We start from the raw sequence: 120820 nt of genomic DNA, 5'->3' as shown, positions 1-120820 counted from the left end.
AATCATTAAAAAATACTCTGCACCCCTGTTCCTCCTACCAAAGTGGATAATCTCACACTTTTCCACATTATATATTCCATCTGCCATGTTCTTGCCCACTCACGAAGTCTGTCCAAATCCCCTTGAAACCTCTTTGCATCATCCTCACGACACACATTCCCACCTAGTCTTCTGTCATTCACAAACTTGGGAAATATTACATTTGGTCCCAACATCCAAATCATTGATATAGATTGTGAAAAGCTCAGGCCCAAGTACTGATCCTTGCAGCATCCTACTAGTCACAACCTGCCAACCTGAGAATGACCTGTTTATTCCTACTCTCTGTTTTCTGTCCATTAATCAATCCATGCCAATATATTAACCCCTATCCCATGTGCTCTAATTTTGTTTACTAACCTCCTGCATGGGACCTTATCGAAAGCCTTTTGAAAATCCAAGTACACCACTTACACTGGTTCTCCCTTATCTATCCTGCATGTAATATTCTTTAAAAACCCCAACAGGCTTGTCAAACATGATTTCCCTTTCATAAATCTATGTTGACTCTGCCCAGTTAGATCATTATTTTCTAAGTGGCCAGTTATTACATCCTTTTATAATAGATTCTAACATTTTCCCTATAACTTATGTCAAATCAACAGGTTTGTAGTTCCTGGTTTCTCTCTTCCTCCTTTCTTAAATAATGGTGTTGTATTTGCAACCTTCCAATCTGCAGGCACCATTCCAGAACTTATAGAAATTTGAAAGTTGACCACCACTGCATCCATTATCTCTACAGCCATCTCCTTCAACACTCTGGGATGCAGATCATTGGGTCCTGGGGAATTTATCAACTTTCTCCAGTACTACTTTTTTCTAATACTAATATTATACTAATACTAATTTCTTTCAGTTCCTCATTCCCGTTAGTCCCTTGGTTCTCTATTGTTTCTGGGAGGTTTTCTTTGTATCTTCCTCTGTGAAGACAGGTGCAAAGTAATTATTTAGCTTTTCTACCATTTCTCATTATAAATTCTCCTGTATCTGCCTCAAAGAAACTCAAAAAAATATACATTTGTTGCTTACCATGTATTAATTGTTTAAATATTGGCCATTGCCCGTGGCCTAATATACCTTTTAATGTGTTTTCCCGGTCCAACACAGCCAACTTGCCTCTTATATCTTCATAGTTTCCTTTGTTTATATTTAAAACCCTAGTTTTGGATTGAGCTACATTGTTTTCAAACTTAATGTAAAATTCTATCATGTTATGGTCACTCATCCCTAAAGGTTCTTTTACAACAGGATTATTAATTAGTCCTTTCTCACTGCCTAATACTAGATCTAAAATAGCCTGTTCCCTCGTTGGTTCCTCAACATGCTGTTCTAGAAAACCATCTTGTGCACATTGCTCCACAGCATTGGTGCTCATTAGATTTACCCAGTCTATATGTAGATTGAAATCACGCATGATTACTGTATTACCCTTGTTACATGCACCTTTAATTTCCTGATTATATCATGCCCCACATCTCCAATATTGTTTAGTAGCCTATAAACAACTCCTACTAATGCCTGCTGCTCCTTGCTGTTTCTTAGTTTTACCCAAACAGATTCTACATCTTGTTCTTCTGATCCAAGATCCTCTCTCACTAATGTATTAATCTCATCCCTTATAATCAGTGCTATCGTACCTCCTTTTCCTTTTTGCCTGTCCTTCCTAATGTCAAATATCCTTGAATATTCAGTTCCCAGCCTTGGTCACCCTGCAGCCACATCTCCGTAATGGCAATTAGATTATTTACATCTATTATTGCCATCACTTCACTTATCTTGTTGCAAATTCTGTGTGTATTCAGATAGAGGGCCTTTAATTCTGCCTTTTTAACATTATTCTGTATTTTGACTCTATTTAATGCTCGCATTTGTTTCTGCTGCCTTCTATTTTCACTTACTATTTTTCTACTTTCCATTACTTGCTTTGTTTATCTCCTATCTGAAGAACACCAAAATTTGGAGTACCGCAAAAAACTGCATTAACTATTCATGAAACTACATATGTAAACAAACAGGCTTCAGTTGTGGGAATGAAAGGTCCAGATCTACTGATGTACATCCACATATACTGACATATATATGTAGATTTCCATGTATTTATATTGCAATCTTTCACAAAATTTCATATATTCCTCATTCTGTTTATGCAACAGTTTTACAAATTTGTGCATGTACAAGACTGTTCCAAAACTGTGAACCAGTAAATATTATCAAAGAACGTAATTTAATCTTGTTCATTCTCATTCGTTCACTTTTCCAGAACCGCTTCATCCAATTCAGGGTCCTGTGGAGTCTGAGCCTATCCCGACAGGCAAAGGGCGCAAGGCAGGGTACACCCAGGAAGGGACACCAGTCCATCACAGGGCACACACTCACATACACACACACACACACACACACAGAGGGACAACTTACCATAGCCAATCCACCTAACCAGGACGTCTTTGGATGGTGGGAGGAAACCGGAGCACCTGGCAGAAATCCATGCAGACACGGTGAGAACATGCAAACTCCACACAGTCCAACCCATTCTATCAAAATGATTATTGATTGTATAACTTGTGCATAAAATCATTCAGTAATTGTTGCAGGAATGCATAGAATTACATCATATGAGCCTTATTACACATTATAATGTGCATTTATTCTAGTACATATCCCGCAAAAAGTTAGAAAATGAGAACGTACAACAATGATAAATGCAGAATTTTTATTCATACTAATGTAAAATATTCATTTTTGAAAGATAATTGTGGAGCGGGGTGGGGCACAAGGCTGAATGTTCACCTAGGGTGCCTAAAACGCTTGCACCGGCCCTGATTATTTTGCTTTTGCAGTATTAAAGGTGTCATCTTCATTGAGGTAGTGGATTTTGTGGTCAAAGATGAAGCAAGGGTGCTCACTGCTGACCTCAGTGAAATTTGCCCACAAAAATCTAGCTATGTCTGTGGCATGGTTTTCCCCTCTCTCAAAGGAAATTTAAATCTAGCGTCAAGTTGAGGTGACATCTTGGTGCATGGCAGTAATGATGTCTACAAGCAGGTAAGGAACAAATCACATTGAAGTAGTTACACACAGTAAACCAGGGAATTGAAATCACGAAACCCTTCACTTTCAATTGACATTTTCAGAAAGCAAAATAAAAGACCATGATTTTTAAAAATTCATTCATGGGATGTGGGCTTCGCTGGCTGGGCCAACATTTATTGCCCATCCCTAGTTGCCCTTGAGAAGGTGATGGTGAGCTGCCTTCTAGAACCGCTGCAGTCCACGTGGTATAGGTACACCCACTGTGCTGTTAGGAAGGGAGTTCCAGGATTTTGACCCAGTGACAGGGAAGAAATGGCAATATATTTCCAAGTTAGGATGGTGAGTGACTAGGAGGGGAACTTCCAGGGGGTGGTGTTCCCATCATCTGCTTCCCTTGTCCTTCTATATGGTAATGATTGTGGGTTTGGATGGTGCTGTCTCAAAAGCCTTGGTGAATTAGGATAGATACTAAAATAAAGATAAACAAACCTTTAAAAAAATGTTTTTTTAATTGTTTTTAAATATGTGGATTTTTTTATATTATGGAAAAATTTGACATTCCACAAATATAAGATTAGTTTTTCAAGAGCGGTAAGTATGTTTAGCAGTATTATAAAGTTAGAACACCATTAAAAACAGTTGCACTTCATTCAACAATGTGTAAATCACTTTTTCAACACTTTTTATGGCTAGACTAACAATGTGGAAGTGGAAGTTTTCATCAAATCACGATTGTAAAGGAGATTACAGAGAACCGCAACAGTACACCCTATGATGGAGCATAGACTCACTGACAGAAACTTATTGATCTCTGCATTATCCTGCACATGTGCAGACTCACAAAGTTGCTGTCAGTTTCAATGGGGTCATGATGGACAGCATTGTCAGTTTCACTGTCATCACTGCAGAAAAGTCTGGGCCAATATCAGCTGGTGAATTAGGCCATGCACTGATGACTCCCTCTTCTGTCAGAAAATGTGCCCACCAGGAATTTCTGGTTGGATGCTATAACTTTGGCGAAAACCCCATTTATACATTTATTACTGCTGCTCAGTGATCTTGCCCATGATTAGATCTTACACATAACTCCCATTGGAAGTGTGCACGTGTGTGAGAGATACTGGGTCTGTGATGTTCTACATGACATTTACCGTGCTCACAGAGATAGAACGGTAAGTTTGGTGAGGTACCAGAAGGCTGCTGGTGCCTATGAAATATCGCCTGACAACACTTACTGTCTTCAGAAAAGGAGAAATAGAGAATAAAACAATTTTCTGAGTCTTGAAGGGTTCTTCCTGAGTTTTGATTTTTAAAGGTATTGCATTATGATTGAATCTGGAATCTGTCAGGCTGGTATAGCTCAATAGCACATTACATGCTGCAATTGCCTACTGTTCTATAAATTGTCATTTTAGTTTGTACAAAAGCTTAATGCCTGAACTTCAATGAAAAAACTTAATCTCTAAAAGAGAACAGTACAGTCAAAGGCTAGTTCTCTATGACAGCTGTCAGAGTGTCTGGTATCAGCTGTGAGCAAAGTGGCTGCCAGATTTCCTATATTACAACAGTGGCTGCACTTCAAAAATATTTCCTTGGGTGTGAAGCACTTTGGAACATCCTGAGGCTGTGGAAGACTCTATATAACTATAGGTTATTTCTTTCCGGTAAAATGAACTTAGGCAGTTATCCACTCTGTTTTCCTGTGGTTGCAAGTAAAACACTATCCAACAGGGGTTTTAAATTAGCAACAATTATGCAGTAAAAACAGAAAATGTTGAAAGTACATAACATTGACAGTCAACAAGAGAAAGGCCAGATTGTGACATTTCGGGTGTGTGATGCTTCATCGGAACTGAAGACTGACACAGGACAGACATTTGGTAAGGTTGGAAAACACTGGAGAAACTGGAGAGAGACAATGTAGTGAAGTGAAAAATAAAAAAATCTGCTTAATAGAAAACTGTTAGATGATCTAAGGAATAATCAATTAGGTAATGGGCTGAGGCATTAAAAGAAAAGAATAATGTATTAATAATATAAACAGGCCAGCACCAGGGAAATTGGACCTCAATAGCACTGATAAAGATTCTGCGCCACAAACGTCAATACACCTCCCCTCTGTCTAAAGATCCTGTGTCATGTCATTTGAATCTAAGGCCAAGCTGATGAGATGAAAGTTATCAGTGGGGCAGAGAAAAACGTAACAAAAGAAAAACACAGCACACAGTGGACTTGTTTGAAGGCTGTAATCTTTCCTTAAGTTTCAGATGATGTTACAAAACCACCCATGTTTTGCTCTCTCGGGCTTTATTACTGTCATCAGAACCCCTCAATGAGGTAAGATGTGCTGTGTCAGCCTTGGCTCAGCGGATAGTACTCTTGCCTCTGAGTCAAAGAGTTGTGGATTAAAGCCTTACTCCAGAGTCTTGAGCACATAATCCAAGTTCTCACTCCAGTGCAGCACTGAGGGAGTGCTGCACTGTTGTGAGGTTTTATCTGCACAGTAGCAGCGTGAATTGGCTTCCTTAACCTGTTGCTCATTTTAAAAAATTCATTTGTGGGATCTGAGATACTTTGCCTTTCCTGGGTAATTTGATGCCAGGTACATAAGCCATACATCCCAGCACTGAGGGAGTGCTGCACTGTTGTGAGGTTTTATCTGCACAGTAGCAGTGTGAATTGGCTTCCTTAACCTGTTGCTCATTTTTAAAAATTCATTTGTGGGATCTGAGATACTTTGCCTTTCCTGGGTAATTTGATGCCAGGTACATAAGCCATACATCCCAGCAACTAGCTGATCGAAGTCAAACAGCATGTTTCTTCATTGTTTGTAATAGGCAGAGTATACACTGTACTCAGCCAGGCTGTGCTTGCAAAACCCAAAACAAAACGCCTACAGTCAGATGTGATTCTGCGACTGGGCAGCACTTGCAGGACAATCCCAACTGTGAAATAGCTACACTAATCACCAATTTAAGATAATGAGATGACCTCACAATGTGGCTCATTTACACTTGCTAGAAATCACATACATTCATATGCAGGGACTTGTTCTGAGCAAACAAAAGGAATATGTTAAAATCTTGCACCTTTTTAAAATTACCAAGAGGCTTGATGAGCCAAAAGTTTCCCATTGCTTTCGCCATGGCAACACTTCGACCAATCAGAGTCAACTTGCTAACCAATCAGCACCCTTTTCTCCTGTAGTATAAATTGTTGCGGTAGTTTGAAATCTGGCATCCTTATGTTTGCACTGATGAATGCAAAATTCAAAGCTTCGGCAACATGTCTCTCTTTTCAGTAATATTCATAATAGCATGCATGTCAAAAGTACTTCATTGGCTGCAAAGTGCTTTTGGAGGCCCTGAGCCCATGAATGGCTCTTTATAAATGCAAGTTATTTAAAATTATTCCTAGCAGCCCTTTAAAGCGTAACAATTGTAATTAATTATTGATTTTGTTTTTCGCAAATCAAACAGGCTCATCCACTCAATGTACAGTTACAGATTTTAGGTCGCTCATATCACCCGAATAACCCTAAAGCACTGACCAAGTAGCAAACAGAATTCAGCACTCTGCAGGATTGTGTGTGGAGGAGAGCAATGGAAAAGACTACAATTCCCATCGTGGCGCAAGCGATACGATACGCATGTATAAAGATATACTGAAGTGAATTCTGGGATGCGTAGTTTTTACACTCCTGTCTTTATATACTTCAGATGCAAAAGAACTACGCTACCCGAGAGTCTTTGCGACGCTGACATGTCAGTGAAGAGCATTGTGGGGCATATAGTCTTTCTGGCCCTGTTCAACACATGGAGTCAGCGGGAATAGAGGCGGAGAGAAACTACAAGGCATCAGCATGGGGGAAGGCTGCATTGTGGAGGGGCGGGGAAGGCTGCATTGTGGAGGGGCGGGGCATGCGCAGTGTGAGGTTTGCTGGTGCGGCGAGTGTGTGTGGAGACATTGGCAAAGCTGGAGTTTGAAAGCAACGGGCACAGTTGGAGAGAGCGAGAAGGCGCGGGGGGAAACAAAATAAAAAAATGTCGCTTCAGGTGGTCACAGCAAAGATGGCTGAGGTGGAACTGAAGGAGGCGGTGGTGGCCTTGGATAAGGTGAATGCTGAGGGCAACAGCGTTCAGACAAAAGACGGGGAGCCCACGGCGACAAGCTCAGCGGAAGAAGTCAAACAGCATCAGCTGCCGCTGCTCAACACCACCCCGAAGGACTCCAAGTCGGCGATGAAATGCATCGAGGCCGCACAGAACGGGGACACTTTCAGCGCGGACGGCACCGTCATGGAAGCACCGCGGACCGTGAAGAAGGTGAGAGGCACTGAGCCTGTTCGGCAAATCCTCCCTTAACCACCTACCTCACTCACTTCCTTGTGTTTGCCGGCTTTGAGTTTCGATATCTACGGTAATCGCGGGGGGGGGGGGTGGTGCGGGGTGGTGAATATGTTTTGTTAGGGACACGGAGATTGACTGTTGGCAAGGCTCTTGCCTCCGTGGCGGAAGGTTAACCGCCGGGATGGGTTGAATTGAACAAGTTCTCGGGCCCTCGCGCGCCAAAGGGGGCGGAGCTTTTGGGGAATGCGTGGCGATGACATCACAGGTATCAATCCGCCTCTTATCGGAATGATACAACACCGGAGGAAGCCATTCTGCCCATCATACCTGTGCTGGCTCTTCGAAAGAGTTACCTAATTAGTCTCCTTCCTCTGCAAAAAGATTCTCTTACAGCTTTTCTCTTTTGAGAGTTTATTGTTGAATCTTCGCATTCCTTGGTTTTACAAACCAAGGCCCCTAATATTTCTAGCCTCCCACACTTAAGGATGGATTCCCTTGAGTTATTTGTGCTGCTTGTTTGGAGAAGTGCTTTTGTGCAATGTGACCATAGACTTGCCATATTTATGTGACCTCTGCCATCCATATTGTATAAAGGCTTGAGAGCAGAAAAAGTTCATCCTCCACATGGTCTTCACTTTCACTGCTCTTCACTTTCAACCAATTCCGTGATGCCACAGCTCTGGCCTCCCTGACTTATTAAGCGGCTAAATTGTATTCTGGGGCAGGAGGGGCAAAAACCAGAGTACATAGGTTTTACAATTGGTGAAAGAACAGGGGTTTGAGCAGTGTGATTTTTCTTTCACACACTGAGTTACTACGATTTGAATTCCACTATTTGAAAGGATGATGGAAGCAGATTTGATTAAAAACTTTCATAAGGGAATTAGACGTATACTTGCTGATGAATAATGTGCAAGTCTGGGGGAAATTGAGGGAGTGGAACAAATTGGATACCTCTTTCAAAGAGCTAACACAGGCACAATGGGCCAAATGGCCTCCCCCTCCAATAAGTGCAAATAATCCTTTCAGCAGATGTCAGATTTGCACTTCTGTTTTATTTTTATTTATTATTCTAGCCTTCCCTTAGGAATGGTCAACTATCGAGCATGTTTGTTCATTCAGCCTTCATTGGTCACTCTGCATCCCCAGTTAATCACAATTTGTTCTTTGAAGTGATTGTGCTGAATGAGCTGACCCTGCACTCGATTTTAAAGCTTACTGTCAGACTGCTTTTCTTTGAGGTGCACCAGCCTGCCCTCAATAGCTCATTTGAGTGCACTGTAATAAAATTGATATTGTTTTGTTCTGAAGTGGAAAATGTTTGATTCCTTAGTGCTGTGAAAGTCAGTGTAGGAATGAGCAAATGGTGGCAGTTGGTCAAAGATGTGGGATGATAAAAGTAACACTGCTAAGTTGAAATGCAGTTTGCCTTCAAGCCCAATGTTGTGTGGTATGAGAGTTTCGTGATGGAAAACAAGCTGTGAGACTGAGTGAAGCAGATATAAAAGTTGTGCTTCAAAAATCCCTTGTACAGCAGTATTTGTACATTTTTTTGTTGGACAGATATCAGGCACAAACATTGCTTGTCACAGGATATACTTCCATTGAAAGTAATCTGGATGAAAAAGTGTTTATTTTATTGCTTCACTGCATGGGTGTGAAGTTTTGGAGTAAGAGAAATCATGAATGTTGAATCTGCAATCATAATATAGGTCCTAAAGCTATACTATAGTATAAATTCAGCGTGCCATGCTTTACACTTTCTCTATCTGCTGAATAACATTTTGTATGTGACAAGCCATTGTTAGGTGTGATGTGAAAAATGTCATGTCTATGGTAATAACTGGAATAAGCATTTTCTCTGTTGCCTTTGGGATTACGTTTTTTCAAAGTACCACCATGTTTGAATTGAACTGAAACTGAAGAACATCTGTTCTTTCTGAACAGCAATGACAGCTTTAAATCCTTTTCTAAATTATTCATTCAGTCACTAAGCTAAACATAAACAATTGATTTTGCTGAAACTATTGTCTTTTGAATTTTGAAGATGGGATTGAGCTACATATTTGCAATATTTAAGCTTTCATAGTCATTAAAACATATCTCCACACGTAGTATCAACAAATTGACCAATGTTTGAGATTCTTACTGTGTGCAAGCCCAAAGGCATGCAGAATGTCAGGGCGTGAACAGAAGGATTATGTCTGACTGTCTTGGAGGCACGCTGGAGAAAGGGTGCAGCTGTCTGTTGGGCATGTCAAGAGAATACCAAGACTACAATTGGAGTTGAAACTGTTTAAAAAAGGTCACGTGGGCCAACCAATGAAAGAATGCCTGATCTGGCATTTTAAGCAAACTTTTTTGCTGACATGGTAAAGGTGGTCAGGAATTGTTTACTGATGTAGGTTTTAACATGTATATATGAAAAGCTTTCGTTGTGGGCGAGATAGCGCTTGCTCACTGATGCATTTTGTAACTGGATCAGGGTGCCTGGGGCTGAGCTGTTCTGCTAAAATCAATAGCTTGTTCAGAATATACAGTCTGGGAGTTTTTTTTAATTAAAAAAAAGTTTGTGTACTGCTGGTCTGATTAACTTTATTGATTTTAAATTAATAAAATGACATATAAAAGTAGGGAAATCTTGCCTAAATTGTATAGAGTGCAAATGAGACCACACCTAGAATTCTGCATGCAATTTTGATCTTATTTAAGAAGGGATAAACTTGCATTGGAGGCAGTTCATAGAAGGTTTAATCAATTGATTCCTGGGATGTAGGAGAAAAGGTTGAGCGGATTAGGCCTATACTCATTGGAGTTTAGAAGAATGAGAGGTGATCTTATTGAAACATATAAGATCCTGAGGGGGCTTTACAGGATATGTGTTGAGGACGTTTCCTTTCTCAGGTGGAATCTTGAACTAGGGGACACAGTTTCAGCTAAGGGGTCACCCATTTAAGAGGGAGGTGAGGAATTTCTTTTCTGAGGGTGGAGAATCTTTGGAATTCTCTACTGCAGATAACTGGAGGGCCGAGCCGTTGAATATATTCAGGGCTGAGTTATACAAATCTTTGAACTATAGGGAAGTCGAGGTTTAAGGGGAACAGGCAGGAAGGCGGAGTTGAGGTCAACATCAAATCAGCCATGATATTAAAGAGAGAGCATGCTTGAGGGGCTGTAATATTTACTCTCCTTTCTCTTACATTCTTGTGTCCTTGGGACAAATTTCAGTAATACTTTTGCAATCTCAGCCACATGCTGCTCGGACTATTAATACATTGTGACATTACAGCATAGGTGGTGACCTTCCTGTTCTGCCTGTAGGGAAACTCTGATTCAGTAGCAGGCAGATTTTCTTGTGGTCTAGGCAGGATACATCATTCAGAACATTGTGCTGCAATAGACATAGAGCTCCCTCTAGAATTTTCTGCTTCAGGACTGTAAAATTACTTTCTTATGCTGTCCTGTCATTTAGACAGGATGCTGTTGTGCAGGTCCTCAAACAGTATCAAATGCCTTCAGTTCAATATAATATGCTGTTATTTATAATGCCTACATTTGGTGAAATGGCAGTATGTTTATGTACAATCTTTGAAAAGTGTTATGAGACTTGTGCTCTGGCCTGGTTTGGTCATGTGCAATAGTGCCACAGCTCTCTCCTGTCTGTCATGCTGACACTGTCTGGCAACATTTTATTACCTTGTGTTTTAAGTATTAATTCATTCAGTAATAGCATTGATACAGGTCATTGCTTGTATTTTCATGTTTAATTTATTCATTTTTATTCATAATTTAATATTCTGACAACTTTTTGTGTGAACAGAATTGTTTCTGCTTTGATTTAAACCTGAAACTAACAGTGATTGTTTTTATCCTCTGTAACTCATATAACATAGTTTACCACATTAGTGGGAAGCACTCCAGACTTACAGACTGCCTTGCTCTTTTGAAGGCAGAAACCTCAATGTCTTTTTAAAAGAAATGCTGAGGGCTGACATGCATATTTAAGTTCTGCTTCCCTGTACTCGGCCTGTAGACAGTATCTGCACCTGCACAGGTTGATGAGCTGTTAGACCTTCAATGTTGCTCTTAAACTGCTGTGTGATGCCCAAGAGGGTATTGTAGTCATTCTTCCCCTCTGTTCTGGGATGGGTGGAGGAGGAGAACAACTCAAAGCAAAGGTTTAGATGAGCAATTCAGTGGTTAAGATAATTGTTTGGGTACATTTGCTTCTCTGGCATGTCTAATCAGGTTGTTTAAACGTTTTAAAATCAGCCGCTCTGTGTTTCTAAGAAACTGAATCACAGAATCTCACAGTGCAGAAGAGGCCCATCGAGTCTGCACTGACATGTGAGAAACACCTGACCTACCTACCTAATCCCATTTACCAGCACTTGGCCCATAGCCTTGAGTGTTATGACGTGCCAAGTGCTCATCCAGGTACTTTTTAAAGGATGTGAGGCAACCCGCCTCCACCACCCTCCCAGGCAGCGCATTCCAGACCGTCACCACCTTCTGGGTAAAAAAAGTTTTTCCTCACATCCTCCCTAAACCTCCTGCCCCTCACCTTGAACTTATGTCCCCCTGTGACTGACACTTCAACTAAGGGGAATAGCTGCTCCGTATCCACCCTGTCCATGCCCCTCATAATCTTGTACACCTCGATCAGGTCGCCCCTCAGTCTTCTCTGTTCCAACGAAAACAACCCAAGTCTTTCCAACCTCTTCATAACTTAAATGTTTCATCCCAGGCAATATCCTGGTGAATCGCTTGTGCACCCCCTCCAGTGCAATCACATCCTTCCTATAATGTGGCGACCAGAACTGCACACAGTACTCCAGCTGTGGCCTCACCAAGGTTCTATACAACTCCAACATGACCTCCCTACTTTTATAATCTATGCCTCGATTGATAAAGGCAAGTGTCCCTTATGCCTTTTTCACCACCCCATTAACATGCCCCTCCGCCTTCAGAGATCTATGGACACACACGCCAAGGTCCCTTTGTTCCTCAGAACTTCCTAGTGTCATGCCGTTCATTGAATACTTCCTTGTCAAATGACTCCTTCCAAAGTGTATCACCTCACACTTTTCAGGGTTAAATTCCATCTGCCACTTATCTGCCCATTTGACCATCCCGTCTATATCTTCCTGTAGCCCAAGACACTCAACCTCGCTATTAACCATCCGTCCAATCTTTGTCATCCGCAAACTTACTAATCCTATCCCCCACAAAGTCGTCTATGTCGTTTATATAAATGACAAATAATAGGGGACCCAGCACAGATCCCTGTGGTACGCCATTGGACACTGGCTTCCAGTCACTAAAGCATCCTTCTGTCATCACCCTCTGCCTCCTACAACTAAGCCAATTTTGAATCCACCTTATCAAATTACCCTGTATCCCATGTGCACTACCCTCATCTACACACAACTGGTATCTAATCAAGCAGGACAAAGAGTTTAACCGCCTACCAAACATATACTAACAGACTGATGCGATGCTCAATAACCAACTGCCTTTTCAATAGGCACATTGACTGCCTTCTTGAAACTGGCCTAAAAAATAATTATATTCATACTGTTTCCAAGGAATGTCTTTCTATGAGCAAATCAGTTCTTAATTTATTCGTCTCTGCTGGTGATTTGTCTTTAAGTTTTTTGCAGATTTGTTGTGAGTGAGGAAGCCCTGGTTCTCGTTGGGGTTGTTATGGCACAGCCGATGGTAAATACTGAGGTGTTCAAATCCCAGAGGGAAACTTGAGACAACTGCCACAACTAATTTTTCAATTTATATGTTTCGAGATGTGGGCTTTGAATTCAGTAGTAATAAGACCACCGAGCCTTATAGGTTTTTACAAAACTAGATTAAACAATTATTCATAAGAAATTATTTTAAGCACATACATATGTCTACAAATTACTACTATAATAATTTCTAAATCCCTAGTTTATCTAAGTCCCAGTTACACTTTTGTTAAGGCAACAGTAAAACACAGATATTAAAAGACCCAGGCAAAGAAACATGATACCCTGAACAATCCAATTCAAAGTGAGTTTCCTTAACTTTGTTTCTTTGTGGACAGCAGCTTAAGACTTAGGTGCTGAATGCATTTGACACTTGTTAGATCTTAAAATTCCTACCCTTACAGCCTTCGCTCCTTTATACATATTTTCACCTTTGAATGCAAATTCCCATTGTTTCACTATGTTTTTGGACTTTATCTCCCTGATCATAAAAATAATCATAGTACCAATTTTGCCAGTAATCTTTGGGAAAAATAAACACACTGTTTCTGAGCTTCACCTAGGTGACATTTCACCCCTCCTTTCCAAACAATCTGCTCTGGTTTATTTAAAAATGCAAATACACTTTTACACCTTACATTCTAAACTTCCCCTATGTTTACCTACTTAACATTTCAAACCTAACTTCATCTTTTGTTACATCAAAGTCTCCAGATCAGCTATCTTTAATCCAATTAAGTCTCTCACACACAGACACATATAGACACATATACCGGTATAAGATAAAGGCAAAATACTGTGGATGTTGGAAATCTGAAACAAACAAAAAGTGCTGGAAAAACTCAGCAGGTCTGACAGCATCTGTGGAGAGAAGGACAGTGTTAACATTTCGAGTCCGTATGACTCTTCTTCCGAGCTAAAGGGAAGTAGAAATGTGGTGAAATATATACTGTTTAAGTGGGGGTGGAACAGGTGAAGCTGGATTGAAGGCCAGCGACAGGTGGAGGCAAAGGAGAGATTGCAAAAGATGTCATAAACAAAAGTTCAAAGGGTTGTTAATGGTGGAGGTACTGGCTAAAGGAGGTGCTAATGGTGACATTGAGAGTGGAAAGCAGAATGTTATAATAGCCAGACCAGGGTAAGCACTCTGGAAAGTGACAGATGGCCCTAGTGGGGGTGGGATGAGGGGAGGGGGCGGTGGTGGGAAAAAATATCAAAAATAGGCTAAAAGCTTGGGATAAAACAATGAATAAAAGTGGAAATGAATTTAAATGATAATAATGGAAATAAGTGGAAAAAATAAAAATAAATATAGAAAAAAGGGGTGGGGATGGTGGAGAGAGTTCATGGTCTGACGTTGTTGAACTCAATGTTAAGTCTGGAAGGCTGTAAAGTGCCTAATTGGAAGATGAGATGCTGTTCCTCCAGTTTGCATTGAGCTTCACTGGAACATTGCAGCAGGCCAAGGATGGACATGTGGGCATGAGAGCAGTGTAGAGTGTTGAAATGGCAAGCAACAGGAAGGTCTGGGTTATGCTTGTGAACAGACCAAGGTGTTCTGCAAAGCAGTCACCCAGTCTGCGTTTGGTTAGAGGAGACTGCATTGGGAGCAGCGAATGCAGTCGACCAAATTGAGGGAAGTGCACTTGAAAGGAGTGTTTGGGCCCTTGGATGGTGAGGAGGGGGGAAGTAAAGGGGCAGGTGTTGCACCTCTGCGATTGCATGGGAAGGTGCCGTGGAAGGGGGTTGAGATGTTGGGGGTGATGGAGGAGTGGACCAGGGTGACCCGGAGGGAACAGTGCCTATGGAAAGTTGACAGGTGGGGGTGAAGGGAAGATGTGTTTGGTGGTGGCATCATGCTGGAGTTGGCAGAAATGGTGGAGGATGATCCTCCGAATGTGGAGACTGGTGGGGTGAAAAGTGAGAACCGGGGGACCCTATCATGGTTCTGGGAGGGAGAGGAAGGTGTGAGGGCAGAGGTGCGGGAGATGTGTCGGACACAGTTGAGGGCCCTGTCAACCACCGTGGGTGGGAAACTCCAGTTAAGGAAGAAGGAAGACATGTCAGAAGCACTGGAAAAACTCAGCGGGTCTGGCAGCATCAGCGGAGAAGAGCACAGTTGACATTTCAAGTCCTCATGACCCTTCATGAGGACTCGAAACGTCAACTGTGCTCTTCTCTGCCGATGCTGCCAGACCTGCTGAGTTTTTCTGGGTATTTCTGTTTCTGTTTTTGTTTTGGATTTCCAGCATCCGCAGTTCTTTGCTTTTATGTCAGAAGCACTGTTTTGGAAAGTGGCATCATCAGATGCGATGGAGGCGAAGGAACTGAGAGAATGGGATGGAGTCCTTAGAGGAAGCAGGCTGTGAGGAGCTGTAGTCGTGGTAGCTGTGGGAGTCGGTGGGCTTGAAATGAATATTGGTGGACAGTCTATCACCAGAAATTGAGACAGAGAGGTCAAGGAATGGAAGGGAAGTGTCAGAGATGGACCATGTGAAAGTGATGGGGCGTGGAAATTGGAAGCAAAATTGATAAATTTTCCCAGGTCCAGACGAGAGCATGAAGCCACACAGAAACAGTCATCAATATACCAAAGAAAGAGTTGTGGGAGGGGTCCTGAGTAGGACTGGAACAAGGAATGTTCCACATACCCCATAAAGAGACAGGCATAACTGGGGCCCATGCGGGTACCCATAGCCACACCTTTTATTTGGAGGAAGTGAGACAAGTTTAAAGGAGAAATTGTTCAGTGAGAGAACAAGTTCAGCCAGACAGAGGAGAGTGGCGGTGGATGGGGATTGTTCGGGCCTCTGTTCAAGGAAGAAGTGGAGACCCCTCAGACCATCCTGGTGGGGGATGGAGGTGTAGAGCGATTGGATGTCTATGGTGAAGAGGAGGCAGTTAGGGCCAGGGAACTCATGGGGAATTATCTTTATGGGTACTCTTGTGGATTTTCCCTTGCACGCCCAATTATGGTGCCAAATTCAACCTCAGTTGATATCAACCAATTCAGCTTAGACCAGGGATCAAATCTCTCACCTTCCTGTTCTGTAGAACTCAGCTGCATGGCTTGTAACTCTGCTGAGCCATTGGGGAACCTCCAGAAAATTTGTTTTCAACCAGAACGGGAATGCGATACTAAAAGCAAAATACTGTGGATGCTGGAAATCTGAAATAAAAACAGAAAGAAAATGCTGGAAAAACTAAGCAAGTCTGACAGCATCTGTGGAGAGAGAAGCAGAGTTAACGTTTTGAGTCCGTATGACCCTTCTTCAGAGCCGGGAATGCGATGCTGTTGTCTCAGATCATTCTGCTTTATTGAACTTCGGATGTTTAATGAAATCACTGTAGGACCAATTACTTGCAACTGCAATGAAATAATACACTGTACCATAACACCATAAATTCCTACTGGAATTTGATTTATTGCTGATTCTGTTCAATCAGGTGACTTGGGAGACTGGCAAAGCACATTTAGAAATTTTTTAGAAACTTTTTCGGTCAAATGTTTTGTGTTTAGCACAAATTGAATTAAATGACATGAGGATAGAATATTGTACTGGTTGTCTAACATTTTGGGTGGAGCTGCCCTTGTCTTGATCTATTACTATCTATCCAGTTGTAGCCAAAGAACTGCCTGCAAAAGCTGCTCTTCCCGCTCCTGAATCATTACTTCTGAAGTCCACCTAGGGTCTATACTTAGTCTCTTCCTATTTCTCATATACCTGTTATGCAGGGCAATATCATCCAAAAAACATGTAGGGTTCCACATGTTGCATGATAACACCCTTTCTCCATTGCCTCTGATTTGTCATGTCACTTGTCTGACATTCAACAATCAATGAGCAGAAATTGTCTTCAACTAAATATTGGGAAGATGGAGGCCATTGTCTTTGGTCCCCATCACAAGCTCTGTTCCAATCCACCAACTCTATCCTCCCTGGCTACTGTCTGAGCTTGAACCAGAATAATTGTATGCTTGGTGTGCTATTTGATCCCGAGTTGAGCTTCCGATCCCATATCCTCTCCATCACCAAGATTGGCTACTCCCAGCTCTGTAATAGTGATCTCTGCCATGCCTCAGCTTGTTGCTATGTAAATCCTCATCCAACATCAATTTACATTTTATATAGCACCTTTAATGTAAAATGTTTCAAGGCACTTCACAGGAGCTTTATCAAACAAAATTTGCAACTGAGCCAGTTAAGGACACATTAAAGCAGATAACCAAATGCTTGCTAAGGATGAAGGTTTCAAGGGGCCTCTTAGAGAGAGGTGGGGAGGTTTATGGAGGGAATTCTAGAGCCTCAGACCATGTCTTTGTTGCCTCTACACTCAATTATTCCAAATCTCTTCATGGCCAGCACAGTATAGCAAGACATTATTGTGTTTTCATGAAGGTTTCTTGAAATCTTTTGTTCAGTGAGAAGATGAAATGTTTGCTTGGGGCCTTAATTTTTTTGATGATGAGGGAACAAGATGAAAGGTTTTAGTACATTTCACCCCTAGATATACTTTATACCTGTAAATATCAACAGTATTAATTAGCTGAAGTCTTGAAACAGTTGCTCTGTCCATCCCTTTTGTTTAGAAAAGATATGGCATGGGGGACTAACCTACAAAATGAGGATTTTGCCTGTTACAGGTTTCGGCCAAGCTGTTGTTGAGCATGTCAACAGTCGTCAGGCTATTTTCAAAACTATTTTTTTTAAAAAGCAGCGTTGATAATGCCTGTTCAGATCAGGAACATACATTGTTGAGATAGGCATAGGCCACCATTCTGGACTGCTCCATAACTTACCAGTGTGCCTCTTTTAGTTAACTTGTAAGAAGACACTAGGTTGTGCCAGCCTACAGCAACCCAAATAATTCATAAAAGTGGCCCATTTTTAGAGGAACACAAACAATAAACAACCAAATTATGTAAAAGGAAACTTAGCAAATTGAGTAATATTGCGATGCCCACCTGTCACAAATGGCACAGGTTGCCAGTGTCGGCAGTATTGCACATCAGATTGCAATTTAAAATGCAGGAAGGCTGGTAACCAGCACAGGGAGTGGAAGCAAACCCTGAAACAGCAGCTGTACAGTGAGTGGGACGACAGTGGAGTGTTTCACTTGAAATGCACCAGTGTTCCCAGCAGGAGCCACCAATCTTAATCTCAATCAAGGAAGAACAGTGGGGTGTTGTATGGTGTATGGTATTCAACAGGCATATTGCTGAATCTGTAGATTTACCTTTTCAGCTGAAGGGAAGATGGAAGTTTTCACTTCATGAGTCAGTATATCAGACAGCTCTGGCAAAGTTTCATACCTTAAAGTCTCGTGCTGCAGAAATCACCGCTCCTTTAGCATTTATATAGCACATTTTAATGTAGTAAAACATCTTGAGGCACTTCACAGGAGTGTTATCAAACACAACTTGATACTGAGCCACAAGGAGAGTTTGGGTACAGCTGCAACACTGACATCCACCCAACAGTGGAAAATTACCCAGGTTTATTCACAAAAAGCAGGACAAATTCTACCTGCCCAATTACTGCCCCCTCAGTCTACACTCAATCACCAGCAAAGTGATGGATGTATTGTCGACAGTGCTATCAAATGGCACTTACTCAGCAACAACCTGATCACATGCTCAGTTTGAGTTCTGCCAGAACACAGCTGCAGACCTCATTACAACCTTGGTCCTAACTGATGGCCATGGAGGTCAGTTGTGACACGTTATTGCTGCCCCAACTTAGATGAGATCAGCAGATATCTGAAACCTTCCTGGTCTGGATGCCTTAGCTACTCCCCTTAACCAGCTAACTGTCAATTGAGCATGGAAGTAGATTACAACAGTTGTTAACATACAACATTCTAATACAGATCCTTCAACTAGTACCAATTTTAAATGAGCTGAGATTTGAGAAAGAAGCGTGTAGCTTCCATACCTAAGTTTCTATAAATAAAACCGTAGTAATCACTTGGAAAAAGCGACTTACCATGGGGCCAGGTACAGCTTTGGAAAACAATTCCTCACTCTCACCACATGTAGCCATGCAGGCCTTATTACTGCTTAACACAAATGATGTAAGGCGATGAGATTAAAAATTGAATAATTCTATAGATTGCAGAAACTAAAGCAGTACAGATTCTGAAATTTTCCAGTTTCAACCACAATCTTAGACCCCCTCCCCTCCCTCGGGGATATTGAAGAAATCTAGTGCTTGGCTATAAATTTTCTTTTAAACTAAATAACTAGAGTTAAATGACTCTGAATTCCATCTTTCCATATTGTTTCCCTCTGCTTGGTGCCACATACGTTATATGCAGGCCGTAATGCAAACAAACAAGCTATTCTCATATTCCCTTGGTCCCATGGCCCCTTCATCCAATTGGATGACAGTGATTGGTTGGCTTTCAGTTATTTATCGTGTCCAACCACATGGTGTACCCCTTGATGTCACAGCTGAGAATGGGAAATCACCATGAGGGAGGATCATTGGCATGAACTCACATCATACACCACAGTGCAAAACAAAATAACTGAAATTTCTAGTATAAGGTTGCAAGCAGTACAAAACTAAAAAGGTAAAAACAATTTTACCCTTCAGTAAATTGCTGAGAAAAGAGACATGCTGTTGAAGCTTTTGTTCTGCTGATCCACTTGCAAACCAATCAGCACCCTCTTCTCATGTACTATAAATTGTTGATCCCTTTGAGATTTGGTATCCTTGCAAATCTGTCCTGATGAGTGCAAGATGAAAAGCTTCGACAGCGTGTCTCTTGTTTCAGCAATACTCTACTACCAAGTGACACTTCCAACAAATGTTAATTTGACAATTCTCAATAATAAATTATTTTTACATTGTAATACTTACAGCATGTACACTTTTTCAGAGGCTAACTATTGCAATGTACAGAGTATTGATAAATGACAGTCTAAAATTTAAAGAATGCAGGAATTCAACAATCTCAAACACGCTTGTCAGAATCTCAGAACACTTTCACAAGTGGTCCAAATGATGCTTTCTGAAATCACAATAAGATTCAACATTAGAATTTCAATCTTAATTACAGTGCTCCTGTCTAAAAGAGCAGTGAATTGCATGGCGCAGTTCATCATCCTTTGTTTTATTTTTGTTACCCCCGGGCCTTCCTAACATAATGACAGGAGGGGAAGGTCTGATCAGCCTCTTACTGACACTGCTCTATTTTGGTATAACTTGGAAAGGGTTCAGATTCTGTTATTTGCCGGGTTACTGGTTGAGGACTGAAAATAGTTAATTTGACCATTTACAAATTAATCCCTGGTGATCCTAAAAATTTAGTAATCAATGAATTGCTTTTCAATCATCTCCACTTCATGTTTTTAAATCTTTTTTTAAAAGCTCAGACTCAGTATTCCCCATGTTCCTCAAATTGTGAGCCAGGCTTAGTATCTTATATGTACAGAAACTCCTATTTACTACAGTATGAATCATATGCTTATGGATACCTTCAGATTCAATGTCACTCTTAATTGGTTTATTTAATGATGTAGGGTGTCACATACTCCATCTATATTGCATAGTAACTTTTAAACTTCTGCAATGCCAACTGTTTCTTTATATGGAGGAGTGGATTTGGCAACAACAATTTATTTCTCTATGTTCAAGGTTTGCACATATATTTGCTCCAAAGTGGCAAAACTAGGCTTGGGTTTCATTGAAGTGGCAATATTGTTGTTAAGTTTAACCAACGTGCTGGAAAGTTAATTTGTATACGTGACAGCAACCAATCGGGAGTGACATTGCTAATGTCTGATATCTTCCCAAGGTATAGGGATTTGCCACAGAATGGAGCAATAGATTATTTAGTGTTTGCATACCCATAAAAGAGCTGAACAGTTTGTACAGTTGCTCATTTATTATGTTTTAAAAATTGATCTGTATAAATTGAGACTTTTTTTCTTGTAATGACTTCTGTGGATTATAACGAGGCAGTCAGCTAAAACAATGGTTCCCCATATTTTTTGGTTGAAGGATTCCTTTTCAAATGGATTAGGATTAACAGACCCCATTTAAATTTTCATACTATAAACTCCTTGCACATTTACATTTCTGAATGTAAAGTTCATCTGCATCCTTTTTTTTAGTTGATTCAGGGATATAGGCATCACTGGCAATGCCAGCATTTATTGCCTATCTTTAATTGCATTTAAGAAGGTTGTGGTGAGCTGCAGCCTTGAACCGCTGCAATCCATCTGGTGCAGGTGTTCCCACAGTGCTGTTAGGGAGGGAGCTCCAGTATTTTGACCCAGTGACAGTGAAGAAACGACGATATAGTTCCAAGTCAGGATGGTGTGTGGTTTGGGAGGGAACTTGCAGATGGTGGTGTTCCTATGCATCTGATGCCTTTGTCCTTCTAAGTGGTAGAGGTCGCGGGTTTGGAAGGTGCTGTCAAAGGAGGCTTGGTAAGTTGCTGTGGTGCATCTTGTAGATGGTGTACACAGCTGCCACTGTGCGTTGGTGGTGGAGGAAGTGAATATTTAAGGTGATGGATGGGATGTCAGTCGAGCGAGTTGCTATGTCCCAGATGGTAGGTATCAAGCTCCTTGAGCTGTCTCACAAGTATCATAATTCTCATAATATTATTGTGATTCATTGTAAAAGCAGGTTAATAGTTGGGCGGGTGTGTGTGTGTGATTTAATTGAATTGGAGACAGCTGGTCTGGCAGCTTTGACTCATCAAAAGAAGCTAGGTTTGAAATATTAAATACATAAACGTGGCTGAAATCTTAGAATGTGAAGTGAGGAGAATTTGCATTTTTAGATAAATCAGGGCAGTTTGAATTTCAAAGAGACAGTAAGATGTTAGAGAAGCTGAGCCAAGCAGTATGTTTGTTTTTCCCAAAGCTTACCGATAATAGCACCATAAAAAGATTTATATTATGAGAAAGGTAAAGTTCCAAAGACATATGGGAACAATGGGATTTACATTAAAAGGGAGAAACATGTATAAAGGAGAATGAGGCTGTGTGTCAGGGAAGGCATTGTAAGATCTAACATAAGTGTGAGAAGACTCCAGTATTCATGCATTAAGCTTGCTGTCTACAGGAACCGAAGCTGGGAAAAGCCACTTTGAATTCTACTGTCCAGGGTATTGTGTTGGCTTGTCTGGATCTGTTTAAATCTATTTTTTACCACTTCCTTAATGGGGGTGTAACTGGAAGCCAGATTACTTAGGGGATTTAGAAGTTATTATAGTAGCATTTGTTGATCTATGTATGTGCTTGAAATCTTTCCTTTTGTTAATAAATGTTTAATTTAGTTTCTAAAAATCTCAAATCTCAGTCTTATCACTACTGAATTCAGGGCACGCATCTCAAAATAAAATACAAATTGCAAAACCATTGTGACTGCGTGATCAAGTTTCCCTCTTGGATTTGATCTGCCTGATGCACATCATCTGCCATGTCATAACAGAGTGATGTTGAAGCTGCACTTCTCCAGGAAAGTGGAGCGTATTCCACCACAGTCCTGACTTGTGCTTTGTAGATGGTGGACAAGTTTTGGAGAATCAGGAGATGAGTTACTAACAGCAGAATTCCCAGCCTCTGACCTTCTTGTAGCCACAGTTCTTGTGTGGCTGATTGAGTTGAGCTTCTGGTTAACGGTAATCCCTAGGATGTTGATAGTGGGGGATTCAGCAATGGTAATGCCATAGAGTGTCAAGGGCCAAAGGTCAGATTCCCTCTTACTGGAGATGGTCATTGCCCGGCACTTGTGCAGTGCAAATATTTTGCCACTTATCAGCTCAAGCCTGAATGTTGTCCAGGTTTTGCTGCATGTGGACACAGACTGCTTCAGCATCTGAGGAGTTGTGAATGGTACTAAACACTCTGCAGTCATCAACGAATATCCCTATTTCTGACCTTAGAACAGAGGAAAAGTAATTGATGCAGCAGTTGAAAATCATTGTGCCAAGACACTACCCTGAGAAATGCCTGCAGAAGTGTACTGGGGTTGAGATGATTGGCTCCAATAACCACAGCCATTTTCCTTTGTGCTAGGTATGTCTCTAACTAGTGGGGAACTTTCCCACTGATTCCCATTACCCATCCCATCTAGGGCTCCTTGATGTCACAATTTGTTGAATGTTGCCTTGATGATAAGGGCAGTCACTTTCATCTTACCTCAGGAATTCAGGCATGTTTGGCCTGATGCCATGGAACTTCATGGAGTCGAGTCAATGTTGAAGACTCTCAGGGTCTATTGTATATCACTGTTGCCAGCACTGGTGGGTCTGTTCTCTCAATGGATCAGGACATACCCAGGGACATTGGCTGGAAGGTATGATTTGGGGCGTATGACTGTCAGGCTGCTGCTTGACTAGTCTTGCGGGCTAAATGAAACACGAAGGATCTATTGTGGATAATTCTAGGAGATCACAGTAAAAAGGCATTGGCCATAAAGGGATTGGATACAAATTAATAGAGGTTGTACAGCATCAGACACCTAATTTTATTATGACCCCCACTTTGAGTAGTGTGTGGTGCTGCTGACCTAATCATAGAAATAAATTTTCATTCAACTGATATCAAAGCTGTCAACTAAGTTCATTCTGATATCAAATATCTACAGCATTAGAAAATATAGTTATTTGTAAAAGAAGTTAGTTCAAGGTGCCTGAACTGATATTTTAAGAATTATTTGAAGTTAATCCAGGAAATCGTATATTATGCAAAGGGCTCAAATATCATGCCACAAGCTAAAAGCTAGTACCAAGAGAAGTCATGCAGAACAGTTTTACACTAAAGTAATAGATTTATGGCAAAAAGTCAGTATAAATGGAGTCAAGAAATGTCTGAAGAAGAGTTATATGGACTCGAAACATTAACTCTGTTTCTCTCTCCGCAGATGCTGCCAGACTTGCAGAATTTTTCCAGCATCTTTTGCATTAATATTGCATTTTTTATTATTATTATTACTCAAGAGATTTCTAATTGGTTAATGGAGGAAGAAAGAATTAAATTTAAAACCTGAGCCTAAATATAATTATGGAAATCCCTGTTTGTCCTTGGTTGAGGTCCATATGTATCCATATGGTGGGGATGCAGGGGGGGGTGGCAGATCATTAAATAGTTACTGGATGTAAAAACTCTGACTACAGCAAGGTGCTAAGGCTAATCTTAGTTCTCTGTCTATCACCCTGGTTGAAATCCATTAACTGGGCATGAATTGAATTTAGAACCTCCTGGTCTGCAAAGTGCAGTACCACATCACATCTATTCTCATATCAGATTATTTTGAAGGTGATTGGAGGAAGGATTGAAGCATATAGGACTGTCTTTGTAGGCTTGTAGAACAATCAGCAGCTGATATCTGTGGTGAATTATATCTCAATTATTTTCCTTAAAAATTGCCAACATGACAATATATAGCCATGGCAGCTCTATGGAAATGCTTACAGAAATCCTATTCCTATAGCAACATATTCATAGCAGTTTTAAAGGATGAATAATCCTCAGAGCTTTTGTGAAGAATTTATACTATAAATGAGTAACAGTTTATAAAGGCTTCCAAGTAATGTTTTATTGACCTTCATGTTTTTTTTATTTGTCCATTATTGACATCCTTGGGGTAAAATTGCTAATTTATCAAGGACTGTATGTAAAGTAATTGTCCTGTGAATAGGAGCTACCTGAAGTGAAACAACCCTGTACAATGAGAAATGAGGGATTTGGCATCAGGGGCTCTCCTCTGAAAACACTTTTCACAATTGATAAGGGGCTTACTTCTGGCTTGTTTAATGTAATCTTGTCAAATATCCTATAATAGATTGTTAGCAAGCTGCGAGGTATCAAGAAGTCAAGAAGCGTTGGTGACCTTAAAAGGTCAAATTTCGCCATTGGTACTGTTCAGTAAATTTGCCAATGCGCTCACTCACTTTTCCAGAACCACCTTATCCAATTCACAATCGCAGGGAGCCGGAGCCTATCCCGACAGGCAATGGGCACTAGGTGGGGTACACACAGGATGGGACGCTAGTCCATCACAGGGCACACACTCACATGCACAAAGGGGCAATTTAGCTGTAGCCAATCACCTAACCACATCTTTGGACGGCGGGAGGAAACCAGAGTGCAAAATCTGCAAAGGAGATGATGGATGAAATTAATTTGTATTTGGTAGTATTGTTTTGAAGGTGAAATGTTGGCCAGGACTCTAGAACATCCTGCTGCTCTCAAATAATGCCATGGTATCTTTTGTATGCACCTGAGCAAGCAGATGCCAGTTTACTGTCTTGTCCACAAGAAGGCGCCTTGAACAATATTGCATTGTCTCAGTACTGCACTGAGGTAGTAGTTCAGATTATGTCAGGCTTTGGAATGTAAACAGACAAAATCATGACACAGGCCAAGTGTTCACTCGTTCATAGAAAGTTTAATGAAATGTAATGACTTTGCTTGAATGCATGTCTCAGACAAGCTTAGAGTGCAGCATCAATAAATCCCCACAGCTATATGGGCTAATCTGCAAAATGCTGACATGAATCATGGGAGGTCCCATTGGATTGGGCCAATAGCTATCCAGTACCTTGTGCAAGTTGCCGTTCTTTCCTACTGTGGATTGGTGGTGAATATTAGCAGATAACTCAACTCAACTCAACCATGGGGAGCCACAATTCAGTGCAATCCTTCCACCCAATGTTCATACATGTGTATTTTCCTGCAGGAGTCACTGGATAATGAGTCAGGAAATTTGGAAGATTTTATTTTGCTTTCTGATTCTCGGCACAAGGATTTCTTTTAATTCATTCATGAGGTGTGGCTGACTAGGCCAGCATTTATTGTCCATCCCTAATTGCCCTTGAGAAGATGGTGGGGAGCTGCCTTCTTGAACCGCTGCAGTCCGTGTGGTATAGGTACACCCACAGTGCTCTTAGGGAGGGAGTACCAAGATTTTGACCCAGTGACAGTGAAGGAACGGCGATATATTTCCAAGTCAGAATGGTGAGTGACTTGGAGGGGAACGTCCAGATGGTGGTGTTCCCATGTTTCTGCTGCCCTTGTCCTTCTAGTGGTAGTGGTCATGGGTTTGGAAGGTGCTGCCAGAGGAGGCTTGGTGAGTTCCTGCAGTGCATTTTGTAGATGGTACACACTGCTGCCATTGTGCGTTGGTGGGGGGAGTGAATGCTTATGGATGGGGTGCCAATCAAGTGAGCTGCTTTGTCCTGCATGGTGTCAAGCTTCTTGAGTATTGTTGGAACTGCACTCATCCAGGCAAGTGGAGAATAGTCCATCACACTCCTGACTTGTACATTGTAGATGGTGGGACTGGCTTTGGGGAGTCAGGAAGCGAGTTACTCACTGCAGGATTCCTAGTCTCTGACCTACTCTTGTAGCCTCAGTATTTATATGGCTACTCCAGTTCAGTTTCTGGTCAGTGGTAACACCCAGGATGTTGATAGTGGGGGGATTCAGTGCTGGTAATGGCATTGAACATCAAGGGTGATGGTGAAATTCCATCTTGTTGGAGATGATTATTGCCTGCAACTTGTGTGGTGCGAATGTTACTTACCACTTGTCAGCACAAGTTTGGATATTGTCCACGTCTTGCTGCATTTGGACACGGACTGCTTCAGTATCTGAAGAGTCACGAATGGTGCTGAACATTGTGAAGTCATCAGTGAACATCCCCACTTCTGACCTTATGATGGAAGGAAGGTCATTGATGAAGCAGCTGAAGGTGGTTAGGTCTAGGGCATTACCCTGAGGAACTCCCGCAGTGATGTCCTGGAACTGAGATGATTAACTCCAACAACTGCAACCATCTTCCTTTGTGCTCGGTATGACTCCAACCAGTGGAGAGTTTTCCCCTGATTCTCATTGACTTCAGTTTTGCTAGGACTCCTTGATGCCACACACAGTCAAATGCTGTCTTGATGTCAAGAGCAGTCACTCTTACCTCACCTCTGGAGTTCAGCTCTTTTGTCCATGTTTGAACCAAGGCTGTAATGAGGTCAGGAGCTGAGTGGCCCTGGCGGAACCCAAACTGAGTGTCATTGAGCAGGTTATTGCTCAGCAAGTGCCACTTGAAAAGCACTGTTGATGACTCCTTCCATCACTATACTGATGATAGAGAGTAGACTGATGGGGTGGTAATTGGTGAGTTGGATTTGTCCTGCATTTTGTGCACTGGACATACCTGGGTAATGTTCCACATTGCCCGGTAGATGTCAGTGTTGCAGTCGTACTGGAACAGGTTGGCTAGGTACGCGACAAGTTCTGGAGCACAAGTTTTCAGTCCTATTGGAGGAATGTTGTCATGGCCCGTAGACTTTGCAGTATCCAGTGCCTTCAACCTTTTCTTGATATCACGTGGAGTGAATCGAATTGGCTGAAGACTGGCATCTGTGATGCTGGGGACCGCCGGAGGAGGCCGAGATGGATTATCCACTAGGCACTGCTGGCTGAAGATTGTTACGAATGCTTCAGCTTTATCTTTTACGCTGATGTGCTGGACTCCCCCATCATTGAAGATGGGGCTATTTGTGGAGCATCCTCCTCCAGTGAGTTGTTTAATTGTCCGTCACCATTCACGACTGGATGTGGCAGGATTGTAGAGCTTAGATCTGATCCGTTAATTGTGGAATCACTTAGCTTTGTCTGTCACTTGCTGCTTATGCTGTTGGCATGCAAGTAGTCCTGTGTTGTAGCTTCACTGGATTGGCACCACATTTTTATGTATGCCTGGTGCTGCTCCTGGCCTGCCCTCCTGCACTCTTCATTGAACCAGGGTTGATTCCCTGGCTTGGTGGTAATGGTAGAGTGGGGGATATGCCGGGTCATGAGGTTAAACAGATTGTGGTTGAGTACAATTCTGCTGCTGAGGGCCCACACGGCCTCATGGTTGCTCAGTCGTGAGTTGCTAGATCTGTTCAAAATTTATCCCATTTTAGCATGGTGGTAGTGCCACACGACACGATGGAGGGTATCTTCAATGTGAAGACGGAACCTCTTCTCCACAACGACTGTGCAGTGTTCACACCTACCGATACTGTCATTGACAGATGCATCTGCGGCAGGCAGGTTGGTAAGGACGAGGCCAAGTATGTTGTTCCCTCACCACCTGTCGCAGACCCAGTCTACCCACTATGCCCTTTAGGACTTGGCCAGCTCAGTCAATAGTAGTGCTACCGAGCCATTCTTGGTGATGGACATTGAAGTCCCCCATCCAGAGTACGTTCTGCACCCTTGCCACATTCAGTGCTTCCTTCAAATGGTGTTCAACATGGAGAAGTACTGATTCATCAGCTGAGGTGGGGGTGGGTGTGCAGTATGTGGTAATCAGCAGGAGGTTTCCTTGCTCGTGTTTGATCTGATGCTTTGAGACTTCATGGGGTCCGGAATCGATGTTGAGGACCCCCAGGGCAACTCCCTTCCAACTGTATATACTGTGCCGTCACCTCTGCTGGGCCTGTCCTGCTGGTGGGACAGGACATACCAGTGATGGTGATGGTGGCGTCTGGGACATGCTGACACATTTAATGGCTTCTTGGTTGAGAGCAACAAATTCATTATAGACCTGGAATCTTCCTGGTGTGGATATGCTATAGCTTGCAGAATACTGGCTAATGATGGGAGTCTGAAATGAAAAACTAGGTTGATGTGGTGAATTAAAAATCAGTTCACTGTTCTCTGTGTTACAACATATTCTGTTTCTCCTGTCCTAGTTTGAATCCATAATGAGTTTTGTGCTTGGCATTACAATCACAATGTGGAACTAAGAGCCGAAGCAACAATTTACAAAAGAGGTCTTCGAGCTAAGTTATTTAGGATGGGGAAATTTCCCATAGCACCTAAATTCTCTTCACTCACTGTCAGTATATCAGTCCTGGACAGCATCCAGTCAGCTTGTGTTAGACATTTTTATAAAGAGTAAATTGTTGCCCTTGGGGAAAAAATACCAGGAAGTATTTTTGTAACCTGCAAAGTATTGTATGAATTTGAATAGATTTTGTCCAGTGACAAAATTATTATTTTAGTCAGGTAATCTGAAATGTGAAATAACTTGTACATTTTGTGCCACTTAGCTATTTATAAAGCAGCTGTGATTGCCATGATTTTGTGTGTTGCTTTAAATATATTGCTTGCTCAGTATGCGGTCTTGGAAAAATTCACGTTGTTTACAGATCTGTTGTGAAAAGTTAATGAGCACAAGTCATTTATCTATTCTCATTTTAGAGTCATTTATCTATTCTCATTTTAGAGTCATTTATCTATTCTCATTTTAGAGTCATTTATCTATTCTCATTTTAGAGTCATTTTGACTGGACAAACAGTTGCAGCACATTGGACCATGCTGCTCCTGAATATACTGGGCTGACTGACTGTCTTTGCAGCTAGCCTAATTGTTTGTAAACCTTCTAAACAATCAAAAATGTCCCTTTAATTTACAGTAATTCCATCTTTCCAAAGAGTCCCTCATTGCCAATGATTCTCTTCATGGAAAGATTCCAATACTGAAATGCTAAGAATTCTTTACTGTCCAACAATATAAAGAATTTTTGAATCCCCAACAAAACCATTGGTGTTTTTAAAAAAAAAAAGTCTTAAAACTCCCAACATGTCCAAACATAGACAAAAGAGTTCAGTTCCAGAGGTGAGAGTGACTATCCATGACAACATGGCCACACTTAACTGAGTGTGACATCACAGAGCCCTAGTAAAATTGGAATTTTGGGTGGGGGTGGGTGGTGTTATACCTAGCACAAAGGAAGGTGGTTCTGGTTGGTGGAAACTAATCATCTCAGCCACAGGACATTGTTGCTGGAGTTCCTCAGGGTAGTGCCCTAAGCTCAACTATCTTCAATTGTTTCATCAGTGATATTCCCTCCATTTTAAGGCCTTAAGTGGGGATGTTCGCTGATGATTGCACAGCATTCAGTACCATTTACGGCTCCTCAGATACTGAAACAGACTGTGTCCATATACAGCAAGACCTGGACAACATTTGGACTTGTGCTGATAAGTGACAAGTAATATTTTTGCCACACAAGTATCAGGCAGTGATCATCCCCAGCAAGAGTGAGCCTGACCATCTCCCTTGGCATTCAGTGCCACAACCATTGCCAAATCCCCAGCATCAACATGTTGAGGTTACCACTGACTAGAAACTTAACTGGACCAACCACACACACATTATAGCTGTAAGAATAGGTCAGCTATTCAATATTCTGTGACAGGTGACTCACCTCCTGATTCCCCAAAGCCTTTCCACCTCCTGCAAGGCACAATAGCCTGATGGAATACTTCTTGCTTGTTGGAATGAGTGTAACACTTGGGTTCACACCATATAGGACAAAACATCCCTCTTGATCCTTCACCACCAGAAAATGCATCCCCTCCACCACTGAAGCATTCATTGCAGTATGTGCCATTTTCAAGATGCACTGTAGCAACTTAGCAAGGCTTCTTCAACACTTTTTCCAAACTCGCAACTTCCACCACCTAGAAGCCCAAGGGCAACAGGTGCGTGGGAACGCCACCTCTAGTTCCCCACCTAGTCACACACTATGCTGACCTGGAAATATGTCACCTTTCCTTTGTCACTGGGTTAAAATCCTGGAACTCCCTACCTAACCGCCTCTGGTAATACCTTCACACAGATTGCAGTGGTTCAAAAAGATGGCTCACTACCACCACCTCAAGGGGAACTTGGAATGGGCAATAAATGCTGTCATTGCCAGTGAAGTCCACATCCCACAAATGAATAATAAAGATGAAAAATTCCAACAATATAACTAATCCTTCCATTTCCAGTATTTCTAGCAATGTAAATAATACTTTAGATCCCAATCTCCGGAATGCAAGAAATGCAGGATTCCTGTAAAAAAAAAAATCTCATAGAATTACTAATAATTTCAGCATTTTCAAACATTTCTACAAACCAAAAATTCTTAGTAATTACAACTTTAAAATTGCAAATAATTGAGGCAGTATCAGAGTTTAAGGTAGAAGTGTTTTAAATCTGAACAAATTTTTTAAAAATTGGCTTGAGGAATTGAGGCCATTTTGACTAAGAAGCGTAACCACCCAGTCGTTGAGTGCAAAGGCTAGCCATTCCACCATCTTCCAGACCGCCCAACAAACATGTCTGTATTGCAGCCTTACTCTTTGATGCTAAGGACTGCCCCAGTCACAAGTTAGAGGTTCCACTGGCTGGAGAAGTAGTGTTGGGGAGTAGTGTGAGCATCTGCAAATACAAGCAGGGGTGGCAAGGTAATAAAGATTCAAGGGGGCTGCAAATGGACCGAGGAATAGTTGAATGCATGGGACTGGGGATCACTGCCCAATGGACCAGCCATGGGTTAGATAACAGGTTGCAGACTTTGGAGAAAGGGCTTAGGAGATAGTAGACCTCCAATGACACCTTTACAATGTGTATGGAAAATAATATTTAGAAAAATATATTTAGTTTGTAATAAAAGGTGAAAACCATGAAGAGGCCAGAAAGAGCAGTGAACCAAACAGTACTGGAGGGTAGGATTAGGGGAGAGGATGATTGAAGCACAGAGACCAGCAGCTGGACAGATGTAAGCAGGGCAAGGAAGTCTTGGAGGGCAACAGGCAGGTAGGGAAAATTAAAATTTAAGTCAGAGATACCTTCAGTTAATTAGAAAAGCAGTGGCTGCAGCAGATCCAACAGACTCATGTTGCTGTTGAGTTGTGTAGCTGGGTGTTGGGAGCCACAAGTGATGGAAGAACTGAAACTGTTGTGTGGCTGTTAACTTCAAAGGTTAATGGGAAATATTGATGCAAAAGTTTAAAAATATTTGATACCAGGAAGTAAGATTTATGGGCAGGAAGTGCTCTGTTAAAATAGACCTGTGGAGTTATTTTTGATTATTGTGGTATATTGTATGCTTTTGTTCTGAAGCAGATAAATCAAGGCAATTAGCTTTAGCATATATAAAAACGTAAATATATTATATATAATATAACAGTAATTTACCCCCAAGTAAGTAGTTTACTGCAACTTATTAAGTAGGCAAACAATAGTCTTTGTTTATTGTTGAAAAGAAAGACATGTTACTGAAGCTTTTTGTTTTGAGCTCATCAGGGCAAAAGCAAGAATGCCAAATTTCAAACAATCACAACAATTTATACTACAGGTGAAAAGGGTGCTGATTAGTTGGCAAGTGGAGTCTGATTGGCTGAGGCGTTGGCATAGAGAAAGCAATGGGGAACAATAGGCTCCCCAGCTGCCAGGTAGTTCAAAAAAGGCACAAGGCTTGAACATACTACTTTTGTTTGCAGAGAATGGGCCCCTGCACATGAATGTATGTGGCTTCTAGCAAGCATGAATGAGCCACATTATAAGCTCAAAACAAAAACAGAATTACCTGGAAAAACTCAGCAGGTCTGGCAGCATCGGTGGAGAAGAAATCAGTTAACGTTTCGAGCCTTCACGGCCCTTCGGCAGAACTGAAGCATAGTTAGGAGAAAGGAGAAATATAAGCTCAACTGATTGTCTTAAATTAGTTATTAGCCTTCCCTGTAGGACCTATTCTCAAAAGGAATATGTTCAAGCCTTGCATCTTTTTTTGAATGGCCTGAGAGCTAAGGGAGTCCATAGTTCTTTCTCCATGGCAATGCCTCAACCAATCAGAGTCAACTTGACAACCAATCAGCACCCTCTTCTCCTGTAGAATGAATTATTCTGATCGCTAAAATTTGGCATTCTTGCGTTTGTCTTGATGAGTGCAAGACAAAAAGCTTCAGGAACAGAGTCTCTTTTCAGCTATATTCAATTTCTGTGCTACCAAGTGACAGTCTTTGTTTACCCATATACATCACAGAATAAAGATGCAGGTTTTGATTCACAAGGCATTCAGTTAGTTCATGGGCACTGTCATGAAAAATGTGCCTGGAAGAAAGCCTAGACCGTGACATTGTCCAGCTGCTCCAAGCAGACGGTTTTGAGAGTTGGTATTTCAAACCAAAATCAGCCAGGGTAAATGAAAGTGGGCATAGTTTTCCTTCCTGTGTTAGAATCATATCTCTCAAGACTGAATTTTTCTTTTATAAAATGGAAGGACATCACATGATCTGGACATTTTGATGTCAACCTGGGATTTTTTTTAAAAGGAGGTCATAACTTCACCTTGGAACTGTCAGCAAGCAGGCCTCTTCCAAGAAATCACCTGATCTTTATGGCACTTGGGGAAGATCTGGTTGTTTGTTTTGAACTGCAATCACTTTAATTGATGGAGAAAAAAACTGCAAAGGAAGGTTGGTAACTTGCTGAAAATCACATGGGTGAGAGGGAAAAAACCTAATTTGTGAACCGGCTTATTTTGAAGGCAGCCTGGCTGGGGAACAAGCCAAGGAAGGCAAGCCACCTTAACTGGCTCCCTCTCTCTATCTTGCCTAAAATTGTGTGTGGCTATCAGCCTGTAGCCAGAGAACTCTCACCTGAGTGCAACTAGTCTGCATTTGGACCTGCAAAGCTGAGACCAGTTAGTGAGAACTTCCAGACATCCACTGGGACCAGCGGCCAGTCTTCACACGAGGGAACTTCAGGTTGATAGCGTTGAGACCCTGCGGACTTTATCCTTCATTTTATAACACCCATCCTCCAAAGCCCATCTCTGCGGAGAGACTCCATCTGTTTGTCCTTTGTTTGTCTGTGTGTGTGCTAGGGGACTTCTTTCGGAAGAGATGGAAGTTATACTTCCTTATTACAATTGTGTTAACCAGTACTTGCAACTTGTTAAAAGAAGTTTTGTTTTAAAAAAATAAATTAATCATTCTGAGTTTCTTGAAAGAAGCTTGGTTGAAGACTCTTTTTATTCTGGGGCACCAGCAGGGGAAATAGACGGCTGGCCATTTCAGTGAGAAAATTAAACATTTAAGTTAATGGTACGGGCTGTAGAGTAGTGGGGCTTGATAACTCTCGCACTCCTCCCATCCTGGTCATAACACCTGGATCCAGACTAGGTGCTAATTTTAATTGTGAAAGTAATGCTTGATGAAGTATTGGGGGTAAAGTAGTATAGTGATTATGTCACTGGACTAGTAATTCAGAGGCCTGGATTAATAATCCAGTGAATGAAAGTTCAAATCCTGCAATGGCAATTTGAGAATTTGAATGCAGTTCAGAGAATTTCGAAGTAAAAGTCTAGTATCCAGAGAGGTGACCATGAAACTGTTAGATTGTGCAGAAACCAAGCTGGTTCATTAGCATCCATTAGAAGGAAACCTGGTGTCCTTACCCAGCCTGACCTAAATGTGACTCCGGTTCCACACCAACATTGTTAGCACTTAACTGCCCTCTGAAATGGCAGCAAGCCACTTGGTCAATTATATCAAACCACTGCAAAGAATAATGATACATCGTGAGAGTAACTTCACCACACAAAATGTAGTCTTTCAAGAAGGCCCACCACCACCCTCAAGACGAGAGAAGAGTAATAAATGCTGGTTTAGGCAGTGACACTCACATCCCAAGAATAGATTTTTTTTAAGCAAAAAAATTTTTTTTAAACCTATTTTTCTCTTCTCCACATCTCACCTGAATGTATTGATTCTTTGGTAAGATGTGGTTTCATGGGTACCTGGCCTGTTCAGAACCTTGTCCATGTGCCCATCATCTTATATGGGCCCTGTAGTAACTGTTAATGGAATTTGTGAATATGCATTAAATGAGTTGTCTTACTGCTGGGGGAGGGAATTAATCTAAACAGTACTAATTTCTCCTCTCCCCACCCGGTCCTGAACCAGAACTTCAGTGTGGCCTGTTCACCAGAACTTAAACAGCAGACTGAGCTATGCAGTTCAGCAGGACAATGCTATTTGTTCCACAAGCCAGAAGCCACATGACTCCCACCTCTCCATGATGTCTTCAACAAAGGATGTTTATCCAGTGTCTGGAAATTGGCTTTTGTGTTCCAGGCTGATAATGTCCAGGCATTATGGGTTAAAAGGAATGTATGAGAGGCCATTGTCTTAGGAGACATTCTGTCTCCACAGGCCAGCCTGGGTTATCAAATACAAATGGCCTTCATGTAGCTCCCTTTGAAGCTGGACTGTGCAGTCCACAGGTGGTCGTTAGTAGCTCCTCAGAGATAACGAGGTCTGAGTTTGCCTAAAACTGCAACATGGCTTCTTTTGTTCAGGGGTCACAGACAGACACAGCTTCAGCCATTTTACATATCTTTGTTCAATTTTAAAAAAATTAAATAGCAATGAGCATATCTATGTATATTTTGTAAAAATATACAGTGTGAGGTCTTAGTCCCTCAGTCTTCGCAGCTTCGGGGAAAAAATTAATTCTATTTAATTTTTTTATGTGGCCTTATGAAGGAAGAACAGGAAGTGAAGAAGTATGTATTAACTCTCTAGTTCATTCTGGCATGTCAAACACACAGCTAGCAGGGGCAATGGCAGCTTCCTGCTGCATTTCTTTTTTTGAGGTTTAAATCTGGATTAATGCATCAGCAAGAATATTGCCCTGTCCTGGGATGTGGAGCGATTAGGTAGGTAACCCAGGTTACCTAGAAGAAGTTAACCCAGAAGACTGAAATCTGTTTATGGGAAATCTCGCTGGGGTTGGATTTCTGAATTTTTCTCTGTTGGGGATCAGGCTTGAGCAGAGCCATTGGTTTCAGAACTCTGCCTGTCTAACTCCTGATTAAGTGTCCACTGACTCTTCAGGTACTAAAGCAGTCCATGTCCAAATGCAGAAAGACCTGAACAATATCCAGGCTTGAGCTGATAAGTGGCAAGTAACATTCACGCCACACAAGTGTGAGGCGATGACCATCTCCAACAAGAGAGAATCTAACCTTTGCCCCATGACATTCAATGGCATTACTATCGCTGAATCCCCCACTATTAACATCCAGGGGGATTAAGCAGAAACTGAACTGGACTAGTCATATAAATACTGTGGCTACAAGAGCAGGTCATAGGCTCAGAATCCTGCGGTGAGTAACTCACCTTCTGACTCCTTAAAGCCTGCCTCACCATCAACAAGGCAAAAGCCAGGAGTATGATGGAATACACTCCACTTGTCTGGATGAGCGCAGCTGCAACAACACTCAGGAAGCTTGGCACCATCCAGGACAAAGCAGCCCACTTGATTGGCACCCCATCCACAAACATTCACTTCCCTCCACCACCGACGCACAGCAGCAGCAGTGTGTGCCATCTACAAGATGCACTGCAGGAACTCACCAAGTTTCCTTAGACAGCACCTTCTAAACCCACGACCACTACCATGTAGAAGGATAAGGGCAGCAGACACATGGAAACACTACCACCTGGAAGTTCCCCTCCAAGCCACTCACCATTCTGAATTGGAAATATATTGTCATTGCTTCACTGTCGCTGGGTCAAAATCCCGGAAACCACCCCCCCTCCCCCCGCCCACAACAGCACTGTGGGTGTACTTACACATGGATTGCAGTGGTTCAAGAAGGCAGCTCACCACCAACTTCTGAAGGGTAATTAGCGATGGGCAATAAATGTTGGCCTAGCCAGCAATTTTAAAAAATTAAAAGGTCTGGGAGTTTTACAGGGTGATTAGCACACAATGGGTGAGCAATGGCCAGCTGCTCAGGGCTACCTGCAGGGGAATGCCGAGTATCTCAGTCTGAGAGTGCCAGGTTCTTTGATCATCGGGATGAGTGGCAAATTGAATCCTGCTACTGGTAGTTCAGGGATAATTCCTACCCCTGACACAGCCTAAAAGGTCACACTTTAGATGGACCCAGTGGAGGGGTGCAAACGCTGATCCTCCTTCCACTCTACTGGTCAGTGCTTTAGCCTTCAGGGTGGACTCGCAGGGGATAGGTTTAGGCTTCCCTCCAACATTACAGACTTGGTGGCACCTGTGTCCTGGAGAAGTACAGTGGGCTTTGTAAAGAACATATCTTTTTATTTCTATTGAACTGTGGACTAAGATTATAATGGTTGCAGTTTGAAAGACATTTCTACTGGAACAGTGTGAGGGATATATACAATGTTGCTGCCCTGGAGCAGAGTGTGCCATGAAAGACAGGATGGTGCTGAGGAGGAGTCTGGTCTAATGGGGAACTGCCTGGCAACACCGTTTTAATTGGCTCCTGACCAGGTGATCAGGGTTTGTGTGAGAGCAGTACAGCAGAATAGCTCCTAGCCTAAAAAAGGAAGACCTAAAACCTCTTGCTCCTGTGTGTCAGATTCCAGTAATTCTGCAATAATAGCTAGCTGGCCTTTTTTGCTCATATCTCTATAATCTGCTCTCTCTGAAAATCCCTGTCAAGAGGCAAAGGGGAAAATCACCATTAGAGACATTGAAAAGCAAGTGCTCAACCAGTGAAATAAAGACTGAAATTGCGGGAAGACCACCTCGTGTCATCAACAAAGAACTGAAAGGAATTTGGAAGACATCGATCAAAATCAACCCATCAAATCCTGTACTCTGGAATTGGTGCTATTGAACTGTTTTATCCCACCCTTAAAATCCATGTTTTTGTGTGCCTTATGTGTCTTGTATGTGTGTGACTAGGGACTTAAGAAGGGGTAGAGTTTAGGTTATAGAGTTAGAAATTAGCAGTTCATATTTCTTTCTTTTGCCAGTGGTTAAAGTCAATTTGTTCAATAAACAGTTATTTACTTATTAAGTTTACAAACCTGGTGCTCGTATTCTGTTGACCTAAATTAAACAATTAGGGGGGTTGATCAAACTTTTTCACATTTGTCGTGGCTCGGGGAACAGTGCGGCTTGATATTGCAGTGCACTATCCCCAGTGAGTCGTGACAACTTGCTCACATCTTGGGACAAGTAGGGAACACTGTTCCTGAAAGGACAAAACTCCAGAAACTCCCTGGGAGTTTGTCTGGCACAGACACACAATGCCATGCCTACAAAGGGTAAATTTCTATAGTGAGAGAACTGCCTGCTCGGCCACACTACCCATTGGGGCGACCTTTGGGGGACTATTGGTATGGAGCCCTATTGGGCTTTCTTCGCAATCTCCAGCACTCAGGCCTGGAATGGCCTATATTACAATGGGAATACACCAGCCTCCAGGTGTTCTCCTTTCGGGCTGCAGGATGAATCCTCACACCCTCCTTTGTGTTTTCTTTTCTCAGTGGGGGTCCTTTCCTATCCAGGTCAACCTGCTTATCTGTCCAATGTTCATGGGAATGGTTTGGAAAGGGTCTGCCTGAGTTTCTGGGCCTGTGGGTGAAATTGTAGTCGTCTGTTGTGACTGCTGCATTCTTGGCTATGAGGATTCCCTGCTCCTCTAAGTACATCCACAGGCTGGTGGGGCGAAGGCACCCCTAGGTAGCAGCAACCACACTATGATTGAATTTTACATCCAGTTTGAAAGGGAGATGAGTGGGTCTAAGACTATAGTATGTTAAACTTAAATAAGGGCAACTATGTGGGCATGAAAGCTGAGCTAGCTGAAGTGTACTGGGATACTAGGCTAGGGGATAGATCAATAGAGAAGCAGTGGCAGACATTTAAGGGGATATTTCAGAATAAGTATATTCCTACTAAAAAGCTAAATTCTAATGGGAGGACCCACCATCTGTGGTTAACCAAAGAAGTTAAGGAAAGCCCCAACTTGAGGAAAAAGCATATAACTGTATAAAGATGAGTGGCAGGTCAGATGATTGGTCAGAATATAAAGAACGGCAGAGAATGGCTAAAAGGTTAAACAGGAGAAAGAAACTAGAGTATGAGAGAAAGCTAGCTAGAAATGTAAAAACGGATAGCAAGAGTTTCTACAGTATATGAAAAGGAAATGAGTAAGTAAAGTGAGTGTTGGTCCCCTAGAGAGTGATAGTGGGGAGTTAATAGATAATAAGGAAATGGTGGATGAAATGAACAGACATTTTGCTTTTGTCTTCACTATAGAGGATACAAAAAACGTTCTGGTAACAGCTGTGAATCAGGAGGTGAAAGGGAGTGGGGAACTTGGTGAAATTACAGTCACTAGGGAAGTGGTGCTGTGCAAACTGATGGAGCTCAGGGCTGACAAGTCTCTGGGCCCTAGGAACTTCATCCTAGGGTCTTAAAAGAGGTGGCTGATGATGTTGATGTTAATTTTCCAAAATTCTCTAGATTTTGGAAATGTTCCATCAGACTGGAAAGCAGCTGGTCTCTCTCCCATTGAGCTGCTAGCTTCATTTCCAATTTTTGGAGCTGCAATTCTCTACTCCTTTCCTGTTCTCTCTCCGGAGCCTCTGTTTCCCTCTCCTTAAATTCCAGCTGCATTCTGAGCTTGTCCAGCTAGAATTTAGCTCGGAGAAGGGAATTCAGAGTCATGGTTGAGTCCTTCATCTGTCTGTTCTATTGAATATGAGATATCCAAATGTTCTACCAACAACTGGATCAGTTCACTTTTATTCAATTTACTGGGTAACTTTAACAGTACCTCCCGAGCTACGGCTTTCAGTTGTTCTGTGCTAAGGGATGCTAATATTTCACCATCCAGATTTTCTTGCTTGTCCCACATCTGAGCATCAAAAGTCACCATTTCTTAGTGCTAGGGAAAAGGAGTTGGCTGTGGAAAGTTACTGTGCTTTAAAATTTGTTCCAGCTACTGGATTTTTCCGGTTGGTTTCCAATTGACTCTTTTATCGCAGATTTGGCTCATGTCTTAGTTAGACACTGGTCAAATGGGTAATTCTGGACTTGAGCTCCCAATGCCTATTACTGACAGGAGGGGGTGTTAATTTAATCAGCATTAACTTCTTCTATCATGACTCATCCGTCAACAGAAAGGTGTTTTGATTTGTTTCCCTCTCTAAAAGCGCTGGCGTATTTCCCAATCCCTTGGTTTTTGTGTGATCCAATTTTCTATTGATAACCCACAACAAACTTGAGATAGGATGAATTCAAAGGGTTTGTTTATTTGCATACACTCAAAGCGCAAAAGAGGGTTCACAACATCCTCCTTGCATTCAGATAGTAATGAGAGGGATAGAGAGAAGAAAGATTTACAGTATAGAGACCACAGAGAAAAGAAACATTGCTTCATGTGTGTTCCAGAATCAAAGTCCAATGAGGTATTCCTTCATGGAGGTCAGTGGGTTAAAAACCTATGCTGGATAATTCGCTTCTCCAGTAGTGTTGACTTCACACAGTGAGATAGGCAAGCAGAGATGAATCAGTCAGGTGGTTGACTGTACAGTCTCCCAGCAGAAGCAGGGTAGATAGGGCCAAGTGTCCAACCTGGGCCAGAGTGCCTTCCATGTGGCTTGCTAGTCAGACGTTAAACAGCAGACTGATCTATGTAGTTCTGCAGGGTAATATTACTTGTTCCTCAAGCCAGAGACCCATGACACATGACTTTACCTCTCTGCAATGCCTTCAACAAAGGATGTTTATCCAATGTCTGGAAATTGGCTTTGTGTTCCAGGCTGATAAAGTCTCAGCCATTGTGGGTTAAAAGGGATGTTTGAGAGGCAATTGTCTTAGTGGACATTCTGTCTCCACTGGCCAGCCTGGGTTAACAAATACAAATGGCTTTCGTGTTGGTTCCTTTGGCTGTGCAGTCCACAGGTGGTCCTTAGTGGCTCCTCAGAGATGACGACAAGGTCTGAGTTTCCCTGAAACTGCAACATGGCTTCTTTTGTTCAGGGCTCACAGATAGACAGTTTCAGCCATTTTACATATCTGTGTTCAATTTTTTAAAAATTAGAAATAGTGATGAGCATATTTAAGAAAAAATGAATTCTATTTCATTTTTTTATGTGGTCTTATAAAGGAAGAACAGGAAATGAAGAAGTATGCATTCCTGCTCCGACATGATGTCCATGTGTACACATTTCTAACCTGATATAGTGACCAGTAGTGGTAACTCTGGCTGCTTTCTCTGCTTATACCCCCGCCCCCTGTCACCATCACTCTCATTCCTTTTCCCTTCACTTATTTGTGGGCACTAAGATCAGTTGTAACACCCCTGTTTTTTTTTCCCCAAAGATACATTTTATTATAAAATTTATGAAATTGCACCACCTGACTGTTCAAAGTTGACAATATTGACATTACATAAGATGCAAATCAAATCAGTTTCTTCCAATACTGTATGTTACCCATTACACTTACAATTACAGTTAATACTTACCATACTCATAAGATGACGAACGTAGAACCCGAGGGAGTTTTCACAGTTTCCAACCCCTGGGTGTGCTGTGGTTGAGGGGCCTTAGACAGTGGCTTTTCCCAACTGCACCTTTGCAGCGACTGCCCCAAGCTTTTGTGCATTGCTCAGCACATAGTCCTGCACCTGGGAATGTGCCAATCTACACACTGGGTTATGGTCATCTCTTTGCACTGGAAGACCTGCAAGTTTTTGGCAGACCAAAATACCCTTGTCACTGTTCTGGCAGTAGTCAACTAGCTTAGGACAGCAGGATATAACTTGCGATTCTTGGACTGTGTAAATTCAGCTAATCATTAGAGATAAACTTACTGAGCCATAAAGGGAAGCAAATGTGAAAATTTTAAGAAAACACCTTTTACCTTCCCTATGCTCCTGCCTCCTTCTAGAACTCTAGTCAGTCGGCCAGAGTTGCATGGAATAACGCTGGGATGATGGACTTCTCCCCATACTCTGAAGGTGTCTGGATTTTGCACAGTTTTCAGTGATTAAAGCTTTCAGAAATTGAAGACAATGAACTGACCTTAACCTGCTTTGTACATACTTACATTGAATATTTCTACCTCTTTCCTGCACCAACAAACAGTAAAACAATTCATCTGAAGTGATGTTGAAATCTTTGGTAAAGCATTGTTGTAATTTCAAAATTTGCTTATTTTAATCATATTCCAGTTATGAACCTATAGCATTGCTTCAAAACTTAAATGTTATTTTCATAAAGCATAAAATAATGGCTGGTTTAGACTTTTGAGCTGGAGCTCAGTGATGCATCTTGACCCACTCATCCTAAGTCATCAAGTTTAGCGTCCTTTAGGTCAGCTCAATTTAAAAAAAGGTGTTTTCACAAGTGTGATTGCATGGTGTCTTTGGAGATTAAACATTTACAGGGTAAACTGTTCATTGCAAAGGTGAATCTCAATCGGTGCTTCTTTTTAACAACCCATCATTATACTGGTGTGTTCTTCCATGAACAAATCGCAAAGAAAATCTGCCATTTTTTTTTAATTGTACGTTTCAGAGCTTCTACACTCTTTAAACAGTGTTCAGTCCGTGACTTAAACTGTTGCTGTTGTGTTAAGGTGGTGCACCTATTTGGAAAGAGGTGGAGTATTTACATTCTTTTCCAGGATCCTGATATTGCTGCAACTAAACAGCCCATCTCAATAGTTGCCTGCTGTAAGAAGAATGAGGAAGGTTCGCTCCTTCTTTGACCCATCAATGCATGGGCAATACAACATTGAGCAGGTACTTGTAGCTGTGATCATTAATAGAGGTGGATATAGATTTTGTGGAGTTGTAGGGCTTACAATAAAATAATCTGTTTCTCCTTTTTCCCCGCTTGAAAAATACTTGAAATTAACAAAATGTGTTAAAATTTCAGTATTTCAATTATTTTATTGCTATTTTAAATGTTTTTTTCACTTGAATTGGTCACTGCTAGCTTGGAATAAATAACATGAGATGTAGGAAACTCAATGCTTTTGCAGAGTCTATTGTGATTATTTTTTCTTTTTAAAAGTAGTTTGAATGTAGGGGATTTGCTACTTAAATAAAATCCAGTAATGGCCTAGTATGCTTTTAGGGTGTAACTGAACCAGAAGATGTTCATTTCTTTTGGCAGAGCTGTATAAACCAGCTGTTTCATGAGACATTGATATGCTGAAATGGCTAGGTAATTCTCAGATGAAATCCTGATTCTTGGCTATAAAGACCTATAAGGTCCAAAGGCAAAGTCATGTCCAAATGTACTCACTTGGCTTTACTTTTGTCTGTTCTTCAAATCCAGATATTGCAGTGCAGCACAGAAGGAGGCCATTTGGCCCATTGAGTTTGTGTTGGCTCATTCGAGGAACGACCCTGTTAGTCCTACTCACCTGCTCTTTCCACAAAACCCCGTAATTTTTTTTCACTTTCAAATATTCCCTTTTGAAAACTACAGTTGAAACCAAACCCCATCAGGCTGTGCATTCCAAATTCTTGTTGCATAAAAAACTTTTCCTCATGTCATCTCTGGTTCTTTTGCCAGCCATCTTAAATCTGTGCCCTCGAATTGTCAACCCTTCAATCACACAACAGTTTCTCTTTACTCTTTCTAAATTGTTTTATCAAATCTCCTCTTGGCATTCCCTGTTCCATATCGTGGTAATCCCTGACCCTTGGTTAGGCAACACTGCATGTAGTTCTGGTCACCGTCTTATAAAAAGAATGCAGGTGTACCGGATAGGGTTCAGAGAAGATTTAGCAGGATGATGTTAGAAATGTGTGGGTATATATTTCAGCGAAGGTTGACAGGGCTAGTTTCTTTTCTTTTGAAAAAAGGAGGGTGACCTAATAGAGATCTTCTAAAATTATGAAATTTGATGCTCAAGTGGATACAGAGAGGATGTTTCCTCTTGTGGGGAAGAGCTTAAAGGAATTAGAAATTATCTGAGGAGAAAAAATTTGCAGGACTACATGGAAGGGCAGCAGAACAAGAATAGCTGAGTTGCTCTTGCAGACAGCCAGCACAGACATGATGGGCTGAATGGCTGCATTCTGCACTGTGACCATTCTATGATCCCTAGAACCATTCTAGTAAATGTTTTCTGTATTCTTTCCAAAGCCTTCATGCCCTTCCTAAAGTGTGGTGCCCAGAATTGGATACACTACTCCAGCTGGTCCCAAAGAAATGCATTATATAGTTTTAGCATAACTTGTCTTTTGTACTCTGGCAATCAGAAATGGACCACTTTCTGGGCGTTATAAATAGAGACAAAGGAAGAGAAGTCAACACTGGCTATATTTCATGTGAAAGGTTTTAATGTACTAGTATTGATGCTAATAGGCAAGGTGTGGATTAAACAATCCCAATCTCCTGGTGGAAAAATGATGTAAATGGTTTGTGGTAGAAGAATGAGTAACAAAAAGGATCTGTTTTTCTTGAGGAAAGAACTATATTTGTTTTTATATACAGCTTTCTCTCTCTATAGTGAGCAGCAGGCATATATAAAAGTTGAAGCAGATCACTATATGTAGAAGATATGCCTTGACTTAACTCTGGTTAAATTAAGACTGGAAATGTAACTTCGGAAAGTGGGAATTTGCCTAGGGAAAAATATTTTTGGAGTACCTCAGAAAATTGCATTTTACTCAGCAGTGTGCTTTGCAAAGAATGCTGGGATACCAGTTTATGCTTTGTATCAAGTTTTCATTAATTCATTAAACCCTTAGCTATGATTAAAGACCATACTGGTGAGACACCTGCATTGCTTCAACAGCAAAATGTGCAGTGCAAATGTAAATGTGTGTGTAAAATTAAAAATCATCAGAATGAGTAAGTTTCTGGGCTTATTGACGGCATTCCAATGTTGACCAGAATATTTTTCAAATTAATCTGATCAGTCAACTTATTGCCCACTTCCACATAGATGCTTACCTCTGTGGTGGTTACCTAGGTTTAGCGAGGGTGGTGGAGGGTGGGAAGAGAATAAGAAACGTTGTTAAAATTGAGTAGTAAAGTGAGTGCTCTGGGGTCTTGGATTCAACAAACACTTCTATGTAGCAGTAGCATCATCAGTTGGAATAAACAAATTGTTACAAGATCTGTGCTTGATTGAAAAATCGATACCTTATTAAGCTCAAAAACTGGATGCTCTTTGTATATCATGAGTTAACTTTTCTTGGAAAGTCAAAAGAGTCATTTACAGCAAAGAAGGAGGCCATTTGGCCCATTGAGTCCATGTTGGTTCCCTGTGGAGCAATCTAGTAAGTCCGATTCCCCTCTTGATCCCTGTAGTCCTGCAAGTTTATTTCCTTCAAATGCCCATCCAATTTCCTTTTGAAAACATTGACTGTTTCCACTTCCACCACCCTTGTGGGCAGTGAGTTCCAGGCATTATCACTTGCTGCGTAAATAAGTTCCTCCTCACATTCCCACTGCGTCTCTTGACCAAACTTTTAAATGTGTCCCCTAGTCCTTGTATCATCAAAGGAATTGGAATGCTCTCTAGTGGGTTGTCTAACCTACAGCCTGGGAGTCTTGCAATCCTGCCATTGAAACTCAAATGTTGGCCTTCCCATATTTTGGCCTCTTAGAGTTAGAAGCATTGGCAGCCAACATACCAGATTGCCATTTGGCATAATTAGGGGCCTGTGGGCTCAGACTGTGATTGTGACTTAGACCCCTGAATAGAATCCAGAACTTTTTTTATTTTAAATAAATGTGACCTTGCTGCTTTCTTACTAATGGAGTTTTGGGGAAGCTGTTTGGATGCTTTCGGTGGCTTGCAAACCACCTGCCCCCACCTCCCTCTCCATTCTTCCTCCCCACTCCTCAACTAGCCAGTCTTTGGCCAACCTCTCTCTTCCTTCATTAGGTGTCCTAGGTGCATCTCTTGTGCCACAGGAATCTGCTACATCAACCGAAATTAAGGAATCCCCACTTAACCTTAAATATTGCTGTGGTTGGATCCATCTAGTCACTTGTGTGGAGATACTGTCTTCGGCTTCACCATCCCCACCTCGCAATGAATTTTCAGAGTCAATAGGGTTTTCACTCACTTATTCTTTCACAGTACTGCAGAAGCATAAAGTACAGCCTGGTCCTTAGTTTTTAAGTTTGGGTTCTTTTCTGGACCAGTTGTTGCTTTTGCTAACTCTCTCAGTTTTTGTTTGTCTCTACTTGATTTTGGAATCTCAACATCAGTAGTACTAGAATTATCTTTTAACCTCCCAGCATGTGAAAGTTATTTTCAAACCACATCTGCACCAATCTTCAGATTGGATCTCATCAAAGGAATTTTCAGCTGCTGACCATTATGGTTTTTCCCCCTGTTACTTTATTACCAAGCATAACTCAGGCAAAGTAAAGATTAGCCTTGTGGACCTGGAGCAAATGTTCAGAGTACATACACAATCTATTCCCTGCCAGATCAGAGCTCCTGGTGCAACTAATTAGACCTGTTGCGCTCTCTAATGTCCCAATTCATGAAAGATGCTTGGAAGATCAGGTCATTGATTCATGCCTCAACATCGTTCTGCTTATCAAACATGCGTCTGAGTTCTTCAAGCCCATGTTGGCCTGTACCTCAGGTTTTTCACTAGGGACACTTGTTTTCCTTCTGTACTATGATTTCAGCATATTGGGTAAATGAATCTTTGGATGGATTTCTGTTGCATACTTTGGGAACTCTAAGGTGGGATTTGGGGGTCTTGCATGTCAGTGTGTTGGTGTGCTCAGTTATACTGCCACATTGGTATTGATTTAGAATGCAGATCATTTTGCATTGATGCACCCATGAGAGCTGTGAGCCCAAATAATAGCATGTAGATTAGACATGCAAGGCTATGTCACACCATCACCATACAATGTTATTCGTTTATCAACTCTTTCACATTTCAGAAGTTGATGGTAGATTTAATTGTGTGTAAATTTATTTTTGAGCTATTTCTATTGCATACCAAAATACAAGGCTGCTTTTCTGGAAGAGGAGTCAGTCTGGGGTTCCTTGCATGTCTGCTTATGACTGCAGGGTGGCATTAACATAGGTTGTGATTTGATGTTCTGCTATGCTCTTTTGGGCCGTATGCATAGGCAAGGCAAAACTCCGAGGTTTTGTTAATTCCAGTTATTACAACAACTGACAGAAATCAGACTCAGTATATAACTAGCTGAACATGACTGATGTCTGACCTTGGCTGCCACATTTGCTTGGGAGAGGAGAAGCTGCCTGCTGGAAGTTATTGCTTCAAAATATTTATCCTTGATACTTTCAAGAAGAATCCTTGTGGTTAGAGAGAGGGTGCTTTAAATACAATTTATGGAATATTTTTATTTGTATCTGTCTGATTTTTACAAAGCCACTTGAAGAAAGTTTTGGTGTAGGGAGTAAATACAGTTCTATTGGAGAGAATTGGTTAATCCCGGTTCAATAAACTGAGGACAGATTTTTTGTTGTAAACTGGCTATTGCCAATCATAGGTAGCATTTGGCTTTTCTCTATAATGAATAAGATTCTTTGTTACTTGCTCAAACTTGTGGTGTTACTAAGTAGCTCTGAAAGTGGACCAATCTTCTTAGAGCTGCCCGCTGTAGTTGAAGAAGCAGACTTGTAAACTTAACGGAGTCTCAAAATCCAGCTTTAAATGGCCTGACGTTTTGTGAGGAAAAGTCTTTTAATTTTGTTTTAAACAAAACCTTGCAAAATTGGATCTTAATAGATTAGTTTTGACTATTGAAGCTGTTAATTTTGTACCTGAGTCAAACTTGAGATGGAGGATTGGGAATCAGCTGTTGCAGCTTTTGAAGTCCCTCACTGGAGGGTGAGTGATGTAAAAGTCTTGTACGGTGCACATTTTATTCTGTAATATGAATGGTTATCCATGATAACCTGCCTTTAGAGGCCAATAAATTATCAACAACCAAATTTTGTGGTGTTACTAGGACTTCTCTGGGGTTGGTGAAATCTTCATAAAATATCCACTTGTGTTGTGAAAATCATCCAGCAGTTCAATTGTAGATTTTGGGTTGTATCTGGGAGAGCATTTTAAACTATACAACAATAGACTTTGGTTCAAATGGTTATGGTCTTGTCACCTCTGGGGTGAGAGCAGTTTGATGTGATGAATTAAGGATGTTACAGAAAATGTAAATTGTTCAACTAAAATATGTAGGTTGAGGATTTTCTGTTGGCTATTAATATGCTAATAAGGCTTAAAATGGCAACAACTGCATTGTGCCTTCTGCTCTCACACATATGAGTAACATTCACCACGGAAAAGGAAAATGTGTTTCAGAAGTGAGACACCTGCTTTCTGTTTGGGCCATGTATTGCCACAGAAATATTTTTTGCAAATTGTACATTTTTGCGCCATAAAAAGCATGCAAGTATTTCCACTGCACAAGTGTATTACCTCTTGCGAGATAGCCATTTGCAGATTTGATGAAATATGGTCATCTGCATTTGGTGACTATCTAGTGATAATTTTCCTTTGGCATAAGTGGGAGCTTTTTGGCTTTGAGTTAGTACCCGCTTTTCCTCATTTGTGTGCTGCCCCTAGCAACATTATCCTTATACATGAGGCCATTTTCCACATTTATGTTGATGACTGCCAGCTGTACCTCCTCTCAACCCACCCACTCTCCCATGCTGTCAAACTGCTTATATGACATCCAGTTTTGGCTGAATGGCAATTTCTTCTAGCTAAACATTGTGCAGGCCAAATTCAAGGTCATTTGGCTTCTACTATACACTCTACCCTTGTAACTAAGCCTGTGCCCATTCTAGCCACACTTTCAGGTTGGACCAGACTACTTGCAACCTTAGCATCCTTTTTGATCCTGAATAGCAATTTCAATCCCTCTATATTCTGTCCATCACTAAGGCTGCCTACACACTCCTCCATTTCATTGTCTGTTTCTGCCCTTACTTTAGCCCATCTGCTGAAACCATTATCAATGCTTTTGTCATCTTCAGAGTCAACTGTTCCATTGTTCCTCTGGCTGGCCTCCAGTCCTTCACCCTCTGAAAGCTTCAGCTCATCCAAAATTCGGCTGCTTTATCCTATCCTGCTCAACCATTACATCTGTTCTCACTGGTCAGCAGTGGCTTGTGATCCCCAGCACTTCGAATTTAAAATTTTGATTTTAAAATCCTTTCATGGCCCCATCTATCCCTTTACTCAAGGACTTCACATCTCCCTGAACTCTCTTCCTCAGAATCTAGCCTCTGCACCACTTCCCCCCCACAAATTGGGTGGATGTGCACCTGGCTGTCCAGGATCCACTCCGGAATCCTCTCCTCCTTTAAAACCCTCTTTAAAATTCACCTCACTGGCCAAGCTATCCTTTGGCTTAGCATTTGTTTTCTCTTTGTGCTTCCATGAAGCCCCTTGGATCATTTTTCTGTGATAAGGATGCTATCCAACAACAGTTTTTACAAATCTATTGTTGAGCTCTCCTGGCTGAGATGATGATTACTGCAGCTAATTCCAATAGGAGACTTCCTCTCAAGTGAGTTAGTTTTCCATTCCTCTGTTGAGCAATTATATACAGCACGTGATAAGATGTACTCATTAGTTTAATTTTTCTCTTTGAGAAATATCAAATGCTCAGCAGTTATGGATTGCAATGTTAAAACACATGCCATATTGATTCTCGTTTTCTCTCAGCAGCTGCATTGGGCTTTAGGCTTTTTTTCGCTTGGCATGCACGTCATTATAATACATATTTGAAATGGGTATTCTGAAAGAGCTATAGAGCTTTTCTAAGACATCCCTTTCTGAACCAAATGGTTGTGGGTTTGTTTTGGAGGGAGCAAGTCTGGATGAGGATGTTTTCTTGTCTCAATAATCTCATAATTTCAGAGTAAAAGATCCTCTGGGAAAACATGATCATAATATAATTAAATTCTATATTAAGTTTGAAAGCAACATATTCCAGTTCCAAACAAGCATCTTAAACTTAAACAAAGTCAATTATGTCGTTATAAAGGGAGAGCTGCCTAAGGTTGATTGGATAAATAAATTTAAAACTATGGCAGTAAATAAACAGTCGGAAACATTTAAGGAACAAAATCTTATTCTCTGTCTGACATTATGGGGCATGAGAAGAAAGCAGCAGGAGCTCCCAGAAAGGGCGTGAAAAAGTCAGTGAAAAAGGCCCCAGCGGAGGGTGAGGAAGGAGAGTTACTCCAACTACATCTACAAAGTGATGAAGCAGGTTTAGCTGGACACCGGCATCTCCTCCAAGGCCGTGAGCACCATGAACTCGTTTGTCAGCGATATTTTCGAGCATATCGCAGATGAGGCTTCCCGCCTGGCCCATTACAACAAGCGCAGCAGCACCAGCTCCCTGGAGATGCAGACCACTGTGCGCCTGCTGCTGCCCAGGGAACTGGCCAAGCACACCGTGTCAGGGGGGACAAAAGTGGTTGCCAAGTACACCAGGTCCAAGTAAAACACTGCATTTCACTGAAATAAAAAAAAATTCAATGTGTTCCAACAAAAATATATTCCATTTTATAAAAAAAAACCAGCAAGAAAGATCCATCCGTACCTTACCTGGGAAGTTAAAGATAGTATTAGTTTAAAAGAAGAGGCTTATAATATTGCAAAGAATAGTAGTGACCTAAGGATGAGAACATATGAACAAACAAACATGAATTAAGAGCACGAGTAATCCATTTGGCCCCATCGAGCCTGCTCTGCCATTTGATAAGATTCTGTCTGATCTAATTGTGGCTTCAATTCTACTTTCCTGTTTATCTCCTATAACCTTTGACCAAAACCCTTGTCAATCAAGAATCTATCTAACTCGGCCTTAAAAATATTCAGTGACTCCATTGCTCTCTGGGGAAGAGGATCCCACAGACTAACAGACCTCAGAGTAAAAATTCTCATCTCCATCTTAAATGGGAGACCCCTTATTTTTAACTGTGTGTCCTAGTTCTAGTTTTTCCCACAAGGGGAAACATCCTCTCAGCATCCACCCTGTCAAGCTCCCTCTGGAAGATTGAAACATAAGATCCTAACTCCAGTGGATACAGCCAAATCTGTCCAAACTTTCCTCATAAGATAACTTTGTCATTCCAGGAATTAGCTGCGTGAACCTTCTCTGAACTGCTTCTAATAAACAGATGCCAGACCCCATGCCCGGGAAGCTCGGAACCGGATGTGTGCTGGATTTGGGGACTTTATGGATTTTGGGTCCTAGGCCTAGCGTGTACTTATAATACATAAAGTAAAATGTGAAAAATAAAGAATAAAAAGGCTTGATTCAAATTGTTACCCAGCGTGCCAGCTTCGAATGTAGCCGGTTTTTGGGTCCTTCCAGATTTTGGGATGCTGGCTAAAGGGTCCATTACCTGTAATTATATCCTTTCATAAGTAAAGAGACCAAATCTGTACACACTACTCCAGGTGTGGTCTCAGCAAACCCCTGTGTAACTGTGGCATAACTTCCCTACTTTTATATTCCATTTCCCTTGTGATAAACAGCAGCCAACAAAGAGTAATCAGAATGTTGATGAAAAGGAAAAATATAGAATATGAGAGTAAACTGGTCAAGAATATTAAAACAGATTGTAAGAGCTGTTGGTGGTCTGAGTTGCTGTAGTAACAGGCACTTTTTATATGCATGTTGTAGTCTGGAGCTATGGATAGTGATGGTAGAGGGTCCAACTTGCTTTCTGCCACATGATTGACCAGGAATCTCTCCTGTTTTTACTTCCAGTCCTTGGCATGCTAAGAGCATTTACAAGTATATAAAAAGGAGGACAATAGCTAAAGTAAACATTGGTCTCTTAGAGACAGAGACTAGAGAAATTATCATGGGGAATGAGAAAATGGCAGAGAAGTTGAATAAATATTTTGTCTGTCTTCTCATTTGAAGACACAACTTGCATACCTGAAATAGAGGGTGACCAAGGGACTAATAAGCTGTGGAACTAAAGGTAATTAACATCAGCAGGAAAAAAGTGTTCGAGAAGCTTAATGGACTAAAAGCTGGCATACCCCCAGGACCTGATGGTCTACATGCTAGGTTTCTAAACTATGTAGCTGCAGAGATAGCGGATGCACTGATTATGATTTTCCAAAACAGCCCCAGTGGATTGGAAGCTGGCATACGTAACACCTTTATTCAAGGAAGGAAGGAGAGTGAAAATTGGGAACTACAGACCAGTTAGCCTGACATCAGACATTGGGAAAATGCTGGAATCTATTATTAAGGAAGTCTTCACAATGCACTCAGAAAATCATAGTATGATCAGACAAAATCAACATGGTTTTATGAAAAGGAAATCATGTTTGAGAAATTTATCATAGAGGGAGATGGTGGTGTAGTGGTAATGTCACTGGGCTAATAATCCAGAGACCCAGGCTAATGCTTTAGGCACATGCATTCAAATCCCATCACAGCAGCTGGTGGAATTTAAATTTAATTTAAGTTCAAGGGCAATAAATGTTGGCCTTGCCAGCAACCTTCAGATCCTATGAAAGAATAAATTTGAGTTTTTTTAAGGATATAACTAATAGGGTAGGTAAAGGAGAACCAGTAAGTGTAGTACATTTGGATTTCAAAAATGCTACACAAAAGGTTGAGTGTAATATGTTACCATGGATAAAAGGATTGGTGAAGCAGTGTATGGATAAATGAGCCATTTTCAAGTGAGTAGGCTATGATTAGTTGAGTACTGCAAGAATCAGTGCTGGGACCTCAGCTATTTATCATTTACATTGATGACTTGGAAGAAGAAACCGGGAAAAATGCATCTTCAGTTTGCTGACAATACAAAGTTGGGTGAGAATGTGAAGAAGACATAGAGGCTGCGAAGCGATATAAACAAGTTAAGTGAGCATGCAACATGGAGAAGTGTGAGTATTCACTTTGGTAATAAGACTGTAAAGCAGAATATTTGTTAAAAGGTGTGAAATTTGTAAATGTTGTTCAGAGACACTTTGGTGTAGTCATACAAGGAACACTGAAAGTTAGCATTGTAGGTTATAGCAAGCAATTTGGAACACAAATGGCATGTTGGCCTTAATTGCAAGAAGATTGGAAGTACGAAAAGGAAAGTCTACAATTGTGTAGGGCTTTGGTGAGACCACAGCTGGAGGAGGGTGGAGTAGGAATGCGCAGTTTTGGTCTTGAGTTGGAGGTGGTACAGCAATGGTTCATTAGATTGGTTCCAGGGATGAGAGAGTTGTCCTATGATGAAACGCTGAGTTTAGAAGAATGAGAGGTGATCATGATACAAGGTTCTGAAGGGCCTTGACAGGGTTGGTGAGGTTTTCCCCCTGATAGGGAATCAAGAAAACAGGGGAAAATCTCAGGTTAAGGGTTTAATCATATAGGACTGAGATGAGGAGAAATTTCTTCACTCGGAGGATCATGAATTCTTGGAATTGTCTATTCCAGAGGATTGTGGCTGCTCCATCATTGAATATACTTAAGACTGAGATAGACAGAGTTTTGATCTCTCAGGAACTCATGGGAAAGTGGAGCTGAGGCAGATGATCAACCATGATCGTACTGAATGGCAGAGCAGGCTTGAGCAGGAACCATATAAATTGTCTATTCCTGCTCCTGTTTCTTATGTTCTTATGGTTAGTCAATTTCTGAAGGTAGTTTATCATATAGGATGTGCAGCACAGAAATTAGGTTTCCCTCGGTCTTCTTTCCTCCTCGCCTGTGGGGTATGGTTCCACAGATGCCCTTGATACCTTGTTAACTATTCATTATTCATATGTTAGACCAGAGCTCTAAATTTTTTGAGGAAAAAAAGACTGCCTAACTTAACTTTCTCGAAGGCTACTTTTTGATTTTCAGAGGCTACTTTTTCATTTTAACTGACTCCTTTATTAGGTGATGCAGTCATGTAGTAACTGTATTTGCATTGAATTTTTCTTTTGGGTTTCCTTCTTTAGATAGCACAAATACCAAACAGACTCATATATAATTAAATCTTTTATTCCTTATGAAAAACTCAAGTTCTTCACGATAAGTGTGCGGACTGTTTGTATGATACTAGACGGAAAGATTTAGATGCACTAGGATAATTACACACTAATGTAAAAGTAACAATCGATCAATATCCTCCCAAACCTCTACCATTACTGTTTACTATTGTTTTACTTAGCTGGCCATCTCACTGTTCTTCCTGATCACATCTTGCTTGGCGGCTCCCTTGTTGCTGTAGTTTGTTGCACTTCTCCCAAGCCCTCGCTGTGAGCAGGGAGTGGTTGAAAGTGCACTGAGTGGGAGGGAGGTTGGGAGGGCCTATGAACGTGAGGGAGGTCAGGAGGACCAATGAGTGAGGAGGGTTGGGATAATGGTGGTGAGAGAAGTGGAGGAAAGTATTTAAAGAATATACTAAGCTCTGAACATGTGTAGTTCAACGGGGTTTCTGTGGGGGCAACTTTTCTCAATATTTTAAATTTTTCACCTCCATCTTTAATTTTTCACAGGCTATTTTGGAGCCTTCAAGGGCTAATTTTCCTAGCACCCCTGTGTACGTTGAGCCCATGGTTAGTGTTGGATTATTCAAATACTGCGAACATCACAGCTGAATTTGATTCTGCACATATCTGCACACTTTTAGCAGGATTTGCTAGGTAGTAATCAGGAGCAGGAGTTTAAGACCTGGAAAAAATACTGATCATAACAGCAGCAAAAACTCATTGACCTGAAAATTGAGTGCTATTGATCCCAAACACGAAATATGCACTGCAGCCTTTGTTAACCAGAGTCTGTAATACATTTTTAAACAGCACTCTGGTTATTCATCTTTTTGGATAGCAGGGGTCTGATGTCAGCTGTGATCTCCATGAAAGGAGGAAGGTGAATCAATGGAAATGATCATTTTTTGTTTCCTCCCACATATCTGTAGAGGGTGAACTGTATGGTGTTCCAGTATACAGACCAACGGCCCCCATATTTGCTTTCTGGTCTATGCTGAGTTTGCTCATATCAGCTGGTTCAACAATTAAGAAGCTGTAATTCACCACCAGATCATTAATATAGAAAGAAATAATAGCCGCGACCCTACTTTTTACCTTAACAGCTCAGGTCAGGAGAAGTTGGGTTCAGCTGTGATGCCCTCTGCCATTGAATTGTCTATTGGTACTCATTGTCTGCGCTCAAGCGTAAAGAATGGTCGGAAGAGTGAAAAGGAGGCCATTAATACCTGTGGGCTGTATTCCTGTAAAAATCTGCACCTTCAGGAGAGAAGGGATATTGGCTGTGTTATTCACCTGCATTCCCAGTGCCCCTGCCATTTATTTATATTAAAGAAAGCCCAGTGTGATTACAGGAATATAATCCTTTCTATTTAACAAAGGTTGCGCTGTGTTCTTGCGATCAGTGGGATTCAATTTTTGGTTTAGTATGTTCTTGCTGGTGAGAGCTTAATCTATGATTGGAATTTTTCCCAAGCATTAAATTCCTTGATTTAAGTATGAAGGCAGAAATTATATTTTGAGGACAAAATTTATTGTCAGTTATCAATGGAATATTTTTTTTAATAAGTGTTAGTAACCAGATATTTGTTTGGGTAAAAACAAAAAACTACTGCGGATGCTGGAAATCCAAAACAAAAACAGAATTACCTGGAAAAACTCAGCAGGTCTGGCAGCATCGGCGGAGAAGAAAAGAGTTGACGTTTCGAGTCCTCATGACCCTTCAGCAGAACTGAGTAAAGTTAGGAGAGAGGTGAAATATAAGCTGGTTTAAGGTGGGGGGTGGGGGGGGGTGGTTGTAGGGACAAGCAAGCAGTGATAGGAGCAGATAATCAAAAGATGTCACAGACAAACGGACAAAGAGGTGTTGAAGGTGGTGATCTTATCTAAGAAAATGTGCTAATTAAGAATGGATGGCAGGACACTCAAGGTACAGCTCTAGTGGGGGTGGGGTGGAAAGACTGACAGGGTATTACAGTTATAGATTTAAAAATAATGGAAATAGGTGGGAAAAGAAAAATCTATATAAATTATTGGAAAAAACAAAAGGGAGGGGGAAGAAATGGAAAGGGGGTGGGAATGGGGGAGGGAGTTTAAGATCTAAAGTTGTTGAATTCAATATTCAGTCCGGAAGGCTGTAAAATGCGTAGTCGGAAGATGAGGTGCTGTTCCTCCAGTTTGCGTTGGGCTTCACTGGAACAATGCAGCAAGCCAAGGACAGACATGTGGGCAAGAGAGCAGGGTGGAGTGTTAAAATGGCAAGGGACAGGGAGGTTTGGGTCTTTTTTGCGGACAGACCGCAGGTGTTCTGCAAAGCGGTCGCCCAGTTTGCGTTTGGTCTCTCCAATGTAGAGGAGACCGCATTGGGAGCAACGAATGCAGTAGACTAAGTTAGGGGAAATGCAAGTGAAATGCTGCTTCACTTGAAAGGAGTGTTTGGGCCCTTGGACGGTGAGGAGAGAGGAAGTGAAGGGGCAGGTGTTGCATCTTCTGTGTGGGCATGGGGAGGTTCCATAGGTGGGGGTTGAGGAATAGGGGATGATGGAGGAGTGGACCAGGGTGTCCCGGAGGGAACGATCCCTATGGAATGCCGCCGGGGGGGTGAAGGGAAGATGTGTTTGGTGATGGCATCATGCTGGAATTGGCGGAGGATGATCCTTTGAATGTGGAGGCTGGTGGGGTGATAAGTGAAGACAAGGGGGACCCTATCATGTTTCTGGGAGGGAGGAGAAGGTGTGAGGGCGGATGCGTGGGAGATGGGCCGGACACGGTTGGGGGCCCTGTCAACGACCGTGGGTGGAAAACCTCGGTTAAGGAAGAAGGAGGACATGTCAGAGGAACTGTTTTTGAAGGTAGCATCATCAGAACAGATGCGACGGAGGCGAAGGAACTGAGAGAATGGGATGGAGTCCTTACAGGAAGCGGGGTGTGAGGAGCTGTAGTCGAGGTAGCTGTGGGAGTCGGTAGGAATTTGTTTGGGTGTCTAATTCTCATCCGGGTAGTGAAACACCTTTCCACAGAATAATACCTAGCTTGATCACTGCATCCTCCTGCCAGCAGAGCCAGAGTTGTTGTATTCCCAATCTTGGTATGATGGCTGTGACTGCTATATTTTTTGCAATAGACGTTTTCTATTTGGTTTTCTAATCGATAGAATGTCCCTGTATTTGTGTGCTATTTGCTACATTTAATTTTTCCCTTTGCAAAGGTTCAGTTCTGGAATACACTGTTGACCTCTGTTGATAGAAAATAGTACTGCAATCAAATATTTTTACTTCACACCAGTGACCAGGCTATGGTCTCTGTATTACAGTACCACTGCCCAATATACAAGCTCATTGCCTTCATACATCTGGATACTGTTGCTCAAAGCATCTTTTTTTCTCTCCCCTCTCTTTTGGAGTATAGTAAAGGAGAGAACTCATCTGATTGACCAACGACACTGGTTCTGACACTAGTTCAAATCCTAATGTTTACTAGCTTCCAATTCCCATTTGCCTAAACATTGTTCCAACATTGTTTAAACGTGACTGTACTCTTGGGGACTATTGTCTTCCTGTTAGTCGTGTTAAGTCCCTGGGATTGTGGTCCCTAAGATTTAGCCCCAAGGCTATTTAATTAAGATGAGTTTTTTTGTATTTGAGAGGGAAATTACTCGGTACACAAACCTTTATTATTGTTTTTAGAATTAGTTTGTTGATATGTTTGACAATATCTGCTAGTTTTCAAATAAATTCTGATTAAAACTGATAAAATTGCACCAACAATGAGTTCTAGTTATGGCATGGTCATCATCTTGAAAGTTTCTCTCCAATTAAGATTTCATGGATGCTGGTGGAACAATGTCATTAGTTGTTTTGACTGAAAACCATTTAACAGCTAAACAATTGCCTCATTAATTCGTGGCAGATAAGCATTGTTAATTGGTCTGGGAGTTCGTTTTTTTTTAAAAACTGTTCTAATCCAAGTCCCCAAAAACAACATTTGCAAGTTTTAAAAGTGAAATTGAGGCTCTGTGAGGACTGGGCAGGACAGGAGCACAAGTGTATGTATGGTACTGATTTTTGGTAAGCAGAGCACAGGTAACCGAGTATCCCTTGTACCCAACAATGTCCAACAGCAAGGCGTTAACCAACAAAGGAAAGAACAATGCGACATGCTCTAACTCTATTCCCAAGCAGGTATGGAGCATGAAACCGCACTGCATTGGCTGAAATTGCCTGGGTGGGCTGAAGAATTATTTGTGGTGTTTTTTTTTTGGACCATTTTCATGTTTGTGATGTGCAGTGCAGGGATAAAGCAGTATCTATCCAAACTTTTCTTAGAATGTGAAAAGGTTTTTCGACTGAGCTTTCTAACTACTTGTGATTTACAACAATTCTGTTTTTGTCCCCAGAATTAATTTTAATTGTGGTTTTAGACTTTTGGATATGGAATTTTAGTCTTGGTATATTTATAGTGTAAATGAGACATTAGTTTTTAGTATTGTTTGTTCCTAAATGTTAATTCTATTATTAGAAAATATTTTGGTCAGAACATTTATTTTTACTTTTGATACTTTTGTCATAGCATTATCATTTCTTTAATGTATATTTCAAAAAATATTAAGTTTCATTTCAAAAGCAAGTTACAAAAATTACAAAATACATTAAAGCTGTGTTGTAATTGAGACTTTATCCACCTGTTTCAATGTCTGTTCCAAAAGGTTGTGGATTACTAACAATCCTGGAAATACTTGTAGTCTAGTTACATGTCTCTATCCTTGTACTCTCTTCAGTTTTATTATATTTTTAATTTTCATATTTCTATCCTAAATTTAGTTTTAGTCAACGGTACATCATCCTTACTTTCGCTGACTAAGACCACACTGGTTTACCATTAACATAATACGCAACAGGAGAAGCAGCAGAATGTGTTTTTTGTTTTGCTGTACGGCTCTGTACCAGGCAGAACATTGGCCTGTATCCATGCCACTGTACCAGGCTGGAGTCGCTCCTGAATGTCCACGTTCTGTTTTGCTTTTGGCTACAGGACTTGGACAGACAAATGTGTTCTTTTTATTTCTCAAGATTTATTTTGCAAATTTTCCTAGTACCATCCCTTCTTCCCTCACTTGGTCATTTATGTAGTTTAACATCTCAGTTAAAGAATGGTGGCTTGACAGTGCGGTACCCTTCAGTTCTGCCCTGGAATGTCAGTACATTATGCACTCAAGTTGTGGAGTGAGGCTTGAACCTATACCTTTCAGATTTTGGTGAGAGTGTTATGAACTGAACCAAGCTGCCACTCATACCCAAGTTATCCTATTAGATTTTGCATTGGGGTATGCCTGAAACCATTCTACATCAACACAACTGAGGTGGTGTTGGCGCTGCACGAGACGATGGCGCATTTAAGACGTGCTTTTGTTATCATTGTGATGTGTGATGTGATGGGATTTTTTTGCATAATGTGTAGATCCATTCAGGATTAATACACCATGCTCTTTTTGTATGCTAGGAATATTGTACAACAGTGAAATTGTGTTTGAATAGTGAATGTGTGCATAACACAATCTTAGTCAGAAATATATTGTGAAAAGCCTGCACAAGCATCTTTCTGCATGTGGGAGCATAGTGCTGAGTGTGTATTGGTGTTAAAATTATCAATGCAATATGAGACTTGGTAAACTCCTTCACTGGTCTACTGTGAAATATACTACTGATTTTGAACTCTGGACAACCAGGCCACTTGTAATTTGTATGTTCCAATGTGATTGCATCAGTGTGTAATCTTTTCACTGTTTTGCTGAGTCCCTCTAATGGCAGATACATTTTATCAGTAATCAAAGTTAACAGTGACCAATTTCTGGTCTTGGACTGTTAACTCCAGGAGTGTTGCTTTACTAACTGATTGCTGGTCTGACATCAATATAATTTTCCAAATCTTAGAGTACAGTGTTGACAAATTGAAGCCATTCTGTTTGAATTGTATCAGCACTCTGATACCAAGCCTGTTAAGCTTACCATCTGCCCAATCGGGCTGGGCATTATGTTATGCTGCCTCATTACACTGTTTAACCCTGAGTTGTTCCATTGTCACAGGAGTTTTGTTGGAATTCCAGAGCAATACCCACTGACAGCGCCCCCCCCCTTACTCCCTCCACTCTCCCCCTATTGAAATAATCACCCTCACCTCAAGGAGTGATTCCTGTGTAGTCATCTTCACAAAGCCTCCTGACCACCACCAAATCATCACCAAACTTCACTGACTTGCTCCATGTGCTTTGTCAGATTAGCTTCAAGATCTCACCTCACTTTTCTGGAAAATCAGTTTTTAGCTGCACATCACACACTATAACCTCAACTTGCCTGGCACCAGATTGTTGATGACCTCCTGTTCTTCAGGACTCTTGCCAAAACAATTTGATTTTTGACCTTTCTCTTAAATTCATTATTTCCTGGTTGCAGTCTCCCTTCCCTCCTTGTGATGTGCTGTACAGACTTTTTTTTTACACAAGGACACCACTAAACGGTTTTCCACTGATTAGGATCTGTTTGCCACAAGGTCATAGTGTTATGAACTGAGCCAAGCTGCCACTTGTGACCCTGTTACTCTTTGCATTGGTGTGTGCCTGAAACCAGACTACGTCAACACAACTGAGGCACTATCACTGCTGCACAAGACAATGGCTGCAATCTAGCAAAAACTAGATAATTGTAAAACTAGCTGTTGAATTGTCCTCGGATTACAGGTGCTGGGGACAGTTATGCTATTTCACTGACTAATGCAATCTTTTTATCTGAGCAGCAGTTGTGATGCATTTAGTACTATTTCTTGACACACAAGGTGGAACCTCTTTTTTTTCCTTGCCATTTAGGGAATGGTGTTTTGGAGGGAATTATGTTGGTTGGAGGAGAGAGAGGAGTACCCATGCATATTACCCAAGACTGGGGATTAATTGAGGGGACAAAAACAAAAGTGCTGGAAATAATCAGGTCTGGCAGCACCTGTGGAAAAAGAAACAGAGTTAACGTTTTGAGTCAAATATGACTCTTCTTTAGAACTTTGTTTTTATTTCAGATTTCCAACATCCACAGTATTTTGCTTTCATTTGATTAAAATTGAAATGACTGAAATCTGAAAATTATTTTTTTTTAAATGATTGCAGATTTCAGCATTTGTATTGTTACTCTGAATGGTGAATAATCATGTAAATGTATGTTTTAACCTGGTAACATATGAATTCCTCATGATTCAACACCATCACTGACAACATCAGGAGTTTTTAAAATTGATTCACTGGTTAAGGAGGGCAGAAAATCTGTTCCTGCAGCTGTTTAACTTATGGGTAGGTATAAAAGAGTAGGAGGTGATTATTCCCTGATAATTTTAAAAAATACTCTTGTAGTGGGATGCCATCTACTTCATAACCTACCCCCATCACTCCACCCCCATCCAATGGAAACAGCAATGGTGTGAACTTACCTTGTTTGGGTAAGTGCCAACTGAATCGCACATTCACATATCACATGGCATGGTGCATTGGTTGAGCCAATACACTGTGCTACCCAGTTAAGTTTTTTATGGATATCCTAAACATGCTTATCCCAGATTCTTGAAATCAATCTACAGTAAATACCCTTTCCGTTTTTCTTATGAATAGCAGATCCAGTTTGCTGACCAGAAGCAAGAGTTCAACAAACGTCCAACAAAAATAGGTCGTCGTTCGCTTTCTCGATCAATCTCCCAATCCTCAACGGACAGCTACAGCTCAGGTAGGCGCTTCCAGGGCTTCAGTAAGATCTCCTGTATATATGCACATGAAAACACAAGGACGTTAGGACAGGAAAAGATCATTAATCCCAATAAGCTCATCCTTTCTTCATGGATCAACGTCACCTTCCAGCTTCTCGTCAGATTCCCAATTTCAGTTCCCCAAATCCTATTCTTCATTTGTCATGAAATTATCCTAATTGCTACCTATCCATCCTCTTGGGCAATAATCACTGTCCTGTAACTCAGTAACCAGAACAGCACGCAGTACTCCAGATCGAGTTTCCCAATATTTTGTACAGCAATAGGACGACCTCTTTGATTTGTACTGCCTGCCTCTGCTACTGCAGTAAAGGTGATGCACCATTCATAAAAATATACACACAGATTTGTTTGTGTATAGATTTCATATGTAGAACATTTCAATAATTGTGCGCTTTTTTTTTGTTTAGAGTGACTCAATAGATCTATAGTGGCAGCAATGCAAAAACTTATAAGCTGTTTGATCTAACCTAGTTAGTTTTTAAAACACTGATCCCAGCATTAACAGTGGCACAGTTGTGTGTTTGATTCAGACTTGAACTGGGTTTGTTGTGTAGTTTTCAGATGGTGAAAGCGTAGTGGAGACACAGCATGCTGGGTATCAGTGCATGATGCAGTGCAGGTTCAGTTGACTCACCCCATTTGAGTTTTATGCTCTCAGCTACTTTGCTAGGGGTAGATGCTGCATGCCTTTCAAGGGTGTCCTTACAGAGGGGATGGAGTGAAAGAAAAATCAGATGGAGAGTCTTTTGGACCAGCATTGGTGGACACCTGATGATAGGTTGCCAGTTCATTCAGTATTCAGTATTTTGTCCTGGGGGCATGATTAGAAAATTGGTTAATTTCACACTTTCCCAAAAATAGAGCAAAAGTACCAACATAAATGCACAAGCTGCCAGTCGTTAGCACTACTCAGTTTATTCTGTAGTGTCAGTCGACAGCAAGGCACAAGGTGCAATTGGGTGATGAGCTAAGTGTCCACGGGTTCATTGATTCACTAGCACTTATTGATATAATTATGTTCTAAAGTCATCATGAGAATGGGATGTCATATCATCCCAAGTAACTTGAATTAGAACCCAGAGAAGCCTCTAGGTGCATGACTAAGGACCTGCAGAGACAAATGGAGAGAACAGCAAGTCAAAACTCAACGTGTTGAGCTCCCCTTCAGCCTACTTATCTTGGATGGATGGGTGTCATGTATTTGATTTTACAGATCAGCCTGTTCCATCTCTCCCAGTGCTCATCCAAATGTTTTTTGCTATCCCAAGCACTTTTCTCTCTACCTTCTTTAAACATTTGCTGACAGTGCATCTTTTTGACAAACTTTTGGCCACTCTCCATGACTAGGCATCCATTTCCTGATTTCTGTTTATGAAGCACCTCAAAAGACTTTTTACAGAAGTTATATAAATGTTCATGAGCCTGGCAAGAGTGTTTCTTCTACTCCTTAATACCACAGCTACTTGCTGTTTTCACCCATGACAGTTATGATCTTGGGACTGCTGCAGATTGCAGTGCAACTGTGCAATATGACTTCAGGTTGAAGTAAATCACTCGCACAGCATTATTTTATAATTATCACAACTTTGGCCTTTTTCATTTTATCCTCTAAATGAAACATTCTGTTGTAAATGCAAGAATCTGAAAAATGTTCAGGAATGCGTGTCGCCTGTGCAAAGGATTAATCTAAAGAGATCAGTGCTTTATATTAATGCTGCGCTATTGAGAGGAAAGTCTAAGTTTAACTATCCTCTGCCTACACAATTAACAGCTTTATTCTTGAATTATTAAGGATTTATCACATTGAAATTATTACTGGAATCTGACCACAGCCTTGCGCTGAACTACATTAACCTCCAAGTGATCGCTTGCTGTTTGCTTCAAATCTGCAACTCACCATCGTTCTCTATACAGTGATGGAACTAGCCACTAACCAGCTTCTTTTTTTTCTTCTCTCCAGAACTGATGGGTATGTCTAATCAAAATAATGGTAAGCAGATGGTAGAAATAGTTTGGAAAAAATGAAGCTGTTCATAGAGACAGGTATGAGGAGAGCAATCATTTGTCCCAGTGTATACTCACCTGTGGCAATTACATCTCATGTCAAAAAGAACAGACAGAGGAAGCCATTTTGCAGCTGGGAAGATAAACCGAATTAAGATAGTGCCCTGTTACAATGAACTTGATTTTTGTGTTCCTTTTTGGGAGCAGTGGGTGTTATGAATAAGACTGCTAATTACTGACAGCAACTATGGAAAATAACTGCTAAATACATCCACCTTTTTGACACATGACACCTTTTTGGTTTTTAGTGGAGGTGTTAACCTATTTTAAATAACAGGTTAAATGCTATAATGTAACAGAGCTGTGGCTTTCCCACAAGTGCATTGAGTATTTGTCTATTAAATATCACCAACAAATAATTCTAGACCCATACCTTTGGGGTATTTCCCTTTCATTTTGTCCCCTGAAGTTGTTGAATCATTCTGCTATAGTTCAGTGGGCACCAGCAGCCTTCCAATATCTCGCCTAAATGACCATTTGTGATGTGTGAATTTAAGACAGTGTTGTCATGCTGTTCATGCTGGGGAGACAGAAGCTGCACAGTCAAAACTGGTGCTATTATCGACCCATTTTGCAGCAGGAGCCACTGGAAAGCGATCAGACTTGAGAATTCCTCAGTTTTCCTCTTCTACTCTCCCCAAAATCTCAAACGCACTGAGGCTAATTGTAGGACTCCTACCACTGCCTAAGATCAGTTAACTCAGAACAGACCAAGGGTCAAACCCTGTTACTTGTAGTTTGTGTAGCTCACTACCATGCTTAAACACACCTTTTATTAAAGTTATGGGCTGGGAGAGAGGAGGAAGCTCTATGACTGTTAGGCACTTTACATGGAGTGCTGTATTCAACAGGAAAAAATTGCACTAAGTCATTGGGACCTCCTAGACTATTGTCCATTCATAATGTTATCAATAGGAAAGATCTAGAACAGTTGTGGGAGGTCTTAATGTCTTCAGAGTATATCCTAGAGCAATGAGTTAGGATTGATCATTATGATAAACACTTATCCTGTACTTACCGAATTCCTGGAGTTAACCTTCTCTTAAGTTAAATCAGTGGCCTGATGTGTTTGACCCTGGATCAGTAAATGCCAAATAGCTTATTTTAGCATATTCAGCAGCCCTAATCGTAGCTAACTATCTTGTTCCCAAGAAGACAAAAGGAACATACTTTTATTTAAATTACTCCAACTTCTATCTCATTTTGTCATTTAAATTTTTTTTTACCCAGGCCCAACACTCCTGACTGCTTCTTGTTTTACAAAGAAAATCTTTGACAATTGCAATTCAAGCAGTTTTGTTGTGTAGCATGTGGGAGGGCGGATTTGCTGCAGTCACTTAAAGGAAAAAGTAAATTTATTTTTTAGAAATAATTTCCTTGAGTAAACTGGTCTGTTTAATATATGTAGTAAGAAAGCATTGAAACTGAGTAAAGTCACTCCTTTGTGAAGCTGGTTTACTTTTATTTTACCTATACTTCTAGTCTATAAAGTTATTGCTGAGGTGGCCAGAAAAGAAGTGTTTATTTAGGTGAAGGATGACAACACTGCACAATAAGTTAAACACTCATAATATGCAGCGATCTCTCCTTTGCCTTATTATGTAATATCCATTTGGATAATTATAATCTAGTCGCTCTTTCTCTTGCCCTTCCATCCATCCTTTGATTTTGATTGGCAAGTGTGTATTGGAAGTTGAATGGCCCCATAACTGTACAATTCCAGGACAATAGAAGCAACTACATCCGTGACTTGTGTTGCTAAGCCATTAAAACCAGGGTGTCTCTGGATTTGATCCTCAGGCTGTTGTAAGTAGGTTGAGCTGAGGGAACCTGGATGGACTACAGCATTACATTTGGGCTTTATGTCCCATATCCAGGGAGGGAAATATAAGGCATCATTTTCTGACTTTGCTACTCTGGCAGGGGGTTTGCCCACCAGGAGTGTGTAATCAGGAACTTGGGGACCTTCTGTGCATAATTTTCCAACCATTTAAACTGACCCTTGGAAAAATGTGCCCTATGTATACTACAGATGAGTCCTTTAATCCTTTGTCCTCACTGTTAAAATCCAGATTCATTGCACTATCCCCACCCTAATTTGTTATATTATTCCTCAGGATTGGAAGGTCACTGGGGGCTTAGGCTCGAACCTTTTGATATGAATTCTGACAAACTTAAGGAAATTGATCCATGATTAACACATCATACCCTGGCATTTAAGTGTGAAATTAATTGATTTTTTTTTTTGTTTAATACATATAAATTTGGAAATCTGCTGAAGCTTCGCTGTCTCCTCTCCTCTTTGTCCCAAAGAGGGTGGCGTTCACTAATCAAATCACTTTGCCTCTTAGAAGTAATCAGTGATCCCAGTAGTTTGTGCCTTGGATTTGTTGAGATTAAATCTTGGCCCTGGTGTTAAGAGCAGGTGACCTGTTGGAGATCAGATAGGAAATTTAGTGATGGTGACCCTGTCTTGATGGTGTTCACAGACGTTCTTCATATGGTTGCCACATGGCACCACAAATTAAAATCTTGTCATAACATGTCACATGTATATGATGTACAGCTATTCCACTATTTTTCCTCCCTGGCATAAAGACTATTTTTTAAGTTTTCGCTTGCTTTATTTTTTGTTCAGCCTATCTTTGAGTCTTTCTTAAATTGACAGTTCAGTGGGAATGACAGAATCCTGATCAATAAGTTTGGGCATTGGGTAAATATTCCCAGATAATCAGTAGTAGGCATATTAGTTTATAAAAAGCCATTGATTGCATCACTCATTTATCCTTTACCGTTCAGTTCATTACATAAGTTCTGTTGCACCCTCCTAGCCAAAAAGATTATAAAACTATCCTTGTTGCTCACTCAGTGGGTAAATGTGTCATGTAATTGGATACATAAGAGTCACAAGGCAGAAATGAAATGGAGCCATTTAGCCACACTTGCCAATGTTGATGCTTACCTTCCACAAAACAAATAATCCTATTTACATTTATGCAACCCATTCCCTTATCCCTTCAACCCTTTTTCCATCATTGACCTACCAAACTAATCTTGAATGTTGACAGTTTCTGTCTCAACCGCAATCCTGGAGTGAATTTCATAACCTCGTGACTCCTATATAAAGAAGCTCGTACTGTTCTCTCTTTGAAATCTCTTGCCTTCAATCTAATGGCCCCTCATTTGAGACCCCTCAACTATTGGAAATAGATTACTTCAGCCTAGTGACTCCTGCTAGATGTTTGGCACAGACAGGGTCAGGCTCTCCTATGATAGCTGCTTACCGTCCAAGTTCTAGTTAAGAATGTCTGCTTGAGAAAAGTATTACTTTGTGCAGGCTACCATCTGGAGACGTGATTATGGAGAAATTGAAGAACTAAACTTGCATAAACAGAAACAGAAATACCTGGAAAAACTCAGCAGGTCTGGCAGCATCGGCGGAGAAGAGCACAATTGATGTTTCAAGTCCTCATGACCCTTCAGTTCTGTTGAAGGGTCATGAGGACTCGAAACGTCAACTGTGCTCTTCTCCTCCGATGCTGCCAGACCTGCTGAGTTTTTCCAGGTATTTCTGTTTCTGTTTTTGTTTTGGATTTCCAGCATCCGCAGTTCTTTGCTTTTATAACTAAACTTGCAGTATAGGATGAGAACGAGGCAGCAACCTTGTTCAGCTTTGTAGCTTAAATGGTTCAAGCTTCATCCTGTCTTCTGTACCTCTTTTGGTAGCCCAGTTGTAACTGTCCTATTGTCATTTTTTCCACATAACATTCACAGACAGTAGAAGTTTCAACATGCCACGTTGCTAAAAGAGCCTCAAAATGTTTTAAAATGTCAACATTTAATCATAGTCAAATTTGTTGCTCTGCCTATGGGGCGTTCTGGCAATTATCATCCCTGCAACTCTCCTTGTATTTAGAAGATGGAATACAGTTACTAACCCCTGGATATTTGACACATGAATTAGATGATGGGAAGACTGCTTATTGTCCTTTCACTTTTCTTTTTTCCCTATTCTGCCTTTGCAAAGGGTAGGTTTTATGGTGTCTTAGTGATGTTAGTAATCATCAGAATTGATAGGAGACATTCATCTTCATAATTGTGCTTACTTTTTTGTTGGCTAATAGAATCAGCCCCTGCACAGCAAGTTGCATTTCAAAGCCACATTGTATATAATTTACATTGGTTGTTTCTAGGATTGTGAAATGAAGGAGCAATGAGAACTGCTGCTTTGAAAGTTAGCATTAATGTACCTACAGAGCTCTTAACACGATTAAGTGGAGTGAAATAAAAGCAACATATAACCAAATATAGAGCCCTGGAAAAACTGAAGTCAATGGGGGCCAAAGAGAAAACTATCCAGTGACAGGAGTCATACTTGACACAAAAGAAGACAGTTGCGATTGTCAGAAGCCAAGAGATTACTTGGGGAAATTCCTCACGGAAATGCCCAACCATCTTCAGCTGCTGCCTCAATGCCCTTTTCTCCATCCAGGATTTTTAAAATATATTCGTTCGTGGGATGTGGGCGTCACTGGCTAGGCTAGCATTTTTGCCCACCCCTAATTGTTCAGATGGCATTTGCTGTGGGTCTGGAGTCACTTGTAGGCCAGACTAAGTAAGGATGGCAGATTTCCTTCCTTCGTGAACCAGATGGGTTTTTACAACAATTGAAATGGTTTCATGGCTACCATCAAACTTTTAATTCCAGATTTTTATTGAATTCAAATTTCACCATCTGCCATGGTGGGATTCGATCACAGGTCCCCGGAGCATTATCCTGGGTCTCTGGAATACTAGTCCAGTGACAATACCACTATGCCACTGTCTCCGACTGTTTGCTAGTAATTCCAGTGTTCGCAATTCCTCTGAAAATGAAGCAACTGATTCCAGCCTACAACAGAACCTGGGTAACATCCAGGTTTGGACTGTCAAGTGGCAAGTAACTGTTATCCCACATAAATGCCAGATAATGACCATTTCAAACTGTCCCTTGACCTTCAATAGGTGCACCATTGCTGAGTTCCCACCATCAACATCTTGGAGGTCACCGTGACTATTTGCTGAACTAAATCAGCCATATCAACACCATGGCTACAAGAACAGGCCAGAGACACTCTACTTTGCAACAAGTGGTAAACTCCTGACCCCTTAAAACATCTCCACTACCTAGGAGACTCAAGCCATACGGACTAACGAATTAGGAGCAGGAGGCGGCCATTCGGCCCCTCAAGCTTGCTCCGCCATTCAGTAAGATCATGGTTGATCTGATTGTGGCCTCATCTCCCATGTTCCACCTATGTCTGATAAGCTTTGATTCCCGTGTTAGTCAAGAATCTAATTACCTCTGCCTTAAAATATTAATTGATCCTGTCTCCACTGCTCTCTGGGGAAAAGAGTTCCAAAGATTCACGACCCTCAGAGAAAAATTGTCTTCTCACTTTCACCTTAAATGGGAGACCCCTCGATTTAAACTGTCTCCCTATTTCTAGTCTGTTCTACAAAGGGAAACATCCTTTCAATGTCCACCCTGTCAAGTCCCCTCAGAATCTTACATGTTTCAATAAGATCACCTCCCAATCTTCTAAACTCCAATGCATACCGGCCCAGCCTGGCCAACCTTTCCTTGTAAGAAAACACCCCCCCCCATCCCAGGTATCAGTTGAGTGAACCTTCTCTGAACTGCTTCTAATGCATTTATATCCTTAAATAAGGAGACCAAAACTGTACGCGGTACTCCTAGATGTGGTCTCACTAAAGCCCTGTATATTCCATTCCCTTTGAAATAAACGACATTTCATTTACCTGCAGAATCACTTCATGTGCCTACATACTAACTTTTTCTGATTCATATACCAGGACACCCAGATCCCTCTGTCCTTCCAAGTTCTGCAAACTCTCTCCATTTAAATAATATCCTGCTTTTCTATTTTTCTGCCAAATTGCACAAGTTCACATTTTCCCACATTATACTCCAATCTGCAAAATTTTTGCCCACTCCCTTTCTATGTCCCTTTACAGACTGCTTATGTCCTCTTCACAGCTTACTTTCCTACCTATCTTTGTTGTCACCGGCAAATTTAGCAACAATACATTTGATCCCTTCATCCAAGTCATTGATATAAATTGTAAATAATTGAGGCCCCAGCACTGACCCCTTTGGCACTCCACTTGTCACATCTTGCCAACCTGAAAAAGACCCATTTATCCCTACTCTCTGCTTCCTGTTAGCTAACCAATTCTCTATCCATGCTAATATGTTACCCACTACACCATGGGCTCTTATTTAATGCCTTCTTTAAATCTAAGTATAGCACATCCACAGGTTCCCCTTTATCCAGGTTGCTTGTAACTTCCTCAAAGAACTCCAATAAGTTAGTCAAACATGATTCCCCTTTCACAAAACTATGTTGACTTTGCCTGATTGCATTGAGATTTTCTCAGTGTCCTGCTATAATCTCCTTAATATATTCCAGCAATTTCCCTACGATGGATGTTAAGCTAACTGGCCTGTAGTTTCCTGTTTTCTTCCTCCCTTGTTTCTTGAATAGGGAGGAGTTACATTCGCTATTTTCCAATCTGATGAGACCTTTCCAGAATCTCGGGAATTTTGGAATATTAAAACCAATGCACCTGCTAACTCAGCTGTCACTTCTTTTAAGACCCTAGGATGAAATCCATCAGAACCTGGGAACTTGTCAGCTTTTAGTTATAATAATTTTCTCAGTACCCTTTCTCTGGTAATTGTAATTGTTTTAAGTTCCTCTCTCCCTTTCACCTCCTGATTCACAATTATTTCTGGGGTGTTATTTATTATCCGCTACATTGAAGACAGATGCAAAATATCTGTTCTATTCCTCCACCATTTCTTTATTTTCCATTATTAATTCCCCATTCTCACTTTCTAGAGGACCATTGCTCATTTTACTTACTCTTTTCCTTTTTAAATACCTATAGAAACTCTTTCTATTTTTTTTTAATATACTTCTAGCTAGCTTTCTCTCGTAGCTAGATTTCTCCCTCCTCATTAATCTTTTACTCATTCTTTGCTGTTCTTTATATTCTGTCCAATCTTTGACCTGTCACTCATCATTGTGGAATTATATGCTTTTTCTTTCAATTTGATACCATCTTAACTTCTTTATCTAGCCATGGACGGTGCGTCCTTCCCTTCACTGGAATTGTAAACATTACGCCCTTGTTCAAAAAAGGTTGTAAGGATAAGCCCAGCAATTATGGACCAGTCAGTTTAATTTCAGTGGTGGGGAAGCTTCTTGAAACAATTTTTCAGGATAGAATTAATAATCACATGGAAAAAGCTGGGTCGATTAGGAACAGCCAGCATGGATTTCTAAAGGGGAAATCATGTTTAACTAACTTGCTGGAGTTTTTTGAAGAGGTAACAGAGAGGGTTGATGAGGGTAATGCTGTTAATGTGGTGTACATGGACTTTCAAAAGGCATTCAATACAGTGCTACCCAACAGACTTGAGAAAGCTCGTGGAATAAAAGGGACAGTAACAGCGTGGATACAAAATTAGCTGAGTAATAGGAAACAGAGGGTAATGGTCAATGGATATTTTTCGGGCTGGAGGAAGGTTTGTAGTAGAGTTGGGTTTTGGGACCCTTGCTTTTCCTGATATATATTAATGACCTAGATCTTGGTGTGCGGGGACAATTTCAAAGTTTGCAGATGATTCGAAACTTGGAAACATTGTAAACTGTGAGGACAGTATAGAACTTCAAAAGGACATAGAGAAGTTGGTGGAGTGGGCAGATAGGTGGCAGATGAAGTTCAGTGTGGAGAAATGTGAAGTGATGCATTTTGGTAGGAAGAACATGGACAGACAATATAAAATAAGGGGTGAAATTTTGAGGGGGGTGCAGGAGCAGAAAGACCTGGGAGCATATGTGCATAGTCACTGAAGGTGGCAAGACAGGTGGAGAGAGCAGTTGTTAAAGCATAGTGTCCTGGACTTTATTAATAGGGGCAGATTAGGCTGAGCTTATATAAGACACTAGTTAGACCTCAGCTGAAGTATTGTGTACAGTTCTGGGCGCCACACTACAGCAAGGATGTGAATGCATTGAAGAGAGTGCAGAAGAGGTTTGCAAAAATGGTTCCAGGGATGAGAAACTTAAGTTATGAAGATATGGAGAGGTTGGGATTGTTCTCCTTAGAGAGGAGAAGGCTAAGAGGAGATTTGATAGAGGCGTTCAAAATCATGACGGGACTGGATATTGTAGATAGAGAGAAACTGTTCCCAGTCGTAAAAGGATCGAGAATGAGAGGACACAGATTTAAAGTGATTTGCAAAACAAGCAAATGTAATGTGAGAAAAAGCTTTTTCACACAGCGAGTGGTTCAAGTCTGGAATGCACTGCCTGGAAGTCTGGTGGAGGCGCATTCGATCAAGGTACTCAAGAGGGTATTAGATGGTTATTTGAATAGAAACAATGTGCAAGGGTACAGGGAAAAGGCAGGAGAATGGCACTGTCATAATGCTCATTTGGAGAGCTTGTACAGACATGATGGGCCAAATAGCCTCCTTCTGCGCCATAACATTCTGTGATGCATCTTTTCTGAGTAATTTGAAATACCTCCTTAACTGTCTGCCACTGCATCTCTACTGACCTATCCCTTAACCTAATTTTCCAGTTCACTTTAGCCAGCTCTGTCTTCATGCCCTCACAATTGCCCTTACTTAAGTTTAAAACACTAGTCTTAGATCCACTCCTCTCTCCCTCAAGCTGAATGCGAAATTCAATAATATTATGATCAGTGCTGCCTAAAGGCACCTTCACTAAGAGGTCATTCATTAATCCTGTCTCATTGCACGTTACCAGATCTAGTATAGCTTGCTTTCTGGTTAGTGCTAAAACGTGCTGCTCTAAGAAACAATCCCAAAAACACTCCATGAACTCATCATCCAGATTACCTTTGTCAATTTGATTTGCCCAATCTGCATGCAGATTAAAACCGCCCATGATTATTGCTGTACCTTTCTCGCAAACCCCCATTATTTCTTCCTATATACCCTGTCCTACAGTGTGCTTACTGTTTAGGGGCCTATAAACCATTCCCACAAGTAACTTCTTACCTTTACAATATCTCATCTCTACCCAAACTGATTCTACGTCTTGATCTCCAAAACTAAGGTCATCTCTCTCCATTGTACAAATGTCATCCTTAATTAACCAAAGCTATCCTTCAATCTTTTCCTAGCTTCCTGTCCTTCCTAAATGTCTAATACCCTCGAATATCCCTTCAGGTCCCAGTCTTTGTCATCCTGCGATCATGTCTCTGTAATGGCTATCAGATTATATTTGTGCTGTCAATTCATCTGTTTTGTTATGTATGCTGTGTATTCAGATACAGCCTTTAGCTCTGTCTTTTTACTTCTATTTGTAACCCTTAGCCTTATCTGTTGGTGCACTCTTAGGTTTGTACACTCTGTCCCTTCCTGCTGTCCCTTCTCTGATCATCATTTCCCTTATTCTTATCTCGCTCTTTTGCATTGTCTCCTTTATTTAATTTATCACATTTTACCAAACTGGATCTCTTGTTCCTACTATTTAGTTTGAAGCCCACTCTACTGTCCTCGTTGTACGACTTGCCAGAACACTTGTCCCAGCAGGGTTCAGGTGAAGACCATCCCAACGATACAGTTCCCATTTTCCCCAGCACTAGTACCAGTGCCCCATGAATCAAAACCCATTTCTCCCACACCATTCTTTGAGCCACACATTTAACTCTAATTTGATTTACCCTACACCAGTCTGCTCGTGGTTCAGGTAGCAATCCAGAGATTATTACCTTTTGAGGTTCTGCTTTTTAATTTAGCCCCTAGCTGCTCATACTCCCTCAGCAGAACTTCTTTCCTGGTCTTACCTACGCTGTTGGTACCTGCGTGGATCAAAACTGCTGGATCCTCCCCCTACCACTGCAAGTTCCTCTCCAGCCCAGAGCAGATGTCCCAAACCCTGGCACTGAGCAGGCAACACAGCTGCCTGGACTCCCTCTCTTAGCTGCAGAGAACTATCCCCCCCGACTAAACTGTCCCCAATTACCACTACATTCTTGTTAGCTTCCCCTACTTGAATGGCTTCCTGTACCATGGTGCCATAGCCAGTTTGTTCATCCCTGCAGCCACCACTTCCATCCATACAGGCTGCAGGAACCTTGAACCTGTTAGACAATTTCAAAGGCTGAGGCTCCTCCACTTCTATCTTCTGGGTCCCTCTCCCTGCCTCACTCACAGTCACACCCTCCTGTCCCTGATCACTGACTAAATCAGAAGACCCTATCCTAAGGGCTGTGACTGCCTCCTGGTACAAAGTGTCCTGGTAACCTTCCCCCTCCTTGATGCATTGCAGTGTCTGCAGCTCGGCCTCCAGCTCAATGACTCTGGGCCGAAGCTCCTCAAGCCGCAGGCACTTACTGCCGACGTGAATCACCTCGGTGTCCAGGGACTCGCACGTTCTGCAGCCGCAACACATCACCTGGCCTGCTATCTTTATTATGTGTTAATTAATTTATTTATTCTTAATTAATTTATAACTAATAAACATGCTACTCCCAATAATCTTTACTACTGCTAGTAAACCTTACTACAGCTAATAAAACTTCACAATTACTAAAAAAATTATAGAAGTTTTGAAGATAAACGAGCAAAATATTCATCAGCCAATCACTTATTGATGCCACACTTTGATTTCTCTCAGAATGCGGATGCTTCACTCTAGAGTCAGAGACTGGATTAGATAGCTCTTCTAGGTGATAGTTACTGCCCTGGGTCCTCTTTCTGCCTGCTCTTCTAGGTGGTGGCTACTGCCTCCAGGTCCCCATTTTGCTTACTCCAGTCAGTGGTTTAATGGGATACTTGCCCCTCCCCTAGATATGAGCAGTTGGATTGATCGATGCCCCTGCCACTGGACTCAGTATCTACCTCCTTCACCACTGTGGCTGTGATATGTATGATTTACAGGATACATTAAGGTTACTTTGACAGCGTGCTTGTCCCCTGCAACCTTTACCATAGAGAAGGATAAGAGCAACAATGTTTCTCACGTGTCGGTGCAGACTCGATGGGCCGAAGAGCCTCTTCTGCACTGTGAGATTCTGTGAATGTCATGAAAACACCATCACCTCCATGTTCCCTTCCAAGCTAAGCACCATTTCAACTTGGTCATATTGCTGGCCCTCTATCCAGCTCTTCTTGTCCCACCCCCCCCACCCCCCTTAAACCAGCTTATATTTCACCTCTCTTCTATTTTTACAGTTCTGTTGAAGGGTCATTCGGACTCGAAACGTTAACTGTGCTCCTATCCATTTCAACTTGGTCATATTGCTGACCCTCTGTCCAGCTCTTCTTGTCCCCGCCCCCCCCTTAAACCAGCTTATATTTCACTCTCTTCTGTTTTTACTTAGTTCTGTTGAAGGGTCATTCGGACTCAAAATGTTAACTGTGCTCCTATCCATTTCAACTTGGTCATATTGCTGGCCCTCTATCCAGCTCTTCATGTCCCAGCCCCCCACCCCTAAACCAGCATACATTTCACCTCTCTTCTATTTTTACTTCTGTTGAAGGGTCATTCGGACTTGAAACGTTAACTGTGCTCCTATCCACAGATGCTGCCAGACCTGCTGAGTTTTTCCAGATATTTTTGTTTTTGTTTTGGATTTCCAGCATCTGCAGTTTTTTGCTTTTATTTTGGTCATATTGCTGTTCCTTTCTTGTGGCTGGATCAATATCTTAGAATTCTCCACCCATTGGTGGGAGCAATGCCACCATGAGGACTTTTTATTATTCTTTCCTGGGATGTGAACATCACTGGCAAGGCCAGCATTTATTGCCCATTTCTCATTGCCCTTGAGGAGATGAAGGTGAGATGCCCTCTTGAACCGTTTCAGTCTGTATGGTATAGGTACACCCATAGTGCTGTTAGGGAGGGAGTTCCAAGATTTTGACCCAGTGACAGTGAAGGAAGGGTACTATTGTTCCAAGTCAGGATTGTATGATTGCAGCAGCACAAGGAGAAGGCCCATCACCGTAGGGCAACCAGGGATGGGTAATCAATGTGACCATGTGCAAAAAAAAATCAACAGCCTTAAACACAGTACATGTATGGTGATAGTCCTACAAGCTTTGAAACATTTATGATCGCTTTTGGTGTTTGACGCTTTGTGTGAAATTAACCCTTTATGTTTCAAGACATGACTGAAGCGTCTGGGAGAGCTGCATAATTTGCACTATCTCTGATAACTCAACCCAATGCTTCCACAGCAGCTGGGTGCAGATGTTAATCATCCTGTTGGTTGCATTCCATCTTTTTTGAAAAAAATAAGATTTCAGAATCTAAAGGTATTGTGGGCCCTCATTCTGTCTGGATAAGAAAGCCAGTTTCTATAATAGAAACACGGCAAGCTACTGTCTGTTTAGGTCTTTATATTGGAGGATGAACCCTACATGGCTCCCAGAGATCACTGTGACTCAGCATAAAACCAGCATTTGAGGTCTCTGTCCTGAAGTAGTGTGCTTTTTTAAAACACTTTATAAAGTTTGCTTTGATACTATATTTTCTACGGTTTCCTTGTTAGTCAGGGAGTTGTAAGCAGTATTTGTATACTGAAGGTCATGAGGAAGCAAAGAGCAACAAGGGATGACTGTGTTTAGATGCTGATTTCAGACTTTACCACTGTATATTAAGGTGTGTAGGAGTAATGGGCATCCACAGACCTCCATTCCAGTTAAGTGTCACTGAAGCAAAATTTCTTCATGCTGTATTAGGGGAGATGTATCAAGACATGAAAAGCAGTAATGAAAGATGAAAGGCGACTGAAAGAAACTGCTAAGAGTGGACATTCCTTTAGTCTTTCACCTAAACTTTAGCCAGTTTACTCCTTTCAGCAAAAATATAACTTGAGCTTTGACTAAAGATTATTCAGTTGTACAAGTGCATTACATTTGAAATGCTTTCAGGGATTTAAAGAAGTCAGAATCTCATACCATCAACCCTGTCCTCCTCACCTCAGCCATATGCACTCTGTTACATAGAAGTGCATTGATTCAAACATATTTGAGAATCAAGTGGTTCTCGACATGACACTCCATGACCTTTGATGAAGGTGTGGAGGGGTTCACTGCCCAGTGTCTACTTTCCCAGATTAGCATTGAATAAGGCATTAATATTTGTCTGTTGCGTTGATTGTTCACTACTTCTCATTTGCTCCTAGCGGCATCTTACACAGATAGCTCAGATGATGAAACATCACCACGTGACAAGCAGCAGAAAAATTCGAAAGCCAGTAGTGACTTCTGCATCAAAAACATCAAACAGGCAGACTTTGGGCGCAGGGAGATTGAAATTGCAGAACAAGGTGAGAGATTATACTATGCGGTTGTCAATTCTGGTACATTTTGTTCATTTACAACATTCTGAGCTGGTTTCTTGAAATACAGTAGATTCATGGTAAAGCATACTTGACCATCATTGACAAGCAAGGGTTTCCTGAAAAATCAGGCTGGCTGAAGTCTTCCTACTGGCTTTTGTCGTGTCTGATGAAAGATCTTTCCTCTGATGACCTGACTGAGATAGGAAACCCATTATTTTGGAAATGGCAGGGGGGTGGGTTGGGTGGGGGGTGGGGGGGGGGGGGGGGGGGGGGGGGGGGGTGAAAGCAGGTGGAAGTTGAAGGCTTTGATTGAAATAGTAACTTCATTAATGTACATCAGCCCATTCACTGATCCATCCAATGAATGCAACACTGCAATGTGATAAGATGTATGTAAAGTAATATCTTGAATTTATATAGTGCTTTAAACATCTCGAGGTTTTTCACAAACACTGGTAGGGAGAAAAAAGAAGCAAAACCATGAGGGTGGGATTAGAAGGGGTGACCTAAAGTTTGGTTGGAAAGATTTTGTGATGGTTTAAAAAGGAGACAAGAGAAAGTGAAAAAGTGTGGAAATTTAGAGGTGTTTCAGTGAATTGGGCTGAGGTGCCTGGAGACTGTGCTGCCAATGCTGGGGTGAAGGAAGAGGGCAGGCAGAGGAGCAAATGGTGTGTTACTGGGTGTAAGATTGGAGGGAGGAATTTGCGAAGAAGACATTAGGGTAGTGCTGTGGATGCTTTTTAAAATGAGGCTCATTATACTTGTACCCTCTGTTTAAAGGCTTTCGTGGAGCATAAACACAAGCGTAGACCTGTTTGACTGAATGGTCTGTCTCTGTGCTCTACGTTCTATGTAAGATCCATTTATTATTCTACTCTAATCAGAACAAGTAATTTTCAATCTCCGCCTGAAAACCAAGAGATTCCAAGGAATCTGGAAACCATTCTTGGAAGCTGGGTGAAAATAAACTGCTCTGCGCTTCCCAGCATAGTGACCCATCATTCGCCATGAAGGCAAACAACTCCAAGCAATATAGTAACAAGCAAGTCCTCCTACCCACTCTTCACCCCAAATCTAACTTATCCCAGAAAGTAAGACCAAAAAAATTGCCACAGCCCTTGCTTCGTTACGTTCAAAAGGGTTTGCCATCAATACATTCTTCATGCAGAGCATCATGCAATCGAAAGGTACAACAGCTTCATAAAAATGTGAATATTTTCTCTTGAGGATTCAATTTAAAAATAACACTGTTTTGTGGCAATCAGGAGTTCAGACTTTAACAAAATAATGCATGCTGTTGTATGTAGGTAGCATGCCCCACAGATACTATTCTCTGTGTAGTGAGGTTGCCACCCAAAATATGACCTTGCCATACACTGACTACTCTAGAATGAACTGCTGGCCAAGCTATGCTGATCACTACATGAATACGGTTTATTGGGGTTCACGGCTCATCTCCAAGAGTCTTCCAAACTGCTGCGAGTAGCAACTGACAAGGTCAGCTGAGACAGAAACCTGGGACTGCAATGGAGCAAAGTATTAGGTAATGGTATTCAAGTATATAAAATAATGAAAGGACAGCACTGCCTACCTATTGGTAGGTTACTCTATTTTAACAGATTGGGGAGGACCAAGTGGCATGCTTTTTAACTAAGCAAAAATAGGAATAGATCTGGATGTTAGATGGTTCTTCTTTTCCCAGAGAGTAGTGAGCCTCTGGAATGCATTGCTGACTGGTGCGGTGGGTGCTGACTCTCTATACCTTCAAGAGGGAGCTCGACTGGTTCTTAACTGGGGCAGAGATTGCATCATAGAGAAGGTAAGTGCATTAACATACACATGGTCAGTGTGATCTTCTGGACTGGTTTCAATTGCCTGAGAGTATTGGAGAAGAATTTTCTATAGGTTTTTTCCCTTATTGACCCTGGATTTTTCCCTTAACTATTTGATTCTTTTGCCTCTCCCTGGACATTAGATATCTTGTGGGGATAAGAAGTGCCTGGCCATGATGCTCCGGGCATTATCCGTGTGGGGCAAGCTTGACGGACCAACTGGTCTCTTCCTGCCCGTCATTTACATGTATTTGGATTAGGAAATTTTAACATTGAGACTGGAAACCTTTGTACATGATTCTTGCTGAATATAAGAGATGTTCCCTTTGGTTCAGTATTGGCAGAGGGGAATGTGAAGTTGTTTTCTCAGAATTGTGCAATGTCTCCTCCAAGTTCAGCTTCATCCAGTAGGATGTTCAAAATCCAAATGTTTCCTACATCCAACATTTTTAGATTGTCACTTGTAATCTAATCTAACCACACCTCAATCTTTTTCATTTTGTTGTCAAATTGTAGAATAAAACAGAACATGGAGTTCCCAGAGTAAACTCATTGTTAACCAAGCAATCATGTGTTGCAATAAAGGACTTCATCACTCATTTTGTGCTTACTGTTGTTTTGATGCAGAGATGCCAGCACTCATGGCTCTTCGAAAACGAGCCCAGGGAGAAAAGCCATTAGCTGGATCTAAGATAGTCGGCTGCACTCATATTACAGCCCAGACTGCGGTGAGTGTCCAACTTTAAATGGAAAAACTCAGCAAGTCTGGCAGCATCACTTGCTGAGTTTTTCCAGGTAATTCTGTTTTTGTTTTGTTTTGGATTTCCAGCATCCGCAGTAGCTTTTAGCTTTTTGTTTTTGTCCAACTTTAAATCCCTAGTTATAAAATTCCAGGGGGCATATGGTGAGTGGCTTAATTAACAATGTCCAGAGCCCCTGTTTCAATCCAGCCCAGCTTGATGAAATTTTTAATGCTATGTAGGTTACTGTGAAATGAGTTATTGCTTTTCGCACCCAACTCTTAGATAGATTAGCGAGTGGAAAATAATGGTGCTAGCAGAGATGCTCTTCTGAGGTTAGAATTGAGGGGCATTGTCTGGAGAACTTCAACAATCTGTTGTACTTCATCTAACGATGCAAGTAAAAAAAAAAGGAATTTCATTCCTCTGTACTGATGCCCTTTGCCATTGTTATGATCACCGTAGAGTCATAGAGGTCTACAGCACAGAAAAAGGCCCTTCGGCCCATTGTATGCAGGTAGAGACCGATAACTTTGAAAAAGAAATTGAACTTCCAGTTAATAACTGATTTCATGTTTTAAGACTTTTACTGTAACAAAAGACTGAAAGTACTTTTGACTAAACACTAGCTTTGTAGGCAACTTACATACTTTAAATCGCAGAACTTTCTCTTTTTTACTTCTAGCACAACTGAAAAAATAAACTTCACAGATATACTTCACACTGTCTTTAAGTAGGCATTCAATTTTCCTGTAAACAGTTTAAAGTGATTCTTAGCTCCCAAGGGTTTACTTCTGTTAATCTCAGGACTGCCTTTCACAGTGAGGTTCTTCCCCCACTCCCCCCAACCCAGAGATACTTCCTCTAGTTCAAGCTAGACGAATCTTCCAGCCTTGTTCTAATTCCTCATGAATTTGGTCTTTCCAATCCAGGCATGAGTTCCCACCCGCATTCCTGCACGGTGAACCATAGAGACTTTCAGCCCCAGACTGCTATTACACTCGCTCGCTTTCTCTTTTTCTTTCTCTTTCTCTCTTTTTCTCTCTTTCTCTCTCTCTTCCGCTCCCGCTCGCAGACTACCCAACCTGTCTATGATATTCAGTGATATTTTAGGGAAGTCTGTAACCCGATATCACAATGGCTTTCTCTGCACCCTTCCCCTCTCAAAGCCCAGCACCATGGCAACATGAATCAGGCAGGTCTTGTATGCAAAACAAAAATAAAAATACCTGGAAAAACTCAGCAGGTCTGGCAGCATCTGCAGAGAGGAACGCAGTTAACGTTTTGAGTCCGTATGACTCTTCAACAGAACTAAGTAAAAATAGAAAAGAGGTGAAATCTAAGCTGGTTTAAGGAGGGGTGGGACAGGTAGAGCTGGATAGAGGGCCAGTGCTAGGTGAAGATAGCCAAAAGATGTCATAGACAAAAGGACAAAGAGGTGTTGAAGGTGGTGATATTATCTAAGGAATGTGCTAATTAAGGGTAGAAAGCAAGACAAGCAAGGTACAGATAGCCCTAGTGGGGGTGGGGTGGGGTGAAGGGAAGGGATTGAAATAGGCTAAAAGGTAGAGATAAAACAATGGATGGAAATACATTTAAAAATAATGGAAATAGGTGGGAAAAGAAAAATCTATATAAATTATTGGGAAAAGAAAAGAGGGATCGGAAAGGGGGTGGGGATGGAGGAGAGAGTTCATGATCTAAAATTGTTGAAGGTCTTGTATGCAGGTAGAAATGCTGATTAGGTATTCTTTAGACCCCAACTCTATTTTATTGTGGAATCGAATAGTTTAAAACTCAAATGTTTGCAACATATTTTCAATACCTTCCTGGGACCTTGGAGACTAGCAGTCTGACCACTATAAACACAGATACCGCTACCATTGTCTCCTAGTGTGAACAATCTACACCTTCCCAGTAAAACAGTCTTTAACAGCCCTGTCACCAAGGCCTGTTGTCAGGCAGACTTCAGCACAGGTCACTTGACCCTCTTCATTTTACCTTAAATTAAAGACACAGTCCCAAAACATAAAAAACCTTTTAAACCTCACAATTGCAACACCATGATAACCAGAAATTATCTCTCAGCTCTTTTAAATTTAACTTTCCTCATATTTAATTATAAAGCTTTATTTTATTTCCTTTAACTATCGGATGTTTCCCCATACTGAAACTTCTGTGTTTAGAGCCAGAAATAGGGAGCTGAAAGAAAGGCAGGAACCAGGAGTACACTAAACAACCGCCAACACTTTCTTCCTCACCAGGTTCATGTGCCATCTGTTGTTCGCGTTCACCCACAGCACCTTTAACTGATTTACTAGGTAAAATGAATGTTGTGCCATTTACCCTATGCTGTGAAGGTGGTTATGCTTATCAGGCTGCATTCATCTCCATACTGGGTTACAGTTCGGCATTTTGCACTTGCAATTATTGTTGCCACATAGCTATTGAAATTAAAATGTGCCACATCTATTCCTGCAGGTGGCACTAGTGAGTTATCAGAAACAGCATCACCAGTAGACCATTCATTGTTTACTACATACACTGTTCCCTTTATTTCATATGCTATTAGAATTTTTTTCTTTTTGACTGCATTTGGGTTAGTAGTACTTGCACAGCCTCTCACTATTACAGCAGAGTATATAAAACCATTAATCACTGTATAGTTGCCCACTGTAATAGACTGGATTATGTTTTTAAACTGTCACCAACCCTGTAACCCTTCTCTTTTTCTTACTCAAGCTGATAATGTATGCTGGGTACATTTCTAACATGTGTAGTGGGGGGGGCTTGTGGAGGCGGTGGATGATGTTAGTGGCCCTTCCTTGAAAAGATCACCCAAGTGGCCACTATTCGTGGAGAAGAAAAGAGTTGACGTTTCGAGTCCACATGACCCTTCAACAGAACTGAAGTATAGTTAGGAGAGGGGTGAAATATAAGCTGGTTTAAGGTGGGGGGCGGGGGGAGAGAAGTTGAGGGTGGTGTGGTTGTAGGGACAAGCAAGCAGTGATAGCAGATAATCAAAAGATGTCACAGACAAAAGGATCAAAGAGGTGTTGAAGGTGGTGATATTATCTAAGAAAAGTGCTGATTAAGAATGGATGGCAGGACACTCAAGGTACAGCTCTAGTGGGAGTGGGGTGGAAAGACTGACAAGGTATTAGTTGTAGATTTAAAAATAATGGAAATAGGTGGGAAAAGAAAAATCTATATAAATTATTGAAAAATACAAAAGGGAGGGGGAAGAAACGGGGTGGGGATGGGGGGAGGGGGAGTTTAAGATCTAAAGTTGTTGAGTTTTAAAGTTCTTCCCCCTCCCTCTTTTTTTTCAATAATTTATATAGATTTTTCTTTTCCCACCTATTTCCATTATTTTTAAATCTACAACTAATACCTTGTCAGTCTTTCCACCCCACCCCCACTAGAGCTGTACCTTGAGTGTCCTGCCATCCATTCTTAATTAGCACTTTTCTTAGATAATATCACCACCTTCAACACCTCTTTGATCGTTTTGTCTGTGACATCTTTTGATTATCTGCTCCTATCACTGCTTGCTTGTCCCTACAACCACCCCACCCTCAACTTCTCTCCCCCCGCCCCCCACCTTAAACCAGCTTATATTTCACCCCTCTCCTAACTATACTTCAGTTCTGTTGAAGGGTCATGTGGACTCGAAACGTCAACTCTTTTCTTCTCCACCGATGCTGCCAGACCTGCTGAGTTTTTCCAGGTAATTCTGTTTTTGTTTTGGACTTCCAGCATCCGCATTAGCTTTTTGTTTTGGCCACTATTCGTGTTTGACCCTACACAGTGTTGGCAGACTATATGACCTGCAGGGATGAGACAACCAAGCCATACTCTGTGTCCCAGATGTCTACACACCCATTCCTTTCCAGCACAAATCAAGGGATTGTAATCTTGTGGGAGCCTATTTTACTGGTATCCCAAGTGGCTATTTGTATTTGATGGTAAAATTATAGCTTCACTCGTAACATGATCATTATCATTTTAAATGGCTTCCTTGTATAATTGGCTAATATGATTAGTATAATCAATGGCCTTATGCAACAAACTGCTTATACAAATAGTGGTGGTCTTCCTTAAACCGCTATGATTTTACTGGAACATATGTGGTTACTTTTTCTAACCAGCAACTTAGTGAACAGTAAATATAACGTGTGTGAATTTGCAGTTAATACAAGGAGAGATCACTGAAGCAAGGCTAATGAAATGGACTGAATTGCCTTTGCTGCTGTCTGGAAACAAGACTGACTGAAATGTTTGTAAAGAGTTTTCTCCTGGATAAAGTGGGATGCTGAACGATGCTTTGCAGAGGCAGACTCTGCAGTTGTTTGAATAATTGTGTTTATTTGCGGGGAGGAAGGAATTGTAAACTTTAAAACACAAGGTTATACATATGCTAAACCTGAGGTTTAAATATTCTTGTTTTAACTGAGTAGCTGTGAGTGAACAATGTCTAGTGCTCCACTGCCTTTGTTGTGATCTCTGCCTTGTTTTAATTTCTGATGCGGCAGGTGCTGATGGAGACCCTCGCTGCCCTTGGAGCACAATGTAGATGGGCTGCCTGCAACATTTATTCCACCCAGAATGAAGTGGCTGCTGCTTTGGCTGAGAATGGTAAGGGGAAATTGTTTAACATCAGTTTGGTGTATTCAAGTGATCCGTTTTCACCGTTTTGTTCAATGCCTTTTGCCTTGCCTTTTGTCTTTTCCTTTTCATCTCGATCATACAATATGTCTTAGCTCAGAGGGTAGACTAATGACCCAAGTCATTAGTGATTCCCTCGCAGTTATTCTGTTGCTCTGCAGGCATGTAATGTACTAATTTTTCAATAAAAGGTTGTATGTTGCAAGTGAAATATTGCTACAGTTTAGGAATGGTACACAATGGGCCTTAATTTGTTGTGGGTGTAAATCTAATGGCACCTGCCATGAGGTAGGTTTGCCCTTGTCCATTTAATCTCAGTGATGTTTTGTGCCCCAATTTACTGGAAGTGCAAACTGGAAAAACGTACAAGGACCTGAGTGAACTGTACCAGCACCTGTGTATCTCCTTATCGATTGTTAAATAAACAGTGCAATGACTAAGAAAGAAGCATAAATTAGAGTGGCTAAAATTAGAATGCCAGATCAGGTACAAAAAGAGAAATAAAGTTTGAACATAGAAAAGATTGGATTAAGAGAAAAGTAAGAGCCGATAAAGGGAATGTATGCAGAAAAATAAATTTAACATTTTTAAAATATCCAAATAGCAATTAAACACTGAGAATGAGACACCACATTTGTATTAGCTGATTTTCAGTGCCAGATTGGTTCATCGGTAGTAACTAAAATTAGAACATTTGTAAACAAATCTCTGACAGTTAATCAAGGCTTAATTAAATATGTGCGGATTTTAAATGCCTCCAAAATAGTCTCCCTGTGCCGTTTCAGACCAGTTCTAACTTTGTCGCAAGTTTAGTTCAGATCTGCCTTACAAGTATGGCAATGCCCAATGTGTTTTAGCGGTGAGCCAAACAATGAGACGCCACTTCTGCAAAATGAATAGCAGAGCAGCACATCTCAGACAGCAACTTTTGGATTTCCATATTAATTCTGGCATCTGCCATGCCTTAAGTTACTGTAGCGTTTCCGTATAATTAATGGTGAGACTGATGGGGCTTGGCATTATTTTGATAAATTATGGAACATTATTTCCTCCTATTTATATGTAAAAAAGACCCTTTACAGAAACAGTTCGCACTAAAATAAATGCATTCAGAATTAATCCAATTACCAATTTCATTGAGCCTTTCCAAAAATATCTTGTTTATTTTTATAATTCCCTATTCATCAGACCGCTTACAAAGATTATTGTTCAGTGCTCAATTGCACACAATTTCAGCACTCAAAAATCACACTGAAGGAATGACATTCAGTATTGTGTCACCCTCAACACAACCAGGGCTAGTTGCTGGTATGAGTATTCACTGCATTAAGCAGGCAGCATTTTTGAACATCTTAGGAGAGTATAAAGCTAACCTACTGAAGTGTCATTTTCTGGTTAATTTGAGTACAAGAACCTTGAACAAAAATCTGGCTAAGAAACAGATATTTAATCAGTAGCATATCCTTCAGCAATCTTGACCTTATCCCTTTGACCTTGCTACTTTTCTCCCTGCTTTAAAAGCAGCCTTTAAATCTATCTGTTGGTTATCTCTCTCGACTCTCCACTGTTGCTTGCCATCTATTCCTCTTTGTGAAGCGCCTTGTGATGTTTTCTGCATTAAAGCTGAATATTAATACGATGAGACATGGGGCAGAATTTTGCCCTTGGTGGGGGCAGTCGGGGGTGGTCAGGAAGCCGACTGCCGATTTCATGCTGGCGGGCCAATTAAAGCCTGCCCAGCATGAAACGTAAGCGGCAGCGCTGAGCTCTGCCTATGCAGGGGGTGGGTGGGGGTGTGTGTGAAAGCGCAACCTTCGTGCATGGCCGCGAGTGAGCGCTTCATAGTCTCCCTAGTCTCCCTGAGGCACAGAGTTGCCTCAGGGAGGTGAAGACATATGGAAAAAAAAATAAATATTGTAACGAAACATGTCCCCCATGAGCAGGGACATGTTATGAATGAAAAATTAAAGTTTTTATTTTTATTTATTTTTGGAAACCTCATCCCGCCCGTGGATGAGGCTTCCAAAAAATGCAAAGACTGTTAGGTTGGGCATGCAGTGAAAATTTTAATTTAATTTGATTACTTAATGGCCTCAACAGGCCTTTTAATTGTCGGCGGGTGCGCTGCCGAACTATTGCGCGACTGTGTGCGTTGACATTGGCATGCTCGGCGCAGCATTTCACGCTCGAGTGGGTCGGGTGCCAGCCTGCCCGCCGAATGAAAATTTCTGCCTGTGGTTTTGTTGCCTGATTACCAAAAAAGATTATATAACTGACAGTATCCTTACAATATTAGTGAGCCTATCCAGTGATCCACTCATGTATCAGTTCAAGAACGGTTCTTCAACTTTCAAACTTAGAAGTGTAAAAAAAAAAATCTTCTGCAATTAAGTTGGCTGGGCACTGAATATATTTCTGTGCTAGTGGTGGAAAATGTTAAATCTGCAAATAGTTTTGAATAGCGTTTAGTTTGAGAGCTGTTTTGTACATAATCTTAAATCTTTCAAGGTAATGATTTCTGCTGAAATGCCCCTGAGCAGCATCTGCTGCAGCTGGGGATGAAAATTTGATTGCCTTGACCCTGACCATCCAACTATCACTCCCCAAGCCATTGCACTTGGTCCCCATTTTGAGGTGTGACAGATGTTGTTCCTGTATCTACTTGTAGGTACGTGAAAATTAGCTTGGTTGTCCTCCCCAGGGTTTGTTCAACCTAATTTTTAAAAATTCATTCACGGGATGTGAGCTTCGCTGGCTGGGCCGGCATTTATTGCCCATCCCTAGTTGCCCTTGAGAAGGTGGTGGTGAGCTGCCTTCTTGAACCACTGCAGTCCATGTGGTATAGGTACACCCCACAGTGTGGTTAGGAAGGGAGTTCCAGGATTTTGACCCAGCAACAGTGAAGGAATGGTGATATATTTCCAAGTCAGGATGGTGTGTGACTTGGAGGGGAACTTACAGGTGGTGGTGCCTGCTGCTCTTGTCCTCCTAGATGGTAGTGGTCATGGGTTTGGAAACTGCTGTCTAAGGCGCCCTGGTGAATTCTCGTAGTGCATCTTGTAGATGATACACACTGCTGCTAATGTGTGTCGGTGGTGGAGGGAGTGAATGTTTATGGTTGTGGTGCCACTCAAGTGGGCTGCTTTGTCCTGGATGGTGTCGAGCTTCTCAAGTGTTGTGGGAGCTGCATTCATCCAGGCAGATGGGGAGTGTTCCATCACACTCCTGACTTGTGCCTTGTAGATGGTGGACAGGCTTTGGGGAGTCAGGAGGTGAGTTGAGTTACTCGTCACAGAATTCCTAACCCCTGACCTGCTGTTGTAGCCACAGTATTTATATGGTTAGCCTATTTCAGTTTCTGGTCAATAGTAACCCCCAGGATGTTGATAGTGGGGGGATTCAGTGATGGTAATGCTATTGAATGTCAAGGGGCGATGGTTAGATTCTCTCTCATTGGAGATGGAATCTAACCATCTGGACAGGTGAGGGTGGAGTTTTGCTCTGCAGCATCCAACTGTGGGGTATTTTTCACTAAAGCCCTACACCCTCTTGTATCCTATTCTGCAGATTGTTCCCATTTATCATTCTCACACTTGGGTCATTTCCCCAGTTTTGTGACGTCGTGTTGAATAACATATGGCATTTTTTGGCCTAACCTCCAGCCTGACCCTTTTACAACTGATCAGCACCCTTCATGAATAGTTATGCCCTATTACAAATTATTTTGGTAATTTAAAAAAACCTTGAACGCCTTGCAGTCTCTGCTTCCACTGCATCTAATCTCACTGTAGAAAGCCAGTACTGTTGGCTACAATGCTGAGCTGGGATCACTGTAAACTCTTGAGTCAGTCTTACCTGTTGGAGACGCAGCACTCAACAGAGATTAACAGTGGGCTTGAGTCTATCTTACAGATCACTTGGCCATAAACTACTGTGTTTTGATGTGACTAAATACCATGACGGTTGTGAGAAAAGTTTTGTGTTGCAGCCTTAATATTTATCATGGTGTTTCAAGTATGTCAGGTAAATTGTTTGACATAAATGACAAATGTAGCTGATAAATGTGTACCTCAGTCTGCACCACATGAAGAAAACCTCTGATCTACTGCCATTTTGGAATCAGGGGCACAGATAATGACTTAAGCCCTGCAAACTAAACTCATTCAAGTATTGAGCTTGCATGGTTTGTCTCACTGTCAATAATGCAAGCTGCAAGTCTTCAAAGCATACCTGTGCTGTGGTTGAACATTGAAAATTATTTCTTCTGTAATCCACTATCCTAGATATTACAAGGGGTGTCTGCTGCACACTGCAGAAGGATTTAGACAGGTTAGGAGAATGGACAAAGAAGTGGCAGATGGAATACAACGTGGGGAAGTGTGAGGTCATGCACTTTGGTAGGAAGAATAGAGGCATAGAATATTTTCTAAATGGGGAGAGAATTCAGAAATCTGGAGTGCAAAGGGACTTGGGAGTCCTAGTCCAGGATTCTCTTAAGGTTAACTTGCAGGTTGAGTCGGTAGTTAGGAAGGCAAATGCAATGTTAGCATTTATTTCAAGGGGACTAGAATAGAAAAGCAGGGATGTGCTGCTGAGGCTTTATAAGGCTCTGGTCAGACCACATTTAGAATATTGTGAGCAATTTTGGGCCCCGTATCTCAGGAAGGATGTGCTGGCCCTGGAGAGGGTCCAGAGGAGGTTCATGAGAACGATCCCAGGAATGAAAGGCTTAACATATGAGGAACGTTTGAGGACTCTGGGTCTATACTCGATGGAGTTTAGAAGGATGAGGGGAGAGCTGATTGAAACTTACAGAATACTGAAAGGCCTGGATAGAGTGGACATGGGGAAGATGTTTCCATTAGTAGGAGAGACTAGGACCCAAGGGCACAGCCTCAGAGTAAAGGGAAGACCTTTTAGAACAGAGATGAGGAGAAACTTCTTTAGCCAGAGAGTGGTGAATCTGTGGAATTCATTGCCACAGAAGGCTGTGGAGGCCAGGTCATTGAGTGTATTTAAGACTGAAATAGATAGGTTCTAGATTGGTAAGGGGATCAAAGGTTACGGGGAGAAGACGGGAGAATGGGGTTGAGAAACTTATCAGCCATGATTGAATGGTGGAGCAGACTCGATGGGCCGAATGGCCTAATTTCTGTTCCTATGTCTTATATGGTCATTTGGAGACCTATTTTAACACTCATATTGAAGCCACTTAATCACTTCAAATTTGCCATTTCTTTTTATGCCAATTGTTTTCTGAGGATCCAATTGTACAGATTATTAATTGCAGTAAATGAATTGAGATTTTTAATCCCTCAATGAGGACATAATTGTATATGAACTCTATGGAGTCCCAACTATTCATTCTGTTATGCTTCTGACAAAAATAATTCTAAATAGAATAAAAGTTCCCGTCCTAAGAATCCCTAAAATAACTTAAATATGGAACATATGACGCACCAATAATTGTGGGTTTTAGATGTTGAATACAGACCATTTGACCTTTACTCCTGATGGCAGCTGAGTCCCTTTTAAGATTATTTGAATATCCTTCAAAACATTGAATCCTTCGGTTGCTTTCCTAGCTATGGCTTGCACCTGGATATTCTTTACTATTTATAAGTCAACCAAACTTCTTAATTAGTTTCCACTATGTTGTGCAACAAACATCTCTTTGTAATGTCCAGGATGGTGACTTACAGAAGAAATAACCTTCAGCAGTTCAAACACAACATGGGTATTCTTTGTAGACTTATATCTTGCACTATTGGCAAACCCAACAGACAGGAGCACCCCACATGCATATTAAGGAAAGATGTTGAGAAGGAAAAAAATCACCATCACTAACTTTCATTCCTAGGCATCCATTGTTCTCGGTATTTAAATTATGATCCTACAAGGAAGCAATTTTGGTAAATGTCCTTATTAACGTATGGGCTCTGTCTCAATTTTTTAAAAATCAAGTAGAACCCGAAAGGCTATTTGGGATTGTTTTTCCATACCGTAACTGAAAATCATTTTGCCTTTTTATTCCCCTGTGGCAGGTTATCCAGTTTTTGCTTGGAAGGGAGAATCAGAAGACGATTTCTGGTGGTGCATTGATCGTTGCGTGAATGTGGAAGGATGGCAGCCTAATATGGTAAAGACAGGTTGTTGCTCTTTACCCATTTTGAATGTTGGTAAATGAAGAGCTACTCTGTTGTGCGATCATTCAAACTTTGATCAGTTTGCTTGTATAAGTTAAAAATGATGACTCAATTCAATAGCTGAGTAGTTGGACTATTTTTTGCTATGTTTTTGTGTGTGGCTGTTGATTTCAGTTAAAATATTAAGTATATTTCCTTGGGTTTGATCAATAATTTACATCGTGGGACATGACTAAATTCCCTAGTGCCTATCCATTAGCCTATCGCGCATACTTTTGACACTAACCCCAGTTTTCAGCTACTCCTTTCACGCGTTCTCAAAGAAACTTGCTGATGATATGAAAATATAAAATTGCCACTATACACTGTGTTCAGGGTGCCTTTACTTACTGTAAACAATTGATTTGAGAATTGTAGGAAATGAATAACACATTTTCACAAGGAATGAAATATGGAAAGGATATAGAAGAGTTAGCACAGTGTGAAAATAGATTCAATTCAATGTCGGAAAATATGAAATGGAAGTAAAAATACTGGTAGCAATATACCTTAAATAGCAAGATTTTAGAGGAGCAGAAGGACCTGGGTGTTCTGAAACACAGGCCATTAAAGGTGGTAGTATAAATAGATAAGACAATAAAACTAAATCTTTGCTTTTGTATCTATAGATAATACTGGCAGAGTTGGTATTGATCTCTCTTTATCGTTTTTTGAAAGGCGGAGTCTGGAGCACCTTTGTAGAATTTCCCCTGAGGAGATTACCCAGATTGGGTATTTCATAGTGGATGGGTTATACAAACCTGTGCAATGATTGAGTTCTGAGGATGGGGAATGGCTCTGCTTCTTTTGTGCTTTTCTTCATAGGCTTGCCTTTTAACACTTGGAGCCAGAGCTGCAGTGATTTTCCTGTGGACCTGTGCCACTGTGTTCTGGCCTGGTACTACCACATATTCTACTGCTTATCAAATTGCCTTTGCTAATTTGTGTTTTGTTACAGATCTTAGATGATGGTGGAGACCTCACTCACTGGATTTACAAGAAGTATCCTAATATGTTTAAGAAGATAAAGGGCATAGTGGAAGAAAGTGTGACTGGTGTTCACAGGTGGATATTATTCTAATACACAGACGGCTTAGCCAGCCTTCCTTGTCCCTGTTTTATTGATCTTACTCAAGTTCTCTGATTCCTCTTAATATTTTAAGGTGTCATTCTACATGCTGTTCTTCTTTGCTGAATCCTCATTTTGTTGAAGTTGAGACTTATCACGCCAGCTCCTTCTCTAGCTAATTATGAAGCATTGTTCTTCCTACAATCTATAAGCTTTTAAAGCTCAAGCTTTACGGGCAGATCTCCCTCCCCCCATCTTGCTGAGCAGTGATATATTACAGTCAGTTTTGAATGTGCCTCTCTTCCCTCCCACCCCACAACATTCAAGAGTTCTGAGCAGCACTCCAAGAGATTACACGAAGCATGACTGGTGCCTCAGTCACTACAGTTACCCTGCCTCTTGACTACCCAATTAAACCATGCTTACTAGCATATTTGTTATTCAAATAGTTGCTTGGCAGTACAGAACTTGAGAATTGCTGAAGAAAGAGACATGCTGTCAAAGCTTTTCACCTTGCACTCATCAAGACACACGCAAGAATGCCAAATTTCAAAGGGAGCAACAATTTATACTGCATGAGAAAAGGGTAATGATTGATTGGCAAGTCGGTTCAGATTGGCCAAGAATGCCATGGCAAATGCAGCAAGAAACTAGTAATCCCCCATGCTTTCATGCTTTTGCTTATTCAAAAAAGTGCAATGTTGAGACATATTCCCTTTGCCTGCAGAGGACAGGTCCTACGTATGAATATATGTAGCTTCTAGCAAGGGTAAGTGAGCTACATTGTGAGCCTGACTTATAATCTTAAATTGGTTGTTAGTGTAACTCTTAGCACACTCGGGATTGTTTAGAAAGTGTCGCCCAATCACAGAATCACATCTGACATTAGACATTATGTTCTTGAGTTTTTCAAGCATGGGTTGGTTGAGTACAGTTAGTGCTCTGCCTATAACGAGCAGCCGAAAGGATGTGCTGTTTGATATGACCCACTAGTCATTGGGATGTATAGTCTACACACAAGGCATTGCACCGGCACTGAAATTCATATACCACATTACACATTTGTGTGGTAGGCAGAACATCTTTTTGGCTTGAGAGCAAAATCCTGTTAGTGGAAAACACCACTCATGTTGCCATTGCATTGTAGTAGTGTGAAATAGCTAGCTTCACTTGTTGCTCAAATTTTTGAGATACTTAGTTACACTAACAATCAATTTAAGATAATCATTTTGGCTCAAAATGTGGCTCACTTACGCTTGCTAGAAGTTACATGTGCAGGGACTTGTCCTTTGCAGGCAAAAGGAATATGTCCAGACATTACACTTTTCTTGAATAAACAAAAGCATGGGAACAGTCGCTTCCTGCTGCATTCACCATGGCAACGTCGATCAATCAGAGCCAACTTGCCAATCAAACAGCATCCCTTTTGTCATGCAGTGTAAACTTGAAATGTGACATTCTTGTATAAAAACAAAAAACTACTGCGGATGCTGGAAATCCAAAACAAAAACAGAATTACCTGGAAAAACTCAGCAGGTCTGGCAGCATCGGCGGAGAAGAAAAGAGTTGACGTTTCGAGTCCTTATGACCCTTCAGCAGAACTGAGTAAAGTTAGGAGAGGGATGAAATATAAGCTAGTTTAAGGTGGGGGGTGGGGTGGGAGGAGAGAAGTTGGGGGGAGGGGGGAGGTGGTAGTAGGGACAAGCAAGCAATGATAGGAGCAGATAATCAAAAGATGTCACAGACAAAGGAACAAAGACGTGTTAAAGGTGGTGATATTATCTAGATATATATTTAGATAATATCACCAGCTTTAACACGTCTTTGTTCCTTTGTCTGTGACATCTTTTGATTATCTGCTCCTATCACTGCTTGCTTGTCCCTACTACCACCTCCCCCCAACTTCTATCCCCCCACCTTAAACTAGCTTATATTTCACCCCTCTACTAACTTTACTCAGTTCTGCTGAAGGGTCTTGAGGACTCGAAACGTCAACTCTTTTCTTCTCCGCCGATGCTGCCAGACCTGAGTTTTTCCAGGTAATTCTGTTTTTGTTTTGTGACATTCTTGTGTCTGACCTGATGAGTGCAGGACAAAAAGCTTCATAGCATGTCTCTTTTTTTTCAGCAATACACATTTGTTATTGTCAGCTTTATTTCCTTGCTATGGGGAAACACAGCCCTTCCCACAGCAATTGTGAGCAAGATGTATGCCAATTGAAGCAGTTAATACTTGAAGCCTGGTGTATACGAGATGCTCCTGGCAGCTCTCGGACACACCCAGACCATTGCCTAAGGTGAGACTGCAATTGAAAACCACCTCCTACTGACCCTACCCCTTGCAGGCATATAGGCCACTTGACAGCCCCCCTTGTTCAGCCAAGAACTAGGACACCTGACAAATGATCGCATGTCTGAAGCAAAATGTAATTCCCAAAGTGTGCGCAGCCACATCTAAAACCCTAAGTTTGCCAGTGAATTCTCCTATATATCTTGTGTGATACAACCATACATTTTTAATTCTATCAAACAGTTTCATGTTTTGGATATTAATGCATTGTCAAACAGTACAAACAGTCTGTCTTCCAGAGCTTGCTTCTAGCCTTCTATACAGGATGGTTCACCCAGCCGCATTCCAACAGTTGTCAAGTTACAAGGGGCAGGTGAAAAATCCAATCTACCAATCTATTGATTATCATGAAATTTAACTGTGTTTGTATTCAATGTATCTGAAAGGCATCAGATTGATGGAGTGGAATAGGCAAATGTGTCGAGGAACTTGTTTGCCAGTGTCACAGTGGATGATGGTGCTGTCCAGGTGGCTTATCCAGTGAGTAGCTGGGCCAAACATACCAGGAAGCTCCCAGTTGGTGTACCTATCTCATTCTCCATGCTGGGTTAGCTAATTTTGGACAGGGCGGTGGTAGGGACACTGCAGTTGGTGAGGAATTGAAAAATCAGCCAGGGTTCCCTTCTCATGATCACTATTCAGTAAACCCATGCTGGAACTGGACATCAGTTGAGGCCTTGCTGCTGTGGTATAAACCTTGCTGACGCTCACTGTCTGAACTCAGACATTGGAGAATGGTTGATTGGGTAAAATGCCAGAGGGAAACTGCAGCCTGTGATTTGATCACTTAGTCAGCACCTTCAGATAAAAAAGGGAAAGGTGAATATTGGCAAGACAAGGGGAGAAAATAATAACATATTGTCACAGCTTTTCCCATCTCCTTATGTTACATTGCCCCGCCTGGCACCATATTGAAATAAACCCATTAAAGGTTTTCAAGTATATTTTTCATTGGCTTTGATGAGTTGAATTTTGTATTGGCCTTGAGCACAATTCCAGAATATAATTGGGATGGTTGTTATACCTTCTCAACATAAGAGGACTATTGCAAAGTTGTTGAATAAGTGGGGATTGATATGTAAGAGTTTCAACCTGATTCATTTTGGCTAAACATAAAGTTTTTGATTTCATGTTTGGGCAAAAGTTCCTTCAGGACTCATGCCTCAGGTCTTCAGATTTTTATTGGGTTTCATTGTACTACCTAATCCACTTTTCTGTCTTGGAGAAGTCAGCTGATTCTATTATAGCTCTCTTGCAGTTATCTGGTCCTGCAATTGAGCCAGATCTCCAGGTGTTGATTTTAAAATTTCCCATAAACTCTTGTCCAATGTAGAATGTTAATGTAGTGGAAGACTGTAGCAGACAACTAAATCAGGTAGCATTGCTGCATCTTTGATCAAAGTGAGGGTGATGAGGGGCAGTCTATTGTAAGTATCTGGAAGAACTTCTGGTCCCATGTTATAGAACAGAATAATGCAGATATATGATCATTTTAGAGCAGTTTTCTGTTGGGTTTCCTCAGCAACCTGCCTGAACTATCGGCTCAGTCGATGTATTACAAACCAATTTTGGAGCTCTTGGTTTCTGACCTTTACCTTTTCTCTTCCTTTTCCTAGACTTTACCAGTTGTCTAAAGCTGGTAAGCTCTGTGTCCCGGCCATGAATGTAAATGACTCCGTAACCAAGCAGAAGTTTGATAATCTCTATTGCTGTAGAGAGTCCATACTCGATGGGTATGTAATCAAAGTCTACTGGCCGTGAACCAAGTTTAGACTAAGATGAACAGCAATGTTCATTAAATCCATTTGATGGTGAAATAATAATGATCCAATAAGTGGCAGAGTGTATATCCAGAGATTTTAATGCTTTCAAGTCCTCAGCCTGACCAAGTAAGGAAATCAAAAACTAACCATTCAGCCTCTCAAAGTGGTAGGAAGCTAATTTGTGCCTTTCTGTTTTCTGCTGTAATTCTGTGTGAAGATTGCAAATAGAGCTAAATGGTTTCCCAAAGGAAGTGGAAGCTTTTGGGATAGCTGTATCCAGCGTCTCATGGTGATCTGGGACAGTGTCCCTGACCTTTTATGTTTTTATTGGGACAAATAATCAGAGTGGGAGGTGACGGGGAGGTTAATAAAAATGCCAATGGGAATGAAGTTGTGAAGTTACTTTGTCATTGAGTGACCGACCTTTTCTTAGAAAGTTTCAACCCTAGCAGTTTAAAAGCAGGCAACTTCTCTCTGGTTTTCACCTGTTGATTGGATAAAGTTAGAAATATATTTACTTTCCAGACAGCTTATTAAATCCTTTACTTGACCCAGCATATACTGAATGGTGTAAGGCACACCATTAATGTTGGGTTTTCTATCTATTTTTAGAGATTGCATTGTTTCCCTGAGCACGTGCATTGTACATGTTTCTCCACCTCTGGTCTTTCTGACCGATCTTAACTCTCTACCATGTGGATATGTGACACTGTCTACTTATTTGGGTTCAATAAGATTTTTGGAAGAAATTCTGATTGTAGAGAGTTATAATATTTCTCTGCTCCCCTATCCTTTCACCGCATGGTGAGCCCTAGAGGGAGCTGCAGAGTTGGGCACAGACCTTTTTGCCGGAAGAGAGCAAACGTTTGAAATAGTTATCATCTTTATTCAAGAGCTTAATTGTGGGTTTCTTAATTAGCTTGCCTTTAAGAAACAAGGGTGACTGTCAGAACAGTGAGTAACTACAATACATTTTTGCTCAGTATATGTTATGTTATTTTGAGAGCTAATTGTATGAATTTCATATCTTTAAAAAAAGCCTCAAGAGGACAACAGATGTGATGTTTGGAGGAAAACAAGTCGTCGTCTGTGGATATGGGGAGGTAAATATTCCCTTTTTTGGGTAGGAGAGTGTTCTCCACCCTGCTGTCCTAAACTGTTGAGACCCTTGAGTGAACCAGAGTTTACCTCCCAGCCTCAAGCCTGCATTCTTTTCCTTTAAGCAGCCCATAGCTAGGGCTATAATGTCAGTGGATTCTGTTTCCCATCTATGTTCTTTTAGATGATTTGTTTGCTGATGTGCATATGGTAGACCACAGTGAAGTCTCTTTCTTAACCATTACTAAGCTGCACTGATCACTTCCCACATTAAAATATCATTGTGATGAAATCATCAAATTTCAGATTTTATGTGCAAATTCAGAAAAGGAAGTGGCCACAGAGATTCAGTGCATTTGATGGTATTTATGCATGTTTGATGGTACTCCAGAATGCTGGGGTGTTGGCATCAACCAGTGCTCCCCATAACGATTTTCAACAGGCCGTAGTGTCCATTTACCTCAGACATTTTAACTGCTGCAAGTTAGAGCAAATGTAACCAGTGCAAAACAAATTCAGCAGTAAATTCAGTTTTGTTCTTCATATGTTCAACATCTGAAACATTGCTCTGATTTGTAATTTGGGGCAGGAATTTGCACTGAGCGGGTACGCAAACGCCCAACCTGCTTGAGTGTAAAATGATGCGCGATCTTTTGGTCGGCGGGCGCGTGCAAGAGGCGACGGTGTGTCCGCTGACAATTAAGAGGCCTATTAAGCCCTTAAGTAATTAATTAAGTAGCATTTTTTAGCTGCCCGCTCAACCATTCGGCGAATAGGCCAGGCGGCCTTTGCGTTTATAACGAAACCTCATCCACGGGCCAGGTGAGGTTTCCAACAGTTACCAAAAAAAAAATAAAAAACTTTTAACATCCTTTTTTACATGTCCCTCTTCATGTGACTGATTCACATGTTGGCACATGTTTATATAATATATAAAAAGTTTATTTTTCATTTTAAAATCCTTCAGCTCCCTGAGGCAGCTCTCTGCCTTCAGGGAGCTGTCAATGCGCACTCCCCTGCGCATGCACACACTTCAGCCCTCGCCACCACCCTGACAGTGCTGAGGCTCTTAGCGCACCTTTCACGCTGGCTGGCCCGTTAATTGGCCAGCCAGTGTGAAATCGTGGTCAGAGGCTGATCACGGGCAGCGGTCGGTCTTGCGTTTGTTCCCGGACCTGCCCGTTGCGCCCACCCAATGAGGGGAAAATCCTGTCTTTGATGTTTGTCTGTGTTATAACAGTTTTTCTTTCTTTTGTTCTTAAATAGGTTCAAAAAATGATATACACCACACAGGAAAAATGGGCTGAGATAATATTATTTCGCTAAAAAAATACATCAGTCCTTGAGTTCAGGGGATGAATCCTTGCTTATATTCAGTTCAACCCAACAGTGGGCTTAAATTGTGTCTGGTGATGTTTAAATTAGGAGCAAAATTATCTGAACATCGCATCTGAGCACCGATGTATGCTGGAGTTCTCATTTATTCCTCTTCTCTTGCCACTTCAAACATTCTGGATTTGGATATGGGGCACAATATCAAAATATACAAATGAAACAAAAGTGGAGAGCATGGTTAACTGGGAAGCTGACTGTAAACAACATCAGTAGGGAACAGACAGATTGATAGATTCAGTAGAAAGATTTCACTTATAATCTAATGTAGAGAAAAATAATGCATTTTAGGATGGAGAATAAGGAGAGAAAATTAACACTGAATATTGCTGAAAAAAGAGACATGCTGTATCAACTTTTTATCTTGTAATCATTAGGACAGTTCTCAAGAATACTAATAGTAAAGGGAACAGCAATTGATACTGCGTGAGAAGAGAGTGCTGATTGGTTGGCAAGTGGACTCTGATCAATAGTGGGTTGCCATGGAGAATGCACCAGGGAACAGTTAACTGCCAAGCTTTTGTTCAAATTCAAACCAGGAAAGTTGACTCTGGCCAAGGCATTGTCATAGGAAACGAACCAGGGAATGACTGTCCCTCAAGTTTTTGTTTAGTTGAAAAAGACGCAATGCATTGGTGTGCGCCTTCTGTTTGCAAAGGACAGGGCCCCTTGTGTGAATATATGTAGCTTCTTCTATGCGTAAGTGAGCCACACCTTGGAGGACAGCCATTCCCTGGTTCATTCCGTGTGCCAATGTTTGACCAATCAGTGTTCACTTGCCAACCAATCAGACACTCTTCTCATGCAGCATAAATTGTTATTCCCTTTATTATTGGTATTTTTGGAAACTGTCCTGTTGAGTGCAAGATGAAAAGCTTCGTCAGCATGTTTCTTTTTTCAGGAATACTCAAGTTCTACACTAGAAAACAACTATACAACACTGAACAGTAAAACTTAAAAAGGAGAGCAGGAGCAAAGAAAGTTGGGGGCACAAGCAAAATACTGCTGATACTGGAATTCCGAAAATGCTGGAAATATTCACCAGGTCAGGTAGCATCTGTGGAGAGATGATCCAACTTCAGTTTCCTAATGGGTTTATAAACAGTATAAATAAACATAACAATGTTGACTTTGCAGCATGCACTTTTCCTTTGGGTCAACCTAGAAACCACTAAAGTGGTTGCAACATATAGTTTGATCATTAAGAACCACCTATAGTAATTTTGATTGGGAAATTGTGCTGTGTTGATGGTTAGGTTTATCCTGACCGTTTCATTGACTATGCGAACTTATCTTGTGTTGCTCTCCAGGTTGGAAAGGGTTGCTGTGCTGCTTTAAAGGCGATGGGATCCATAGTGTACGTCACAGAAATTGATCCAATTTGTGCCCTGCAAGCCTGGTAAGTACCTAGAATTAGAATGCTGAGTATGTTTGTACATATTTGTTAATGGAGACACGTAGGGACTTGTAGAAGTTTAAAACTTATTGACAGGTTACGGAACATACAAAGTTATCTGGTTTAATTTGCTTACTCATGACTGGGGCAGTCCTGAATTTGATTTCTTCACACACAATGCATTCTGTCATGGTGAAGTCACTTTAGTCCATGTCTGTGCATGTCTGTAATATAGATGGCAGCTGGTGTTAACCTGACACCAAGAACTTGAATAGCATTCACTGCAAATAGTGTCTTTGGTAGTAACATGATTAGAGACAATTGTATTCTTGTTGGAAATGCTTGCAGGTTGAAGAGAGTTTGTCCTAGTGTTTAATTGCAAATGATTGAATAGTTCAAAGCTGTAATTAACCTGCATAAAACCTCAATTGACACTGTTTGAAGGGTATCTTGATACTGTACTGGGCTTTCTCAGCAGGTCCTGGATAAGAAAGTACAGTAATTTTTGATATTTAAATCTTATAGGGTATAGCTTATTAACCATTTGTATGTTGCTTTTTTAAATAGGTGACAGGCCTAATTCTTCATTTCAGTTTTTCATCAGTTTGACAAGTTTATGAAGGGACTATGATAGCACAGTACTTTTAGGGTGTTCTCTTTGATTTGATAGATTCCAGGGACTCCAAATCTCGAAAAGTGGTACATGGAAATTAAGCAGCATGGTCCGAGACATTTAACTGATTCAGGATATTACAGCCTGGGTCCTCACCCACATCACCATTGTTGGTTTGTTCTGAGCTGTACTGATACCCTGTCTCCTAGTGAATTGACTTCAAGCATCTCATCTTCACTTTGAAATTCTTCCATGGCCTGGTCCCACTTTACTTCAGCAGTGATCTCCAGCCATATTTCCCTGTGCAGACCTTTCACACGTCAAACAGTGGGTTTCTCTTTGTTCACTCCTTACCATTGGTTGCCAGTCTTTTAGCTGCTGCACGCTGTCCTCTTGAACTTCATCCTTGAATCCCTTATCCTCGTCACTTTCCTTCCTGCCTTGAAAACCTCTTTAAAAACTCTCATATTCAACCTTGCTGGTTAAATTTTCTGTTTTCTCCCTAATCCGCATCTATTGTTTTCCTCTGTCCTTTAAAGCACTCTGAAATGTCATCTTGTGCACAGAGAGCACTATGTATAGAAATGTAAGCTGTCTTCTCTCACAAGTATGCTCACTCTGCTGAGGTATGGTTCTTCTGGTGTATCATCCAAGTGATCATTTTTCATGCTTAACCCTAGAATGTCAGCAGGTTGGGGATCTAAGTGCCAAATGCTGGCTAGTGATCCTTGCTGTTAAGTGAGGACGGAATCATACAGCTGTGATGTTCCTCATAGTTGATTGGCCTTACATGAAGAACATTCATTTGGATGAGGCAACAGAGCACTTCTCAGTACCTGTGGAATCATATCCTAGCATGAGTTAACATCAGAAGAGGAGAAATAAATTGTGGCATCAGTTGGCATAGCTTGTTTGTACCAGTGGTAGAACTCACCTACATAGCCCTAATTCTCCATATAACAACTAATATAATCTTTATCATCTGAAAATATTTCAGTTGGGCAAACAACAACATGGGGGGGGACATTGACGTGTAAGAATGTCTAGGACACTTTTGTGTCCCTCCTAACCTCAGCTATTGAGAGAAGATTACACAGTAGTAGACCTTCCCCCTACAAAAAACCTCATCTGACTCGCAGCTTATTCTCCTCTCCTGCTCTTGCTGTGTGCCAGTCCTCTGACCTGCAATGCACAATCTCCCCAATTACTCATACTTCTTAGCTCATTCTTCAGCAAATGGTATCCCTGACCTGCTATGCACCATATTCCCAGTCACAGCTCATTGTTTGGCAAATGGTGTCCCACATTCTGACACTATCAAAACAGACTGACTGTGACAATGTTTAAGTGCGGAAATACCAAATCAGGTAGACTTGTTTTTGAGCTCTGTCCTTATGAATGTGACTCAGCTCCTGTGTACATTGATGCAGCTCTACCTTTCATTTACAGTATGGATGGATTCAGACTTGTCAAATTAAATGAAGTCATTAGACAGGTGGACGTTGTCATTACTTGTACAGGTAAAGTATTACTAATATTGTTTAATGTTGATATAGGTTCAATATAACAAGCAGAAGTTCAAGTTGGAATTATAGTTAACCACTCAATAATTTTAGGTCTACTTTTGCTGGATTGATTTTTTAATGCTCTAACCCTGGTTAGGGTTAGATAGTTAAGATGAAGAAAAATTTAAAGTTAATTTGGAAAAAGCGCCAAATATTTATTTTGGAAATCTGTAATTTTAGCCGATCTGTGATGCAGGAATATGGCTGTAGTAAATTTCTTAGGTTCTGTGCTTCAACATGAAACAAGGAGAGTTTTACAAAGCTTCACCTGTATAGTTCCCTATTCCACTGCTGAGATAATCAGAAGGTGCCCAAGAGCAATCTGTTTATACAGTATCTCACTACTTTGAGTCAGCTGGGACTTGGCCCTCTGACCAGTCAATTCAACATCCAGGACACTTACATAATGTAAATCATCTACAACTCCATAACTATATCATGACAAAGCACCTGTCTTGAGTTTTAATGCTAGGTATCTGCCTTATCTTTAGGTAACAAAAATGTAGTGACCAGAGAACACTTGGATCGCATGAAGAATGGCTGTATTGTCTGCAACATGGGACATTCCAATACAGAGATTGATGTGGTATGTAACAGGATGTAATGTAACTCAACACACGATATTCCAATACTAAGATCACTGTGGAATGTAACTGGATGTGAAATAACTGATCAAATTATTCCAATATTGAAACCCATGTGATGCATACTCATTGTGTAAAATAACATTTCAGTTTAATAAAATACTCCCAAACCTATAAACTGTCAAACACATTCCTTACTGTTTATTATTTTTCCATAATTACTTTCCCACCCTCCAGTCAAAGGTGCCACTGACTCCTTCGGTCAATGGTTTTATGGATACCAGTATTCCTCTGGCATATCAAGTGGTTGTTTAATTTGAATACCCAGAGCTGGTGAGAATGTAGCCTCCCAACAGCCAAACGTTTTCAGAGAGAAGAGCTACTATTTATTGCTGCCTCAATAATTACATTGTCTTCCCTCTGTCCTTTCAGGCAAGCCTTCGAACTCCAGAGCTCACATGGGAGCGTGTTCGTTCACAAGTAGATCACGTCATTTGGCCAGATGGGAAGAGGATTGTGTTGCTCGCTGAGGTAATTGTGTCTTTAGCAAATTGTTCAGTTTACCACTTGTTTGTACAATTTGTGTGGTACTGGAGGAGATTACAGAGATAGGGAGGGGTGAGACCATGGAGGGACTTGAAAATAAGGACTTGAATTTTAAAGTCAATGAGTTGCTTGACTGGGAACCAATGTAGGTTAGTGAGAACAGGTGTGATGGGTGATTGGGACTAGTCTTGCGTAAGGAAATGAGCAGCAGAGTTTTGGATGACCTCAAGTTTGTGGAGTGTAGAATGTGGGAGAACAGCCAAGAGTGCATTTGAATAGTCAGGCCTAGAGGTAACAAAGGCATAGGTGATGATTTCAGCAGTCAATACATGGGAGCAGCAGAGGCAGCTGATCAGTTGGTTTTGATCTTAGTGACGAAGAAGTCCATGAGCTCCTCACACTTGCTGTTAGGGATGACAATGAAGGAGACGGAGAGAGAGGTTTAAGAAGACGATTTGCAATAGAGGAAGGAAGCTGGGCAGTTATTTTTGCATTCCAGGATGATCCTGGGAATAGTGAGCAGTTTTAACAGACGAGAGTAGGACCTGATAATGTCAGATCTGGCTGGACCACACTAAACACTGGGTGGCTAAACCAGTTGTTCATCATATCCTTTCAAGTCTGCATCCCTTTGACTAGAGAGCGGAAATGAGGGCCATACAGGAGCAGCAGCCAGAGTGAGAGAGTAATGGTTTTTTTGGGGACTAGAGCACTGAAGGTGGTGGTGAGAGTGCAGTGGAGCAAATTGGTAGCTGCAGAAATGTTGTGGCGAATGTGGGGGGAGTCAAAGGTTAGACAGTTGAAATTTTGAAAGTGCAATTGTAAATGAATTGAGGAATAGTTTTTTTTTTAGGGTTGGACATAAGATGTGGTAGGTTTGGGGTGTAGAACAGGGGATGTGGGTGGAGAGTGATACAAACGATCAGAGATGACCTTATCTGTGATTGATACTATGGAGATGGCAATGTCAATGGAGTGGCCATGAATATGGGTTAGTCTGTTTCCAAAGACTTTATGCAACACTTAACAATGTTACAGAGATGGAAATAGGCAGCCTTAGTAATGCCTTGAATAGTTGGTCTCAGGTTCAGATGGTTGTGAATAGCATGGCTTAGCCTCAGATAGTTGCCAGGGAGAGGGATGGAGTTGGCAGCTAGCGAACTGAGTTTGTGGATGGGACCAAAGACAATGGCTTTACTTTCTGTTTGGTTGAAGGAAGTTTCTACTCATCCTGTACTGGATGTCAGACAAGCAGCCTGATAAGTTAGCAACAGTGAAGGAGTTGTGAGAGGTGGTGGTGAGATAGAACTGGGTATTGTCAGTGTATGTATGAAAACTAAAGCTGTATATTTGGATGATGTTGCTGAAGCGCAGCTTATAGATGAGAGAAGGAGGGGGCCTAGGATAGATACTTGGAGAACATCATAGGTAACTGTACAGGACCAGGGAGAGAAGCCTTGCAAGTGATACTCTGACTACAAATAGATAAGAATGCAATCTGGTGAGGGGTGGGGTGATATTAGCTTAACATCCATCATTGGGAAAATGTTAGAGTCTATTGTAATGGATGTAATAGTAGAGCATTCAGAATTACATAATCTAATCAAGCAGAGTCAACATGGCTTCATGAAGGGAAAATCATGCCTGACAAATTTATTAGAATTCTTTGATGAGGTAACTAGCAGGATAGATAAAAGGGAACCAGTAGATGTAATATGTTTGGATTTCCAAAAGGCATTCGATAAGGTACCGCATGTAAGGCTACTTAATAAGATAAGAGCCCATGGTGTTGGGAGTAGTATATTAGCATGGATAGAGGATTGGCTAACTGATAGAAGACAGAGTTGGGATAAGGGGAGGGGGCATTTTCAGGATGGCAACCTGTAACTAGTGGAGTGCCACAGGGATCAGTGCTGGGCCTCAATTATTTACAATATATTTTAATGACTTAGATGAGGGAAGTGAATGTACTATCGCCAGATTTGCGGATGATACAAAAATAGGTGGGAAGGCAAGTGGTGAGGATGGCACAAGGAGTCTACAGAGGGATATAGACAGGTTAAGTGAGTGGGCAAAAAAGTCGCAGATGGAATATAATGAGGGAAAATGTGAGGTTTATGCACTTTGGCAGGAAGAATAGAGGAGTTGAATATTATTTAAATGGAGAAAGGCTGCAGCACAGAGGGATTTTGAATCCCAAAAAGCTAACATACAAGTTCAACAGATAATAGGAAAGGCAAATGGAACGTTGACCTTTATTTCAAAGGGAATGGAGTATAGAAATAGGGAAGTCTTGCTAAAACTATATAAGGCACAAGTTAGACCACACCTAGAATACTGTGAACAATTTTGGTCCCCTTATCTAAGGAAAGATATACTGACGTTGGAGGCAGTCCAAAGAAGGTTCACTAGGTTGATCCCAGGTATGGAGGGATTTTCTTATGAGAAGAGGTTGAGTAGGTTAGGCCTGTACTCGTTGGAGTTGAAAAGAATGAGAGTTAATCTTATTGAAACATGTAAGATTCTTAAGGGGCTTGACAGGATAGATGCTGAGAAGTTGTTTCCCCTTATGGGAGAGTCTAGGACCAGAGAGCATAATTTCAGAGTAAGGGGTTGCCCATTTAAAACATAGGTAAGGAGGAATTTCTTCCATCAGAGGGTTGTTAATCTGTGGAATTCTTTACCACAGAGGGCTGTAGAAGCTGGGTCATTAAGTATATTCAAGGCTGAGATAGATGGATTTTTAATCAGTAAGGGAATCGAAGGTTATGGGGAAAAGGCAGGAAAGTGGAGCTAAGGATTGTCAAATCAACCATAATCTCACTGAATGGTGGAGCAGACTCGATGGGCCAAATGGCCTACTTCTGCTCCCTACGTCTTATGGTCTTATGGCAAGGATATCAGCCTGGTCCTCTTCAAGAGTTGACTAATAGGCAGGCTGTTGCAGCTGTAATGGGGTCTGTACATTCTAGATGGATGGCAAGGGTGAGTAGAACTACCTTCGTCATCTGTACCTATCTTGTGATGCAAAATTGTGCTTTTAGGCAACATGATTTGATTATGAAAATTGAGAAATGAATAAAAGAACTTCACTATGCAGTTGAAGCTTGATCCCTGAGATGTATCCTATGCTCAGTCTTCTTTCAGGGTAAAAATTTTGCAGTTGAGTAACCGGATGTCCCATTTTCTCTTTTAACTAGGGACGACTGCTTAACTTGAGCTGTTCCACAGTCCCTACCTTTGTGCTGTCAATTACTGCTACCACACAGGTAAGGTAACTTGTGTTTTATATCGCTGAATGGTTAACAATGGTGGTATGTTATGTACTGTGACACAGGATCACTGGATGCCTTCATAAATAAATTAATTCCATCACTGATTCAAGAGGCATTTGTTGCTATTTTATTACCAATTTTAAAATGATGACAGATTCTCAAATCACTATTTTTAAAAGTGGTTATGTTTTGAATTGCATATTGTCTTTATAAACAGCCTAAACCATATTCACGGCCACCTCTTGTCCTTGCCATCTCATGTGGTCTTGCAAGTCCCATCGTATCAATCACAGACAAGGCCACCTTTGTTTGTTTGTATCACTCTCCACCCACATCCCCTTTCTACACCCCGATCCTACCACCTCCTTGTATCTGCCCCTAGAAAAATCTATCCCCCAATTCACTTTCAAAATCCCAACTATCTAACCTTTGGCCCTCCATTCACCACAACATTTCTGCAGCTACCAGTTTGCTCAACAGCACCCTCACCTCCACCTTCGCCCCAAAACCATTACTCTCTCACCCTGGCCATTGTTCCTGTATGGCCCTCATCTCCGCTCCCTTAAGTCAAAGGGACACAGATTTGAAAGGATAAGATGAACAACTGGTTTAGCCACCCAATGTCACATCTGGCTGAACATAAAGGACATCGGGTCTTGTTCTTGTTAGCTAAAACTACTCATTATTCCAGGATGATCCTGGAATGCAAAAATAACCCCCGTCGTCTTTCCTCTACTGCAGACGACCTTCTTAAACCGCTCTCTATCTCCATCACCCTCACCTCTAATAATAAGTGCGAGGAGCTCATGGACTTCTTTATCACTGAGATTGAAATAATCTGATCAGCTGCCCCTGTTGCTTGCCGTGGTCGTGTTTTCAGTTGCCTGGACCCTACGCTCTGGAATTTCCTCCTTGCACCCCTCCACATCTCGACCTTGCTTTTTCGCCCTAAAATCTATGTCTTTGACCAAGCTTTTGGTCATCTTGCCTAATATCTTCCTATGTGGCTTGGTGTCATATTTTCAAGCACAGAAGCACCCATTGAGTCCATGCAGCTCCCTGTAGGGCAATCCAGTGAGTCCCATACCCTCACCCTATCGCCATAGCCCTGCAAGTTTAGATCCCTCAAGTGCCCATTCAATTCCCTTTTGAAATCAATCACTGTCTCTGCTTCCACCACCCTTGTACACAGTGAGTTCTAGGTTATTACCACTTGCTGTGCAAAAAATGTTCCTCTTCACGTTCCTTCCTGCATCTCTTGCCCAAAACCTTAAACCTGTGTCCCCTGGACCTTGTCCCACCAATTGATGTGAACAGCTGCGTTATTTAAACCTATCATATTCTTGTACACCTCTGACAAATCTCCCCTCAATTTCCTTTGCTCCAAGCCGAACAATCCCAGATTTTCCAACCTAAACTTGTAGCTAAAATCCCTCATCCCTGGAACCAGTCTGGTTTATTTTCTCTGTGCCTTCTTAAGGATCCTTATATCCTTCCTTAAAGTGCTGACTAGAACTGGACACACTACCCTAGTTTTGGCCTAATATTTTTTTTTATTTATAAAGGTTCAGCATAACTTCCCTGCTTTTGTACTCAATGTCTCTAATTACGAAGCCCAAGAAGCAATACGTTTTGCTAACCACGCTCTCAATGTGTCCTGCCACCTTCAATGATCTATGCAAAAAAATCCCAAGGTCCCTCTGACCCTTGACACTCTTCAGAACTGTGCCATTAAGTCTGTATTCCCTCTCCCTATACCCCACCAAAACGCATCACTTCACACCTCTCTGCACCAAACTCCATCTGCCATCCGTCTGCCCACCCCACCAGCCTACCTATGTTCTCTTGCAGTCGATTTATCATCCTTGTTATTTGCCATACCACTCAAGTTTGGTATTGTTGGCAAATGCTGATATTGTATTCCAATATCCAAGTCTTTTATACATATTATAAAAAGCAGGGGTGCCAGCACTTTGACCCTTGGAGAACACCACTGTCAACCATCCCCCAATCTGAAAAACAACCATTTAACAAGACTTGCTATTTTCTGTTCTGTTTTATTATGTTAGAGACATTATATAAATATAAGTTGTTTTAAATTGTGGTCTGTACAATTCACCAGAACAGAGAGACTCAGACCTCTGCATACCATCCTGTGCAGTAGGTTTGATTGTGTCTGTGTGAAGTGTAGTCAGTAGAGGTTGCCCAGATTTAGGTCGACAAACTTTCTGCCAGCAATGACAGTGCTTCTGAACAGACCCAACTATAAAGCGCATTTGATCCTGTTTGACAGATCAGTTTGTTTAAATATATACTTCTAGTGACATGACACAGCATTATTCTCAATATGATGCTTGATACATACTGTTTTTACACATTTTTCTTGCTTGCCAGACCTTATAGCGTCAAGATGGCACAAAATAGCAGTTGAGCCAATGACAGTTAGTAGGTGCACTTTGATATTCAGCTATCTGGAGCATATGTTTAATTGCCAGTCTCTGTAATGTTAGCTGATCTCAACTGGGCTGGCAGTAGGGATGTGACAGGTGGCTTCAGTGCCCCTGAGCTAAAGAAAATAAATCTCAGCAAGAGTTTCCATTCCTGATTGTTTTCTAGTAACCCCTGCAGAAAAATGCACTCTGTGGCTTTATAATCACTTTCACTGTCAAATATCCTACCAGCTCTTACCATCTGTACTCATATACTTGGAAGTGCATGGTAAAATAGGGCAAAGTCAGCATGGTTTCATCAAGGGGAAGTCATGCCTGACAATTCTGTTAGAATTCTTTGAGGAGGTAACGAGTAGGTTAGACAAAGGAGAGCCAATGGATGTTATCTACTTGGACTTCCAGAAGGCCTTTGACAAGGTGCCGGACAGGAGGCTGCTTAGTAGGATAAGAGCCCATGGTGTTAGAGGCAAGGTACTAGCATGGATAGGAGATTGGCTGTCTGGCAGGAGGCAGAGAGTGGGGATAAGGGGGTCCTTCTCAGGATGGCGGCCGGTGACTAGTGGAGTTCCACAGAGATCAGTGTTGGGACCACAACTTTTCACTTTATACATTAATGATCTAGATGAAAGAACTGAGGGCATTCTGGCTAAGTTTGTAGATGACACAAAGATAGGTGGAGGGACAGGTAGTATTGAGGAGGCAGGGAGGCTGCAGAAGGATTTGGATAGGTTAGGAGAATAGGCAAAGAAGTGGCAGACGGAATACAACGTGGGGAAATGTGAGGTCATACACTTTGGTAGGAAGAATAGAGGCATAGACTATTTTCTAAATGGGGAGAGAATTCAGAAATCTGGAGTGCAAAGGGACTTGGGAGTCCTAGTCCAGGATTCTCTTAAGGTTAACTTGCAGGTTGAGTAGGTAGTTAGGAAGGCAAACGCAATGTTGGCATTTATTTCAAGAGGACTAGAATATAAAAGCAGGGATGTGCTGCTGAGGCTTTATAAGGCTCTGGTCAGACCACATTTAGAATATTGTGAGCAATTTTGGGCCCCGTACCTCAGGAAGGATGTTCTGGCCCTGGAGAGGGTCCAGAGGAGGTTCATGAGAACGATCCCAGGAATGAAAGGCTTAACATATGAGGAACGTTTGAGGACTCTGGGTCTATACTCGATGGAGTTTAGAAGGATGAGGGGGAATTTGATTGAAACTTACAGAATACTGAAAGGCCTGGATAGAGTGGACATGGGGAAGATGTTTCCATTAGTGGGAGAGACTAGGACCCGAGGGCACAGCCTCAGAGTAAAGGGAAGACCTTTTAGAACAGAGATGAGGAGAAACTTCTTTAGCCAGAGAGTGGTGAATCTTATGGAATTCATTGCCACAGAAGGCTGTGGAGGCCAGGTCATTGAGTGTATTTAAGACCGAGGTAGATAGGTTCTTGATTGGTAAGGGGATCAAAGGTTATGGGGAGAAGGCGGGAGAATGGGGTTGAGAAACTTATCAGCCATGATTGACTGGCAAAGCAGACTCGATGGGCCGAATGGCCTAATTTCTGCTCCTATGTCTTATGGTCATATGTGAAGAATGGTTACTGGGTTGAAGCCTTCAGAGGAAAGCTGACAACAGTACCTGAACCTGAGTTGGTTCAGTGATGGAGGAGGGAGACATAAATAAGAATTTTCCCTTCTAATTTAATTTGGTAGCATTTTATGCAACACTTGTGTTGTGAGCTGTTTATTGGAGATGGGAAAAACAATGATTGTTAAGACACGGGTTATTGCAGTCATAGCTCTGACTTCTTATTTTCTAAGGTAAGCAGGTAAGGGCTTCCTGAGTGTAACTGATACCTATGTGTTTTGTGCTAATGACTAACTATTAAAAGTTTTCTATCCCAGAGTATATAAAGAAGGCTTACACAGTTTAGCAGGAAGAGCTGCAAGAAACCACAAGGCTGTAATTCCCATGGCTATTAACTAGCAGTTAAATGAAAATGTCTGCCCCAGTTTAATACAGATCAGGATCTTTTCTTCCAAACTTTAAACTTTTAAACAATTATTGCTGCATTCGTTTTGCAATTTCCCACATTTTTAACCTGAACTACTGTGAATTGTAATTATTTTTTCCACTCAAATTTTTTCCTCTTCTGTCCTGAAGGTTTTGACTCTTGCTGAAGAACAATTTTGTAGAGAATGGCAGCCTTCTGGTATCTCACCCATTCTTGTGTGGGGCTAGGTAATGAGCAGGCTTTTTGAATGTGGTAGGAGGAGAGGAAGGGATTGTAGCTGAGGCCCACCCTCTTCTTGCCCAATGTCAATACATCTGCCTCAGTAGCACTCATGGACTCTAGTCAGTTCATTACCCATTCCTGTAGCCAACATGGCACTGAGGGCAGTATTGTGCTCCAACTGCTAGTCAGGTAATTTGGGCTCCAAGTAATTTTGTTGTATCTGTATTTTCACTGTTTGTACAAACTGTAGAGATTAATATTTTGTTTGTTGTCCTCAGGCACTGGCAATGATAGAGCTGTACAATGCCCCGGAGGGAAGGTATAAACAAGATGTCTATTTGCTGCCTAAGAAAATGGGTACGTTCTAGAACATGTGTATGCTTTTGCTGCACTCCATGCTCTTAAGGTGACTTGGCATAGCAGATCTAGGGATTCAATCCAAAATTTCGCAGCTTTGAGTAATGTCATCTGTACCTCCCCATCTGTGTAAGATGATGGACATGCAGTAGGTCAAATCCTTTGGGAATGGTGTAGCTTCATATGAGGTGACTTGTACCTTTAAAATAAATTGACAAAATAGAACAAAGTGAATGAGAACTCAATACAAGCAAGAAATAATTTATTTGTGAAATTCCTACATGGTATGTTCTCATTTATTGGCCACAAGGGAAAAATAATCCTTTTTCAGTTGTCCATCCCTTGCGAGCCAGGTGGGAGGATGGGGAGAGGGACTGCTCACCAGCTTGTGCTGCTCTGCACAGTCCATTGATTGTGCAAGAACAGACTGCGGTAATTATTTTACTTTAACCTTATTTGGAAACTGACCCATGCATATGCATGTAGAGAGATGGGGCAATGAGACAGATACCAACACAGGCACCACAGACAGACAGACACACTCGCATAAGCACTAGAGACAGGCACTGTCAATGTCAGAAGCTTGTCCTCTAGTGATTTGTGACCAGTGTTATTCCACAGACCAACCAGAAGAATTCAACCAGCAGTTTTGTGGACAGCACTCTTATCGGGCTGCTCTCAGTTTAGAAGTTCTTAAAACTTTTCAGACTTAATTTGACTTTAAGAAAATAGTTCTTTTTCAAAATATGCAACTGTATTTGTTTTCACAGATTGCTAATGCTGAATGTACTGTTAACTCATGTTTTTCAGATGAATACGTAGCAAGCCTTCACCTGCCCACATTTGATGCACATCTCACAGAACTGTCAGATGAGCAGGCAAAATACTTGGGTTTGAACAAGAACGGGCCTTTCAAGCCAAACTATTATCGGTAAGATGCAAAAAAAAAAGCTGTTCAAACTACAATTTTTGGGGTATGGTAAGTTCAGCTATTGACAGGTAGCAGACTTAAATTTAACGGCAGGGAGGGATTTTGTCTGGGCATTCTGACTAGAACTGTGGATAAAGCAAGTTGTTTGTAAGATCCATGAGAGAAGGAGAGAATGCAAACATTTGGAAGAGTAAAAAGCAGTTAAGTTTCAGACCTGATGCCTGATGGAGGATTTCACAGTTTTGAGATGATCATTTTGTGCATTTTCTGATCATAAATCATATCCACAGTAGCCTCACAATTGGTTGGTGACATTTTTGCATTTATCAAGCTGTGAAATGCATCACTCTTTAGCTATGTAGATAGAGCAGGTTAGATTGAGAGTAAAACTCCCGCTGCACTAAAAAGCACTAAGATACAGCACGGATCTTGTACAAAGTGCATCTCCTGCAGTACCCCAGCAAGTGCCTCCAAGTCATAAACAACTTGAGTTCGGTACAGAGGAAAGCTACTTCTAGACTGCCTGATTAAGTGCTCTGAAATCCAACAAAGCTGCACCTTTGTATCTATGGATAGGACAAAGTGCCTGGAGAGAATGACAGGAGGAAGAATGGGAAAGGGAAAGATTTAGAATGAAACTCCAGAAGGTTTGCAAAGAATCAATGATACCTAAATGTGGGATGAAGAACTTTGTGTAGAACTGACTTCTCTCTTTTACATGGCAGTAAGAGCAGAACCTAGTGAAGCATTGCTGATGCATTGTTTATGTTCTTTGTCCTAGGTATTAAATGTAAAACAATAAGAACAACAAACAAGAGGAGGAACCTTTCGTCACTACTGTACAGGATCAAAACCTCTGATTTAGCTGGCCTTGATTAAGTAGTTTTAGGTATATAGTCATTTATTTATTTAAATAGAATGTGTATAATCCCACCAGACGGTTTTTACTGCACTAGAAGATGAAAAAAGTGTCTCTGTTTAATGTGATTTTTTTTTCTTCTATTGCCGTAGTGTTTTAAAATAATGAATTAGTAACATCCTAGCTATTAACTGTGGGAAAGAAACAATGGAAACGAAAAATCAAACCGTCAGCTGTTTTAAAAGTTTTAAGGTGCACATATTCCAGTCTTTTTTTTTTGTTTTTAATTTTTTTTTGTTGAGTAAAAGGGTATGGTAAAGAAATGGTTAAATACTTCATATTTAGAATATCATTATGGAATTCCTCAAAGGATTTTTTTAAACAAAGCCCAGCAGTATGAGCTGGAGAACTTGCAAACTATAGCTTGTCGTTTATGTTCCGTTTTGAATCTTTTTTAAAAAATAGGATCTAGCAGACTAGGTTCTGTCTGACTGGTCGGATAGCGTAGCACTTAAAATTCCTTCTTTACTGCGCTGCTGTTCTTGGCTCAAGTCCCTGGCAGTGTTTGACACTTGGTCTCACCTGTTGTGAATATGAGCTTATTCTGCTCTCAGCTGGGGCATTAGCTTTGAGTTGGAGGAGCACATGAAGCCTAGAATGGCATGTGGGACTGACTGGGTCACTTAATGTTGCACAGGTTATCTGCAGACCTTTCACCCACCTTTATCTTTTCATTTTTTTAAAAAAACAAGTGAGCTGTATAATTATTCTGTGACTGGATTCAACACCTAAGTAGAATAAAGTTGCATTTTGGCTCAGCAGTTCTTAAATGGAAGAGAGAAATTATCAGCAATTTTAAAAAGACAAGTTTCATTTGTTTGCATACCAGTGGATTTATATTGCAGAACACCATGAAAGAGAATCTTTGGTGTTTGCCAGTGTGTTTTTGATTTAATTTATTATTCTATCTCTCCCACCATCCTCAAAAGCTTCAAATGGTACTAGCTGTTACAAACTGTTAGCTGATGGCTAGGGCTTGTGATTTGCCCTCTCTCACAGACCAGCATTTTCACTGATTTTGGACTTTTGTTCAAGTTGTACTGCAGCAAATCTCCTGTCCAGGCAGTAAATGGAGAAATGTTGCACAGTTTATCACCGGTTAGAACCTTAGATTTTTACAACACAAATTCAGCACATTGACCCTCAACCAGCTCTCTGAGCTAAACGCTTTGCACCATTCCTCTCCCCGTTTTACATTTTCCTGTTTTGTACTCTATGACAAATCACTCGCCCTTTCGATGGCTACCAGTCTAATTATTTGTCGAAATATATTATGTATGTTAAGCAAGTGCTGTTTTATTTAAAACATTTGATCACATCTGTTTTTGGATTCCAACAAATATCTTGACCCTATGCATTTCTGCAAGCTGCTATATTTGTGGGGGTTTTTTTCCCAAAACTGAAGCTTATATCTGAATCTCAGCCAGTTTTAGTGATTTATGATTTTTAATTGTTTTGATCGTGGAGAAGGGGTGCTAGTGAATGTATTATCATATGTAACAAATAAAAGTTTGAGGGAAAAAGGACACCAGCAACTTGCTCAGTAGAGCAGAAAAATCAACTTTTAAAAGAAACAAATCACTTGTTTATCTGCACAAACTGAGTTTCAAAATTGAGGTAACTATTTTAAGTACTGTATTAATGGTCAAGTATTGTAGTAGATGAGCAATAATGAATCTGTAATCATAAACCCAAATAAAGTGTTGATAAATTCAAAGTACTTTCAATGTTTTTTTTTTCCCTGTTGCATCTCATTCATTTTTCAATGAGGCATGTATTGATTTCCAACATTGTTTCCATTTGTTTTCCAGCTCTTCATCCCTCCCTATATTCTTATTTGGAGAGTGAGACAGACGAGCCCACAGACAGTTCCTTCAGGGTACTGTGTCTAGCCAGCCTATCAGGGTTTGTGCTTTTGTAATGCAGGTAGCACCTTTCTCCATCTTCAGCATTGACTTGCTGAAGCTCTCCAAACTCTTCAAGAGCAAGTTTGATGATGAGGTGTGAATTAAAGGCTGAAACCTCCATTGAGGCTTCAGTTTGTGGCCTACATTTAGGGGCCAGTTTTGAGTAGAGGCCTGGAAATCTCTTAATATGTAAACTAAAAAGCAATCGGCTGAATCTTTCCGGCATTTTCACTGGGCTTTTAAAAACTCCTCTGCTTGCACCATGTCCCACTTCCCCTCCACCCCTATACTCATCAACCTTCATTGGCTCCACATTTCTCTCCCAAGTCATTAATTACAAAATTTCTATACTTAGTTACAAATCTCTCTATGTCCTTGCCATCCTTCTGTCTGCAACATGCTCCAACCTTAAATGCAAACGCCCTGTACTCCTCCAACTCTGGCTACCTTTGCAACCCTATCCATTCCACCTTCATTGCAAAGTCTTAGCCGTTTTGGCCCACATTCTCACATGACATCTTTAAATCCCTCTGCCTTGCTTTTCTGCTTTTCAAAGGCTTCATCAAAACCTACCTCCTTGATTGTGTGTGTTTTTGTTGCCTTACAACGTGCATATGCTGCTGACTTGCACTAATTTCCAGTTAAGAGTAAATATTAGGTTATGACACCTTTGCCATCTTTACCTTTGACCCCTGCCAAGTAGAAACAGGAGGAGACCAGTTAACTTATGACAAGCCTGATAACCAAATGGAGAAAGCCAGAAAAGCTGAGAGGTAGAAAGGAAACATGAAGTGAAGAGGAAAAAGTGAAAATACTAATCCAACAGCTCCAAGGTCTTTTATTTGTCTATTTTATTTTGTCTTTTATTAACCCTTTGAAGAACTTTAAACATTTTTTTACATAAAACATTGGCCTATTGATTCAGTAGAGGACCTAACCAGCTACTGATTCAACCTATGGAGGTTGGTTAGGAGATGTTTTTTCCAGTTAAAAGCCACAGCTCACTGTAGAATTGTAGTTGATGAAAGAAGAAAGATTTATTCGGAATTTGTTTGGTTGTATGATTCAAACAGCATGCTCTTTCAGGGGGCTTCATACTCACATATAGAAGTTGATAGACACAGTTGGCAATTGCTCCTGCCACTTGGGAGGTGCAGTCTAAGAGCAAAGACCATGGGGACCTCAACAACCCCGGAATTTGAAAGAGTCCACCTACGCTGTCCTAGGCCCAACCTTCTTCAGCTGTTTCATCAATGACCTTCCATCATAAGGTCAGTGAGGATGTTCGCTGATAAATGCACAATGTTCAGCACCATCCACGACTCCTCAGATACTGAAGCAGTCCATGTCCAAATGCAGCAAGACTTGGACAATATTCAGGCTAAGGCTGACAAGTGGCAAGTACAGTTCGCACCACAAAGGTGACAGGCAATGACCATCTCCAACAAGAGAGAAGCTAACCATCTCCCTTTGACATTCAATGGCATTACCATCGCTGAATCCCCAATGATCAACATCCTGGGGGTTACCATTGACCAGAAACTGAACTGGACTAGCCATATAAATGTTGTGGCTACAAGAGCAGGTGAGAGACTAGGAATCCTGCAGCAAGTAACTCACCTGACTCCCCAAAGCCTGTTCACCATCTAAAAGGCACAAGTCAGGAGTGTGATGGAATACTCTCTGCTTGCCTGGATGAGTGCAGCTCCCACAACACTCAAGAAGCTTGACACAATCCAGGACAAAGCAGCCTGCTTGACTGGCATCTCATCCACAAACATTCACTCCTCCACCACCAACGAACAGTGGCAGCAGTGTATACCATCTACAAGATGCACTGCAGGAACTCACCAAGGCACCTTGGAAGGGACCTTCCAAGCCCACAACCACTACCATCTAGAAGGACAAGGGTAGCAGATAGACGGAAACCACCACCTGCAAGCTCCCCTCCAAGCCACCCTCCATTCCGACTTGGAAGTATATTGTTTTTCCTCCACTGTGGCTGGGTCAAAACCCTGGAACTCCCTCCCTAACAGCACTGTGGGTGTACCTATACCACATGGACTGCAGTGGTTCAAGAAGGCAGCTCACCACTACCTTCTCAAGGACAATTAGGGATGGGTAATAAATGCTGGCCAAGCCAGCCATGCCCACTTCCCATGAATGAATAAAAAAAATGTTGAGTGGATTTATAATAAATGAGTAATGTTCTGCTTATTCAACATCCATCCCATAACTTGGACTCAGTCTCAAGGTGGAGTGAGGAAAGGGGTCACAGAGCCATTGGCACTTGGCAGAAAAACCCAAGTGGATCCAAATTGTGCCAGAAGACTCATGACGAGATACTGAACTGAGTGAGCTGATGGAGTCTGGCTACCAGGCAGCACTGGCACCAGAGCAAGATCACAAAAAGTTCAGCCAGGACCATGTGGAGATGACTGCATGAAGGAGGCTCATTTTCCCCTTAAATATCTTTGTATTCGTGGCATTGGCCAATGGTGCCAGACTTGATGTTTGGACAAAGAGCCAAGAGATTGGACACAGACACCTGCCACTGCAAATGACCTTGCATTTTTGTGCTCAAATAATAACAAAAAAGGCTTGCATTTGTATAGCACCTTTCACACACACTGGATGTTCTAAATTGCTTTACAGCCAATGAAGTACTTTGGAAGTTGTAAGCCCATTGCGCACAGCAAGCTGCCACAAAAACCAATGTAATATTGACGAGATAATCTGTTTTCAATTATGTTGGTTGAGGGTTAAATATGTGTCAGGACACCTGGGCGAACTTGTCTGCTTTTCAAAATAGTGCCATGGGATCCTTACACCTGCCTGAGAGGGCAGATTTGGTTTAATGTCTCATCTGAATATACAGTGCATCAATAATTCTAGTGGTTGCCAAAGAAATTGGTAGGTTTCAAGACAAGAACTTGAAAAAAAATTGAATGAAAACATGGAGAAAAATGTTGACAAGCAGCAGTAGGTTATTCATCTGTGCACTGAAACTGTTGACATTGGGATAACTAACTGAAGATTTGCCACACGTGCCACAAATATTTTCTGATCTGGAGGAAAACTAATTAACCAGCCCTTTTAGAGGCAGGCATACTGTATGGATTGTCATAACATTTTAAAGGGATGGCGTCCTTTTTGTGACTGCTTCTCAAGAGGACATGTGGTTGAGTCCAGCATGTATGAAATATTCATTTTGGCAGATGGGCAGTTGTAACTCATCCTTGGGCAGGTTATTCATGGTACTTTCTTCCCACTAGGAAACCTTATGCACTAAAATTTCATTTATTCCAAGGCTACCATGAACTAGAATTGTAAAAATATAAAAGATGTTTAGGGTAGATGATTCTCAGATATACACACAACTTACAACTTCAAGGTTGTGACAACTCTCCATCCACTCCGTGTCTTCCACCCTCTGCACTCTTCACTATCTGCATCTGTCGTGATCTCCACACTCCAGTGAATTTATCTGATAAATAGCCTGGTAATACAGATGAGTGAAATGTCAGGTTTGGACCCCAGTCTGTGTGCTGAATTAGCTGATTTGCATCACATCAGAATATAAATGTCCTTAGCAATCCTAGCTTTTGGAGTGTAAATGGCTTCCAGTTGGGGGGTGGGGTGGGGGAGATTTTGTGGACCATTCTGAGGAAGGTTATTTAGACCTGAAACGTTGACTCCTGTCTCTCCACAGAAGCTGCCTGACCTGCTGAGTGTTTTCAACAGTATTCTGTTTCCATTTCTGATTTCCAGCAGCTGCAGCATTTTTGGGGCAGGTGTAGATGTCTGTGAAAGCAGGATTGAGCTTGGCTATGATGCCTCACGATTGAACACCTTGCTGTTCCAGTGCAAAAATCAGGAAACGTGGCTTTCTTTATGTGAGCACTTAGCACTGCTCCCCAGCCTCAAACTCTGTAAAATTTCTAATGCTGGGAAAACAACATGTTTTGGTTGGAAGATCAGCCTGGTTAAAGTTATACCCCACAGGTGATGGCAACAAAAAGTCCAAGAAGAATCAAAACATTAATTTTCCAGCTCTGTACACTAACTCCAGAGGTCTTGTGGTGCAGCGGGTAGTACCCTTGCCTCTAAGCCAGAAGCTCTGGGTTCAAGTTCCACCTAAGGACTTGATGGTCAAGGAAGGTGTGTTCATTACACAGCCAAAGAGGTTGGGTATCAATCTTTAAAACCTTCCACAACATGCCAATAGCAGGCGCTAAGAATGGGAGAGATTCCTGGTCAGCCATGTGCTGGAAAGAATGTTGAAGCTTCTACCATCACTATCCATAGCTCAAGCTTACAATGTGCATGTAAAAGTGAATGTTGCCACACCAACTTAGACTTACTGAGTGAAATGTAATACACCACCACCACACTAACCCTAAAGGAGTCTAGACAGAGTAGATAGAGAGAAACTGTTCCCATTGACGGAAATATTCAGAACCAGAGGCTACTGATTCGTTCACAGGATGTGGGCATTGCTGGCTTGGCCAGCATTTATTGCCCATCCCTAATAGCCATTGAGAAAATGGTGGTGAACTGCTGCACTCCATGTAATGTAGGTACACCCACAATGCTATTAGGGAATTCCAGGATTTTGACCCAGTGACAGTGAAGGAACGGCGATATAGTTCCAAGTCAGGATGGTGTGTGGTTTGTAGGGGAACTTGCAGGTGGTGGTATTCACGTGCATCTGCTGCCCTTGTCCTTCTAGGTAGAAGAAGTCGCAGGTTTGGAAGGTGCTGTCGAAGGAGCCTTGGTGGGTTGCTGCAGTGCATCTTATAGATGGTACAGTCAGGTGCCATTGTGCTTTGGTGGTGGAGGGAGTGAATGTTTAAAATGGTAGATAGAGTGCCAATCAAGCAGACTTTATTGTCCTGGGTGGTGTAGAACTCCTTGAATGTTGTTGAAACTGCAGTCATATAGGAAAGTGGAGAGTATTCCACCATACTCCTGACTTTTGCCTTGTAGATGGCGGACAGGCTTTGGGGAGTTAGGTGGCGTGAGTTGCTCTCTGCTGAATTTCCAGTCTCTGATCTGCTCTGGCAGCCACAGTATTTATATGGTTGATCCAGTTCAGTTTTTGATTCACGGTAACCCCCAGGATGTTGATGGTGGGGGATTCAGTGATGGTAATGCCATTGAATGTCAATGACGCAGCAGATGATGTGCGTCAGGCAGATCAAATCCACGAGGGAAATTTGATCACGCGGTCACAGCGGTTTTGCAATTTGTATTTTATTTCGTGATGCGTGCCCTGAATTCAATCGTAATAAGTCCACCAAGACTTTAGAGATTTTTTAGAAACTTAAGTTAAACATTTATTAGCAAAAGAAACAATTTCAAGCACATGCTTAGGTCTACAATTTACTACTATAATAACTCCTAAAACCCCTAAGTAATCTGGCTTCCAAGTTACGCCCCTGTTAAGGCAACCGTAAAAAAATATATAATAAACGGATGCCAGCAAGTTAACACAATACCCTGGACAGTAGAATTCAAAGTGGCTTTTCCCAGCTTCAGTTTCTATACACAGTTTAATGCATAAATACAGGAGGCTTTTCACACTCCTGGTAGATCTTACAATGCCTTCCCTGACACATAGCCTCATTCTCCTTTATACATGTTTCTCCCTTTTAATGTAAATCTCATTGTTCCCATATGTCTTTGGAACTTTACCTTTCTCATAATATAAATCTTTTCATGGTGCTAATATTATCAGTAACCTTTGGGAATAATAAACACATTGCTTGGCCTAGCTTCTCTGGCTAGGTGTAACCATCCTACGATCTCTTTGAAATTCAAACTACCCTGATTTATCTAAAAATGCAAATTCTCCTCAACTCATTCTAAGACTTCAGCCATGTTTACGTATTTAGCATTTCAAACCTAGCTTCTTTTGATGAATCAAAGCTTCCAGACCAGCTGTCTGCAATTCAATTA

The 120820-nt window shown here is 41.3% G+C and overlaps 1 protein-coding gene across 8 annotated transcripts; it reads left to right on the top strand.

Moving 5' to 3' along the window:
- The first annotated feature begins 6979 nt into the window (after positions 1-6979).
- Positions 6980-114669, top strand: LOC144687254 (putative adenosylhomocysteinase 3). 8 transcript variants are annotated; one of them, XM_078553090.1, is made up of 18 exons: positions 6987-7394; positions 61386-61494; positions 63498-63527; positions 76835-76978; positions 79453-79553; positions 84101-84203; positions 90278-90372; positions 91377-91483; positions 95453-95569; positions 96639-96702; positions 99400-99488; positions 101548-101618; positions 102155-102249; positions 102680-102778; positions 105994-106062; positions 111024-111102; positions 111913-112033; positions 112815-114669. In XM_078553090.1, the coding sequence occupies exons 1-18, from the start codon at positions 7113-7115 to the stop codon at positions 112819-112821; spliced, it is 1782 nt and encodes a 593-aa protein (XP_078409216.1). In that variant the 5' UTR covers positions 6987-7112; the 3' UTR covers positions 112822-114669. The 8 variants fall into 8 exon arrangements, with proteins under 8 accessions (XP_078409219.1, XP_078409221.1, XP_078409217.1 ...); XM_078553089.1 differs by having other exon boundaries at positions 61383-61494; XM_078553097.1 differs by lacking the exon at positions 6987-7394 and adding an exon at positions 57764-57918 and having other exon boundaries at positions 61383-61494.
- The last annotated feature ends 6151 nt before the right edge of the window (positions 114670-120820 follow it).

Source organism: Cetorhinus maximus, chromosome 12, assembly GCF_964194155.1.
Source record: "Cetorhinus maximus chromosome 12, sCetMax3.hap1.1, whole genome shotgun sequence".
Classification (NCBI taxonomy): Eukaryota; Metazoa; Chordata; class Chondrichthyes; order Lamniformes; family Cetorhinidae; genus Cetorhinus; species Cetorhinus maximus.
Note: the sequence above shows the minus strand (reverse complement) of the source record. Positions and strands in the feature narration are given on the sequence as shown.

Coding starts and splice junctions, on each gene's coding strand:
- LOC144687254 (XM_078553089.1), top strand. CDS start 7,113: ATGTCGCTTCAGGTGGTCACAGCAAAGATGGCTGAGGTGGAACTGAAG. Junction 101,619..102,154: donor CGTTGTCATTACTTGTACAG/GTAAAGTATTAC, acceptor CCTTATCTTTAG/GTAACAAAAATGTAGTGACC. Junction 111,103..111,912: donor TTTGCTGCCTAAGAAAATGG/GTACGTTCTAGA, acceptor CATGTTTTTCAG/ATGAATACGTAGCAAGCCTT.